We start from the raw sequence: 144179 nt of genomic DNA, 5'->3' as shown, positions 1-144179 counted from the left end.
CATGAGTTAGAGCTGGATCTATCGACCTGGGGAGGGTGGCAGTGACGTACCGTGCTTGATAAGGTACTGCAGTGAAAAACTGCTGCACGTTTTCTCTGGATCTTCTTTCAGGGAGCCAAAGAGGCTTCCTTGGTTTACGTCTACGTGTTTGTTTATATTTTTTCTTTTTTAAAGATTTTTTATTTATTTATTTGACAGAGACAGAGACAGCCAGCGAGAGAGGGAACACAAGCAGGGGGAGTGGGAGAGGAAGAAGCAGGCTCATAGCGGAGGAACCCGATGTGGGGCTCGATCCCACAACGCCGGGATCACGCCCTGAGCCGAAGGCAGACGCTTAACCGCTGTGCCACCCAGGCGCCCCATGCCACCCAGGCGCCCCTATATTTTTTTAATATTTTGCATCTGTGTTAACTGTGGAGGATCCCGGGGGGGGGGGGGCCTTGGGTCATGTGGCCGCCAGGAGGGTCTGAGCACCTGCGGCAGGTGTGGGCGCGACGCAGTACAGACAGCGCCTCCCCCGGAACCAGCGGTAAGTGAATCTCTGCTGTTAGTGTCGCTCTGACCGTTTTCAACGCACATAGAGAAAGACATCAGAGACACTTCCAGGCTGTTCATACTGGTTACAGGATTGGGGGTGGGGAGAGAAAGTCGGGAGAAAGAGATAAACTGTGATTTTGGCAAAATAGAAATATCATGTATGGTACAAATTAAAGTGAAATTGTGGAAATTAAGATCCTAAGTTGTCTCTATGATGTGATAATGAACAGGAAGCCCTATATGTGTGTGGGGAAAAAATAAAAATATTGATTTAATTAGGTGACTGGAGTGCAGACAATTTTTATCTTCGATCCTATGCTTATTTTGATGCAGTTTTTCCTATCGACTCTTTGAAAAGAGGGCCTCGGAGCGCTCCCGGCACACAGGTGCTCGGGAAATGGTAGCTACGGTGAAATGAATTTTATTTTAATAACTGCTCCCCGCTCAGCTTCCCAGCCTTCGGCGCCCTCCACAACACCCATGGCTCTTCACAGGTGCCCTGAACTCCCCTCGACCCCACTGCGTCGCTCCTGATTATTCCTGTTTGCAGAGCTGTTTTGGTTCCGTGACACTAAGCACCAGGGAACCGTGATTGAAATGGTTGTTAACGACTGAGCTGCGAAAGAAAACAGGGCCCGACGCTGAGGGCTCTTACCTTTGGCTACCTCATCCTACACGAAAGGGATCTCCTCATTTATTTTTTGACACAATGCAGAGCCAGTTTCCAGATTGGAGTTGCAACACCAGGGGGTCACCCTGGAGAGAAGATAGTAACACTTTAGTGTCAAATGATCTCCTCCCACTTAACCAGGGCCAGGGCCCCACGCTCCAGTAATGTAGGCATGCAGAGGTGCAGGCCGAGGGTGGGAGAGGCCTTGGACAGGGGGTAGAGGATGGGGGTGGTGAGCGTCACCATGGCCTTGGGACAAGCACAGTGGGAGCGCCACTCGTTCTGTTAATCTTGCGTTCAGTATTACTGGAAATTTCGACTGGCCTTGACCATGAAGGGACTCTGTGACTAGAATTTTACCGGCCCTGTCACAGAGGAATGAGGACGTCTGATTCTCAAAATACAACTGCACACCTCACATCCTATGGAAGAGGAGGTCATGGGAGTGTGTGATGGACCCGAGGGATTTCAGGGCCTTACGGACTACCTCAGATCCTCAGGACTTCACCTGCTTTATCAGGTTCTGCCGGCTTCCTCTGCAGCCTGGGCCCCCAGCTCGGTGTTGGCCATCGCGCCTCTGTGGGCTTCCTGAGGCTGATCCCGTGCAGAACCAAGCCTCTGGTTCTTCCCAGCACTTCCAGACTCGGATACCACATCACAGCGAAGGGCAGAGCATCTGGCCTCCCAAAGCACTCGCAAAGGGGCCCAAACGCTGCCGCTCAGAGATGTGCTGGATTAACTCCACATGGAACAGACTTCGATCAATGGGAAATAAGAGACGGGAGGGAAACTTACAGATACAGTTTCATCCCTCTTTTCACCCGACTACTCCCAGGGACAGCTAGCTGCTCCATACAACGTGTCTGGAGACTTCCACACGGCTGAACAAGGCACCTGCTGACCACGTGCTCTCCTCAGCTCATCCCGAGGCAGGGGCAGCTCAGTCGTCACCATCTTGCATTGTTTTGCAATCTGCAGCTTTGCTTCCCTCTGCCCTCATCTTGCTGCCCTAGGTTTCTACAGCGCAGTACAACGGTCCGCACGTAATCCTCACCCCAGGCTCTGTTTTCTAGCATACTGTGGCAGAGCAGTGGCTCCCCGAAGACGTCTATGTCCTTAATCCCCAGAACCTGTGAATGTGTTACCTTCCCTAGTAAAATGGATTTTGCAAATATGATTAAGTTAAGCATCTTACAATGGGGAGCTCATCTGGGATGATCCAGGTGAGCCCAGTGTGATCACAGGGATCCCTACGAGGGGGAGGCAGGAGCGTCAGAGCCAGGAGATGGTGATGTCAGGAGGGAAGCCGAGATGAGAGACATGCAGCCGTGAGCCAAGGAATGCAGGCTATTCCAGAAGCTGGAAGAGGAAATGATCACCTCCCCCAGGGTCTCCAGAAGGAACCCTAACAACAGCTCTGTGCCCCCTAAGACTCACTTTACACTTCCAGCATCCAGAATGAATGTGTGGGAGATTGCATGTGTGCTGTTTTAAGCCACTACGTGTGTGGTAATGTGCTGTGGCCACCATAGAAAACTAGTAGAGGAACCTTGGCTAAAACATTTCTTAAGGTCCTGGTTTCCAGCATGATCCTATTTTGCTTGATTAAAGCTGAACGTCACATTGTATTTTCCCTTTGAATTCCTTCTGTGAACAAATCCTAATCGCTTCTCAGGCAGATGGATGACCTGGGTCGACTAGGGCAGAGATTTATTCTCAGAAAGGCAACTGTATACATACATGTTTATCTCTACACAAACAACCGAAACAGGAAGTCTGGGAGGAAATATTATAACAGTGGTAGCAGGTGGGTTATTTCCTGCTTGAACTTTTGTGGATTTCCCCCACTTATCTCTAACAAACAGGCATTTCTCTTATAATTAAAAAAAAATCATTTAAAGTGATTAGGTATGAGATGGGCTAAGAATTCGCACCAGCCTCTGGTACTCTAGAAGTTAGTATAAAGTCTAGACCACCATGAGCTGGAGGTGGTCAGGGAAGTCTTCACGGAGGAGGGAGGAATTTGAGCAACACCTGCAGGATGCGTATCTGAGGGGTAGAGAAAGGGAAGGAGGCATGATGTAAGCCAAGAAAAGTGTCTTTTCTGAGGTTAATAAACCCATCTGACTTACAGGGAATATCTGCAGAAAATGTAATCACAATACAAAGAAAAAATAATTTATGCAGCATTTGCTTTTTTTGCTGGACATTGTACTAAGCACTTTGCTGGATTATCAGATTTAATCCCCCCAACAATCTCATGAGGAAGGTTCTGTAAATGTCCTAAATATATAGACGAGGACACGGAAGAAAGAGATACCATGTTAACTTGGCAGCAAGTGATCCGAGTCCAGATTCAAATCCCACAATCACTCACAGCTTATGTTTGAGAGGTGGATTGGAGAAGAAGGCTGGATAAGGGCCCTTAAGGCCTCAAAATATCAAAGGTATTAATTTTCTTCTGCTGCACGTTATGGACTGAATGTTTATATCTCCTCCCCAGTTCATATGTTGAAGCCTAATCCCCAGGGTGATGGCATTTGGGAATGAGGCCTTTGGGAGCCCTCATGAACGGGATCGGTGCACCGTAAAAAGAGACTCCAAGGAGACGATCTCTCTCTCCACCCTGTGACCACACAGCAAGAAGGAGACCATTTACAAACCATGAGAAGGGTCCCCCATCAGGACACGACTATGCTGGCACCCTGATCTTGGACTTCTCAGCTTCCAGAACAATGAGAAATAAATTTCTGTTATCGAAGCCCCCTGGGCTACGGTATTTTTGTAAAGCTGTTTCACCGAAGACCCTGCATACCAAATTACTAAACATTTAGCAGACTGAAATGATACCCGTCTACTACATCATAGGTCTGTGGGTCAGAGGTCCAGGAAGGCTCATCTGGGGTCTCTGTTTAGGGTCTCACAAGGCCAAACTCATGGTTTGGGCCAAGCAGGGCTCTCCTCCCGAGGCTCTGGGGAAAAAAATCAGCGTCTAAGCTCCATCAGGCTGCTGGCTGAATTCAGTCCCTTGTGGCTGTGGACCAAAGGTCCTGCTCCCTTGCCGCCTGTGGAACCCTCCTCTTCTATGAGCGGCTGGAGAAAACGGGCTGCTCGTGAGGGGCTCATGTGACTCTGTTAGTCCCACCTGCATAATCCCTTTCTGCTCTTTCCTAATTATGGGAATGGCAGCTCACCAGGCCCACAAGCTTCGCGGCACTCACAGGAGAACCGATGAGTGTCACAGTAGGGTTCTGCCTGCCACCCCCAGACTAAGGATTTGGGGGTCTGTCCTGGTCAAGGAGCCTCACTGGAGTTTTTGTAGAGGAAGGCACCGAGCCGAAGGGTGGGTTTTAGAAGGATCCCTGGGTGTTAGCGTACAGTCGGGACTGAGGTGTGGAAGGAGGGAAGACGGGAGACCAAAGATCAGAGACCGACCCGCCGGTGAAGGCCTCCACGAGGGCAGGCGTGGGGGAAGCTGGGAGAAGACAGATGGCAGGGAAATTAAGATGGTGAGTCGTGCTGTAGGACTTCCGGCCTTCCGGAACACGTCCGCATTCCCTGTTTCATCTGGGCCTCATTACGCACCTGGGGGTAGGAAGGCAGTAGTCTCTCCACGGGCAAGTTTCTGAATCTCTGCTTCGAAGGTCATACTCTGGATCCGTGGTCCTGGCCGCCCGACTTGGGCTCCCTGTTCCTGGAGCTCAGGAACCGGAAGTTGGGCCTTACTGTCCTGGGCCACCTGGTTCCTGCCCTTGTATCCCTGCTTGCGTCCACAGGCTGTTCCTTCCCAAGGGAAACATCTAGGGGCATCGGGCTGGCAGGCGCAGGGTGAGGACAGGGGAGACTCCTTTCATGCTCCGGACACCAGCCCAAGCTTTCTCAGTGAAGCTGTGAGGGGGGCAGAAGGGAAGGGAGAAAAGGGAGGGGGCCACAGAGGGAGGATTTTTCCTCACCCCTCTAAGGGGGAGAGGAGATGTGGCAGGAGAACTTATTTTTTTTTTTAAATCATCACTTTAAAAAGGGAATGATGTCGCTTCTCGGCCTTTTGGCTAAGATCAAGGGTGAAAAGGGAATGACGAGGGAAAGAGCGTGGAGGGAATGTGGAGACAGAGGGAAGGGGGTGTGTTGGGGGGTCCTAATGACACCTGCCGATCGTAAGTGATACAAGTCTACAGAGGGAAAACGAGGCACCCCAGAGGAGCAGGAAGGAAGAAAAGCCACTCCCATTCCCACCACCCAGAAATAACCCCCTTAAGATTGTGGAGCCAGAGAGTCCAAGTGTTGCATGTGAATGTGTGTGTCCTATAACAGGTACGTACTATTCTAGAAATCTGCTCTGTGGTTGATCAATACCTGTAATGGCTGTCAGGGATGGGGTCATGGGGCCTGTTGGAGTGGCCGCCTCTTCAAGCAGACTCCTGTAGGAGCTGTTTCCCTCCCTTCCCCCATAACCAGTGGACGGACATCAGGCAAGCCCTGTCTTCCACGCTCTCCAGGAAAGCAGTCCACTTAGCTTGCCCTGGACTGCCTATTCTTCAGAAACAAATCACTTAAAAAAAAAAAATCACTCCATTAAGAAGTTCAGCCCAGTCATCTCAGGCCTCAAATGCTTCCATTTTCTCCAGTCCGCCTGAAAGGGAGAAAAGCAGAAAGGAGAATTTTAAATGGCATATATTGATTGGCTTGGCTCACTGAAAGAAGGCACTTTTACCAGCTTTTCAAATTACAATTTATTCAATAGTGAAAGAGTAACTCAATTTGAGAAAGAGTCTGACACCCCGTAGGACTTGCTTTCTCTCCACTTAAATTATATCATTATCGTTGTTCACTCATCATTCTCTGGAAGCCACTGGGCAAAGCACAATTTTTGGCACCTGGGAGATAATCAATAAAGATGGCTGAATTAATGAGACTCTAACTGGCAGGGAAGTTCAAAGTGCAGCGACTTGGGAAATTCAATGTGGGATGAAATGTGTTGAGCTTGCAAGATTTACCCCCTCTGGTCAGCACTGGGACGATCACAGGGTTTGGAAGCACCCTGACCTGGGTTCAGGTCCTGCGCCCTTTATGTCTGTGAGTACTTCATACCTCTGGGCCTTAGCTTCCTCGTCAATAAGAGAAGAGACATCTCTCCTGCGTGTTTGCCGTGAGGATTCAAACAGATGCTCTCCATCCAGTGCATCTACAGGAGCAGAAGAAAGAAGGTGCCTCAGATCCTGTCCTGCTGGAGGTTAGGGTTTGATTTCCTGAAGGGGAGGTAGCTATATCTTGAGGCCACTAAAACAGTTGTTGAATTCACACAAAAAAAGTTGGTTCATCTCTCTCTCCCTGACAATATCCACTTCGTGGGCCTGTTGTACACACTGGCATGTTCATGTGAAGCTCTCAGCATAGATTTGTCCTACAGTAAATGGTATGTAGTAGTTAGCTCTTGCTGCGTAACAACCCCCCCCCAACAGCTCAGTGGCTCATGTAAGAAGCATGTATTATTGCTCGTGAATCTACATGTCAGTTTTGGGGGTTTTTTTGTGTTTTTTTTTAGGGGGCCAAGCAGGACCACAGACATGAGGTCTGTTTCCAAAGGGCCTGTGAACTAGGCAAACAGTGGAAACACACACGTAAAGCTCACAAATCTTTGCACAAGCGGTAGGAGCTTGTAAGTGTGGCCTGGGACTGGCTGGGAGACAGGAGTTCTGGTCCGGCTGGGCTGTGGGATTCGGGGCAAGTTCCTTCCCTCACTCTGCCTCACTTTCTATATGTAAGGGAAGGAATTGGATCAGACCATCTTGAGAATTTCCTCCAGATATGGATTCCCTTGAATATACGTAACACTACCTGCCTACCTACGGTTTAAACGTATGGGGCCGGTCTGGTGCAAAACCAGAGCTAAGCCGTCCAGGACCCATGCGGCAGCTCAGTGATCTCTGTGGTCTCCCCGCTTTGCCACTCTTAGAGGGCTGGCTTGCCATCTCAGGCCCGAGGCAGTCACTGTGCCTCCAAGCAGCCCATCTTTGCTCTAGGCAGGTAAAAGGGAGCAGGCAGAAAGGGAGCAAAGGTTTATACCCACAGAGTCTCTTTCTATTTGTAAGGAAATCAAAGGCTTCCTTGGGAGCGCCGTCCTGATGACTTATGTTTGTCTTATTAACCAGGGCTGTTCTCCACGGCTTCCCCGGCTAGAAGCGGGCTACACGTTCTGAATAGGAGTCGGGTCAGCAACTCGTGCTGCGGGCTGCACACATTAACCACAAGTTCCCAGAGTCCCGTGGGAGTGCCCTGGGGCCCTCGGACCCACAGGGAGCTCTGGCCAGTCAGAGGATGTCCCTCAGGGAACATTTCCCAATAATTTCATGGGACTATAAGTTCTAAAAAGACAAGGACACTGCTTGCCCTATCTCACCTGGATCTTCAGAATCTGGTTCAGGGCCCAGTGCATGAGAGTTGTGCGACGAACATTTGTGAATGAATGAATCACCCATCGATGTGTCTGGATTTCAATGGACAGGGCACTCAGGGAACGAGGGATCTGGATAATTGGATTTTCTGGCAGCCTGAGGGTGAAGCAGAAAAGCTTATGATTTCAAATTAATTCCAGCAACACTGAGTGCCTTCCGCATCCAAAGCTCCAAGGTTAAAACCACACGTGCTATGTATGTGTAATGGCCAGGGTCCTGCCGAGAAAGATGGCCCAGTCAGGGTCAGGGTGAGGCTCAGTGAGGTTCCCCTGGCACAGGTGCAGTGGGCTTAAGCCAGGACGAGCACTCAGACCACCTGACCCCCATTCCCATGCTTGCTTCTGGCTCCTGAGCCCCCGCCCGCAGCAGTCCACTTGGGAGAGAGCCTGCTCCTTCTTTCGCTTCTGGATTCTTCTTGTGAACCATGAGACCAGGGTGGAAAGCGTGGCCTTTCTGGCAGGAGAATGAATTTTGCAAAGTGTGGACTGGAATTTAGGGGCCAGGGATGGGGGTGCTCTGTTTTAGCTTTTTTCGCAGTGGCAGGAAAACTGGGGTGGCAGGGAGCAGGGCTGAGTGCTCGCTGGGCCCCCGCTGACTACAGGTATTACTAATAGAGCCTCTGTAATGTGCCACGCACGGTCCTCAATGCTTCACACACTGCATAACCCCAAAGGAGAGTATTATTATTTTCATTTTCCTGGCTCCAAAACAGAAGCACAGAGAGGTTACATTACCTGTTAGAGGTAGAAATAGGATTCAAAAAGCAAGACTGGATACAAAGGCCAAGTTCCTTCTTTTATTCCAATGGTTGCCTGTCAGGGGCCTGCAAGGTGATTTTGACCCATTTGGACCACGAAAATTGTGTGAAAAAAATGAAATCAGTGGCCAACATCTTAAAATTGTATAATTTCACATAAAACCCTGAATTTCTGACTTCTACTAAGAAGTGGAAGATTGGAAACCCTGAGCCCATATTCTCACGTGGCCACGATCAACTGAAGCTGAGTGACAGCTGCCTTCTTTAAAGGGGACATTTGCTCTCACTTGGCCACAGTCCTCACCACTCCCTATCACCCCAACACTGAGGCTGCAAACCAGTGGCCATTCCTTACCTGACTGCACCATGGGTTGCCTTCCACTCAGGCCACTCCACTTATTTACGTTGTCTGCTTGGCTCCAGAAGGCACATGGGTTTGTGTCTCCAAAGGGCCCATGTCGCTTGCTGATGGTACACGATGATCTGGGATGAAAGAAGCAAATATTTGACCTTCTGTTGCTAAGTCTGATCTCGTTCATCCTTAATGTTTATCTTCAGGTTTTATAGAACACTTGATATATTAACACAATAGCCATGGCCATATTTTATAAATGAGTTTTATGCACATCTATTGGGGGTATTGCTCAGAACATTTTTCTGTTGGGGCCCTGAGACAGAAATGTTTGAAGACCACTGCTCTTTATTACCTCCTGCACAGTAGCTGTGAGACGTAGTGAAAACCCTTTGACTTTCTAGGCCTACGTTGTTTTTTTTTTTCATCTGGAAAATGGAGGTCTTGTTCTGTCTACCTTGAAGAGCTGTTTCAAAATTGTAACCAACCAGCAACCTGTAAAGCCGAGCAATAAACACGGAGAGCCACCCAGAGAGAAGTAACTTGGCACGGCCAGCCACGTGGTGGCCACTCCTCTTACCTTAATGTCGACCGGGAAGGGGACTGGAAGGTTCCCTGCAGGGGCTTGAGTCATAAAGCCTGGGCTGCTGGCTGACCCGCTCCAACCCCCCCCCCGCACCGCAACAAGGATTGATTTCCAGGTTCATTAGTGCTGTTGAGGCGCTCATGAGGAAGCAACCGCTCCACTCTCATTAGAGAGAAGCAGCTGCCCCATTTCTGTTCACCTTCCCCTCACCTCCAGCCTACACCTGATCTCCCAGGAAGACTTTTTCTCATTTCCTTCAGCGCCAGTGGCCTCCTTTGTCCTTGGGTTCACTCTCGCTTGTGGAGAGTGCCGATGTAAAGGAGGACTCAGAAACACAGGCGGGGGTGTCCGCAGAGCGTCTGCCCCAGTGTGGGCATGTCTAAGCTCCCTCCCGCCAGAAGGGAAGAGAGGAACTTGAGATGAGGCTCTTCGTAGCCCGTTGAGGGCAGCTCCGTCTGAGATGGGGCCTGAGCCTCCTGGGGGTGAGCCCTTTGGTGGACTTAGGGGATGAGGCAGACCCCGAACACAGAGTGAATCTTTGGAACAGGACACTCCACGCACTCACTCCTTTCCTTCCAACACCAAGGATGAGTGCAGAATTGTTCAAATCCCCAAGGTGCAGCAAGAGAATGTTAGCCAGGACCACAGCCTATTCAGCAGTGGAGAATGGATGACCAAACGTCCTGCATTGCCTGGGACGGAGAGGTTTCCTGGAATGTGGGACATTGCAGATGGAGCCAGAATTCAAATCCTCACAATCTGTCTCTGAAGGCCACGTGCCAACCCGCGCCTCCACTGTGCCCTGAGTAGGACAGAGAGAGCCCCCGGGGGTATGAGCAGCATGACAGGCAGGGACCCTTTGGAGGAGGAAAGTGAAAGAGCCTCAAATATAGGGACAAGTTCTCTGTGTTATTTCTCTGTCTGAGAGCGTGGCAGGAGACAGCAGAGAAGGTAGCCCCCTACCCACCTTGTCTGCAAAATGAGGTTCCAGGAGAGAGAGGGCCAGAGCCTGTGAGATGCTATGGGCTCCGGTTTATGGAGCATATGTTTATAACTCTAGTCCAAACCCTTGTGCGGTCGCTCTTCCAGATGAGGAAACCAGAGCTTTGAAGGGCTCAGCAATGTGCTCAGAGCCCACCTTAGTCTCTTTGCTCTGTTATAAAAAAAAAAAAAAAAGCCATAGGTTGGGAAGCCTATAACAGCAGAAGTTCATTGCTAACAGACCTGGAAGCTGAAGTCCAAGATCAGGATGCCAGCGTGGTTGGATGAGGGCCGTCTTTTGGGTCACAGACTTCTCCCTGTATCCTCATACGACAGAAGGGGCTGGGGAGAGAAGTGGGGTCTCCTTTAAGAGGGCACTAGTCCCATTCACAAGGGCTCCACCCTCGTGGCTGAAGGAAGATGACCTTCCATTGAAAGTGATCCAGTTTGCGTTTGACCTCGGGTCTGTTTGCCCCCAGTGGCTGTGCTTTTTAACCATTAGGCGACACTGTCTCTCCAAGAGGCCTTTCTTAAAACATTGATTCATTTCTTATCATTATAACTCAAAGCTGGCAGGGGAGGGAAGACCGTGGGTGAGAGCTTTGTTCAATCTTCCTGTGCCCTTTGAGCATTCTCAACTTTCTCCCATTGGTTGCTGGTGGTGAGGCAGGGAGAGTGAGCCAAACTTCAGCATCTGGTATTTCCTCGTTACTAACATCTGGTCAGGAGAGAAGGTCAAGGCTATTAAGTGCGACAAGGTCTTGGAGGTGTCTGTGGAGTTAAGTTACCCTCCCCCACCCTGTACTCCTATCTTTCCAGACTTGTCTGAGCCTTTAGGAATATGTGGGGGGGGGGGGTTACCACAGACATGTGCACTCCCTGGGTTTAATTTATCAGTGTTACAAGCTAGGTTTTGCCAAACTGCCTAAGGGCAAGAGCCAAAACTGAAGTGTTATTTAAAATACATGAGAGGGGGCGCCTGGGTGGCTCATTGGGTTGAGCATCAGACTCTTGGTTTCAGCTTGGGGCCTGATCTACTGTGTCTTGCGACTGAGCTTTGCCCTCAGCAGGGGGTCCTCTTAAATTCTCTCCCTCCTTCTGCCCGTCCCACACTTGCACACTCCCTCTCTCTCAAATAAATAAACAAATCTTAAAAAAACAAACAAACAACAAGAGAGAGACTGACAGTCATTTAAACAGCTTTAAAAAGTATGAGACCACTTCGACTGTAAAATACTACCTCCTTGGGAGATCCAGTTCAAAGAAAAGTTTTTTCCTTGGTCCTGTTAATACAAGTGTGCCTGCAATCTTCTCATCCCTGAGCAGAAGTCATTCACAAATAAATTTGTCAAAATTCATTCATTGAATGTCTCCTATGTGTCAGGTCCTGTGCTGGGTGGTGTGAGGATATAAAGATGAGATCGGCTAGGATCTTTCCCTCACTGAGTCCCCAGGTCATTAAAGGAGACAAAAGCCACAAATTAACGTACTACTGGGTAGGAAGGAAGAAAGGGAGAGCACTTCAGTGAGGGACAATGGCCTGAGCGAGGCTCTAGAGGGTGGACAATGGCTACACAGGGCAGGGGAAGAGCCTCGTGGGCTCACAGAGCACCGGGGAACAAAGAAACAGAAAGGGCAGGTCCCTGCAGGGAGGAACACCCCCCCCACACACACCAGCCGTCATTCCTGAAAATAGGGAGATGTATACATAAGCCAGAAACAGGTCTCAAGAGAACCTGATGGTCGACGGCAAGAGTTAAATGTTGGTTAAGTCAAAACCCCAAGCATGACACAAACTTGAGGAATTGCCAAACCTTGGGCACGGATGAAGATGTGAGGCGTTCAGTGGCGGGGAGAGCTTGGCATGGGCGGGAGGAGATGAGGTGCGCTTCACAGGTAGATCCGGAAGTTAACCTAGAGGTGCGCTTCGGAAGGACGGAAAGGCTTTCCTTGGCGGGAGAGGGCTGCCACGGGCATTCTGAGCAGAGCGAGTTGCTCGAAGAAGGTGGGGAGCAGGTGCACCTGGGGTGTGTGAGTTCTCTGGTTTGACCTGCGCTGAGGGTCTGCTCTCACTTCCTCCGCTCTGGACAAGGGACAGACCGGGGTGATGAAGGGTGCCCAGGTTTTGGGGGGCAGATGGAGCTGGGCTGGGTTGTACTCTAGCTCTCCTTAACAGATTTTAAGGCACCTCCCTCGGCCTGGGTTTCCTCATTTGCAGAAAGGCCTTCCCCAGGCTTCCTTTGCAGGGCCGCTGAGAGGCTTAGAGGTTTATGTCAGAGCCCTTTGTGGGCACGTTATAGCGAGTCCCAAGCCACCTCGCCTTCCACTTTGCACCCTTAGGTCTGGGTGGCTGGGAGCCACACAGCATTTGCAGAAAGAAAGCGACAGCCCCTTGCGCCTTTCTTCTGTGCATGGGGAAATCCCCAGAAGCCCCTGCGGGTCACATGCTCATCCGGAAGCACTCACCGACAGAGGGGGCGGGACTTCCCTTAGGCCAATCAGGCCGGCCCCGAGCTGGGAGGCGGGGCCGCTTCAGTCCCAGGAGGGGCGGGGGCGGCTGCAGGGCTGGGAACCAGGCCAGCGCAGGCCCCGAAATGCCCTGTTCCGTGACAGTTTGCAGGACGCATGCGCAGAGTAGAGTCTCAGGCGGCAAGGGAGGTAGCAGATCGCAGGGCTCAAGGTCTCTTTCCTTGATGGTGTCTGGGTCACTAAACCTCGAAATAAAAGGGAGAGGAGAAAACGAAGCGAGACTCTGAGAGAACCCGAGCCGCTCAGAGTGGTTGGTATCAAAATCATAACGTTGTCTAAAAAGTGCTTTAAATTCCGTAGTTCGTGACTTTGTTTCCTCCTTTCTTCTCCAGGGCATAACAGCCTATCCCTTTTCCTTTAGTCCACACAAGCACCTGGGCTCCTCGCGGGGACAGTTTAGAGTCCTTCCTGCTCCCGTTTTGTGCCATCTGGGGGTGTCCTGTGGTTGGTGCCCCTAGTGACTGTGAACGTGGTGGGCCAGGCTACCTGGGGACAGACGTCAGCTCCAGCCCTGCGTGGCTGCGTGAGTGTGGCCAAGCCAGGCTCCCTGTGTTTGTCCTCAAGGGGTCTTAGGAGACAAGTGCTAACCCTTGGTAGCGACGGTTAACACACAGTTTGCTCTTCTCTGTGTGGGAGAGGTGGCCAGTTGAAAAGGGGGACGATTTGTGAATACCGCAGGATTGGATTCTTGCCACTTCCTGCCATCTCATCAAAGAGCAGAACACAGAATAGGGCTATGCGAAGGGAGGGAACGTGCAGCTTAACGAAAAGCATGCACTCCGTAATGTAAGGAAATTACAGTATTATTACTTTCCAGCATAGCAACAAGATATAAATAGATGCTAATAAGTAAAATTAGGTTAATTGCTGAAAAAAGTACCATTCATAATGGGGTTGCATTATATAAATGTTTGCACATGTAAAAGTCCTTTAATGTATGTGGACTTTGATGCATTGGCATGAAAAATTGCCAGTTCTGCTACTACTAGCTATGTGATCTCAGGCAACTCTCTTCCCCTTTCTAAGCCTCAATTTCATTGGCTATAAAATGAGACTACTAATTTCTTTCTTCTAATAAAGGACCAGATGAGGTAATGTGTGAAAAGGCTTTGAAAACTGAAAAGCACAATCCTGTCCTTAGGTATTTCATAATTATTGTAACTAATAATCATCACAACTAATCATCCACAATAAAAATGTATTCAAGGAAATTGTAAAAACTCATTGTTTAAAATACCGAACTTCAAAACGACCCAGAAAGACTAAATTCATGTTTTTCTTTACAACGGTGTCTACAAATTGGAGGCATTTAATTTGTTTTTTTAGATCCTTTTTTTGTTAACAACAATGTTGGGCCTCACCACATCTTCTTTAGGGACTTCAACAGCCATTTGTGGATTGTTTCAGACAGAAATCTGGATGGTCCAGGTTCCTCGATTAAAGTAGCTCCCTTTATGAATGTGTTTTTCGGGTAAACATGAAAACCGGATTAAATCAGGCACTTCATTGTGGATAAGGAAAAATCAATGCCCTGTGGGATGAACTGTTTATAGTCTTCCTACAGAAATGGCTGCTCTATTTATACTTAAGGGTTCGGCTCTCTCAAACCAAGGCTGTTAGCTTCTCACTTGAAGTTCCTTCATCTAGCCATCACCGTACAGAGTCAATCATTGTGGGTTAAAAGCAACTAATGTCAGACCCCTGCTGGCCTCATCTGGCACTGCATGGGCAAATGCGATCTCTGGCTCCTATTAATGGGGACATTAGCTACAGGGCAGGAGAGCCGAAATTCCAAGGATTCAGTGTTGCCTTAATTTATTTTTAGGTGTCACTCTTCATCAAAATGTGTGCCAAAATGGGGGCAAGAAGAAAGGTCGAACTTGGCTTACAATGGAGAACAACAGTTCTTGAGGGGCAACCAGGGATCATAATCTCCCTTTGGGGCAGTTTAGAGCTTGAATCTGTCCCACCAGCTCACCCTTCATCGCTAACAGCACGTAAAATGTAGCACTGTTCTTCACGACGCTTTCAAACTCATTGTTGGTTGCATATTGTAACTTCCAGTGGGGCAGAAGCTTTCTCTCCAGCTTTTTCATTCTGCCTCTCCAAAGCAAGGAGGGAGGGAGGACTCTGAAGGGTCAGAGTCTAAGCGGAGTGCTCAACCATATATGTAATGGGACCACCATGATGGCAGGTGGACTCTGCCTAGAATGACAATGCTTTTCCTTCCTGTGGTCTGACCTCTTTCCTGTTCTTTCATGAAACCAAAATAAAATGGGGCCTGCCTCTGCACGGAAAATGGAGTTCAGGGTAAAAGAAGCAGAGAGCAGCCCGGGGAGGGACAGAAGAAACCCAAACAAAGCAAGAATCTCAGATGAAGCGAGCACAGCTCTCGTTTTGAGGAAGAGAATCTTGATTAGCGTTCCTGGCTGGTAGAAATCAGAGCCGGAGTGCGGAGCCCATTTCGGACGCACAGAGGTTGGAGAGTGGCAAAGTGGCTGAGGTGCCAGGTCAACTACCAACCTCGTGGTCTGGGCTGCAGTGAACTGGTAAACCCCAGGGGATAAGCCACGGGGTGGGGGTAGGGAGCCACGAGGGATGGGGAGAGTCCTTCCACTTTCCCTGCTTTAACATGCTTGAGCAGATGAAGTCTTCTTCCTTCCTCCTCTCACGGCAGAAAGCTCCAAGGAGGGTTTCCAATGGTCAGGAGTCAGAGCCTTCACTCATCTGGTCCACCCTTGTGGTCCCATGACTTGAAGGTCACAGGAAGAAGACGGGGTTGCACTGGGCATAAGTGTATCTTTCCGCCAAGCCCCTCAATCCCTTCCTCTTCAGAGCTTGTGCCTCTTCAGTTTGGCTTGAGTGATGCAAATCCACTCTTCCCAGTAAAACAAAATCATCATCTCATTAGCATCTCAAGAATGTTCTGTGATTGCAGGAAGGAAAGCTGTGATTGCCAATCTAAACACGGAGGACTTGGTGATTTTCAAAAGCACTGTTGGCTGCATTGAGTGGGCAGTGAGAAACCCACCCTCAATTTTAGGTAGAGTGTTTCTCTACACGGATGGACTCTGAGATACTTAGCTATTATCCAATTGATGGACACTTAGGCCACTACCACATTTTTGCCATTAGAAACAATGCTACGTGAACATTCTTATGCAAAAAGCTTTATATATATGTCATATTTCTTTGCTAGAGAGATTTCTAGAAATGGGATTGGATACCACCAAATTTCCTTCCAAAAATCTTTTTATACTTCATCAACTGATTTGTTATAATAATGCTAATATTGATCGTAACTATTTTATTTCTTGAGGGCTCACTACATATTAAGTGCTTTTCATGCATTATCTTATTTGATTATCTCATCAACTCAGTATGGCAGGTTGTATTATCATCATCCTCATTTTAGAGATGGGGAAATGGAGACACAGGGCATGTAAGTTACTCATTTAAAGTGACCTAGGGGCACCTGGGTGGTACAGTCGGTTAAGCATCTGACTCTTGGTTTTGGCTCAGGTCGTGATCTCAGGGTACTGGGATGGAGCCCCACATTGGGCTCTGCACTCAGAGTGGAGTCTGCTTGGGATTCTCTTTCTCCCTCTGCCCCTCCTGCTTGTGCTCGCTCTTTGTCTAAAATAAATAAATAAATCTTTAAAAAATAAAAAAATAAATAAAGTGACTTAATACATGTGAGGCCCAGGCTTTCTGATCCATTATTTCACTCAAAAGAGAACCCATCTCCTTTTCAGGAAGAGAAAGCTTGAGCAAAAGGCATAGTGAACTTGTCCATGAAAAGAAGCCAATGGGAAGCTCATCAGTGGAAGTATCGCCATCTTGAGTCTTCATTGACAAGTCTTTGACTTTGGTGTTGATACAAGGACCTTAAGCTCAAGGTCACAGGAGGATTTCACTCCAGCTGTGTCTACAAAACCTCTTTTTCAGATGCATAATTCAATCAGTTTTGTAGTTGTTCTCTTTAACCTCGGCCAAACAGCTGGTTGCCGTGGTTTTCCCCTCCATTAAATTAACTGTCTGTCTCGTTGTTCTGCTGTGTCAGGCTGAGAGGACAAGAAACGGGATGGTGGGTAAATCCAGTTCAAGGCCATAGGTGTTGTGCATTCCTAGCAACAGAGTCCCTCTGTAAGTATGAAATGTCACGAGGAGAACCGGGGACCACTCGGGGGTTGGCTTCTTCCAGGCATGCTTGTGTCCATGAGCTCCTCTGGAAGATGTGCCTTTGTCCCTGGGAAAGAAAGGGTCAGAGTGGGCTAAGGAAAGGGCTGAGAAAGAGGAGGCGGAGGGAAGACAGCTGTCCCGGCAAGTGGGGATATTTTTTCCTTGCCATTGCTAAATGCTCTTGTTACAGTCCAGGGGATCTACTAATCTCCTAAGAAAATACCACCTGCGTCTCCTCTTCCCTCGGACGGGCATGAACTCTGTCCAAGACAGCCCGCAACCGCATGGAGGGTGCCACGCACACTTTCTGTAGAGGGAAGAGAAGAGGGTCACGACTAAATCACCAGCCTGTTGATACACACTCACACTGCAACTGATGCACGGCCATTCTGTTGGGGGGCGGTGTGTGTAGAAATCTCACTAAAGTTGTAGTGACATGGAAAACCGCACTTCTAAGAATTCCTTTCAGGGAGACAATTGTGTGGAGTTGGAAGAAATACATTGCAAGCCATTTGGAAGTGGGTGGGGGTGGGAAGCCCCAAAAGGGGATGTTGGAATGAGAACAGATGGTCGCTCAATGGTCTTTTCTAAAAAGGGGGTCAGGGCTTTTTGCTTCTGAGTGTAGTATGCAGGTGGGGGGCGTGGCCTCCAGTGGGTATGTCTATAAATACCCACATTTCCCTCTGGTATTATACACGCTCCCTCTCTCGGGCACATCCCAGCGCCATGCTGCTGCCACTGACCTGATGCTAAGTGCCAGAGAAGGCATCCAAAAATGGCCCATGCTCAAGTCTGTTAGAGGCCAGCACAAACTCCCGATTTTCAGCGAACTTACGCCTCAGAAAATGGATGTGACTGTTCAGCTGGAATGAAGAGGCCTGTCAAGGACAAGGCATCCTGAGCTCCTTCACCCTGGGCCCGGGGCACTGTGGGGCCAGACGTCTTAGGCAGGCAGGCCAGGGCCGTCTTCATTCATCACAACAGTCTCCTCAGGATGTGGGGGTGGGGGTAGGGGTGGACGAAGAGAGCCAGAGCCAGAGAGAGAGAGAGAACCACAGCTTGCCAGGGCTGCACCCCACATTCCAGATGGTGCCGCTCTCACAAGAACATTTACTTGTGGTAAACGCTCATGTCTGTGCAAGCTCTAAGACGAGACACGCCAGCCCGTGGAAAGCATGCTTCCCTTTAGTATCAAAGAAGGAAGCCTAGGGTGTCTCCCAGAATGTTCTAATGTGGGCTCTTGAGTCATGAAACAGACTTTCTCTCCTGAGAGATAGTGGCCAAATCTGGATATGAACTCAGGTCCCCCAGCAGCCATATGACCTTAGGCAAGTCTCTACTCTCTTCCATCCTCAGTTTTTTCACCAGTAAAATGAGGTCTTTGGGACACCTCTCTAAATCTGTGTTTTCTATCATTGTTACAGGAACACCAGAAAACCACACCCTGTCCCCTTCTGGATGTTCCCTGATTATTAAAAGGTCTGAGAAGTCCCACGGGGAAGAAACCAGTTCAACTTTGCGTGGCCTCCTGGTCCACTTCCCAAGTTACTCGACTACAGCGCATTGTTTCACGGCTCATGCGCCTTTGTGGTCTCCCTCTGCTCGGGCTGCTAAAACCAAACACCGTAAACTGGATGATTTATCAACAAAGCTTGATTCCTCACAGTTCTGGAGGCTGGAAGTCCGAGAACACAGTCAGGTCCTGGTGAGGGCCTCCTCCTGGGGGCAGCCTGCTGATTTTACACAGCGTCCTCACGTGGAGGAAGGGGCAAGGGAGTCTGCTCCCTGGGGTCCCTTTTCTAAGGGAACTGATCCCATTCATAAGGGCTCCACCTTTATGACCTAATTATTCCACAAATACTCCCTCCTAATACGGTCACCCTGGAGGTGAGAATTTTAACGTATGAATTTTGGGGATACACGAATATTTCCCAAACCATTTGGGGAATCGCTGCTCTCCATCGAGTCCGTGTATGAGTGAGTGCAGTTCTCCTGGCATAGCCCCAGCGCGTGCACATACGTGCACACACACACATGTGCACACACACACACACACAGTCATGGAGAGGAAGAAGAAAGAAGGAAGGAGAGTTGGGGATTCTTCGAGGAAGCCTGTTTCCTGTGGTCGTAGATGTAGCTAAGGGCGGCTCCCAGTTTCCTGCGTCAAGATGTAATCTCTGGAATGACTCTGGAAATGAATGCTATCATGATGTGAGTCACGAGTCCACAAGTATTTCTCAAACAACTATTTTGCAGGAGGCAATTTTGTCAGCATCAGTAAGGCGGCAGGGAACAAACAATACACCCTTCGAAAAGTTAGAGTCAGTAACTGTATGAACAAATAAATGCATATAACTGCTTTGCAAGTGTAATTGGGTGGGTGTGGTAGCGAGGGCTACGAAGTGGCTGAGCAGAGAAGCCAGTGTGGGGCAACCTGGGGCAGGCTCCATCTTCTGAGATGACCCCATTTTGCTGCGCCATGGCCATCACGATAAATAGTAATCACAAGCCGCTACTTACCACGTTCAGGTGCTGTACTGAGCCCTGAAGATCCAGCTGTTCATTTAACCACTCGCAGTTGGTTAAAGGCAGAGCTAGAACCAGAACCAAGTTCGTCTGCTTCTAAGACCCAGTCTCAAGAGCAAGCTCATTTCATTTCCCCAAGACCACACATGGCTTTTTCCTGGAGATTCGACACTGGGGTTAAGTGGTTTGTAATGTTAACAATATCTCCCTAACAATTTTGGCTACATTTTAGCTTTCACTTCATTCCTTCCCTGGTAGGTCTACCCTCCAGAGACCCATCCCTTCCCCAATAACACACACAAAATCAATTATGTCGTATTAGCTGATGGCAATTGTGTTTAAACCTCACAAGGGAGAAAAGTATGACTTTATAAGTGGAGATTTTGTTTTTTTCATTCTATTCTCTCCCGGAGGTGGAGGAGGGATCTCAATACTTTTTCTGAATTTAGACATTGTTGTGAGTTTGGAGCCGAGTTGGCAGAGAGGATGGATACGCACCACACCTTATTTGTTTTCTGTGGAAGGGTCTCAGCTGTTTTCCCTCCCAAATTGAATTCGCTTACCCTTGAAGAATGACCCACGCAGAGAAATTTCCCAAACATCTGAAATCTGAGAATTTGCGTCTGGAATCCACGAGGCTCATGGTTTCCAGATGGAGAGACCGGAAGGAGAGGAGGTGGTGGCGGAGAGGAAGGAGGGTGGGAGGATAAAAGGCAGGGGGAAGCCTGAACTCTGGATCACTTCTGACAGCCTTGTGAGCCAGGCCAGGGCTCTCGTTTGCTCTGCTAAGTTTGCCATTTGACAACGCGCCAGGCCCGAAGGAATGCAGCGGTCTGCATGTCCTCATGAGGCTGTTCCTGTGATTGTTAGGAAGTAAGTCATCGTGAAATTGTCTTTTCTGAGGGCAGCGGCTGACCTCATAGCACAATATAAAAGCAAGCTTATGGCTTGGCTATCAAGAGGAGCATAAACACTCCAGATGGATTTTGTCACCATCCCAGAAATGGCAAAAGACAGACACTTCTAGAAATTGCGGCTTCTTTACACCACTAAGCCATATGCAACAGCGGACCCCAGGTGACCTAATTTTTCTTCTCCATGTCTTGTCCTTATGCCAGAGGTGGGGAAAGGGGCTTAACAGGAAACCTAGTTTTGAGTAAAGTAACAGGCAAGTATAGTTTGGTTATAAGTGCGCAAGGTATGATCTCGGAAGGAATGCCCTTGTTTGATCAGACAGGCCAGTATTTTCTAGGGAAAATAGATCAGAACCCACCTACTAGCAAATGGGAAATTGGTTTAAGTGCTGAGAAAATGCCCGTTTTTATTCTTAACTAGTGGTTTATCATGCCCTCCCCCTACAACCACCCCACTGATGTGTCCCCCGCCCCCCCACTGCCAAGCCAAAGAGCAACCTTGCTCCTCTGTCATGGTTCTTTCCATTTGGAATAGTCTGAGTTTGATACCAGGATATAGCCATCCAACTGGGTCCAAAAGGCCCCAGAAGGCCAAATATGTGGGGAGAAACCAAATAGAGAAAAATTATTTCCTAATTATACCTGCAATCTCTGGATGTCCTCATAAAAATGGTCAGGCAGCAAACAGCCGCCTTCAAGCCAGAGAACCACACTTGGACTCAATGTTTTCAAGAGCCAAGTGAAGTATCCAAGCTCTTCTTAACCTGGTCTCCTGGCCTGGGAGGTGTAAATGTTTAACTACGCTCTGGCTTGGGGGAGAAAGCAAGCAGAGCTGAACACATTCTGTAATGGCGTAACTTCCACATTCTGTAATGGCGTATGAGGGGATACTGCCCGCTCCTCAAGCTGAGCGGTGCCCAGAGTTTATGAACTTCTTCAGAGTATGAGATGAATCTGGGGTCCAAGCCAGGCATTATAACGTTGGGAAAAGGTGGACAATTTTCCTCCCCGCTGCTCATCCTATTGCTGATTTTACTATTCAGAAGTGAAATGCGATTTAATCCCATCTGTGGTAAGGGTGTTACAAAATGTTGGGTGCAATGTAGCCATAAATAAGTAAAAGGAAGAGGGTGACAAAAAGAGGAAGGGAGGGAGGGAGTGAGGGAGGAAGAAAGGAAGGGAGGGAGGGAGGAAGGAAGGAAGGAAGGAGGAAAAGTGTAGCAAATGACAAAACTCATCATTGCCACCAGCAAAAGATGGATAGGCAAGGAAAAATTCTTGCCTGTGTACCAAATGGAATGCAGCTAACTTAGACCATTTCTATATATAATCAATGTGGCGTGTGCTTTTACAATTATGCAGTGTTGACAGCAGTGCATCATGGGAGAGAGGATGGTTCCAGTCGCATGCTTCTGGATTTCTTTATCTTAGGGTCATCAGAGCAGGGCCAGGTTGCCACAAAGTGCTCAATGATCCGTGGGAAATGATTCATGTCTTCATTCCAGGGCTTAATATATGCATTACATCACTATTAGAAGCAAGCGACTCTGTGGTTGATGGCTCCAGCATGGATTAAGGTCAAAAGTGGCCCTGGAGACCGAATTCCCTAGAGAGGGCTTGCCACACAACTCCGTGTGTCCTTTGCTTCTGAGTTTTCTTCTCCTAGCAACGACTACTAAACACCAGCTTCCCAGGCTGGCATCAGGTCTACACAAGGGTTATTCTTCCTGCAGCAAAGAACTGGAGAAATACAAGGGAGAATCTGTTATTACAGGTTAAATTGTGTTACACCTAACTTGTGGTGAGGGTCCAGTTTCTTTTTATTATACTCCCAATTTTGTTGTAATGACTATTGCTTGAAATAAATGGGCAATTGACAGGGCCTTAGAGATAACAGGGATGCTTAAGTGATTTTTATAGTAGCAGTATTTGTTGTAAGAGAATCTGACCTGTACTCTGGTTATTGGTTTTATTCATCACATTGGAAGCTTGGCACTTCCATTGTTCATGCCATTATATGCAAAGCACTGTAGCATGAAAGTCACTTGTAAAGCTACGAGAAAACCTCTCTAAACACAAGAGGCTCAAGGAACAATAAAACCTCAGGTAGGGGGATGCTTTTGTTTCGTTTTGTTTAGCTACAGGCTCTGGATGGTCAGAGGTTTATTGCTTTTCACCCCTAAAAGGTATTTGTTTTGTGTTGTTTTCTACCATTTGTGATAGAAACACTTCTAAAATGTTTGATATGCAAATTCTTGCCTTCTGAGCAGCGTTTCTTCAGGTGTGACCCGCAGGGTCATCATTTTGAATATGGTTAAACTGTCCTATAACGCAACAATCCCCTTTAGGTGGTGAGCTGTGTGCGGAGCTGTTTTTGGCACGAATCGCTTCCCTAAAGACAGTGCTTTTGGAGCTCTTCGGTATACATAAAATTTTTTGTCCTCTCTTGCTCTTTTTCCTTCTTGACCTGAGTTTTCTCTAGAAGTCTTCCTCACCCTTACGTTTCATCTGCTGTAGGCTTGGAAATCCTCAAACATGTAGAATTGTGTGTGATGTAGGAATAGTTTCTGAGAAGGGGCTTGATGGGGAGATGTATGGGCTTTCTCTTACGTATTTGCTTCATGGTATTTATTTCAACCGGGCAGAGCCTGATATGCTCACTTTCGAATGGGTCTAGCAGAGGGGCCAGATTTTTCCAGTTTCGGTCTCAATTACTCATATTCCATGCCCTTGTTTGGTTTCCTGTTATGGAAATAAGGCGAGGGGAAGCTCACAGGTGGCCGAGCCACAGGTAACTGAGTTGCTGCTGAGTCCCCGAACTGGCGTGAGGTTTGTGAGGCCAATGGTGCACTGTGGGCTGTGCCTATGATGGTGACCCCCAGGAAGTGGACTATAACATAGACAAGCTCCTTCTGCAGTCCCTTTCCAAGAATATGAAGCTAGCCCCATGTCAGGCTATGGCAGCCGTCTTCACGATGTTTACTTAAATGACAGACTCCATGTCAGAGTTGGTGACTTTGGGGATTCGAAGACTATGGCAGAAGCCATGGTTTTGCCTCTCCTGGTGATTTCATTATTTATGGCCTTGGAATAAAGGAGACACAGAAAATCTTGTAGTTCTCTCCCTCCGAAAGTGCAGTCGCAGGTCAGAAGAGGATTTCCCTGCCATCCTTACTATACCCTGTATTTTGTAGGTCGTACCAAGCAAGGCCTAACACAAAGGGCGAGTCCTCTGCCCCAGGGCCATGCTGTGTACGTTTAGTCACCAATCCAAGGTGGACCCCATGCCGCTGGGAAGGAGAGATCAAGAGCAGGGGTTGCAAGGCCTGTTAAGAGGCAGATTTAAATCCTGGCTTCCCGTTTCTGAGGATGTGACCTTGGGCAGAGTAGTTAACTCTCTAAATCTGTTCCTGTGCAGTAAAATGGGAGACAGTAATATCAGTGCTCCGAGAATTCAGTGAGATAATGTGAAAAGCAACTAGGCCAGCGCCTGGCCCAGAGAAAGAACTCCCTAAATGGTAGCTAGAATTAACAAAAGGATTTAACCCTGGAGATTGCAGTATTTAAGTACAGATACGAACCCAGCGCAGCCAGTTGCTGACTTCGAGCTATCTTTTGGTTTTTTGCCTTTTCCTGTGACATTTTCTTCTCTGATTAAAATGGGCAGCCTGGCTTTGTGCTGGGTGTAGGTACCGACCAGGAGATATTCCAGACAGACTGCAATTTCTCCCTTTTAGGAGTATAAAGGAAATGGGGCCACCTGTAAGTTGGACCAGGAGAAGATCAATGAAACAAAATAGGGAGTTGTAGCTCTGAGGGGAAGACAATAAAATGTGAAAGGCCTGGGGCAATGGGATGTGGCCTTGAGATACAGGCACCAGGCAATAGGGAAGAAAACCTCCAAACACATTGTGGTTTGTTAAAACACTGAGACTCTGAGTGCCCCAGGGCTTGGCACCCCCCCCCACCCCCGCCCCCAGGCAGAAGTGGCCTCAGCCACACTGGGGAGGGAGGAAGGAGGGCCTGATGATTGCTCCAGGAGACAGAGAGTCTGCTGTCCGGGCTCTATCCGTGTGGCTCACTGGCTGACCTTCAGTGGCGGGCTCAGCTCATCTTGGAGAATTTCTCCGAAGTTCACACAGTCCCCGGCTAACTAACGAGGTCTGATGGAGACAGATTTGTTGGAAGGAAATTTAGAGCAGTGTTCCTAAACCGCGGCTCCTCCAGACATACCTGCTGGGTGGAGGGAAGGTCAGGGTGGGTTTTAAGCAGTGAATTTCAAGGCCTTAAGGCAGGACTTGGCGCCTTCTGGCTCACGCATCCATCTACTATCTTTGGGTTTTTGCATTTTCCCTCCGTGTATAGGACTGTTGGTTTCAGTGCAGCCTCTGGTCCTCTTGGGACAAATTGGACCGGAACTGCTTCATTGACAGCTCGATTCTATCTCTGTGTCAATCATCGCAAATGGGTAGCTCTAACGTTCCACCAAGATGATTTTGTTGGCCTACCTGTAATTTGCCCTACAAAGAGTTTTTATTTCTAGAAAATACAATAAAAATTAAAATCTGGTTAATCCAAATGGTAAAGCTTTAATGTTATTTGAAAACATCATTCAGGATCAAGTATTCTTTAGGTTATAATCTAACTTTTCTCAGAAATCTTAACCTAGGCAGAGACTGTTTTACTTTGAGGAGAAAACATCTCTCTAAATAACGATGACATTACATGTGCTCGCGTGCCCCTCCCAGAGATCTCCTAAGTCGCTCAGAGACGTCAGGAGTAAGCGAGCGTCCTGCATCTAATAACCAAGCACCATCATCCCCAGCATTACCACAGCTAAGAGCGGAGGTCATCATGAATACTTACGCCTAGCAGGGTCCTGTGTTCACAACTCTCAGAGACAAATGGCATTTCCAGTAATAGTTTATTGATTTCCAAATGCACAGGGGTGCGGAGTCCAAACATCCTGGGATAGCGGTAAATCTCTCTTACAAAATAATTTACAGTATGAAAATGATATACTGAAACATTAACTCAAATGTGTAATTCCCTTGAAAGATCGAGTGTTCCCTTGTTTAATATGAAGGGTGAAAGGGGAAGGTGACTAAGGAGGGAATGTGACTGTGCACGGGAAAACAGGCAGAGGACAATGGGTTCGTCGGCTGTCCCCCCCACCCCCATGCAGTGTGGCCTGTCACTGTACAAAGACTGGTCAGATTTGACTCCCATTAATGTCAATCTACTGTCCCCTCAAGGTCACATCAAGCCCAGCATGGGCTCTGTGGCATTTTGTGCACCAGCATGCCCACAAGTGTCTTAATTCGTTTTCCTTTTCCTGCTCTGGCACTTGCTCTGCTGTTTCGGGTGTGTTCTCAGTTCCCAACGCTACTGTTCTACCAGGCAGGTCCCCTGGGCCTCTGGGTCTCGGAATGGGCTGGGGTGGGGTCTTCAGAATGCTGCTGGGTAGAGGCAACAGTAACGAGATCTCAACTCTCCCCTATGGGCCTTCTTTCTCTCCTAAGGCTGGGCCGAGGTCATTCATAATGAGATTTGTGTTTTAAATAGAAAATTTCAGATGTGCTAGGCACAGAGTAAACATGCAACCGATGTTCTTATTACAAAGCATGTACTGAGCGGCCATTGTGTGAGTATGGAATTCGGGTATTGGCAAGGGAATATTTTCTAGGTGGGCGAGGGGATTTCCTATGCCCTGCCACGACCACAAGTCATAAACTCAGCAGCTGTGCCTTCAGGCCTGACCTGAGTGGGCAGACCCCCGGGTCATCCAAATTTCCCAAACCCTTAGACACATTGGAGCAGGCCTGGGCAAGTCCCCTCAGGGCTGCCACGATGGCTTAGGAGCTGACAACCTTCGCCAAGGGGCAAGCACCGAGGCTCCGACTATCTGGGGACGCTTGTGATCAGGGCTGGCAGAAACCTCTGCAGGGGTAATGGCAACGAGCAGCTGCTCTGAATTCCCCTTAGTTCTTAAACTGCATGCGTGTGTGTGTATACACATATGCGTGCATATCGTGTGCGCACATACACACATCAGCTGTCAGCAGGAAAGTCCAGATTCACTGGACTCGGAGTTAACACAGCCTCTCAGAGCACAGCACTGGCTGGGCTCAAATCTGAAGATTTCCTGTTCTGCAGGATTGCAGCACCAGACATTTTTGGATAAACTTAGAGAGCAGAACACCCTCTGCTTTTACTATTTCTGAGAACTTCTATACTCTTGAAGGCCTAGAAACACTATTTATGGGGAATGGCACCAAAAAGGAAAGGCTGCCCCAGCTCCTGGGGGCAAGCTCAAGTTAGCAATGTATACTTCATATACCTGCTAAGGTGGAAGAGGGAGGCCACCTTGATGCCATTTCTGAGCCCAAACGGTAGCCATGAAATGTAACTTTGAAAACGAATCCATAAGGTGGGATAGTCAGACTGCAGTGGGGGAACCGGAAGCCTTTTCCTCCCTCCGGACTGTAGATGTACCACGGACCACCACGAAGTGAGGGAGAGCTCCAGCATTTCCTAGCTGTGTCACTCAAGGCAAGGGGCTCTATTACTCCACATCTGTTCTATCATCTAACAAATGGGGGCCAAATACAGGGCCCAGCTCACAGCTGGTCCTCAATACAGGTCATTTCCCCTCCTGGGCTGTCAGAGCTGAGACTCCTAAGAGAACTTCTTGGAATTGCCCTGCATTTCTTGACACCAAATCAAAGGACAAACCCACTCTCAGCCTCCAGAGAACCCAGATTTGGAAAGCAGCCAGGGATTGCTGTGAGGACCCAATTCATTCTGGAGACATTCATTACCTGCCGCCCTTGATGACTTCTCCCCGGGGACTTCTGCAAACCTGAAGCCTGCAGCTGGTGAGCTTCCGAGCTCTCTTACTTTTACTGACCTGGCAGGAGGGAAGCCGCATCCTGCTGGCGCTTAGGGCAGAGCAGCGCGCTCCAGCTCTGGGGGAAGCTGGTGCCACGGCAGGAAGCACCCCGGTTCTTACACCGCTAAATGCTGCTGGCGGGGACTCAGGAGCCGGGGCAGAAGCTGCTGTGCCGTGTTTAATGCTTCCCTGGTTAAAGTTTTATCAGGTGCTGGAGACAGCAGGAGCCCATAAAGCAAATCTGAAATCTTAAGTAAAAGCAAAAGTGCTTTCCTTGAGGATCACAGAGATATGATAATATATTGAGACAAGCTGGCATGTATTTTTAGATTTCTGTTCATATCCACTGCATAAATGCCTGGGTTTCCCAAATACTGATTTTAAGTAATAACATACAATCAGGAAGGGAGGAGCCAATGGTCTGTCCATTGTGAAGATAAGGCTGCTATTTGGAGATTAAACAATAATTATTGGGGAAAGACAAACACAAGCATCCAGATCCTAAAGTCTTCTTCATCTTCTGGCTTTTAAACTCTTATAAGAGTGGCCCCTGGTCCTTCTTTATGGATAGTTCTGTGGGATATGGTTGGGGGTTGTAACTAGTGGTATGCCAAATTCTCCAGTCTTTGCAGGCAGATAGGTAAAGCACCGAGAAACAGTCTGAGCCATTTGTTGGCCACCAGTTTGAGAGAAAAATACTTTTTTTTTTTTTAAATAGCCCAAAGCACTCTCAGTCCTAACATCCTAACATATTTAGAGAGCTAAGATAATCTTAACCCAGAAGCATATACACCTGGTAGCTTCCTGGCCTCAAAGAATTTTATAGCACGCACAGTACTGAACAATGACATAGACAGGGTTCCTAAAGTACTGTTTCTGCCTCAGAACCATCCTGCACACACGCACACACCCGCTGGCCCTAACGCTCTGAGATGGGTACAAAGGTCGCAGGCAGGCGGGCAGCAGGAGAGGGGCTTCTCCCTGTGCGGGCGACTAAGGGTCTAGGCCCTGGTCAGCTGCCTGGATACAGTAGCGATTGTACTTCTCGGAAGTGAACACCAAAATACCACTAAAGGCAGAGGACAGGGAACATGTACCCCACTTGCAAATAAGAATTCCCTGTGAAGTGTCCCATTTTATCTTAACTGTGTGTATGAATACTCTATTTCATAATGTAGCTGTTTTATCTAAAAATAAGGTCATCCCTCGACTACAAACCATTTCAGTAAAACTGATGTTTCAGAAAATGCAGGCTCTTTAACTGGCAGGTTGGTGTTCGCTGGTAATAGCTGCTTACCTGGGAGGAGAAAACTTGGTTGTAAGGAAATGTGACTTGGCAAGGGGGAAAGGCTGGAAGCCAAACCGTGGTACATCTCTGCTCATGGTACTTGAGAGGGGAGAGCCTGAGTGTGGGGGTGGGGCTGAAGGCCTGTGTCGGGGTGCCATGGGAAGAAGGGTTCCAGCTGGAGGGAAAGGACGGTATACCTGTTGGGAGATGGGGCTTGATTCAGCACACCAGCGTGACGAGAACTCTCCCTACGCTGCATTTAAGCCAAATGAGGCCAAGGGGGCTGGAGCGGGGGTGACAAAAACCTACACTGAAAATTCTCACTTGGTAATACACATCCCAGCCTTCATGTTGTGACAAGACCCAGAAAACCGGCAGAATTCACCCAAATAATTCAGGTTCCGTCAGATCCTTTAGTGACTATTTTGGAAACTCAGGCAATTTGAGTTCAGAAATACTGATTTCAACTTTTAATCAGATCTCTTTGGTCCTTTTTTTTTTTTAAAGTCATTTCCTTTCTACCTCTTCAATCATTTTTTTCATTTCCACAGCACTGAATTATGGATCTGAAGTGCTGGATAACCTCATGTACTAAAAATATCCCTGTATTTCGAACTTTTAACTCCTTCTCCAACCCCGTCTTCACGCCACCCATCTTACTTCATGGAGCCACATTTTCACAAATGTATAACTGGACTTTTAGAGACTATCTACAAGGCCCTACTGTGCCCCCCACTATTTCATGCTTCAATATAAATAAAGTGGGGTTTTAGTAGCAGGTAGGGAGACAATTCTGACTGCCCTTCAAGATTATTCCAGATCCTTCCAGATAAAGCGATGCTCTTTGGGTATACAATCTCACGGGGGCTGGCTTTCCTGAGTAAGTTCAAAGCAGCCATTGAGGGACTACCTGAAGGATGCTTCTTAATTAACTGTTCCTGGTTGATCATAGGGGCACTTTTTCTTGACCTACCACAACAAGAGAACGAAAAGCACAGTCAGTCACAATAAGATCGGTCATCCCTTGGAGAGATATGTGCCTGCTGTGGATCTGGGCATGGATCCGGTGGAAGTACGTTTGTTGCTGGGCAGCTTTCACAGAACGCAGAAGCCGCTACATACACGCCGTCACATACACACAGGGGGGGAGGGATGAGTTTCCACGGGGGAGGGCAAGCCTTCATGTGTCCTCTTCTTCACTGGCACCGCTGCAGAGGAAAGGAGAACCAGGTGAGTTAAGACATCACAAGAAGGGGGCAGCTTAGTCTTCTGGCTGAAGACACAGGCTCTGTTCTCAGACCTACCCGGATCCTGGTCCTAACCCTACCACTGCTGGCCACGGGCAAGGGACTTAGCTTCTCTAAGTTCTGGTTTCTTTATTTGACTACAGGGATAACTTTGACAATAAGATCTACTTCCTTGGGTTATCAGAGAATTAAATCAGAGGACACATGTCAAATGTACAATATGCATGGTACGTGGTAAGTGAATATCCATAGAAGCACAGGCGGGGATCATAAAGTTTTTAAGCTTACTTGACAAAATAAAGAGCTGGTAAAAATCAGGAGTTTGACTTCCCCTTAGCCTTGAACTCTCTACTGTTAGGAGAGAAAAACAGGAGAAGCTACGGCTTGGCACTCCCAACAGAGGTTCTCACTTGGAATCAAGCCAAGATTTCAATTCCCGCCCAGGACAGCCACAGGGTTCAAATGTCACCTCTTTAGAGAAGGTCTTCTATCTAAGTAGGATTCCCTGGTTACTCTCCATTTTATTTCATTAATTGTCCTTGTCACATCCTATACATTGTTTGCTATTTACTCTCCCCTCTACCTCCAGCTAGAGAGTAAAAAAGGAGCAACACTGTTTATTAGCTCCAGCACTAGGATTAGTAGAGAAGTATTAGTGTTACTAGTAGAGAAGTGTTCAATAAATCGTTGTTTTCAAAATGGAAGTGAGATATCAAAACAACAGGAAGAGAGGGAATGAGGGAGCTGAAAGGAATAGTCAGTCACTACTGCCCAGACCAGGGTGTCCAAAATGTCAGTAATACTTCAGTGGCCAAAACGTGAGCTGAGTCCCAGAGGCACTGCCAGGACCTCGGGTGCCTAAGGTTAGAGCCTCCCTGGCTTGGTCCTAGGAGAGAGCACTGCTGATCCAGGGACTGGGGTGGGGAAAAGGCAGGCCCAAACAGGGACGGGCAGAAGCGAGCACACTGAAAAGGTCAAACGTACCGAACTTGCCCAGTTTCTCGTTCACTTCTAGAGGCCACTGTCCTTAAAAGAGTAAGAGCCAACTTGATCAAGTGCTAACTGTGTGTCAGGGACACTGAGCTAGGTGCTCCTCACCCAGTCTTTCTACCACTCCTCACCACGATCCCAGGACACAGGGACTGGTGGTGTTATTCCCACTTCGCAGATGAAGAGAGTAAAGCTGAGATAGAAAATTCTCAGTCACCAGTAAGGTCTGTGTCCTTAAAACTCAAGGATGAGTTCTGGCTGGATCAAGTCTGACATAATCAAGTGAGGGTGTTTGGAAGGGAGGAAAAATCTCCTTCCTCTGGTAGGGACAGGACCTGGAGAAGAGGGAAGGCCTGGGGTGCATCAGCTCCCAGCTATGACCTAGAAATTTTTGATCTCACAAGGGACTATCTATGTCTATATAAATTCTGCTTTCTTGCATCCATTTGGGAGAGACTTTAAGGGAAAATATCTCAGGCAGCAGACTTGCAATACTTCTGCTAAGGGTGAGAACATTCCAAGACACGGAGCCTGAAATGAATGCCGGTGTACTCTAGGAGCCCAAAGAACCCACTCAGCAACCTTCACGATCCAACACTCTGCCCTACTTCCATTCCCTCTTCCTGCCTGCTGTCCAATCACACAATGAAGGGTGCATGCTGGGAAGGACTGGACAGTGGACTGTCATTAAAAAAGCAGTGTTTGGTGGCATCTGTCCCAAAAGGAACAAAGGGTCTTTTATAAAAGTGTCTCACTAGAGTCAAGGCACAGTTGGAACTGGCGCCATATTCTCCCCTTTGGTATTATATCCAAAGCAAGCTCTTATTGTTCTCTTGTCAATTTTCCTTCAAATACGAGAGGTCCAGCATGATGACTGTGCCCTTTCCTTAAGCTGCCGTTCACTTCTTAGCATTCTTGAGATGCATAGTTTAAAGAGTTCATGAACCTACTTAAATTGTACACAAAATTTTGTCTGTGTGTTCCTTTGTTTGAGAAAGGCCACAATTTTCATCATATTCTCAAAAAGGTCAACAACCCTTCCCCCCAAACTGCGTTTAACAAAATTGAGAATAAATTAAGTGCTTTCCTAGTTGCCAGGTTCTTTACTCTCAGACTTGTAGAGTTGGCTTGGGGAAAAGATCAGAAGTCCTGACTGATAAAATCTTTTCTCATGACCCTCAAAGAGATCTGTTCTTGAGTCTGATATAGTTCATCTCACAGTTCAAAAGTTTGAGATCTTGGGATTCTGGCGTATCTGATTCTTTCATTTGCTAAACATTTACTGACTGTCTACTAGGTGCTAGGCATGATGTAGGCACAACAATGAATGATAGACATAGTAACTGCCCCCACAGACTTTACAGCCTAGTAAGGGGGGGGGGAGGAGGGAGAGGGGAGGGGGAAGGGGGAGAGAGAGGGAAGGAGAGAGGAAGGAAGAGAGAAAGAGAAATGGGGAGGGAGAGAATTTTTTCCCACAATTAGCATCTTCAAATACAGCATATTCGCTTTCATAATTAACTAGCAAACTGTTTTTCACAATAATGAAGAAGAAAAAGGATCTTAAGTGAATGGATAACCCAGAACTTTGCTCACCCTGTGTGTGGTCTCTCCTGGAGGGTTACACAACACAATTAGTATGAGATAGCATCTCCTGAATGCTTCTTCACTTTGTATATAAGCTGGTCTGTGTTCATAAGATTTTATCTTAAATAGTCCATAAAAGTCTTTACTTTCTCCAAGGGAAGTAACACAGCCTTCTACCTCAGCTACTTGCCATCCTCCTCTGAAACAGCTACCGGCCACATTTAGATTTATAATTGGATCAGTACTCAAGATGTTATTGAAATTCTTTCTACTGTGTTGTCGTTGAGGTCACTGTTGCTGTTTAGAGAATGAACTAAGGGTGTTAGAAAGACAGCCCATTCCTGTTAACTATACTGGAATTAAAATTTAAAAACTTCATTAAAGAGAGAGAAAAGAAAGAAAAGGAAGGAAGAAAGAAAAGAAAGAAAGAAACGCAGCCCACTCCGTAGTAGGTATTTACCAATGAGAGAGGCAGTATTATATAATGGCTCTGAGGTCACCAAGGCTGAACTAGGTTCAAATCTCTGCTCTGGCACTAATGAGCTGTGGAACCTTGGGTGAGTTACTCAGCCTCTCTGCATCTCAGTCTCTTCATGGTACTTCTATCTGTCTTACAGGTTTACTGTGAAAGTGCTATTTACTTCATGCATTATAACCTACCGTCCTTCTTATCCTGAATCAACACCTCCTCCTGACTTTTCTTCAATATTCCTAGTCCTGGCACCCGAAACACTACCCTCCAGAGCAAATGTGTTCCTATCCCCGAACGCCCTTAGGTTTCTGGAGGGCAACAGTGCTCCTTTGCTTGCTTGGGGAGTGCTTTGTTTTGTTTTGTTTTTTAAGGACAACTCCAGACCAAATGAAATACAGGTACCAAATAGAAGGAAAGGCTGAGTTCAGTGGCTCTGACCCTTCCACTTGGCAGGTCTCTGCCGAACCCTGGTGAGGACAAACACTGAGTGAAGCCTACCTGACTGGCCTCAGTCACAGACTGACGGAGGTTGAGAGCGCTGTCGTATCTAGGAGCAGTGGATTTAAAGCTGGCACATATCCTTGCGGTACATAATGACTTGCCAGGGGGCATTTGGGCACGTGTAATCTTAAGGAAATACACATCCAGACCCTTAACTTCCATATACACTCCTTCTTAAAACTGACCTTTCCAAGAACATGCCCGTGATCTATACGTGCTCTCTGCAGCCACTCCCGCTTTCACAATCACTCTACTGCATTTTCAGAAAAGAAATGCATACCTCTCCCCCTCCTGAATCTTACTGGGGGACAATTTTAAAATGCCTTCCTTCTAAGAGGAGTCCTATGAGAACAGGGCAAGAAATATTTGTTTTGCCCAATCAATAAACTCTTGGCATGGTTGTGTGCTCCCGTCTGTCCACAGACCTAAGAATTCAGATTCAGAAGTCAGATGGTTGTCATGAGGTATATACTAATAAGTTTATTTGAGTTGAAAAAAATGAAATCAGACTTGGATCTGACAGAAGGCAAGACTGATCTGGCTGCATGGTTTGACCACAAAAACCTTTGCCAATTAGATTATACAGTGAATCTTGCCTGTGCATTTAATAAGCAGTGCCAAAGCTTGCCAAAAACATATGTAAAGCTCATACCACGTTACATGTCAGTTATCACACCCTTTTCAACTATCTATACTTGATGTGTTAATTTTAGGAGTGAACTTTAAAATGGACAAGGAGACATGTAATTTTTGGTAAATTTTGGGGGTATAAGAACACAAAGTTTAGCTGAGGAACAGAGAGCTCCTAAACCCTGACCAGGAGAGTGGTGTGCCTTTTACTACTGCCCTGGCCAGGGCTGGGGTGGGGGGAGCTGCGGGGGGAGGGGGCGGGATGGGACTAGGGAGCCCCAGCCAGCAGCCAGCCGACACACTGTGTCACACTTGTGGCCCACAGCTGGCACACTGTCGCATGAGGAATCTTGAGAAATTGAGGGAGCTGTTAGAGGTATGCCACAGCCCCCATCACATCCAGCGCCCAAACACCTGCTGATAAAGCAGCTGCAATGGATGTGTGTTTCCCTGCCTGGCAATTTTTCAGCTAGTCCACACAGATAGGCAGCTCACCTTTCCACTTCCTCCCCAGAGATGGCAGCTTATGAGAGGACGTTAATAAATGAGGTGGAAGGCACTCTGACCTCGCAAGTTTAATAGTTTCTTTTCCTGAGAATATAATACAACTTAATTTGATTTGGCATCACTCCTATCTGCTGAGTCTTTGGCTATTTATTAATTCATTATTGCTGTAAAAGGATTATTCAACTCAAGAGAATAGAGAAATTAAGAGGTATCAACAGGGAGAAGGTTAGATTCGAAAAGACAGATTTAGTATTCTCCAAGAATGAAGCCATGCAGGTATTGGAAGGAGCTCACGGGCAGTGTCCGTTCACCATCCGAGGCTGTGGCCACCCAGTGCCGGGAGGCGTGAGGTCAGTCTGCCCTCGGAGATGGACCACCCGCCCCGACCCAGAGACACTCCCCCACCAGATGGAGCAGAACTGCCACTTCTGTGTCCCCCGTCACCTGCCCCAGCGGCCCAGCGTGCCAGTGAGGGGGTCATGGTGCTGGAAGGAATCAGAACTTAAATCTGTAGCAGCCACCTACTGAATTAAGTAAGGTCTAAATATAAAATAAGGTGAAATGTCCTCCCTTTATCCTGGGTTAACTGAGAAAAACATGAAAGGACTTCAAAGTTTTAGTCCTGGCTTTGCTGGTGACTCTGGGAAATCAGGATGTGTTGCATTACAAGTAAAATTTAGGAAGATTCCAAACCAGACAAAAGCTAAGCTCCTTTCTGACTTACACACATGCCGAGCTAACTCACGGGCTCTCATTTGCTTTTGTTGTGTGTCCTTCCCCCTGTTCCCCTCCAACTCAATCCGAAGGCTGGCCTAAACGTTCCAGGTCCTTTCACTCCTTTCTCTGGCGGCGCCCAAACATCAGGTTGATCAGGACCTCGTACAGAGCCAAGAGCAAAAGCCTGTGGGGAGCAAAAGGCCCAAGATTCCTCAGTTCCTCGTGGGTCTTAAAAAGTTTCAGGTGGCTCCAGCCTGGCCGCATCTTCCTTTTTTTTTTTTTTTTTTTTTTTTTTTTTAGAGAGAGAGAGAGGGCACAAGCAGGGGGAGGGGGCAGAGGCAGAAGGAGAAGCAGGCTCCTGGCTGAGCAAGGAGCCCAATGTGGGGCTCGATCCCAGGACCCTGAGATCACGACCCGAGCCGAAGGCAAACGCTTAAACTGACTGAGCCACCCAGGTGCCCCGCATCTTCCTTTTTAAATCACAGGAAAGACAGGGAAAAGGATCCTTCTCTCCACATTGCATTCTACTTTATCCTATGAACCTTCTCTTCAATAATAACCATTATTCACAGAGGGCTGACTTAACGTTCTGTGCACCATGCTAAGCAATTTATACGCACAATCTCACTAACCCCCAAGAGGCGCTTTTGGGTGGGTATTATTATCTGCATTCTACAGATGAGAAAAGTGAGGCCAAGCAAAGGTGCACAACTTCTCGGTACACAGCTGCTAATGGTGGGTCTAGATTATACAGACTCCAGAACCCACCCAGAAGAAACCAGACTTGTGTAAGGGGTATGACATGGCCTGTATCTTTTGCCTCCCCACCCCCGTTTACCCAGTCAATAAGTGACAGCCATTAAGTCCTCCAAGGCTCAGTTTTTTCACCTGTAAAATGGGACAGTAATACCTACCTCCAAGGGTTGTTATAATGAGATGGAAGGTACACGCAAATTCTTTTTGAGACAAAACAATCTAGGTAATGACAGGATTACTACAGAAGGAAAAGGCAACAGACCCTGGGTTTGTCCCTCAGCTCTCCAGCTGCCTCTGCCTTACAGACCCATGTAGGCGCCTCGGAGAGAGGCCTGGCGCTCCAGCATGGCCTCGGGTCCACACTGAACCGCACTGCCAAGCGTGATCGCCACACACCTTGCAACCTGTTTACTGCTTTTACAGGTGGCTCCCCTACCTGCACCACACAGGGGCGAAGTGGGTGGTGGCCTGTTTCCGTGGAAGGGCACCAGAGGCTCTGTTCAGGCAGTGCACATCTATAGGGAGACACTTGAACGGAAGTAACAGGCAGGCTTGCTAGCCTGCCAACGCCCATCTGCTCCCAGAACTGCCTTCTTCAGGACTGAGTCTCCTGTTGCTGCTGCTGGATTTGTAATGGAATCATTTCCAGCCTTTTTTTTTAAATTCAGAAAGTCACATTTTATTTTTTGCTGATCTGTACTTTCTGTAACAAGCAAGTACTGCTTCCATGAAAAGAAAAATCCACAGCATTATGCATCAGTGATAATTACCATTAACACACTGAAATATATTTATCTATACCCCCTCATGCATATATAAAAATATGTATTTTACAGGCTCTTTCAGAATCTGCTTTTTCTATTCAACTAGCAATCATAAATACCTTTCCTTATCAAGAAATATATTTCTATAAGACTGTGATTCATGATTGAATTGTATGGACTTATCATACCCACTACTGGACATTTAAATTATTTCTACCTTTTCACTTATTACCCACACCTCTGTGACACATATCTATGTGGATGAGTCTTTAGGTTCATCCTTAATTATTTCCAAAGGGAGTAGGAAGGGAAATGCCCAGGTCATAAACTTTAATTTTACAGCAACTTTAGATCTACAGAGAAATTACAAAGATAGCCCTGAGGTTCCAACATGTCGTTTCCTCTACTATTAATGTCTTATGTTAGTAAAGTATGTTTGTTACAGTGAGCCAATATGGGTATGCTAGCATTTACTAAGGTCTGTATTTTATTCAGATTTCCTTAGTTTTCCCCTGATACTCTCATGCCGGGCCAGATTTCACCCAAGAACCACACTACATTTAGTCCTCACGTCTCCCTGGTCTCTTCTTGGCTGTGACAGTTTCTCAGGTTCTTATTTTTGATTACCTTGATGGTTCTGAAGAGTACTGGGCAGGAGTTTTGTAGAGTGTCCCTTGGTTGGGATTTGTCTGATGTTTTTGTCCTGATGAGGCCGTGGTTCCGGGCCTTTTGAGAGGGAACTACAGAGGGACGCTGCCATCCTCCTCACATCATAGCCAGGACACGCACTATCAGTCTGACCTGGCACTGCGGAGGCTGACCTTGATCGCCTGGCCCAGGCTGTGCTGGTTAACGTTTCTCACCGGAGTTACTCTTTCCCCGCTGCCTATACGTATGTTTTGGAAGGCAGTCACTCTGAGCAAACCACACTTATGGAGTGAGGAACTATTCTCCCCCATCACGGAGGGTAGAATATTTGCATACATTATTGTAAATTCTTCTGAACAAGAGATCTGTCTCTTCTCCTTTATTTATTCAATAGTTTACTTATATCAGTGTAGACTCATGGATGTTTATTTTTACACTTTGGGTCATAACCCAATAGTACTCTATTTACTGTTGCTCAAATCCTTCAGCTTTGGCCTTTCGGAGCTCTCTTCATCGGTTCCCATGGCTGCAGACACACCCGCGTCAGCGTGGGGTTCCTGTGGGGGGTTGGTTTGGAGCACTTCCTTACCTTGGGGCACTACAAAATGCTGGGGCTCATCGCGTAGATTTCCCTCCCCAGTGCTAGAATCAGATATTTCTCCAACAAGCAAAGGAGATGTACTTTTACAGGTATTTGATATATTATCATTAAATTGCCCTTGAGAAATCACTTTATACTGATTTATAGTCATGAGAGTGCCCCCTTTCCTCACATCCTTGCTGACACTGGGCAGTTGCGAAGTGTCTGTGGGGATGATATGTGTGTGTGTGTCTCCTCTCTGAAATAATGTCCATGTTATTATTCGAGTTCCTGTTGAACTTCAAGAGGGAGATGCCATGGGGACACTTCTCTTTCTGTGGGCCTTCCTCAACCTCCCTACCTTCCTGCAGCACAGCAGGATGTCACCTGACAACCGCCTGCGGTGAGGGCTGGAAAGGAACCTTTCCCAAACTCCTATTACAGCCCAGGCAACTCCAGGGGGTGGAGGAACCAGAAGCAGAAAATAGCCCAATGGCCTACCTTCCCTGCTCCCTTCACCTTCAGGAAACCCCTCCCCCTACCACCCAGTTTTCTCATTTTTTCTTGGCAAGTGAATAATGGAAATCCAATCTCTCTCAAGCAGTTTCCTTCCACAGAAATCTTAAACATAAGATTTAATAAAATGCTGGACTTCAAATTTCCTGTTGCCTCAGCTGCTTTATCTTACAGGTTACCAAAGGGAGAGGGAGAAAGGATCAATAAATAAATACACACTTGACACTAATCTCTAATCTCTGTATGAATATGGGTGCTTTTTTTTTTTTTTTTTTAAGTATTTCAGATTAGTTCTCAGTAGTTTTGAGTCCTACGGTGACCTTGAATTGAGGTCCGGAAGTTGGAAACTGGAAGCAAACCAACTCTCAAGACCTCCTGTGACTATCTTGCATCGCAGAGGGTTATAAATGTGGATTTAAGAGTTAGAAGCACCTAGGCTTGAGTCACAGCTTTGCCGTTTACTAGCTGTGGGATTGTGGGCTCAATGTTCCTACCTGGAAATGAGAACAATTTAGTGCCTACCTGGAAGAGTTGCAGGAAAGATTAAGTGGGAATGAGCGTATATATAGTGCCTGGCGCACACGCACACGTACACACGTACACACACACACACACACACACGCACACCCATATATATGAAGAGCTTGGGGTAGTACCTGGTACATAGAAAAGTGCTTGATACATTTTACAGTTACAGATGAAGAAATCAAGCCTAAGCGGGGCTAAAACTCATAGAGTGAGTAGATGGCATTGGGATTAACTGGAAGTCAACATCTCGGTTGCCGAATGCATCGTCAAGCCTGCAAGCCCCATTTTCTCGAAGAATGCCATTTATTAACAGAAGAGAAGAGCTAACAGTGATGTCACACAGGTGCTGTGGGCATCATGCTGTCATTTGAATGGGCTCAAGATTCCTTCCCGAGTCTGTTCCCTTGGTGTCTGGTAACAGGCCATTTGTTAATATCGGCGGTAAACACCTATAGTTTATTCAGTACTTTCTATGCACCGACGATTGTGCTCAAAACATTAGAAGCACCATCTGCCTATCCCATCAGGTCCACAGCAAGTTCTGTCCCCTGCCTGTCCCCTCCGCTTCTCCATGGCCACCACCATCTCTTGCTGGGATGACTGCCACTGCCTTCTGACTGGTCTTCCTACTTCTACACTTACTTCACTACTGTTTTGTTTTCAAGCTGCATTCAGAATAATACTTCTTAAATGTGCAAAAGATTATGCCACTGCCCCACTTAAAAATCCTTTAATGGCTTCGTACAGCCTTGGAAGAAAGCTCATGGCCCCCATATCCCTCCATGATTTGGCCGCTGCCTACCTCTCTAACCCCTGCCGGCCACGCCGGCTTGCTCTCTGCTCCTCAAATAAGCAGAGCTTGTTCCTGCATGAAGGCTTTGGCACATGCTGTTCTGTTCCAGAAGCCCCTCCCCTCATGGCTTGGAATGATTGGCGGGCTGCTTAACAATTCAAGGCTCAGCTTCAATGTCACCTTCTCAGAGGCTTCCTCTGACCAAGCGCTCTCGAGCAGCCACCTCAGCCCTGCACTGTGCGGTCAGGCTGCTGTATTGTCTTCACAGCACTTGTCACTACCTAAAGTTATTCTGGGATGCTAAGGGTCCTTGAGTATTTTGGCCCCTGCCACATCACCAGTACTGGATAATGTGCCAGTGAAACCTCACCAAATATTTTTTGAATGAATCACCAAGTGAATTATCGAAACAACTCCTTAAGGAATTATTGTTCTAGAAAACTTCCAAGCCTTCCCAGGCTAACTGTGGGCAGCTTGCTGGTCTTAGAGATACTGCCCAGGCATCTCGTGGACAGCTTATTTCTAGAAAATGAGGTGAGCCCAGACTCTATTTCTTTTCTGTCGCTGCAATCACTGGGCACATATAACCACAAGGGGCACCAGGTGTGGATGAAAATGCTGTATCATAAACAGGATTGCTCTTACAAATGACTAAGCCTTACTGACAAAGCCTGGGTGTGTCCAAGGAATGCTGGGTCACTGAGGGCAAAGCAGAAGCAAGCTCAGGTCCAGCCCTTCCCAGGCAAGGAAATCTGAAGAACCAATTCATCTGCTGGAGGAAATGTTCTCATCTGGCTTCCTTATAAAACAGCTGCACGTTTGGCAACTTCCCGCCCTTCGCAATCCAGCAGTGAGCTGTGCTTAAGACAGGCTTGGGTTCTAAGACTTTAACCATCTGCCCTTCACCCTCCCCGTGGAGGGAGAGAGACACCCAGGCCAAGATGGAAGTAAAGGGGTGCTTATCACTGCTCGCCTCCCCCCCTCAGGAGAAACGCCACCTGAGGCGTGGGTGCGCAAGGGGGAGAGCAGGGTTACCTGTCATGATGGTAGTGACAGTGGGGCAAGAGCACAACCAAGAATGGGAGATGTGGCTTCAAGACTCCAGTCCAGCACACGTTAGCATACGACCTTGGGTGGGGTGCTTCATTCATTCATTCATTCATTCATTCATTTATTATGTTCGATTAGCTAACATATAGTACATCATTAGTTTCTGAGGGATGTCTCTTTAAGCAAAGGTTTCCACATGTGTAAAATGAAGACAGTGATACCTGGAAGGACTCACTAAATGGGTGCTATCACTATTATTCGCTAGGCTCTGAACTCGTCACCTCACCAACATTTTCACATTCAGTTTTCTTAATAATAACCCTAACAGAATGAACACTCCATCTTACAGACGAAAAAACACGAGGAGCACAGAAGTGAAGTGACATCCCAAAGCCCCACAGCTAGGCAGGGCTGGAACGACACTCGAGGCGTGGTCCGTGTTCTTCCCCCTGGGCGGGGGGTCTCGGTGGTGGTGAAGGCCATGCAGGAGGGCGCTTGTCCCGTCAGCTTGGCTCATTCCTCACTGCCAGTAGCAGAGGTGGGAACCTCTGTGGGTCGCTAAAGACCTGTCCAAGGCCTTGGCAGACTCAAACTCTAGTTTGGACACCAATTACCAGAAAACTTCCTCCCTGCTATACGGCATCCCAATAGGCTCTTTAAAAAACAAAACAAAACCAAGTATAGCTAGATGTCTTCCACGCTTACAACTGTGATCTGCCTGTGACACTCCTGCGGCCACCTGGCTGCAAGGTAGCGGTTTCCCTCGGATTCTCGCTCTGGTTCTTGCGGGCTCTGGCACACAGTCCTGCAAAAGGGCCTGCCACCAAGACTTAGCACAGAATGTGTCTGGGTCAGACATCGGTTTCAGCTTCAATCCCATCTGTCCTGAGGTGAGAGGCACCCACCTCTCACTCTTTTAATTAGGATGCAGAGAAACTCTTCCAAGGCTTCAGCTGCTCTTTGCTCCCCCGCCACTAGAAGATAAAATGTGAGTTCAGTTGGGATGATGCCCCCTCATCTGCCTGCGGAGAACTGGCGATGAAGGCGGTCTGAAGGCGGTCTGATAGCTCCCTGCATTTCCTTGCAGCCTCCCGGGGTTCAGGGATTCAGCTCCCCTTGGTGTGGTTATATTGTAAATGTCTTTGCCACCTGAGCTCCTGAGAGGCTGACTCTGTTTCTCATTCACCATTTTATCCCCAGTGTTTAGCACCATGCCTGGCACTTAGGAGGCATTTTGGTGGCTGTCACACAGGATTTCACACAACCTGTACTGGCCCAGGAGAAAGAATTTAGCAGGTAAAGTGCAAGGTGGGGGAAGACTGGCCTTCAAGGCAGTAACTATGACCAGCAGAAAAGCAGACTTTTCTCCTGGGAGCATAAGATCTTCCTGGAAAAATGCCTAAAGGATGTAGTATAATCTATTAGGATCGTCTGCGTTGGAATAACACCAGGATTCCCATCTAGGCCCTTCTGAGCTGGATGACTTAGGCACAGCTACTGAACCTCTGTAAGCTTCAATCAATCTGCTTGTCTGTGACATGGGGTGTCATTCATTCATTCACTTTTTCAGTGAATAAATGCTTATTGAGCACCCACAGTATATGAGGTGCCATACTGGGTGCTGGCATCACAGTAGTGAGCAAGACTGACAAGGTCCTGATTCTCATGAAGCTTCATTTCTAGGGAAGGAGATGTCTAATAAACAAGGAAACAGATACTTTCAGATAGAGGAAAGAACTGTGGAGAAGGTAAGGCAGGATGCTGGGACAGAGAATGATAGGCGCATGTGTGCTGGAGGGCCACTGAGGCAGGGGAAATACCAGGATGGACCTCCCAGAGTGGACCGGAATACCAAATGAGCTGATGGGTCAAGTGTTTAGCTTCTTTACTACCAAGTAATGGGCACTCAACCAAATGCAACCGTTTTTAGATTGCTTCCATCCTAAAGCCGACTGCTTCTATTTCGCCTCATGATGGCTGAGCCCCTACTACATGCCAGGGAGGGCACTACAGAGGGGGCTCAGCTGGAGCTCTTCGACTGGCAAAGAATGCAGCCAATGCTCTATGAGGAGGAAGAGATGGTAAATTCCAGCTGCAGAGTCAGCAAAGACTGCCACTCAATGTGGACAGATGGATTGGAATTTTCCAGGAAGCCTATGGGGCCAGAAGGAGGGCGTGCCAGGTGGAGGGAACAGCCTGAACAAAGTCCTGAAGATGTGCACCCGCTCAGCATGTTCAGGGAGCCGTGAGACGTTCACAGCAGCTGGAGGTAGAGTGTGAGAGGGCACCCGAGAGAAAGAGTATCTCGCTAGCAGCTTCTCGTACTTCTTTCCATGGGTCATGTCTGAAGTGTCTCCTAAGAAGATGGGAGGCATGTGGATGGGAGAGAGCAGGAGGTGAGAAGGGTGTCAGGGCTCCATGTGACATCTACCACACTGCCAGCACGCCAGAATGTGAACCAGGGCTAGGTTTAAAATATTCCGCCTGGAGGGTGCGGTGGCACAGCGGTTAAGCATCTGCCTTCGGCTCAGGGCGTGATCCCGGAGTTCTGGGATCGAGCCCCACATCAGGCTCCTCCGCTGGGAGCCTGCTTCTTCCTCTCCCACTCCCCCTGCTTGTGTTCCCTCTCGTTGGCTGTCTCTATCTCTGTCGAATAAATTAAAAAAAAAAAAAAAGAAAGAAATCCTAAAAAAAATAAAAATAAAAAAAAAATATTCCGCCTGGGCTCTGTGTGACACTCCCTACGGCAGCACAAACAGATATTTCAGAGAAGCAAGAAAAAACAAACACCCAGCGGTAGCTCAATATAAAGCCTACGTGGGGGCCAGGCAGGCATCAGGCTACTCCAGTGTGATTATGTATCATCAGTGCAAGTCTGACACTCAGCTTGGAAGGGTATCGAGGTGCCAATGTATGATGCTGGGGTCTGGAGTGAGTGGACGCACTCCCAAGCAGAGCCAAGGACTCCTTCCTTGCCAGAGTCAGACTCACTTGTCCAAGAGTCTAAGGCCCATGCCAGGGACAGTGAGAGGGCTTGGAACTAGGGAGACAGTGAACTACAAGGAGGTTTCTTGTGCCTCACTAATAACTCCGGCATCTCTGCCAGCTCACCTTCTCTGAGATGAGTGTAACTACAACGAAGTTTGTAAAATGGAACCATTCAGATGGAGGTCTGATTCCCGATTTATTACTCTGTCCTACCCCTGCCCCTTGCAGTAAACACTCTTGCTAGGAGTCCCCTCAGGAAATGAAGAAGGTAAGAAAGCTACCCCCACTCCACTATTCCAAAAGCTCATGATACAGCCAATAGGTCTGGACTGCAGGAATCTGCCCCTATTGATGCAGACAGCCAAGGAGATGAACATCACATCCAAGTTACATTCAGCCAATCTTACCACAGGCTCTCCGGGATTCCACATCAGTTCTGTCAGATGAGAGACGGGCACCAGCGGGGCCAGAAGGGAAGAAGATGACCCAAAACACATGAACACACCAAACAGGAGAGAGCCCAAAACAAAGAAAGAAAAGAGTAAGGAACACTGCAGGTCTCCACCCTTTGCATATCATCACCCAATCTCAAGACTGAACAAAGTCCACTGCTCTGAATTAAAGGGCTGCCCTAGGCACTGGCGGAAGAAACAGATACCCAACATGACATTGGGTAAGAGGCAGCTGTGGCCTTTGTCATGTTCAAAAGATCTCCCCATAAACCACTAAACCTGAAGAACTTATCCAAGTTGTTCCTTTAGTCTGAGGTACTGCACTTCTGGCTGAGCCCCTAGAGTGAAAAAATCAGTAGACATTACAAGATGAGAGTAGGTCATGGGGCCCCCATACACCACTTGAGCACAGATGAGTTTCTGGGTAAGCCAGCTGTCTTCTCAGAAGTTGATGGGACAGGGTAAATGGTTAAGTTTTGCTAGGGAAAGAGAAATGGTAATCTTATTTAAAGGGCCAGGATTAGGGGCGCCTGTGGCGCAGTTGTTAAGTGTCTGCCTTCGGCTCAGGGCGTGATCCCAGCGTTCTGGGATCGAGCCCCACATCAGGCTCCTCCGCTGGGAGCCTGCTTCTTCCATTCCCACTCCCCCTGCTTGTGTTCCCTCTCTCGCTGGCTGTCTCTCTCTCTGTCAAATAAATAAATAAATAAATAAATAATCATCAAAATAAAATAAAATAACAGGCCAGGATTAGGGTCTAAGCAGAGGGTGCTGAAGGAAGCACATAAAGATAATTAAAGACATATTCTACCTTCCTTCTGGTTTTTTCTGAAGTCAGATCTGCTGTGACACTCAAATGACATCATCCCACCACTTCACACCTATCCCACCCACCTGCAGGAGAACTTGATTATGGCTCACTTCTCAACATAAATCAGATGTCATAACATTTATTCATGATACCTGAAAAGCAATTGCTCTCCACTGGCCCAATTTCAGGGCCTAGCCAGAGCAAGATAATCCAAATACCCTGAAGGGCACCAGGGGAATGTTTCCTTAACATCGAATAAGGCCCAGTCACCCTCCAAGGCTGCGGAGTCGAGAGGCATCGGTCTACAATCTAGATGGCTTCCTGCCGTCAGACTTCCCATCCTGGCTTTCAGACAGAGGAGCAGGAAGGACGCAGAGAAACCAAGGTTTGAATTCAGTCCTTCCACTTACTAACTGGGTCCCCCTGAACAAAACTTATTCTACTGGGCCTCAGTTTGCTCACTTGTAAAACAGGGTCAATGAGTCCAGGTCCCTTACAAAAGTACAAGCACACGGCACGTGGTAAATGCTCCTGAAGTGACTGCTTCTCTCAGGAGGCGCCGTGTAAGACCGTGCCTGACACATCAGACTTCCACTCTGCCTTGCTCTGCTCCCTTCCTCCTTCCTGGATTAGATGGTGGCTCGGGCTCTCGCTTCTGAGTCCCAATCAGAACTCCATCTCATACAGGATAGTACACATATCAGATGGTTCTTTTACACCCGCATGAGACTTTAACAAGAAACGTAGAGATCTTTTGCTTTCCCCACCCACTCACCCACCCGCTATTAAAACGTTCCACTGCCGTCTTCACTCAGCCCTGGCGCCGAGGGGTGGAGGGAGGGAATGACAGCAAAATAAACATTCCAGCTAACCACTTTGGGGAAAAGATGAGAGAATTCTTTCAGGGGTTGTTTTTAAATTAAAAAACATTTGCTGTGAGACAATAGTCACTCCTCTCTAAAAACTATTTTTAGAGCCCTTGACTGAAATACACACAAGAAAGAAAAAAAAAAGTTTAAAAAAACGACAATTCTGTATATGGAAGTTTCAGCAAAGCCTATGGAACTGCTTGCTTTATGTTCAGCTGGAAAGAGAAGGTTCTTTTCCTTCCCAAACTGCTTCTCTGATCTCTGGCGTCTCATTTTCCCCCAACTTTACTGAGATATAACTGGCATATAACAGTGTGCGAGTTTAAGGTAGGCGCTCTCATAATTTGGCACGCGTATATGTTTTAAAATGTCTGCCATGATAAGGTTAACACATCCTTTACCACACATAATCGCCATTGTGTTGTGGCTCTTATGATGTAAGTCTGATTTCTTTTTTTTTTTTTTTTAAGATTTTATTTATTTATTCGACAGAGATAGAGACAGCCAGCGAGAGAGGAAACACAAGCAGGGGGAATGGGAGAGGAAGAAGCAGGCTCATAGTGGAAGAGCCTGATGTGGGGCTTGATCCCGGAACGCCGGGATCACGCCCTGAGCCGAAAGCAGACGCTTAACCGCTTAACCGCTGTGCCACCCAGGCGCCCCAGATGTAAGTCTGATTTCTGACAGTGCTTGGAGTCCTGCTGGGACGGATTCTGGTGGCTAACCCTATGCCTCTTCTTGCCCACTGGAGAGGGTGGAAAGACCAGGCTTTAGAAATGGCGTTAGATTAGGGGCCTAGCAACCAAGGCGGGAACGACCGGTCTCTGTAAAAGAAAAGATGGTCACCCACTTAGCTCTTATTCATCTTAACCGGAACGAACGGTCACAACATGGCTGTAAAGGGCGCTCTTGCTAGGGGTTAAAGGCAGACGCTCAAATCAGGCCTACCATAGGAATGTAAAAACTGCCTGGAGGAGGAGTGTAGGACTCTATGAATCTGACATAACTCTGTACTACAGGCTTTATTTTCTCTTTCATTCCAACTCCCCCTCCCCTCCCCTCCGGTAAAGAACAGTAATGGCATTGAAATCCACAGATAATCCTTAAATCTCTGGGGCAGCTCCAGTTCTAAACTCCTCCTTCACACTGACGGCTTTAACAGCTGTTCACAAGTCATAACAAGGACCTCTCTTGCTCCAGCCTGGAATAGCAACGCCCTCTCCTTTGCCCTACCCAAATCAGAACCGGCCTTCACATGTACGTCCTCCACGCACATTGTGCTGACCCCTCCGGCCTACAGAGACTATCCGCATTCCCCTCTCAGACCCGCAGAACCCGGGACTGCTTGTCGGGCTAAGGGGAACTTGGCGGTGCTACTGCTCCTGGGAGAGCGGCACGAGTGTAGAATCCGGAGGCCCGGTGAGACCAGCCGAGCTAGAAGCCGCATTAGGGACATACGCATGAACAACTGCCATAGAGGCACAGCAGGAGTCAGAGCTGGCGTGAGAAGCGGAGTGGCAGCCTTAAGCAGTGAGCCATGTCCGTGAACAGGATAATTCATCAAGCAGTCCAAACTTGGGAAGGTCCAGGCAGGCCAGGAAGTGGAGTGCAAGGGGAGCAGGACTAAGAGATCAGGATGGAGGCTGTGAACAGTGGTGGGCACTGGAGCCTCTTTGTAAAGTCCTGGCTGTGTGGTTTAGGGCACAGCCCATAAGGTTCAAGAAGTCAGTCGCACATGACTAGGCACGAAGCATGAAACCCATTTCCCTGGCATTGGTCACCAGCTACACATGTCTCTTGTGGTGGGATTAACCCTGTATGATACTTGGCTTTTCCTCCTCTAGACTGAGAGCTGTTGCTCGAGGGTGTGTCTTGTGACTGAACACTTACAACCCTCCTTAGCAGCTGTGTGTGTACTAGTGAAACGAAGACATAAGATCTGCAGTTTGCCTCCATTTCTCAATCACCTTCCCCTTGGTGAAGACAGTCCTATTTAGAAGGTTTAAAAAAAAAAGTGGGAGGCCGCCTAGACCCCCAGGTGGCAGGCCACGAAATGCTGGCTGGTTGGCTCTGGGGCATACAGGATGACCCTAAGGACGCTGCACGCCTCCTCTCCGTGATAACACGCAGACTCTGCTGAAACGTACCTCTCGCAGCCTGTGCTCATTATCTGTGCTTCTGTTCTGGTTTTCGGTTGGTGCTAAGAATGGTGGGCTTTACCCACACCACAATCCTCTACCGATTACACTTCCAGACACGCAGGACAGAGGTGGCCAAAGGTGTGAGGGAAATGTTTGGAGCCACTCCTCCGGCTGCCTGCCAGCTGCTCGGGGACCTAGCACCTTGCTTTGCTGGAGCACAGCCTAGCTCCCTCCCCCAGTCCCCACTGCTTTCCCAGAGGTCAGCCACAAGTTCACATCAAGCAACAAGCGGCAATTACAAATTGAGTGCCTGCTGGGAATATCTTTCTAGTGTCAAGCAGCCATTAAAAGCACTTAAGGAAATCACAAAAGGGAGGTGAGAGAATTCTTGGGGAAGAGCTATAGGATAGGGAGGGCAGAAGGGTAGGCATCGGTCCACCTCCTACCTTGGAGGGAAAAACAGACCATAAAAAGCAGAACTGGTTCTAAGGAGTGAACCTGCCTTTGGGGAAACTGCAGAACACTGTGTCTTTCAATCCTGCTCCTGCTGGGGCCAAAACACTTCAGGGTGCCTGGGAAACCTTTTGTTAACACAGAGTAAAATGACATTTTAAGCAACTATGTATTTTTAAAAATTATCTAGTAAGCATGCATTATATTAGGTAGTTATAAACAATTTCTCATCCCATGTGGACCGCATCTCTGTGAAGACGGCCTTATGACTCCCTGCTTTACAGATGTGGAAACTGAGGCTCAGAGAGTTTGGTGACCTGATCACATCTGGAGCCCAGGTTTGCCCCACAGCAAAGCCACTGTTCTTCCCAGCAAAGCCACTGCTGGGCTGCGATGGGCCCCTTGCCGGGTGTGCATGGTGCTGAGCCGCCTGCTGGCAGTTCTTAGCCTCGGTGCACCAGGCAGTAGTGTGGCTGGCGTGGACAGCACCATGGCCTTTCCTGTGCACTGGATTCAAGGAAGATGGAACAAGCTATCTTAAGTGGGCTAGCGGAGTCTTTTCAAGGGACTCTTTCTTTAGTCTTTCAGTTGTCGATGACCATGTGAAAGGGAAGGACTGGGTTCTGAAACAAGTAGATACTGTCACGTTGGGAATGTCACTTTCCCCTCTAAGTTTTAAATCCTCATGTAAAATGGGTCCAATAAGCCCTATGTCAGAGAGCGGTTGTGAACACTAAATAAGATACCTTAGTAAAGTCCTTAACACTATACCTGGCACAAGGTCCACATAAATGATGGCTATTAGAGTAATTTCTGCTTTATTTCAGATAAGCGATCAGAAAATACATAGATTTGGCATCAACTTGTTCTCATTCAGTTGGTACCATTTATTGTTCAGGAAAAGCGTAAAGATCTTGCATTTGTTTCATGGCCAAGGACAACCATAACAAAAGAATGGCCATGGGAGCACAAACAACTCGGTTCAGGAATGAGAGAGCCATATTCTCCCTGGGCCTGGTCCTCTCCCTTGCTGCTCAATCATCTCAGAGTGGACTATAAGCACAGCTATTTAGAGACCAGAAACATATCTACATATGGCAGGAACCTTGAACATTTTAGGAGGCAAAAGGCACGTGTAGGATGAATGAATGCAAATGGCTTTGCCGCTGGTTCTATAGTCCCCTGAAGGCACATTTGCTAGAGGGACTCTCTTCAGATGGGCAGCTCCTCGGGACAGCAGTGCCGGCGGGCTCCCAGGCTTGCCTGCCAGCTTAACCAAGCAGGTAGCAGTGACCGACCCGAAGGAGCACCGGGCGGCTACTGTGTTCTCACCCCAGCTCCTCACTCTAAGCCCAACAGTGGCGTGGAGACCCAGAGGTTCTTGGGTTGCAGTCTCCTACACTTCTGACTCCAAACGGCTCCAGTGGTAAACTGCATCTTCTTCTGTGATCTGTCCGTGGAAACCTGAAGCCCCCACTGCGAGATGTGGCTCTAGCTGCACCCTCGTCTCTGCACTCCTTTCAGAGAATAACCCTGCCCCGGGGCCAAAGTAAAATGTGCTTCCCAAGGCTGCTCCTGAGCAAATGGTGAACAATGGCGCAGATTGCCCAGACGCGCAGAGCTCTGGAAGTGTTCGCCTCTTGCTGTTCCCATTTAGAGGCTGCAGCGGGCATTACTGGCATTTGAGTTTGCAATAATGGAGAACATGGGACTCAGAAATTCAACTAAGAGCTAGATACATTTGTGTTTTAACAGTATATTTGGTCCTACAGAATCTCCTATAAAATAGTAGACCTTTCAGTATAGGACAAGTGTTAGTTTTTTGGCCTCAAGGAAGCAAAGAACAATAACTTCTTTATGGTTATTGCATTGGTCTTATCTGGGCTTAGATTTCTAGGTAGATTTGGAAAAACTAGTTCTTTCAAATCTGTCTTTCAGGTATTGACAGAAGAGCCAGGTGATGCACTGTGCAAAAATTAAGGCTACAGAGAGCCTCAGAGGGGAAAGCATTCCCCATGAAACAGAAAAGGACAAATACTGGAATTCCAGTCTAGATTCTGGTAGATTTTTTGACAAGAAGAAGCTGGTGAGATTTAAGATAACTTAGATATAAAGAAAAGTTTTGCTCTCTCCCAAGCCAAATTTTAGAAAGGGTCTGGCCCTTTCTAAAACATTTCCAGACCCCCTCATCTATGTGCATATTGCATATCTGTATGTATACTAAGCTAGTAGTCCTAAACTGAGTAGACAATTTTTATTAAGGGCCAACTCCTTCATATTTAAAAGATTTAGCTGGAATAGGTGATATAAAAATATAGGATTTTATAGACATTTGGGCTACTCTTCTATTCTGCAAACCACCGTGCTACCTCCTTTTTAGTTCCCAGAACCGATAAATGAAGATTCCTAAGAATGGGTCTCACAGGCTATCTTCCAGGTACCCTTTCGCCACCGCAATCCTGAGCCTTGGAAAGGATATGTTTGGCATAGACGTATCTAAAATGATACCACCCCAAGTATCCCCGACAGACAAACAGGCTCAGGGTCTAGAGACTTATGGCCCACATACTGTTTCAAACACAGGGAAAACCATTTCTTGGATCGCTGAGTAACTCAGGCTCTCTCCACAAAGGAGCCACATTCTACCACAATCTGGCATTTCAAATTCCATGCCTACAATCACCCCCCTACCTCACGGACAGACTCTCAATGTAAAGATCAGTTCATGCAACTAGCCCCAAACAGAGCACCTTCTGTTCCCCAGTGGCCCTGTCTCACTAGCCACCCTCAATGTCAAAAAGGCTGTGACAGCGTGTGGCTCACTGGTGGGGTGATTTGTCGGCACCAAGCACAACAGCAACCTTGCAGGCTGTGTATACGAAGGCAAGAAGATTCTGGGGTACCCCAGGACCTGGATCCCTCCATCAGCTAAGCTGTTCATCTTCCCTTTCTAACAAAATCAGACTATAATTTGTGTCCCTTCAGCAGGCCCAAACACGCATTCATAAAGAAACCTGCTTGCACAGGTTTGCTGACATGCACGGCAAATTACCTCCAGTGTGTCCTTCCAGGAAAGGGCCAGACTCATTTCAGGCACACAATTCATTCTGACCAAAACGTTCTTTCTGCCGCATGAATGCAAAAACATATGCATACACACAGGGTGTCCCTCATTTCCTCGGCAGTAATGGGAGCCTGGGCAATACTTTATTCATTTTCTAACATAAATTAGAATGGAGCATCAAAAACACCAGTGACATCTGCACGGATACAAAATGTACTCATTATGGTTGGTGCTATTACAATGAAAGGAAATGCATTCATAATGGCAGGACATTTGAAATAATGTGTTGCTGGATTCTCTGTTCATAAAAGCAATAATGAAGAAACAGGAGTGGGTCAAATAAATTAACAAGAGTAACAGGGGCATGGGGTGGCTTCAAGGGCTCCCATGACAGTGAGATGGCACACTTACCAGATCCCCAGGGAGAAAGTTCTGAGAGTTTAAAGGTATAAGAGGTGAGAAGAGCGTTGGGCTGGCATTTTGGAGAACTGAGGTCAGAGTCCTGGCTCTGTGCTATGCTAGCTTTGTGATCCCGTGTGAGTTAGGGCAACATCTCCTTACACCTCAGACCGCTCACCTATCAAATAAGGACAGCCTCCCTCTCGGGACTATAAGAGGAGGAAGTAAGAGAACAATGTAAAGTGCTTAGCATGGTCTGGGTTGTACTAAGCACGCAATCAATATTTGCTTTCATTTTTTTGTGTTGTTATTGCTACATAAAGGTACAGCTCTGTGACTGCAGGATCTCAGTTTCTTCTGCAAAGTGGAGCCAATAATACTTGCTCTTCCTACTTATAAGCTTATCATAAGGAGTAAGTAAAATGAAATGTCTTTGGCAGATACCACTGTTGGGTTGATTCAGGGCTTGCTAACTTGCTTCCCTTGTTGGGTTTCTACTCTGGAGGGTGGGAGGGTTAAGTATCCGCACACAAAGCCTGTGCTGCAGTGCGGGATCGGGGGCATGTAGCCTGGTCCAAGCCCATGACACAGAAGGGTAAGTCTTCTGGTTTGGGTGGGGGTGCTCCTTGGGGGTACGTTTACTTTTCTGATTCACAGATGTGGCCCTTTTTCTATTCCTTTTCCATGCTTGAACACAGATATATGATACCCAAAGCTGAAGCCCCTTTTCAATCATAAGGCAACAAGCTCAGGGAGTTTCAGAGACACGTGGCAGTACTGACATCGTTAGGCACTGAACCAAAGCCAGCAGTCACCTCCCTCCCAACTTAATACGTGAAACAAATAAACTTCCATTTGCTTAAGCTACTGATACCAGAGTTTTCCTCAAAGCTGAACACAATTCTGATAGAATGCATCAGTACTCTGGAGAATTAAAAGCCTTACATGTAAGTATACGATCACTCCTCTGCCAAGAATTTCATTCCCTTGGACCCATCTGGCTAATTTATATATGTCCTTTAAACTCGGATTTAGTAAGATCTGCTCTAGGAAGCTTTCCAAAACCCTATCCCTAGCACTTGCCCCACTGTGTGGACTTCTCCAAACACTCCATAAACACCTCTATCGGTACATGTTACCCTGCTTTGTAATGATCCATTTACAGGTCTCTTTGCTCTCCAGATGGTTAAAATGTCTCAACAGCAAGGATTCTTATTTTATTCATTTAAAAAATTTCCTAGCACTTCGCGTTATACCTGGCACACAGTGGATAACTCATTAAGGGTTTGCTGCAATACTGAATAAACCAATGAAAGAGTGACCTGAAAGGCACGGAGTAAATGATAGCCTGTCTAGCCTTATTATCCATTCATATTTCTGAAACACGGCAAATAGCTTTCTAATTCCTATTACTATGTTCAGGGTGTCTAGGTTAGGGAAGCATTGGTCTAGGCAGTGATTTTTAATGTTTTAAAAGTTATTCCACTTGAACCTTGTTTGAGTTCATGGCACCCCCCCCCACTTCTACTCCCTAAATTATTTTAAGCCGTGTATTTTCTAAAAAAAAATAATAATTTTATTTCCTTCTTTGTTGTTTTAGAATTTACACCTTGTGATAACCAAAAACATATTGGGAATAATCTCAACTGGCACCAAAACAAATGTTCACATCATCCAGTGGCTCCCTTCCCAGGTGTCTGAGTTCTGTCTGTGTGACTGGGCCTTCTGGAGACCTCCTACTGATCCTGCCATTTCTGGGCCCTTACCAGCCTCGAATGCAGTGTGCCACTGCCCAGGCAGAGCCTAAGGTATGGGGTTTTCTGCCAGGAAACAGATGTAAACCCCTGTGTCCACCCTCTTCCTATGAAGCCAACTTAGGTCCGTGACTTGTATAGATCACAGCCTTCTTAAAGTAAGATTATTAGCCCACTGCCAAAAAAAAACAGAAAAAGAATCGTATCAAACAATACTGTCATTTAGATTATAAATCAGAAACACAGCTCTACTGTTAAGCACGTTAAAAAAAAAGTCTAAGAGGTGAAGTGGTCTTCACCAGAAGCCAGCCTCTAGTCCAGCATCTCGTCTGAACGTCCTGTTCCCTTTGCCTGCAATGCTCCCTGTACCCATTGTTGCTTGACTGGCTCCTTCGTTCAGTCAAGTTTCAGCTCCGAAGTGGCCTCCTCAGCTCTTCTTTGAACACCTTATCTACAGTTGTTTCTTCTCCCCAGTCCCTTTTAAAAAGGGACCTTATTTCATTTCCTAACAATGATATCTGAAATTATTTTGCGTATTTAGTGGTTTACTAGTGCTTTTCATTTTTTTGGTCTCTTTCCACTAGAGTTAAATCTTCCTAGAGAAGGGACTGCAACTCCTCTGTCTAGTTCGCCCTGTATCCTCAGCAACAGGAGCTGTGCCGGGCATAACGTGGGTGCTGAATAAACATGTGCTGAATAGGAGTAAGAAGAAAACGAGCGGCTTAGTAAATCTACTTTGCCTTTACCTGAGCTTCCTTTAGGGACTGGGAATGAGGATGGGTTTGGTGGCCACAATCAATACTTCGAGATGGTGAGGTTGGCTGTTGAGAGGCTCTGTGCAGTTATGGAAAGAACCATAGTCCTGTCCTGCCGCTTACAAGATGTACGAGAAATGGAAGATGTCCCTTAATCTCTCTGAACTTCAATTTTGTCATCTGTATAGCCAAGTGTTTCAGAGGCTCGGTGTAACAATTTAATGAGACAGTGATAGCACACAGTAAATAAGTCAGTTCCCCTCAACCTGCCCCTTAAGGCTGTAAAAAAGAGGAAGCAGTCCAGTAGCTCTGGGAAAGTGGTCTAATGCTTTTTCCCATTTGGGCAGTCACCTTAGCAACCGTGATGATTGTTCACAGAGATAACGTCTACCTGCTGTTTCAGGGAGTCTTAGCCTACAGGCCAATTTTGAAGTCCTGAGTACATTCTCAAAACACTAAGCCCAAGTCTACTTTGCAAGATTAGCAGAGATTTATTCCTCTCTTCTCAACTTTGTATCAACTTATATTAAACTGGGGGTTGATGCTATTCCACAGAGGTAAGCTTATAAATCCATTTTAAAGAACTTTGGGTGCTGATTCCTACACAACATGTGCTTCCTCTAGGCTCACTAAAACCAGAACATTCAAAGCCATCAAAAATCTGTGGTCTCCAGGCCTGCCAGACACTTTTGGTGACATCATCCTCGACAGCTATTTGCCTATTTAAACACATTTAATTCTTCACACTGAATTTATTCTGCCCACTCTTTTGTTAATTCAAGAAGCATTAATTGAGTGCCAACTGCATGTCTAGCCCTAGTAATCAGACTCAGCACACACTGGCAGTTATTAAATGTTAAGCACCATGCCTAACCCCTTATGAGCATCAGGTCATTCAACCTGCATTTCATCCCACAGGCATCAGGATTATCCCATTTAATAGGCCAGAAAACTAAAGCTGGAGAGTTTACATAAATTGCTTAAGTGGGCAATAAAGGGTGGGTCAGTGCTCTGACCTAAGTCCTTCTAACATCAAACCCCACTCTGTTAATCACAATGCTCTAGTAAGTAGGCCCTGAACATGCACTTGGTACTTATCAAGGTGACAGCCACTTTCATGAATTAAAAAGAAACAAGGCTGGCTGTGGTCCTCCTCAGGGTAGGGTTTCCATCTTACTCTTCTTTGCATTCCCAACCCCCAAACTATGCCCATAGCGTTTGCCGAACTGATGATGAGCATGTGGGTCCTGTTAAAGAATCAGTAGAGCCCAACAGACAAGCTGGCATGAAAGACCTTAAAAGAACAACACAGGAAGACCAAGACACAAAACAGTACAGGATACAAAAGATGTGAGTGATTACAACTAGGGAATGGGTTTAACTTTAAAACCAAGCAACAAAATGAGGAGAATGGACTAGCCCAGACATCACAGACTCAAATGCTTCTAGGGATCTGGTAGATAATGTGAACAAATGAAATGAATAACCTAGGCCAGGTGAAGACTAGTCAATTGGAAAGAGCTTGCCCTGTCTAAGGAGCCGGCTGGCCAATGTCATGGGAAAATATGGATCTAGTATTGTCAAAACATTTGAATTTTCAAAAGAAGCTAAAAATATCTATTTTTTGATGTGGAATTGTCCAATTTTTAAGTGCTGGTCAGTAACTCATAAATTAAAAAAATATTTTATGAGCCAAACAAAACACTTCTTAGGCTAGATTTGGCTCATGACCCATCAGATTACAGTCTTTGGATCAGACTACATTTCACAATCTTTTAACCACTAATGACCCCTAAATGCCCTCCAGGGGCTTCAGAATTGGAAACTCTTTGTCTAACAAATAGCATTTTTGAATATTGAATTAGTTTTCTTATATGAATTAAATAATCAGTAACTGACAAATTAGGTCAGAAGGAGGGGAAACAGCTAAACAGCTAACACAGCTCTGCCCTGTCATAGTTACATGGAAGATTTCCCGCTACAATTTTTGAAATAGTGAAAATAGTCCATAGACTTTTATTTCTATCTTCATAGATCCTCTTGGGATTTGAGATCCGCCATTAGAAATCATTGGACTAAACTGAGCTCTTAAGATCTGGTGGCAATGACGCATAGTGGAAAAATGTGGGAATTTGAGTCAGGCACAACTGGATTGAATCCTAGCTCTTGAACTTATTAGTTGAGTGACCTCCAACAAATTATTCAGTTTTTTTTCACTTGTTTGCAAAATGGAAATAATTTGTGATCCATGTTTCTTTCTCACCATCACCATCTAATTAAAAGCAGCATCCTAGATAACAGCCCATGTAATACCACTATAATGATTAAAACATTACCACCTCCAAAATGAACAAAACAAAGGGTCCTCTGTCATGACCAGGAGCCATGATGATATATGCACACTGATGGAGGCTCATGCACCTAGTACCTTTCATTACACCTTTCATCCAAGGAACTCCAAGTGCTTGCTGGCAGCCCTGAGATGTAAAGGTGGACAGCCAGAAACCTGCTGTTTATGGATCCTGCCTAAAGCCATGACCTGCCTTAGGTAAGCAGAGGCCAGAGGGTCTATTCCTTAGCACCTCATGTTAAATGCCAAACAAAAAAACTGTATCATTGTTACCGTCTCTAACATAATTTATTAATAACTGAACTCATCCGAATAGTGCTTTACTATTCACAAAATTATTCAATGCGCATTTATCACGTGCTCCTTGCAAATCACCCACGGAGGCTGGTGAGGAACAAATCAACCCCATTCTGTGAATCAGGGAACAGGTTCTAAGAAGTTGAAACTGGTCATAGTCACCAAATTAGCGAGACATGGAAGTAGCTCTTGAGATTTCAAATTCAGTTTTTCTCTTATACTCTGGCCTGTAAGAGGTCAAGCAAATGAGAAACAGAGTACTATTAGGAGCCACATGTTGGCTGAGTGATCACTATTCTGTTGATCTGTGAAACGTTAGCTGTATAAGAAATGGAACTTATCTGCGATGGACACTAGATGTAGGCACTTAGGGGTGCCTTGTCTAATTATCGAAAACTGTTAAGAAAGACTAAATTATCATCTTGGATTATGTACCAGTTTGCCTCTAGGGTAGCAGAGCAGAATTTCATTCAATTTTGCTTACCTTTCCCAGTTTACTCTGCTGCCCTGCCCCCACCTTGGGGAGGAGAAGCCCGGCAAACCACAGGCCTCCTCCTCCAGCCCCACATCCCCTTTGCTACTGGAGCTGTCCGCATGAGGTGCGACCACCTAACTCAAAGGCAGCTAGTTACTAGATGTGAATTAGCTGGGTCTTCTCTGGAGACTGTGCCGAGGGAATCTTGAATCCTGCATCAGGAAACTGCTAAACAGCTGGACCCGAAGCGGTGCCAGGGCGTACCGGAATGACAAGGGAAGCCGAGGGACAGAAGTAAACACAGGAGGCTGCTCTGCCATGGGCAAAGAGAAGCAGGACGGACAGAGAGACAAAGAATGGAGCCTGGGAGTCTTAACCAGTTCCCATCCTGTCCCCGCCAGGCACAGAAATACTTCCTTGAATCGGGTTCTGTGAAATGCCCTTTCTACGCCCCACCATGGATCTGAACTAGTTTGGGTGAGTTTCTGCTCCTTACCAGCAATTTCTAATAGGAAGCTGCACTTACAACACAGAACTGCTGAAAGACTAGGAGGCTGTTAAAAAGAAACTAAATCTCTTTCTTTCAGATTGCAGAGAGGGAGAGAATGAATGAATGAATAAACAAATGACCAAATGAAACTTCCAAGTTGAACAGGCCCCCAAATATGGCCTCAAGATATGTCAAATTTATTTCTATTATGTTCATGTTCTTTTTTGAACCGTAAGAATGCATGTTGGCAAAGCTCTCTTCTTACAGAATAAAGCGCAATGCCAACCAAGGACTTAACTAGTGATATAGCACACAGAGCACACAGTTTCCCCTTGGGAACAAACCGTGGCTCAAAATCCCCTTGTAATGAACAGGCCTTACTATTCTGATGTCCATTCTCCACCCTCCCCCAATCTACTTTCAGCTGCAAAGCTCTGAACAGGTTGCTGTTTGAATGGGTTATCATCCGTGACATCTTCCCAATTTGCTAGGAAGAACTAGTTACTTTTTACTCTGCCTCCCATAGCACTTAACACAAACCCCCACATGGTTCTCATACTGGTACAGTGTAATTCTCTGCTCATGAGTTCCATTTCTCAACTGGACTGCAAGTGCCTTGAGAGCAGGTCTGTGGCTCATCCTTTATTTCTACTGTGCCTCCCACCGTGTCTAGCACACGTGCAGGCGGAGTAAACCAGGGCCCACCAGCTGTGTCTCCTGGGAGGATTCCTGGAGACAGTAATCAAGATTTAAACTTTTTCTGTAACAAATCAACTGAAGTCACAACTATGCACACAAATTGGTTTAACCATTTCAACTGAGTAAGCCTGAAACTTTAAAAAGCCTATACTTAAAAACAGAGTGCCAATATCATGTCAGGACTTAAATGTCTGCCAGTTAAAAGATATATTTGTAAACACTGGCTGGTGCTGGAGATCGGAAAGAGGTTAAAAACCTCAAACTCATTAGGTACGACTCTCATCTTCGGTGAGCTTAGCCTACACAATAAAGTCAATACTGAAAAGTCAAAGTAGCCATTTAACTGAAATGACCACATGAAAAAAAGCACGTACCCAGCATTCGGGCTGAAGTGGTTAGAACGCCAGATACAGAGCTGGACTACGTTTCCTAGAAACACAGCTTCCAGGTCAAACAGACACTGGTTGATGGGAACTCAGCTTCGTAAATAAACTACTTCCTATGATGCACAGTGAAGAACAGTCTCGTCTTCCACGCCTGCACTCTCCCCCTGGAAAAGCCAAGGAAGGGGGCTAGAAAGCCACGAACAACTGCAACGTGGTGCCAGAAGTGTTCTGTGGAAGGGTTCGGTGTCACTTATTCACCATATTCTCATTCCAAACAAGGAGAGCAAAGACTTAAGGAGCTAAATTGTCATCAAGGTGCTACTTTTGTTAATGGAGACTCATTTAAAAAATCATGCTGAGAAGGACAGTGTCTGAGGCTACTCGAGGTGCCTCCTGCCACTCCCGCCACTCTATCAACATTATCTGAATCCCAGGGAAGGAGTGACTTAACTTACTCATCTAGTCACTGACAGAGAAGTTGGAACAAAGACCTATCTGGGTCCATCAGAGGCAATTCCTTTCTAATCTGCTTATTGCAAAGGAGAGCAGCCGAGCAAGGACAGCCCATCCTGCCTGAACCAAGTGATCCAAGAGATGCAAAAGAGAAGAAAGATATGGCTGTATTGTCTTTTCAGGGCAGTGACTGTTAACACATTAACCCTGCACAACGGATAAGAAGAGCCAGACTCTCACCAATCAGACAAGTTACCCCTCTTCCCAAGGGAAGGAGCAAGTAAAGGCTAAGAGAGGCAGAAGGGTGCCCTTGAGAGGAAAAGTTGTCAGAAATTCCTCATTCTGAGGATATATGGAGGTGGGGGGAAATAAGTTTTCTCCCTGAGCAGACTCCCAGGCTGACACTGTGAAGATGTTATCATAACGTGAAATATGCTGGAAGAAGCATATAAAGTTGCCAGCATACCAAAGATGCTGGAGAAACACTACACAAGGCTACCACTTAAGTTCCATGACCTCAAGGCCCTGTGTGTCCACGGATCCCACTTTGGAGATGAAAAACAAATTCTCTCTCCTATTTTGGATTCACAAAAAGCCCTGGAGAATATGAAGGCTATGAGCAGAGGCACAGTGGAAAGGCACATAATCCGGTGGGCTGAGACAAATGCAAAATGGAATTACCACATCTTCCTCTCCAAACCAACCTTTCCTCCCAACAGCATGGCTCCCCCCAGTCTGTGGTCTCCTAAGACAAAGACCTTGGAGTCTTACAGCCATAGACAGATAGAGCTGGAAGGAACCTAAGGGGCCACATCAGACTCGGGCCTTTCTCAAGGCTCAATGACTTGTCTGAGTGTACATAGGGAAGTGGTGGCCTCACTGGGCGTGGAAGCCAGGGCTCCCTATTTAGCTCCAGCTCTCTCTTTACTCCTCAAATACATCCATTCACTCCATCCTCTCCATCTCCCTGGCCTAGCCCCTGGGCCCCCACCTATTCTCTTCTCCCCACTGTTCCTGTTCTTATCCAGGCCTAGAACTTCAAGATCTTTCACCTGAACTACTGCAATGATGTTGGGGCCAAGACTGTCCTCTCCATCTGAAATCCCTTCCCACACTGCCCCAACAGCCATCCCCTGCTCTACTGGGGTTGGGTGCACGGTTTTGCCATTGCTTTTTTCCCTTTGCTGGCATGTTCCACATAGGAGCTGCTCCTTAGCCTTGGTCTTAGAACGGAGGAGAAGGGAGCAGAGCTAAAGCTGCTCCACAGTGGACATGTCGTTAAGGGAGAGAAAGAAATGTCTGTCGTTGTTGTAGCCACTGAGATTTCAGGGGCATGTGCATACCCCATGCACTTACAGTACTGCCTTGCACAAAGAAGGTACTCCACACACCTTTTTTGTTAACTGAGTAAATACATCATCTCATTAATCCTCACAGTAACCTTACTCTAGACACTCCAGCATCTCCATCTTGCAGATGAGAAAACCAAGGCCTAGGAAGTTTAAACAGTAGGACTAAGGTTCTAAAACCACTGGGTGATAAGCTGGAATTCAGATCCAGAACATCTGATCCCACATTCTTTAAATAGTGCATCACACTCATTCCGAGAACTCTTAAAATTGTGTGAGTCTGAAACACACATGTGGTTTTTAATGATGTATTATCTCACTTGTATTATTTCTTCATATATTACAGTCTTGACTATCCCCCACCATTTCCTCTTGGTTGTAAGCAACCGGCATCCTATCACAAGCCTAATCACCTGGGTAAGGCTCAGGAAAGACTTGTTTACTGACTGATGATAGTTGATTCAGGGCAAGAGCTCACCGTTCTTATTTCCAGTCCCCCGGGAGCCAGAAGTCTGGCTTGTGCACTCCACACCTTGACTCCGAGCTCCAGCGGCAGCATCTTATTTTAAACAACTTTCAGGTCTGATGGAGATGTACCCTTTGAAGGAGGAGATCACTGCCTTCTTCCCAGATGTCAGCCCTATCACTCAAAGGCAGGAAAGAAGAGAAACGCCTTCAAGAAAGATTGTTTTAAAAGAAGAAAGAGGAAACAGCCAGGCCTCAGCTGGAAAAGCAGGAGTCAGAAAAAAAAAGTCTGTTTATCTTGGGAAGTATCTTGTGATGATACATCTGACGTCGCCCCTGCTTTTCCAGACAGCAGCTTGCACGGAGGCTGGCTCAGACGGGCCGCTGTCCTCCAATCTCCTCATGCACGCGCACACGAGTCTGAAGCCGGATGGGCGGCCGCGGTCACGCCCGCACCTCTGCAGCCTGTTACTGGCCAAGGACAGGCAAAGAGCACTGCCCAAATCTCTCCAGGGGCTCTGCTGCCACAGCCCTGAGAGCAGAGTTTACTCCCTCCAAAGCCCTCCCTGCCACATCCCTGCCCTTCTCAGAACGCCCGAACACAGCAGACAGGGCAAGTGTGCAGCTTTAAGTGAAAACAACCAAGAAACTTGAATAACTAGGTTAAAGCCCCTTATTAGAGCAGATGTCCATGGGAGAAATTTCATTTACTTCATATTTATTTACTAAATATTTAAAATGTTTGTTTATTTACTAATGTATTTATTTCAGTGCAAGCCTACAATGGTGATATGAGAAGACAGTAGAGAGAGGTGGCTATCCAGATGGCTCTGGTTCAAACCCTAGCTCTCTCCCATTTGCTGGCTGTGTGACCATGGGCACATTATTCAATCTTTCCTTATTTAATTTTCCTCATCTGGAAAGCAGGGATGGTAACAGCCTCTACCCTTAAGGGGCTATTCTAAGAATTAAATGAAATCATGACATAACACCCTTAGGACAGTGCTGGGCCCACAGTAAGCCTTCCATCAGTGTCAGCTGTTACGGACACGATCATTATTATCTAAGGAATGGCCAAGGGCTCATAAGTCCTGGTCAGTAGTCATTTTCCAAGTCTGGAACATGGCAAAATATCGCTCATGTACGTCATTAGCAAATAGCGTAACAGTCCTGCTACGCGTTACTGAGAGAGAGAAATCAAGCGCAGATGTTGCCATTCCAGCGCTCAGAGGCTGTTGGTGTGACAGAGCACGCACCTGATTACAGGACAGAGAAGAAAGTGGTAAGTCCAGAGATGAACCATAAAAACCAGAGAGAGGATCGAAGGAGGATTCATGGAAGAAGAGGGGATGGAGGTGGATCTTGAAGGAAAGGCAGGAGTGGTACAGGTTAAAAAGCAGACAGCTGCGTCTCCGTAACAGCAGAATGCTAGAGGGACGGCCAGAGAAGCCGCTCTGAAGACGCACCTGGGACACCAGCCTAGCATGGCACTAGGTCCAGAATGGTGGTGTGTCCGCGGGGCCTGTAAGGCGGCTGACTCTTCCCTGTGCTCTTTACTTCCCTGAGCATTCTTCTAAGAACGTCTCCTTTACTAACTTCTTACCTCTCTTATGCACCTGAAAGATTCCCACTAACACAAAGCCTGAAGGCTCAGGGCAATGTTCACGTACATGCAAAGTGCTTAGTGCTTACTAGGCGCTTAGGAAGTATTCAGTAAGTGGTTTCTATTATAACGTTACTATTATTTTGACACAGATACAACATTTGTAATGTGATTCAGTTCAGAAAGAACGGAAGGACCTACAGTGGGAGCAGGAAGGCATGAATCCCTCAGCTCCACACTTCAGAGAGCCCGCCTCCTCCACTGAAACCCCTCTGGGTACTACGGTCGGTCTCAGCCATCACGCTGGCTCCAGAACCTGCTCCAGAGGCAGGTGACAGTTCCTCCCCCTCTCTATACTGCTTCCCCTCCATCTGAAGGTGCTGGCAGCAGCAGGTGAGGCTCTTAGTATAGCCCAGTCCTTCCTCTTCACCAACAAACCATCCCCCGTCTTCCTTTTGTGTGAACAACTAGATTTTACTTATTTGGTAAGGACCTTCATTGCTGCAGGATTCACGCTACAACTGTCAACACAACTCACAGCAACCAGAAATTTCACTGCCTTACCGGTCAGCTTCTATTGAGAAAGAAATGGGTCAGAATGACGAGTGCTTACGTGGGTCAGAGGGTAAGCAAGACGGCCCCTTTGATGAGGTATGGGGAGAAGGATGTTGGAACTACTAAGACCACATAAAGGCTGAGTGGCCAGGGGCGGAAAGACAGCAGAGCAGGAGTCTCTGAAAGGAGTCCTAATTGCCTGCGGTGTCGACACACAGTGTTTAAGACAGGAGGGTGAGTTCCTTTAAATCAATTTGTAACTGCAGAGGATGAGGCTTGCCCATTCCAAACAGCGTTAAGGTCAGATCTGGTTGGAGAAATGACAGTGCTACTCATTTATTTAAACATGGGCATGTTCAGAGAACTAAAACAAGACTAAATATAATCAAGAGAAGACTTTCCTATCATTAAGGTAGCCCTGTGTAAGTGAGCCGCCCCAGATACTTTAATATTAGCTGGTTCTAAGCAAAAAGTATGATGCATAAGCATTATTTTGATAGTCATCTGGGAACCCTATGGCTTAGGCAAGGTGTCCTTTAGGCCAGGGTTTGAGGATGAATGAAAGGGCCTAGGCTTAAGGAGGTTAACGTTGCCAGAATAGTCCCTGGCAAGCCTTACGGGGATCGAGTTCCAGAGCAGCACCGAAGAAAAAGCTTCATGTAAGTTCCCTACCAGTGCTGGCCCTGAGTGGCTCAGGCTCTGAAAGTCACATCCAGGCTTTCTCTTCCACGTTTTTTCAAAGGTTGCATATATGTTTGCTCATTTCATCTCCACCCGTTCCTCCCACTCTGAATCCTATGACCTTGTCATCCTCATTCTGTAGAGTTTTGTGGGCAACAACAGCACACCCACAAATAACAGCTGAAGGTAAATGACCCGACGAGGTGACAAACTCAGAATGCTCTCAAGTGAGTCTAACGGTTTCCTATTCCAAACCAGGGTTCCCTCCACAACTCAGAAAATGGATTTTGCGGGGCTAGTTATTCATTCAAAAAATGAACTGTGTGCCTATGATGTTCTAGGCACTGAGACTATAGTGGTGAAAAAGGCAAGCTTTTTTACCCTCATGACACTTATTTTCTAGTGGGGAAGAAAGAAAATACTATATTAAATACATAACATATTTTCATGTAGTAACAAGTGAATGCAAAAAATAAAAGCAGGGTAAGGAATGGAGATCTAAAGAGGTAATATTTTGGCAGAGGCCTACATCAGGTGAGAGAGCGAGCAATGTGTGGTGATCTGGGGATGAACATGTGGGCAGAAGGAACACAAACACAGAGGCCGTGAAGTCAGAAGGAACACCACGCCTGTTTAAAGAAGAGCAAGAATGCAGTGTAGCTGAAGTGAGCAATGGGGTGAGCGGCAGGCATGTGGGGAGGGAGAGGCAAGTGGGAGCCATATCTTCTACGACTTTACAAGCTCCCTTTCCCTCAGGTTACTCTGAAGCAAATTCCAGACATGACAGAACTCATACTAGAGCATTCTGAATGTACAAATTACATGATCTTTGTATCCTAAAAGATCATTCTAGGGTCTATGTGAAGAATGCAGTGGGGGAAGGAGGGAGAGTGAATAAGGGTGGTGACGGGAGAAAGCAGGAACATTCTCAGGGAGAAAGTATATGATTGGACCAGAATGGTGGGGTGGTGGCAGTGAGAAGTCCTTTGATTTGAGGTATATTTGGGGGCAAATCTGACAGGATTTGCTGATTAACTGGACATGGAGTGTGAAGAAAAGAGAGATATCGAATAGTGATATTAAGACATGATGATACCATTTACTGAGAAAGTGAAGTCAAGGGCAGAAGCACACTGGAGAGGGAGGAGAGAACAAGAATTATGTTTTGAACCAAAGCAGCTGTGAGAGTAAAGGCACAGAATGTAAACAAGAAGGCCTTACTTCAAATGGGGCTCTCACCACTTCTAGTTCTAGCTGGGAGACCCTGGACAAATCACTTATTCTCATCTAATCTGCTGATTATGTAATAGGAGGATAGCAAAACCATCTCTCAGTCTTATTAGAATAAGCACATGAGATGTCTGTGCACACCTTGTAAGTTGTAAGGGTGCTAAATCAAGGTCAATCTTCTTGTTTCCTTCATTACTTTTGATAAATGTTTATTCATTCATCTTAAAACAAATTTTTTTGGTGTTTATTTAAATGAATGTATGAGCCTCAAGTTGGAATACAATTATGTTCTTAACAAATACCATTATAAAAACTTTGTATCATCCAATTGTTTCACTTGTTTATAGCTTTATACTTTTGAAGGGCACAAAGCATCATTTCCATTTCTTATTTGCATTTCTTACATACTACCATTCACATATATTATCTTACTTGCTCCTTAATACAGACAGAGTGGGCGTCACTGCCCTAGATGACTGATGAGGAAATTGAGGGACAGAGAGTTCTAGTAAAGGCCTGACATCTTGGTCTCATTGCCTATCTCTCTTGGCCTTTATTTTTCTTTAAAGATTTATTTATTTATTTTGAGAGAGAGAGAGCGAAGAGTGGGAGGGACAGAGGGAGAGGGAGAAAGAATCCCAAGCACTCTATGCTAAGCACAGAGCCCAACACGGGGCTCAATCTCAGGACCCTGAGATCATGACCTGAGTTGGACGCTTAACCAACTGAGCCACCCAGGTGCCCCTCTCTTGGCCTTTAAATAAAAATACTGTGATCCTGGTGTCTAATCCATTTGGCATTAGTGTTTGTTCATATAAAGGAAATTTCTGGAATAGAATGCTGAGCACTTTCATAATCATTAGTGGAAAAACCCACCACTACCCTTGGATGCAGCATTTAACAGTCGGCAAAATACTCTTACGTAAGTTAGCTTCTCCAAACCTGTGATAAGCACATGATTGCTACTGGATGTAAGAGGCACTATAATGTGACAAAAAGACAGGCCTACTTTATACACTGTCTGTGTCAGTGTACAAACCAAAAATGACCTTGCTCTGCATTGTTTTGTATTTAGTAATGCTTCTTGTCATTGATTCATTCATTTATTCCTTCATTCAATCGATAAGGGTCTACTCTGTACTAGGCAATGCACTGGGTGCTTGGTATTAATTGGTACAACTTTTTTTGTTAAAAAGTTAAAGGAGTTACATTAAGATGAAAAGAACAAAAAACTTATTTATGATGGATATACTACTGTTAATGAAATTATGGACATCCAAGTTGTTTTTTTCTTTTTTCTTTTTTTTTTTTTAAAGATTTTATTTATTTGACAGAGATAGAGACAGCCAGCGAGAGAGGGAACACAAGCAGGGGGAGTGGGAGAGGAAGAAGCAGGCTCATAGTGGAGGAGCCTGATATGGGGCTCGATCCCACAACGCCGGGATCACGCCCTGAGCTGAAGGCAGACGCTTAACCGCTGTGCCACCCAGGCGCCCCCCAAGTTGTTTTTTTCATGTCAATTTAAAAATATATCCCAATGGCCCTTTCTAGGCTTCTTTTCCCCAGGAATGTTTATCAGCTTCAATTATTTGTACCCCTGATAACTACACTTCCAGTTGTACTAGAAATAAATTACATCAGTAATAACAGTTCAAAAGTCCCAGTTATTTGAAGTACAATAAGGGGGAGATTTCAGCTGAGAGGTGTGGGCTCCTAATATATTGCCTTCTGTCTCTTATACCCTCTTTCTGGGTGGCAAATTCTTAGCATCAGGTCTCAACATATAGTAGAGAATAAGCTACATTCCTCCAGTTGAGGAACACTGCTGCTAGAGGATATTTATGTGACAGGAGTTAAAAGAGCCTTACAATCAATAAGTTTGGGGATGCTGGGCTAAACAAAGAGACAGGACTCATTATTACAAGGCTTCTCAAACTCTTTATTATACCACGGTACTTGTGGAAGAAGTCTAAGAGGGGAGACAGCCAGCAGCATGTGCCACACTTATTGGACAATGGAACCCTAGTTTAGAAGGGTAACTCAACGATTCAAATAACTAATTTCCATCCAATACACCTAGGAAGCCTCACATTGGGGGATTTCCATTTATAACCGCATATGACATGCATTTTTTTTTAAGTAGGTTGCTGACTCTTTAAGCTTGCGGAGAGTTGAGTAGACAGAACAGATGCATGCCCCTGAAATGTGGAGGAGAGACCAATCACTAGGTGTAAACAAGGACTGTTTTTGGTTTTGACTTCTACTATAGCTCCAACAGCTAGCGCTGCCTGGTACATGGCAGACACTTGGTAAAATCTGTTACATAAATGGATAAAGGGATGAAACTTGCAGAAAGGAAAGAAGGTTATGTTGATTTCAGTATGAGTAGCCACACTGTTTTTCTGTCTTCAATGATTTCAATTTCCATATCCAGCCTTCTAGACAGTGCTTAATTTATTTTCTTAGAACAAAAGACAGAATTATTCCAAAGCCTTTTGCATCATGACCCCGTACTAATCTAATAAGAGAAAGGTTACACTGCTCTTTGTTGATGAACAGCACATTAATGAGGTCTCCTTGAAATAATCCCACCTCTATTATGCAGGCAAAATTACATTTTCCAGCATAATTATTGTGTCAGTCGAACTCCCAAATTCTGATATTAATTGTTTCACTTGCAAAGGCAACATCAACTTATTAGAGTTTGTTAAACCTCTGGAAAATTGAGGGGAAGCTCATAGCTTTAAGTAGTGATTATCAATCTATACTTCTCTTTTATTCTATCTTCTGTATATTTTCCTCCCAGCCAGAAGAACTGGGCAAGTTTTATTTCCTATAATTGGTTTTAAGAGAGAAACCAATGGGTTTCTTTAAACTCTGTTTTTAAATTATATACCACTTACATTTCTCAGTCCTTATTTGAGACTCTAGGATATAACCTCTTTGAGGACATGGACCTTGAATGTTTTGTTGAAAACTATTCCTAGGGGCAGCTGGGTGGCTCAGTCAGTTAAGCGTCCACCTTTGGCTCAGGTCATGATCCCAGGGACCTGGGATGGAGCCTCAGATTGGGCTCCCTGCTAAGTGGGGAGCCTGCTTCTCCCTCTCCCTCTGCCAGCCACTCCCCCTGCTTGTGCTATCAAATGAATAAATAAAATCTTAAAAAAAAAGAAGAAGAAGAAAACTGTATTCTTAGCACCAAAGACCATACATGGAACAAAGAAGGTGCTCTGTAGACACTGCTGGATAAACGCTATGTTGCTCTTCCCACAGAGACTCCTCACTTTTGTTGTTGTAGTTGTTATTTAATCTCTACACCCAACGTGGGGCTGGAACTCACAACCCTGAGATCAAGAGTCACATGCTCTACTGACTGAGCCAGCCAAGCAACCCTGAGGCTTACCATTTTAAAGTAAAAATCTCTCTCTCTTTCCCTGACCCTCTCTTTCCCTCTCCACCCACCCCCATTTCTCTCTCTCTCTCTCTCTCTCTCTCTCTCACACACACACACACACACACACACACACACAGAGGAATACAGTAAAGTCTTGCTATACACCATGACATTTCTTCCCAAAGAAAAATACACAAACATAGAAGTTTGGTTAAAATACACCATTAGGAGTGCCTGGCTGGCTCAGTCGGAACAGCATGCAACTCTTGATCTTGGGGTTGTGAGTTTGAGCCCCATGTTGCATGTGGAGATTACTTAAACAAAATAAATAAACTTTAAAAATTATTTTTCATTAGAGGAGCTCTAAGCAGGCCTATTTGCATGTAATGTCCCCAAGTTACCTCTTCTTCCAAGCCTTAACCCACCCTGAGCCACAGAACAAGTTAGGAAGGAACCATAATTCATACTTATTCACCTGATCAGCACTGGAGACATAGGGTTAATCTATGAGCTAGGAGTGTGTTAGATCTCAGAAGCACGACAGGATATTCTCCAATATATCTCATTCAATAATTTTTATGTTGCAGCTTACCTTACCTCCACTAGAAAAAATATTATTTTCTTTTTACTGTAAATTGTTTATATCTACTTAAGTCTGATTTTATTCTAGACTGGAACCATGACTTCCCTATAGAGTAATATAGGTTTTATTTTATAAATACAAATCAATAGGACAATAGAATTCAGCACAGTGACTTACTAGCTCTGTGACCTTCGGCAAGGTACTGACTATATCAAAGTCTTGACGTGAGAATAATAAACACCTTCGCGCTAGGCCGCTGTAAGGATTCAACGATATGGATAATCCATGTGGAATGCTTAGCTTACTTTCAATATTACAATCTTCGAGGGCTTATAGACTAACAGCCACCATGATCAAGTACCTCAACAAGTGCATCATCTCTACAAGTCTTCCTTTACTCTCTAATAAGCCAGTCTCCCTCACTCCATCCACGGAAGTAGAAACTCAAAACACATATGCTTCGTAGGCCCTGTTTTCTTCTCAAATGCGAACTCTTCCCGCAAAGTTTAGACAGCATTTCTGGATTGCTTCTGGCTGGGTGATACCATTTAGGGAAGTCATTCCTCTGACCCCTTGCACTTCTATGTAACATTCTTCCTTCCTCATCTGGTTCCTTAAAGAGTCTTGGTTGGCTGGGGACTTGACCCTTCATTTCAGTTTATCAAAAATTCCTAACCAGAGGGGATGAGTGCTGAATTCTAGGGGCATGCTGGGCTGCAGCATCTGTGCCTGGCCTTTTCATCTATGCAGCTTGCTGGTAATTGCTAAGTTTTCCCTCCTGAAACAATTATCCCCCCATTTCTCTCCCTGCCCCCATCCCACCCCCCAGTTAATTATCAGTTCTGGAATTAAACATGCTCGCCTCTCCTGCCGTTGCCATGACAACAGTTGGCCTGCACCTGCCACTGGGTGAACAGTGGCTCTTTTAGAAGAGGCGATGGCAGTTGCTGGCTCCACAAAAGCCAGGGAGTAAACTCATGTTTACCTGTCTGGGGAGAGAAGTTCTGGTTCTTTCCACCTTAGGCATTTTCCTGGCAAGCTCCATCTCAACTTCTGTCTCAGGCAAACTGCTTGTTGCCATTCAACAAAGAAAATGAAAAAATTTCCTGATAAAAATGCCAAATCCCTGTTGGCTTGTCACTTATTCCCAGCCAAGACGTTGGAGGATACGAAATCTTGCATCTCCTGAGAAAGGCAGTATAGTGCGGTGGTTGAAAGCACAGAATTTTAAGCCTGAGAGATCTGGGTTCTAATTCTGGTGGACTCACTTTCTGACTGTGTGACCATGGCTTAATCATATAACCTCTTATGATATCAATTTCCTCATCTGTAAAAAGAAGAACAGAATGACTATAGCTCACAGAGTTGTTCTGAAGCTCTGAATAGTATATGTGGGTCTAGGTCCTATTTATAACGTTCAGCACATATGCAGGTATCACTACCGTGTCCAGGCAGCCGTTAGCCCCTGGACAGCTGCAACAGTCAGGGCAAAGCTGGCAGCGCGGTCAGCTTTCAGTGGGCCTTGTCTGAGGGGCAGTCCCTGTGCAGGTGGGGTGCACCACCATGCTGCCCCGTTGCCTCTAGACCAAGAAGCGTCGAGCAGCCAGGGACAGCTGAGAAATGCTTCTCTCCCGACCTTTACTGCAACTCTCACAGCTCCTCCTTCTCTGGGCTGTGTTCCTCGTGCTCAATCTCACTTTCCTTTAAATAGAATTGATGGAACCAGAGGGGAAGGAGACATGTACTCACCAAGGAAACAAAATGCTTTTCCGTTTTACAACCACACCGCAACCTACGGGGAACAATTGGTAGTGGTGCCAAGGAGGAGGGGGATGAGGCATTTATATAAGAAAGTGCTTTTCTTCCCTGAAACTCCTGCCTGTGGATAAGGAAGTATTTCTTTTATGAACGTAAAACCACTCATAGTTAGGTCCTAGGTCCAAAGAAGCACAGACACATACATGAACACTGGTCCTTGGCAAAGACCTCAGCATTTAGGCTACCCGAGTTTTATCTCAGCCTTTGGCCATCTCTCTTAACGTTCTGAAGCTACTTTCCTGGAGTTCTAGTTTTAAAGAAACCTACATTCATTGACTCGAAACTTTATATCATCTTTAAAAGAGAAAAGAAAAAAACCTAACAACAAACCAAAACACAGACACACACCAGCTTCTGTCCCCAGCATCTGTTACAGATGCCTGCTGAGGGTTTCTGCGTATAGAGGTGAATGCAGTTCAGCCACACGGAGGTACAAAAAAGGGGAAGGATCTTGGAAGCTGTTGGGAAAATGGAATTATTGACCTCTTGCCTGCCTCTCACTGGGAGGAAGTGAGAAGATGCTAGAGACTAGAAGGTTTCTCCTAAAATGAAAAAGACACCAGTAACAACAATTTCGCTGCGGCTGCCACAGTTGAGAGGGCATATGACATCAGATTTAGTTATTCTCAAAACACAGACTGGAGTTTTGTGACTTCCTAAAACTGATTGTTTAGAGCTCGTCCAGAATGGCTATGAAGACAAACAAGGAAAAAGAGAACTAGGCTCCAGCCAGACTCTTCAGCACCAGATCTAATTCAGGGACAAATGTAACATCGATTTAATTCTTAAACTAGCCTTTAAAAAATACCTTTGGTCTTAAATCTATTTGGAAAATGTTGAGGCTTTAGTATTCCTTTTCTCTATTAATTTGGAAGGAACAAGATAACTACTTGCCAAACCTGATTTTAAGTTTGAGGAAGGCAGGAGCTGTCAAAATAGGGGTATAAGATACAAATCACACAAACAATTTCCCTCTTTAGCTACTTTAGCTCAGTTGCTTGTTTTTCCATTTAAAAGAAGAAACCCAAAAGGAGAACACTTTCAATGCTTCATAGCATACTCAACCTTTAAGGATAACAGGATGTGCTATTTTGATGGGGAAACTGAGGCGCAAAGCAAACAATTTACCCGCAACAAATCATGAGATGTGACTACAGGAAAAAAAAACCTGTAAGATTCAGGATTCTGTCCACTTCTTCTCAAGAAAGGACAAAGCGGTAGTACAAAACTCTTGGCACATCATCATAGCACGTGAGACCCTTCACAAAGCGGACTCAGCCATCTTTCAGTCTCCTTTCCTGCCACAGCCCAGGCACGCGGTGGCTCACCGTTCCCCACACGGCACATGCGTTTTTCCTCTGAGCTTTCAGGCACGCTGGTCTCTCTGCTTGGGTGCCCATCCTACCCTTTCTAACTGGAAAAGCCTCCGCCTCCGCACTCGTCAGGGCCCAGCACAGATGCTCTNNNTCTACTCTGCATTAGTAGTACCCTACTCTACAGCCGACGTACTCATTACAGAGCACTGTTATGGTTAAAAGTCCACATGCCTGAGTCAGACGCCATGAGTCTGAACACTAGTTCTACCACTCTTTAGCTGTGCCACCTCACGTATACATAACTTCTCTGCAACTCTAGGTAATGCGTTAACCATCTAATAGGACTGATATGAGAAATAAATGAGATAATATATACAAATGTTTCAAGGAAAACCATAGCATGCAAAGTGATATTCAGGCCCCTTCTACCAGGCCTTTCCTTTCTTTCTTTCATTCTTTTTTTTTTCCTTTTCTTTTCTTTTTTAGCATTATGAAGCCAGAAAAGGCAGGCAGATGTATGTTAGAATACAGGCTGTTCCTAGCCAGCATTCCTAGTGTGAGACAGATGGAAGTAAACTAGAGGCACCCTGGCTGAATTTTCCCGCTGTGAATGGGTTCTCTGGTTCTATACTAATATGCACAGAATAAAAAGAAAGTGACTCTCACAGGTAAATTTCTGAAAAGCAATTACTTTAGCAAAGGAGCCTTGCTTTGATTATTGATAGGCAGCATCATGCATAACATAGCTTTATCCTTCGTCTGGATGAGGAGAGGATAAACAGCTGACATCAGCAGGGGAAAACAAAGTCAGCCCAGGTTCTGAAAGAGGGAAGTGTGCTCAAGAGATTCTCTATGCTGAAGCCCAACTTAGATGTTGGAATCCCACTTCTGTATAATAAACAGCCCTGACATCTCCAGTCCATGCCACAAGTATCGGAGCCATGTTCCTTGGCTTCCAGCTAGGTCTTCTGAAATGAAGACAATGCAAAAACCAAACCAGGAATTTGCAATCAGAGGACAAAAGAAACCTAAGTGTATCATTGACTTAGTTCCTTTTTATGTTTCCAAACTAAGTTGTCAAGAAGACAAATGTCATATCTAAGAACACATGGTTATTATTTGGGGGGGGGGGGGAGTACCTAATATATAGCCCCAAGAAAATTTTTTAAAAAACAAAATTGGGAAGATTTTTTAAAAAAATCTACTAAATTACAGAATCTATAAGCAGATTCCTTCCACTCCATATGTGATATGAGACTACTCCTTCACACAACGTTAGCCCAAAAAACTGGGTGGAGAGCAGGGGAAAGATAGGCTAGTGTTTACAGGGAAATAAAAACAGCCTACAAAGACACAACGAGGTTGAATGACTAGCCCAAGGTCACATAGTCAGTCTCAGGCAGACCAAGAATAGAAGGTAGGTCTGCTGACTCTCCTTGAGCTCCTACTCCTTCAGAACTCGCTGCCTGTTTGATCACAGACTCAGCATGGGTCAGATTCACACTGATCTCAGCAGGAGCTTTCTGCCTGAATAAGAGCCAGCTCTGATGATAAAAATTCTACAGAAGTCCCAAATATGGTTGTTACTATTAAAAAGCCATTTTCCTCTAAGTTAAAAAAAAGCACAGAAAATCTCAATAGCAAATCAAGATTTAATATTGATCTTGCTCCTTTTTCCTCTGAGCACAGGAGTTTCAGGGTCCTTTCCTCTCTGACTTCCTCCCACTACAACAGCTTCAAGGCAGCAGATCTTACTGCCACCCCCTCTCCTCGAATATATCTTATTTCTCAGCAGGCTCCGGGAGGAGTTGAGGAGCCAATCTGTGAGGGAGTGAACACAAGATCTCCTATAATAGCACAGAGAAGACAGAAAATTGCTGCCAAAAGTGTAAATTGCTTTTTTTTTTATTGCTTGAAAAAAAAAATCACTCTGGGCTTCAAAGACACCCTCTTAAAAGATGACTCCATGGGGGTTAATATCCATGTTCTACACATTAGGATTTCTGTTCATCCATGCCCTCCAAGAATCCTTGCCATCTATGTAACTGTAGCATGCATTTGAAGAGTAAACCACCAAACACAGGGGCAACAGGCAGGGAATTCTGCAGGGTCAAAGGAAGGCTTGGCTGTCCACTCCCCAGGGCATCTGAAAGTACTCCGTTTGCTGCTGACTCTGAAAGGGCACTGTGTGAGGGTAAGATGAAGAAATATCCCTTTAAAATGACAGACGCTAAGGAGAGGAGAGGTAGCTTGAGAAAACAGAGGCCCTAGCAATTCAATGTCAAAGCAAGTAAGACCTCCCAGGTTAGAGGAGTAAGAGCAAAGCGATCCTCTGAGGAGTATGCGTGAATCCTCCTGGCTCTCCTTCAGGGTCACAGACAGAAATGCACTGGTGGATGAGGACAGATAAGGGCAGACTGTCCAAATAGCAGTGACGGGCATGAACCCTGAAGCCAGAGTAGATTCAAATCCTACCTCTGCTACTTCAAATCCTACCTCTGTGATCTAGGGCAAGTTAATCTTTCTGAGCATTAATTTCCTCATTTTACAAGTAGGATAATAACTACATCATAACTACAAGCTTTACATGAGAATAGATATAAAATACTGTACACAGTAAACCCTCAGTAAATGATAGCTATGATTATTGTTATTAATCAGTAGGACAACTACACAGTAAAATTCAGGGCCAGGAATAGACATGACCAACAGCACAATATTGGGACGTTCCATGTCAAATGGCTTGGGGAGTCAGAACCAAAAAGAGGAAAGGTGGCAGGGAGGCTGGTAGGAAGGGAGGACACAAGCTCTAGTACAGACAATTATGGATCCATAGCACAGGGATTTCCCTTTGTTCTTGTGGAGTGGCCGGAACCCAGTCTCCCTGGACTTCTGTGCAGATGGTGGACAAGTGGCTAAATGGACAGAATGCCAGCAAGGGAGACACAGGGGTAATAATCCAAGAGACCTGGACGCAGAGTCTCCCGATTCGTTCTCTTCCATCCCTGGCAGGCACACCCACACTTCCCTGCTATCTCCCTTACACATCAAACTCTCATTCAATACTGTCAGCAATACAGAAGCCTCTGGAACAAAACTCTGCCTGGCTTATTGAGATGGTAAAACGTGTATCATAAATGAGAGAATTTCAGATCAAAGGCAATCCGCCCTGAAGTGTTAATTGGAATTAACTGAGCCAAATGGTAGTTCAACACAAATGGAATGGGACCAACACATATAAATTTAAAGTTTAAAAAGAAAATTTGACTTCGTTTTCTTCTTTCTGTCAAATCAGAACATGATCTTCATTGTATCAAAGGGTTCAATGTCCCAAAAGAGAGTTCTGTCAAGTCCCAGTCCAACAGATTGGACAGCCTAGCTCGAAGGAGACAACTTGACATCTTGGTTGCTGGTAATGAAACTCTACGCTTCACGACTATCCTGTCAAAATGACATGAGGGTATCTGCAATTAAACTCTAAAGCCAGTATCTTACTCTAAATAGTATCTTTGAAGCGAGTTAATCTCTTCCTAAGGTCCCTGTATTCTACTCAACGTGACTCTGACATGTAACCATGAAGACAAATTAGTGTGTTCACCCTAATCAGGCTCGTCCGAGCCACATTACATCTGCTAAGGTGCTTTCATTATATTGGTCTTGTCTGAACGCTCTTTCTGGGGAAGAAGGTCTAGGGCTCTGCTTGGCCTGGATTTTACGAAGCTAGAGCTAGTCTAGACAGTAGGAGAGATGGAGTGCCAAGGAGGTAATTTAGAGTCTGTCAAAACCAAAGGTCTGTGCAAAATGGTGAAAACCTGGTCAATAACTAGAAAAGATGTAGATTTAGGCTCCCATCATCACTACTTCAGTCTAACTAGTCTCCTATGCTCTAGTGTTAATCCACTTCCAATTCAGGCAGGCAGGGGAGACTTCAAAAATGCAAATCTGGGGCGCCTGGGTGGCTCAGTCGTTAAGTGTCTGCCTTCAGCTCAGGGCGTGATCCTGGCGTTCTGGGATCGAGCCCCACATCAGGCTCCTCCGCTAGGAGCCTACTTCTTCCTCTCCCACTCCCCCTGCTTGTGTTCCTTCTCTCGCTGGCTCTCTCTCTCTGTCAAATAAATAAATAAATAAATCTTTTAAAAAAATGCAAATCTATTCAGGTTAATTCCCATTCACAATTCTTTCACGCTTTCCCGTTGCCCGCAAGACAGAGCTCAAACACCTTAGAAGGCCTGTAAGACCCTAAAGGATCTGGATTCTGCTTTCTTTCCTCCACTCTTCTCTTGTCTAGAGCTTTTGCACAAGTTGTTCCCTCTACCTAGAACAACGCTGCCCCCTGCTCCTCCTTTGCCTGCCTTCTCATCTTTTAGAGCCCTGTTTATATATGAACTTTTCTGGTAAGCCTTCCCTTATCCTCCAAGACTGACTTAGGAGCCTTCGTAAAGCAGCTTAAACTTCCCTTAGTCATAGGACTTGTCCCACAGTGTAAGGGCCCGGTGATATGCTGGTTTCTCCCTCAAGGACGTGAACCATGTCTTAGTTATTACTGTATACCCAGTGTATAGCACAGTGCCTGCCACATAGTAGGTCAGAAGAAAAGAAAGGGAGGGAGTGGAGGGAAGGAGAGAGGGAGGAAAGAAATGAACTGCAACTCAGAGCGAGCCTGAACCTGAGAATAGCTGAAAGATGAGTCTGAAGAAATTCCCTGAAGCTCTCTAGTTCTAAAGCAGGATACCTGTGGCTTTAGCCACAGTAGACAAGGAGCTAGATCTAGGCTGAGAACCACAGTTCCCAAGGGACAGAGCATCAGGAGATGCAGATGTGGGATAATGTTTGGCACCAAGAAGTGGGCAGAGGGTGTGGGGACGGAGAAGGAAAAAAGAAACTTTATTTGTTGGTTTATGAATAAAATCAAAGAAGGACTGAATTTTGGTTCCAGTAAGGTAACCTTGAACAGTTCATGTACCTTCTTTCAATGAGAAATTTGAACTAGATAAGTGATTTTCAAATTGAGTTCTTTGGAACCCTAGGTTTCTGCAGAAGCCCCTCAGGGTCTATTGTATTGAAGAGAGAAGGTTCACCAATGGATGTGGCCCCCAACTTTAACCACAGAAAACCTCTTTGTATATTGGGGTTCTACATAAAACTGTATGAAGAAAAAAAGGGGGGACACTTCTGCTAAAACTAAAGCTTGAATAGCAGCGGCCTAAATGATCACTCCGACACATCCTAGCCTGAACAGTCCTGGATCCTATGTGACACAGGGGACCCACCTGGACATTTTATTTTACTTTGTACCAGTACCCTTGACTGTGTGGATGGCAAAGCTGCAGCACTTCCTAGAGCCTGTTCTCACTGAGCAGCATGACAGCAAAGGTAAGGAAACCAAACTCCAGGTTTACCACAAGGCTGAGGCAATAATGAAATACACTTTCAAATTTCAAATGTAGTGATACAGAAGCAGAAAGGAGCATCTTTTTTTTTTTTTTCCTAAACCAAGTTAGGAAACATAATACCTATGACCTAGGATTCACGGTATCAGTGTCTCCAGTCAGACGCAAAGATGTTATATGTCAGAAACAAAGAATATTGGATCTAAAGCCCATTAAAAAAAGCAATCCAATTCCAATCAAGAAAGAACAATGCAAAAGTTTATCTAGGCAGTCCACCTGATAGCCTAATTACCACTCAAATATAGTGCCTACTCTTCTTAACAAGGTATTCGGAAGTTACTGTCATTACATACTTTAAAGTCTACCTTTATCTGAAGGTTACAGGCAGGAAATGGCACAGATGGGGAGGGAGACGGGAGTCTTACAAAATAAGATTTTCGAAGCCCTGGCTTAAGATGTTGATCCCTCTTCTGTGCTGTTCTTTGGCTGTCCATATTTCATGGGGCATTAAAAGGCCACAAATGTCACTCTACTTCAATTCTGAGAACAGACAAGCGGCAATAATGTGATCTTACCTGGGTCCTTCCTCGTCACCCTGAAAGAAACAGAAAGAAACAGCATTAGAAATCAGCACCGGTAGAGACAGATTTAGATTTCTTTCTTTTCCCTCTCCTCTCGCAACCTGAAAGCAAGGCTTGTGCATTTACTTTAACGGAGACAAACCAGCAGATGTCCAAGGGCTAAGACAAGGGCTAATATAATCCTTTGCTCCAACTGCCCAGCAGAGATCAACTGATAATTTGCCCTTGCAAGCAGGTAAGTGAATGCACAGACCTAGGAGGCCTAAATAATAGCCTTGCCTTTTTATTTGTACGGCTGGCAGTATTTAGTTCTGAGCAAACCGAGAGCCCAAAATAGCGGCAGGTCTTGGGCAAAAGCTGACCAGCTCCAAAAGCATCACGCTGTTTCCTTCAAAGACTCATTTCTGCCTTGGTCTAGCATTTTTCTCTCCAAACATGAACATAGCAACTCTAATATAGGGCACACTATATAGGGTAAAAAGGCCACTGAACTGGGACTCAGAAAATTGGGATTCTAGTCCAAGTTCTGTTATTTATTAGCTATGTGCCCTTGGGCAAGTTAATTAATTAATCTGAACCTTGGTCTTCTCCTTTATAAAAGGGGAGCTCTGGCATTTGATGATCTACAACATCCATCAGTCCAACACTGGCTTTTCACTTTTGCTCATTCATTGTCCACAAAAACAATGTGTGAGGGTTATCTGTCCAGGTGCTGCAAGCTCTGAACCCAACTTTACCAGTGATCAGAGCAGAGTCCTTTGACTCTCTTCTAGTGATCACACAAAATTTTTCAAATGACTTTCAAGCCTTTTCCAAGGGACCTCACTCCTTTGGACAATGTATTTCCTAGTTGTTGATAACTCCCCAGAGTACTTAATCAATTTGATCGTTCCTATCGGTATAAAGAATGAACTCTGGAGTCAGACACTCTAGGTTCAAATCTTGACTCCATCACTCACTTGCTGTGTTACCCTGGTCACGTTATTTTGCCTCATTTAACTTTAATTTCCTACTTCATAAAATGGGGATAATAACTGTCCCTGTATCATAGGATGAATAGGAGGATTAAATGAATTACTATGTATAAACATCAAGCACAGTGCCTAAAACACAGGATACACTTAATAAAGGTAATTATCACTACCAGTAACAATTCAGTATGACAAGCTACTACAGGTGAACACTAAGGGTAAAAGATAATGACCTAACTTAGGAACTCCCATTCAGGAGCAGGGGAAACTCAGAAAGGGATAGAAAATGAATTATGTTAAGGGCTCTACCAAAGACATAAACAGAATGTTCAAGAGTCAGAAGGAAAGTGATAAACAGGGCCTATTCTGGAGAAGGAGGAAGGGAGGGCTTCACAGAGAAGGTGACATTTATATTGGAACTTGAGGGATAAGCAGAATTTTCCCAGGTTGGCAACAGAAGATGGGTAGGAAGGCACTGGATTAGCAAGAGCAAATGCACAGCAATTTAAAAAAATGTATGTTAAAGGAATTTTGAGTTTGATGATACTAGAGAATGGGGATGTGTTTGTGTCTCGGACAGGGTTGTGGCGGAGATGGCAGTGGTGTGGGGTGGGAGGGTTGGTAGAAAAACTGAGGTAAAGGGAGATTGCCAGGGCACAAGCCTAAAGGGACAGTTGTAGCCAGAAAGGTGATTTAAGTCAGATTATACACTGGAGGTTGGAGCTGGAGGGCATTTAGCAGACTGCTGAGGCTTTGCAATACTGGTCAGGGCACTAATCATCCACACTCTAATGAGAGAAGCGGGGTGAGTAGTAGAAGAAGGGTATAGGGATGTGGGAGCTTTCTTTGCATTTTGACCGACTGACATGTCTTATGGGAACTATAATATCCTAAGAAAAAATTCACACAATTTAAATTTGAGTTACACAACTATCAGTGACTTAATTAAACCTCAACACAAGTTTTCAATTATCTTTGGATGTTCAAACATAATTGTCTAGGAGAATCTTACGGAAAAAAAGTATCCAAACTTTATCCCATGATTTAGAGTGAGTCCTCATGACTGTGTATCTTGCCACAGTGGTTAAGAGATGGACTTTCTGACTTAGAGAAACATGGCTTCAAATTTACATTCATCAACTCCAACAGTAAAGCTTTTGGCAATTTGCCTTAACTTTTCCAAGGTTCCGTTTCCTGATTGACACATGGAGCTCCTGATTCTTACCTTGCAGGGTGGCTGTACAGATTAAAATAAATGAGAAAATATGTAAAACACTAAGCAAATGTCTGGTACATTGTAAGTGTTTGACAAATGGTGCTCATTATTGTACTTTAACATCACTAGGGAGAGTGAGGAAGGACAGAGAAGATGGGACACAAGACACCCATTTCTGCAGCTTATAGACAGGTGGCTGTTCAGAAGCAATAATCACTACCACAGAGCATGGGGGAAGACCAGGGTAAGAGTTTCAACTGTTGAATGAATACATGAATGAACACACACACGTACATATGGCAATTCTGAAGAGGTCAGCAGACACTCAGAAGATTGCTATCTTCCTTGTAAAAGATGTGCATGCTATTCCCTCCTATTCTGAAAGCCTAAGCTAATTCCTATCCATTCCTGAAGATCAAGCCTCACTTGGACATTTTTTCCCACTGACAGACTGAGTGGAGTAATCCTATTCTGTCCTCCACATTTGTATGGCTCAAACTCTTGGGCTGGTACTTACAGCAGAAAACCAAATGATGACACCATACAGTGTCTCCCTCTTTGGATTTCAACTCCTTGAGAAGAGAAGCTGTGTATTGTTAATCTCTTTATTCGCAACACCTTACACAGCACAAGCCACATAATAATTATTCAAAAATGGAAAGGAGGGAAGGCAAGATAAAAGTAGGATCTAAGATTAATTTCTACCCCCCCATTACAAGTGAATCTTGGTTTCAGAGAATATTAGAACTGAAAGTTTGCTAAACACCAGCTTCTATTTAAATGACTTGTCAGGTTAAGCAATGCTCCCAAATCCCTCCATCAAATATCCTCAATGCTCTTGGCTGGTAGGCTACATTCTAGAATGTACCTTACCACCTTGTTTCTACTTCCACCAGTGGAAATGTCTGCTCACCAAGAATCAAATAATTTTGTTCCTAAGGCTGTTTAAATCAGTTGAACTTGTAATTATGACAACATATTTTATTAAATAACAAAAAGTGAATGCAAAAGGGAACCACTGCTTCCATGATAACTAAGCTGGATGCTTCCAAAGGATTCAATAAAGAGGAGTTACTTAAAACTGTCAACTTTGATGTAGATGAGACACATGCAAAATATTAGAAAAAATAAAGTACAAAAGTCCAGGATTCCACATTCAGCTTGCTTGGAATGTTATCCTGAAATTGGACCTTACAAACAGTGCAGTATGGATGTGGTTTATGCCAGAAACATAACATTCCCTCCAAGTGGCAAACCTGTATTCTCAAAGGCCTTGAGTCAAAAATCAAAGAAATATACAGATATATATTTCAAGTTTAAAATAAATGTTTAGGGTATGCATGTAGCATTTTTAATGATTTCCTCATTTGAACTTTTTCTAAAATAATCTCACATAGTTCAGTTCTCTTCTCTCAAAACTGGACAAAGATGGAAGTAATCATGACATGCAAATAAAAATAAAGACACCATTTTTTAGTGTTTGACTTTGGCAAAGAAGTTTATAAAATTCAGGCAAAAAAATGAGAGACTGTCGAAACGGGTGATAAAAATGTACACTAATGTAACTGTTCTGTTACAGTTTACAAATATGTACGAGAGCCTAAAAAAGTCTCTTTGACTCAGTAATTACTTATGATTTATAAACAAAAGCATGCACCGTAATGTACTAAATGGCAGCAAGGAAGTTGGAAATAACTTAAAATTACATAAAAGTTAAGTTTGTATCATTGATTCAGGACTCAAACATAATGTTTATGAAGAATTTATGGTAACAGGAGGAAGATTTAAAATATAGTGTTAAGAAAAAAATAGCACGAGGGGCTGAAGATATTAACTAACCTTACTATGGTAATCATTTTGCAGTATATATGTATATCAAAATCACCACACTGTACACCTTAAACTTAACATATAGTCTATTTTATCTCAATAAAGTTGGGGAAAAAACAAAACACATACACAAAACAGGAAAAAAAAAGGAAAAAATACCCCAATGATAACCATCAATTTAGTGTGTTTACTTTCTGCTCTGTCTATAAGTTTTTAATATTCCATAATGAGTAAGAAGGAAATAACTTTATTTAGTTATTTGAAGACGGGAAAGACCACATCTCATTATGCCAGAACGTGGAACCGTTCACTGTGGGAACGGTACTGAGACTCCTCCTGTACGCTATATTCTGTAAGAGGACCCACAAAGATTTATTAGAAACACATTTTTAAAATGAAATGTCACCAGGAAACCTTGTAATCTCTGGACTTCTTCAACCAGAAGCTCTGTGATTCTACTTGGCCTAATCAAATTCATCTGTACTGAAGATCTCTTAAAACAAACACATTGTGTTAATGGACTAGTTTTAAAATGACTTTCATAAATCAAAGGCAAATAGCACTTGAGCAGGTGGACTATTTACAATTTTTTGTTTTTAACAGCTTTACTGGGGTATAATTTATAATATCATAAAATTACCTGTCTTAAGTGTATATTCCATGATTTTAAATTTACAGTTACGCAACTATTATCACAAACTTGCTTAAAAACTATATATATATACACGCACAGATATAAAATTATGATTATACTTTCCTTAACTTCTTTAGAAGCATATTATTGTTTAAAATTATAACTGTCTTGCAGTGTTTATAACATATGCAGGTTTTCTACTTGACAAATATAATATAAAGGGCATAAAAAGAGTATTAATTGGCCTATATAGTTTCGAGGTATCTATATTTTTTTAAAAGATTTTATTTATTTATTTGAGAGAGAGAGAGAAAGAGGAGAGGCACAAGTAGGGTAAAGGGCAGAGGGAGAAGCAGATTCCCCACCAAGCAGGGAGCCCGAGGTGGGACTTGACCCCAGGACTCCAGCATCATGACCTGAGCAGAAGGCAGACACTTAATTGACTGAGCCACCCAGGTGCCACTCAAGGTACCTACATTTTATGTGGAGTGGTACTATATTAATTTTAAGTAGACAGAAAATTTAAGGATCTATATGTATATTATATATTACATATATATATATTATGATCCACATAGACACCATTACAAAATAAGAACAAAGCAATAGAGCTAAAAGGCCAAAAAATATATTAAAATGGAATTCAAATAGCTGTTTCAAAAGTCTAAAAGAAGGCAGGAAAAGACAAGAGGAGTAGAAATAGAGGGACAAACAGAAAACAAATCATAAAATGGCTGACCTCAATTTAACCATATTAATAATAACATTAAATGTTAATGGACTACACACTTCAATTAAAAGGCAGAGATTATCAGAATGGATAAAAGATTATAAGAACCCAGCCATATGTTGCCTAGGAGACACACACTTTAACAATAGATAGACCAAAAACAAATTGAGGGGGACGTACCATGAGAACAGTAAGCATAAGACTAGATTGGCTCTACTAACGTTAGATACAATAGACATGAAGACAAATAGTATTATCAGAGAAAAAGAGGGACTTCCATAATGATAAAAGGGTCAGTTCATCAGGAAGACATAACAATCATAAGTACATATTTGCTTTAAGAGACTTTTAAGATATCTGAAGTTGACAGAATTAAAGGGAGAGATAAATAATTCCTTAATCATCCTTAGAAATTTAACCCCTCTCAGCAGTTGATAGAACTAGACACAAAAATCACTAAAAACATAAGTTATTTGAATACCTAATTGATATTTAATAGAACACTAACACCTCAAACTATAAAATAGCTGCACATACACATTCACCAAGATAGACCATATGCTGGGCCATAAAACAAATCTCAATAAATGTTATGGCTTGAAACCATTCAAAACATGTTCTCTGATCACAATGGAAAAAATTAGAAATGAATAACAGTATGACATGTAGGAAAATCCCTAATATTTGGAAACTAAACAAGACACTTATAAATAATCAATGAGTAAAGAGAAAAAAATCACAAAGCAAATGAATAATATTTCAAACTGAAAATGACAGTGAAAATAAAACATCACCAAAGTTCAGGATTCAACTAAAGCAGTGCTTAGAGAGAAAAGTATGGCTTTGAAAGCAGACATAAAAAAAGTAGTAAAATCAATGATCTACAAACTAGAAAAAAAGAACAAGTAAACTCAAAATAAGCAGAAAAAAGGAAATAAGAGCACATATAAGCAAAATGGAAAACAAAGAATAACATTAGCAAATCAAGAAGTTCTTTAAGAATAACAAAAATAATAAAATAGTAATTAGACTGTCAAGGAAAAAAGGGAGAAAATCACAAATTTTCAGTATCAGAAATGAAAGATGGGTTATCATTCCAGATGCTACAGACAGTTTAAAAATCACAACAAAACAGTGTGAACAACTTTACACTAAAAAGTATAACTTAAATGAAAACAAATTCTTTGAAAATTACAACACAAATTTAAACAAATAACACAATTTAAATACAACACAAATTAAAATTTAAATAAACATAAGATCAAACAAAATTTGAATAGCTCTATATTAAAGAAATTAAATTGGTTACCAAAAACCTTCACATAAAGAAACTTCAGGGCAGACGATTTTGTTGATAAGTACTACCAAATATTTAAAGGAGAAACAACACCAATTGTATATAAACTTTCAGAAAACAGATAAGGAGGGAATACTTCTCAGCTTATTTTCCGAGCCAGCTAACCCTAATACCAAAGCCTGACAATGATGTTATAAAAATATCAAACTACAGATGAATATCCCTCATTGAACACAGACCCAAAAATCTTTTTAAAAACTTAAGGAATCGAGGGGCACCTGGGTGGCTCAGTCGGTTAAGCACCTACCTTCGGCTCAGGTCATGATCCCAGAGTCCTGGGATGGAGTGGGCACCCTGCTCATCAGGGAGTCTGCTTCTTCCTCTCCCTCTCCCTGTCCCCCACCTTGTGCTCTGTCTCTCTGCTCTCTCTCAAATAAATAAATCTTTTTTAAAAATATAAAAAATTAATGAATTGAACCAGATTATATATAATGATGAAGTGGGAGTTTATCTCAAGAATGCAAGGTTGATTTAGTATTGTAAAATTAACCAATATAATCAGCCATTACAATAAAATAATGGAAAAAAAACCCACATAATAATTTCAATAGATATAGAGCAAATATCTTATATATACTATATTCATTCTAATTATTGTCCCCATAGCTAATTGTGTCATTTTTCTCTGGCTACTTTGCTTTCAAGATTTTTTTCTTTGTCCTTCCTTTTCATACTTTGATTTTGATGTGTCTAGGTATGGATTTCTTAGAATTTATCTTGCTTGGGTTCACTCAACTTCTTAAATCTCTAGGTTTATTTCTTTCAACCAAATTTTAGAAGTTTTGAGCCATTATTTCTTCAATTTTTTCAGCACAGCAATCCTTTTCTTCCCCTACTGGACATGGGTGACATGTACGTTAGATCTTTCTTTATTGTCCCACAGGTCCCTAAGACTCAGTTTTAATTAGTTTTCAATCTTTTTTTCTTGGTTGTTCAGATTGGATCTGTATCTACAAATTCACCAATTCTTTCTTCTCTTATCTCCAATATGCCACTGAGCCAATCCAGTAAATCTTTTATGTCGGTTATTGTATTTTTCAGTTCTAAAATTTTCATTGGGTCCTTCTTTATATCTTCTATTTCTTTGCTGAGACTTTTTATTTTTCATTTGTTGCCACAGTTTGTTATTGCTCACTAAGTCATTTTCAAAACAGTAGCTTTAAAATCCTTGTCTGGTAATTCTATACTCTGTGTCATCTTGGTGGTGGCATCTTTTCTTGTTAGATTGTCTTTTCTCATTAGAGTTGAGATTTATTGGTTCTTGGTATAATGACTGATTTGGGACTGTATTCTAAACATTTTGAGTATTTAAGAATCTGGTTCCTATTTAAATCTTCTATTCTAGCAGGAAGTCAGCCTATTTAAATTCAGAACACATGTTCTATTACATTAATGGAACACTGTGTGTCGGCTATATGTCAATTTAAAATAAATAAATAAAATGAAAATAAAAATACAAATTATGATTAAAAAAAAAAGAAGAAGAAAGAAACAGAACATATGTCCTGGATCAGGTTTGTGGACTGTGGTTCAAATATCAATTTAGTTTAAAAGATTCTGCAGTGCTCTTCTGATCTGCCCCCCCTCAGATGACAAAACTCCATGCTATCATCTCCACAGTGCTGGCTGGGGAGGAGGAGGGGTACCAATCCATTACTATAGGATAAGAGTGGAAGATAAGGTTCTACCCACTGACCCAGTTGGGGAGGTATATTGCCTAGTTAATGTAGGAGTGGGAGGGAGGAGTTAGAGCTCCATCTACAGTCTCCAAAGGGGAGGGATACTATTTCCTTCCTGATACTGCAGGGCAGGGGTAGAAGTAAGAGCTTTACCTATAGGCTCCAGGGGAGATAGGCACCACTGACTACTGAGAGGGTCAGGGGTGATGGCAGTAGTCAGATTTTTACCTAAAGGCTCCAGGGGAAAGGAATAATAACTCATTACTGCAGGAGAGGACAAAAAAATAGGTTTCCACCCCACTGGCTCCACTACTGCAGTGCCAACTGGGCTGGGAAGGGGTACAGCTTTATTCATGGTATGTGTCTCCAGAATAGGCAGAATTGGTCAAAAGGTTTCTCTATAGCTGAACTGTCCTTTTCCTAGTCCTTTGGCTACAGACAGCAGGCTTTTCTTGGAGATTTTCTTTCCGCCTGTGTTCATTATGGTTTCCAGTTTGCAAGGAACCCAGGCCAGGATATATAGGAAGCAAGAAAAATCCCAGGGAACTCATTGCCATGTAGTTCCTCAAATCCCAAGATCCCTGATCGGGACCATCTTTTCTCACTTTTGAGAGTCTTCTAGTAAGTGATTTAAATATTTTGTCCAGGGGCACCTGGGTGGCACCCTGGTTAAGCATCTGACTTCAGCTCAGGTAACGATCAGGGTCCTGGGATCGAACCCTGCGTCAGGCTTCCAGGTCAGTTGGGAGTCTGCTTCTCCCTCTCCTTCTGCCCCTCCTCCTGCTCATGCTCTTCCTCTCTCTCAAATAAAGAAAATATTTTAAAAACAAACAAACAAATATTTTATCCAGGAATTTTTGCTGTGATTAGAAGTAATAAAGTGAAATATGTTTACTCCATCTTGTTCAGAATCAGAAGCCGCAGTCTGATTTTAAATGCATCAAAAAATAAGATGCATTGAAGACTGGAAGGCTGGAAAGATGGCTATGTATAAATCATGATTCAAGTATATTAAAATGTTAATGGTAGAATCTAGGTGGAAGTATATGGGTGTAATCTGTAAAATCTTTTCAATTTTGCTGTATGTTCAAAAATTTTCATAATAAAATGTTGGGGGGAAGAACCTTTTGGCCAAAACTGAAATGCAGGTGATTAAAAATAATCTAAAACATGCAAAAGGAAGAAAAGAATTTCTCTGCTGAGTGAAAGAGAAGTACTGGAGATCTGCTCTGATCAATAAGTTACCAGATTAGCTGGAACGAGAGGCTATTAGACGAGAACAGCTCTTTGTAAAAGCTCTAGCCAGCTGAATGCTACTTTTTGTTTTTAATAGCTTATTTTGTCCACAGCCTGGTCCTTAGGGCTTGTTATTTTTGCATCCCCAGGAGTAATTCCATCAGAGTTAACAAGCATAGCGCAGCTGAGCAGCTGAAGTGGTTAAAGGACAGTTAATAATGGGGAGGGACTCAAATCATTACTTGAAATGAAAATAAAAGGGAGGGGGTTATCTCTCAAAAATAAATCTTTATTTTTGAAAAATAACCCAATCAACACACAGAATAAATGTGGGGTTTCGATCTGTGGGATCCCTTAAGTCAACTCTGGTTGAATTTTTTGTTTAAGACACAAAGTGACCACCTCCACACTATAAAAAGTCTCAGGAGAGCACCTGGGTGGCTCAGTCAGTTAAGTGTCTGCCTTGGGCTCAGATCATGATCCCAGGGTCCTGGGATCAGGTCCTGCATCAGGCTCCCTGCTTCTCCCTCTGCTCCTCCCCTCATTCATGCTCTCTCGTGCTCTCTTTCTCACAAAGATAAATAAATGAAAAATCTTTAAAAAAAAAAAAAAAGGTCTTAGGAATGCAAAGCTCTCTAGGGCACTGATTCTCTTCATTTTCCCCACATATACAAATGAGACACTTGGCATACAGCACACAGTAGGGAAAACACACAGGCATTGGGATAGGACAGACTTCAGTCTGAATCCTGGCTCCGTTTTCTACTAACTAAGTGACACTGGTTCAGCATCTCTGCAGTTCTCTGCATCTCAATATCCCATCTGTAAAACAGAGATAATGAATGCTGATATAGGGGTTAAATGAAATGATGAATATAAAGTGCTCTCTTGCCTATCTAGAAACTTATTTAGGCACATACTTTAATTCTGCAGAGGATACAATGAAAAGAACAAGACTTATTCTATTCTTTTCACACACTGATGAAAATTAATCAAGAACCTTGGATGAGTGAAGCAGATAACTGTCCAATGGTCTCTGACATTTTCTGTCAGGATGGCTCGGACAATACCTGCCTCCTGAATGATAACCTGGCTCTTCCATCTGCTCAGTTATTCTGTGTCCAGGCTCTCCTGGGCCAAGGCAAGACTGCTAGCTAAGTAGTAAGCTCAGTGAGTCGGTAGCAGGCCTGGAGAGTCCATAGGACTCCCCTAGGTTTTCTTCTAGAGAGGCCTATCCTTCTGGCATAAGCTTGACCAGAATTTTCAACACAACACTATGAAACCTTATGAACAAAAGCCTTTCCCCAGTGGCTGAAATATAAGTTCTAGAACATTTTTTTAAATGGCTATCTTAAATTTTATTTTAGAATTATATTCTAAATGCCTGAATATGTTGTTTGGTAAAATGCTTAAGACCTTTTTTCCTGTTATGAAATAACAATGAATACAAAGACTCCCATTTTTAGTGATTCAACATTTACCTTGTGTCATTCATTCACACCCTTTTTGATCCTTCCAGTGCCACACATGCCTCCTTTAATCTAAGAGTTATGCCCCCAATTTATGCAGTTGGCTCCATCTAAAAGCCAGGCTGAGGCACCTTTTCACTACTCACAGTATCAGTCCAAAACCTTTCATTCTGGCCTGCTTTATGCTCCACTTCCTGACATTCTCATTCACCCTGTTCTCATCCCTATGATGACTTTATTTATAGGCTCATTTCACAACTTGGAATCTGTCAATTACCTTCTTCTCTGGCTCTGATTTCTGGCTTCCCTCCTTAGCTGTGATTAGTGTTTGTCCTACTGACCATACTCCTTTAAGTTATGGTAGACGAATATTCTGCCAGGCCCAACTGCTGGGTGCAGGCCCTCAAAGCCAATACTTCCACACTGGTTTACACACCAGTCTAAATACCCATACCCTGGGGCGCTTGGGTGGCTCAGTCATTAAGCGTCTGCCTTCGGCTCAGGGCGTGATCCCGGTGTTCTGGGATCAAGCCCCACATCGGGCTCCCTGCTCTGGTGGGAGCCTGCTTCTTCCTCTCCCACTCCCCCTGCTTGTGTTCCCTCTCTCGTCGGCTGTCTCTCTCTCCATCAAATAAATAAATAAAATCTTAAAAAATAATAATAATAAAATAAATAAATAAATAAATACCTATACTCTAAGCTTTCAACTCATTCATGTTTAGGGACCACAAAAGAGAATTTCCAGAGCTAATGTACACAGCAGTCAATTTCCTCCTATTTCTCCAGCTACTAATAATTGTAGGCATTCTCCTTTACCTCTGCCTTTGGCTCAGCTGATTCATTAGAGGTATCAAGTTGTTCCTTGGCTTGGGCCATCTGAGTCATCAACCTGTCCATGTGGGACTGGATGTCTGCCAGTATCTCAGTCACATGAGCGGTGGCCATTGCTTCCTGGATGTCCACTAGATGAAGGGCCTTTTGCTCCTCATCAGCAATCACTTTCTGAACTTTCTTAAATTCCTGCTGTATAAACACCTTCATCTGGTCCCGGGTTACCTGCAGAACACAGACAAGTAAAAATAATAAGTTGGACATACAAAGAATGGAAGGATAGAGCTGCTACTGTAAGTGCTTTGCAGCCCTGGCCAAAATATAAACCAACCATGGTTCCTATGTGGTCCTGAAATTTTGGGAATATTGTCTAAACAATGTTCCCATAATATTGTTGATGAATTTCTTAGTAATCCTTTTGCCTTTTTTAGTCTTTAGGAAGTAATTCCTCATCCTTCCCTTTTTGCTCTTCCTTTTGTTCATTTTTACACCAGCAATACCTGATTACTTTTTAACAATAGGTGAGTGTAAATCGTAAAAAATGAAATTCCTCTTCTCTCTCCATCTGGATACCATTTTTCTGTTTGGAGGGTAATTACTACTAACAGTTTGGTATTTACCTTCCAGCCATTTTTCTATCTAGTTACACACATATATGTATACAGACAATTATGTTGTTTTTATATAAATGGGTCATAGTGAACATTTGGTTCTGGGTCTTGCTTTTCTATTTAAAATACGTTAGTACATACAGATCTACTTCATTCATTATATTATTTTTAATGTGTGTATGATGTGGATATATACAAATATGAATATTTATATATATAAAGATAAACATACCCATTAAATATTTCCCCTCTTAATGGAAATACAGGATATTTCCAAATTTTTGCTATTACAAACAACACAGTAATGAACATCCTTGGATATATCTCTTAATATTCGCATATGAGTTTTTTTAGAGACTTTTGGAGTCACTGAGTCAATTTATTATATACTCCAAAAATATGGACTAATACAGCCAAACTACCCTCCAAAAAAGATATACTAATTACATTCCCACAACAATGTGGGAAAGTAGGCATTTCTTTATATCTTCACCAATATTAGACCATGCCAAGCCTGTTTATTCTCTGATGAGTAAAAATATATTATTGACATATTTTGTAGCAACCACTGGCAGATCAAATAAAATATGCCTGCAGGCTATATTTGGCTGGGGCATAAGGGAAACAAAGTGAGAAACTACCAAAATAAGAACTTCTAAATTCTGTATCTTACCAGTAACTACACTTACTGATGCTTCCTCACAACTATGTGCATTTTAGGGATATTTTCAAACAATTCTGCACAGTGAATAACAATGGTATGGTAAAGGGAAAACAGAGAGCAGTGGACAGAGGAGAAAGGCCAAACAAGAATTTTAGAGCTGAAGGAGAAAGTAGCTGTCACCTAGGTGAATCCCTTTCTTTGACAGATAAGGGAACAGCCACAGCTGCAGGACACCTGCAGAAGATGCAGGGGACACCGATCTTCCTGCTCCCAGTCTGGTGTTTTATTCACTAGAACAGTCCCCGAGAAGGAAAGCCAAAGTGGGAAAACCTAAAAAGGAGACTGAGGAAGAGAAAGTCTAAAGAAGAGGGGAAGATGGGTCCATTTTTATTAGTCTCTTAAAAACTGAAAGAGGCTTGATACTTTCAGCAGCTTTTGTAACACTGCCGTAAGAACGTCCATACAAAATAAGGCCTGTAGGACACGGCTCTGTTCACACATCAAGTGACTAAGTGACATAAGCCCTCAGGAATTCATTATACTCTCTGCAGGTACTCTCCCTGGTGTGAAAGAGAAGGGGAGGGGGAGTGTTAAATGTTATTAATGTCCCTGCAAATTCTGTATCAGATTGAGAACTGTGATTTGTGTTTATTTATGTAATTCCTTTTTATTTTTAGTGTGTTTATTTCAAGGCTGTTATGCTTTATGATGACCTTTTATGAATGGATCTCGAACCTTGAAATAAATTAGGTCTTATAAAGACCTAAGACCTTCTCTTAGAGATTAAACCTAGGAAGTTTTAGCCAAGAGATAAACTTTTCTGAATGCCTGAGAAAATCTCTTTAACAGTTACAAGTGACTAAAAATGGAGAACACAATAAAAACTGACTCACAACTTATTTTACTAGCCCTCACATACACTTGTGGTTCAGCTCAGAAGCAGACATCAGTCAGGAAAGGTGTGGCCTGACTGCACTAGGTGACTAAATCATGGGGCTTAAAACAAAAAACAATCAAATTCTCTATTTTCCATGGTTTTACATAGGTTTCTCAACCTTTATTTTGTACAGATCAGGCCACAAATAAGAACCGAAGGCAGAGTAATCTACTCTATAAAACCTTTATCATTTTCCCCCCCCCCCCCAGTTCTCTACTAATCAACAAACAGGTATTCCACAACCTAGTTCAAAATGCTAAGAACAAATTTCTGGGTCATAGTATCCATTCAAATTCAGAGGCCAAAGGAAAGACTCCCTGGGGGACCTGGCAATACAGTAGGCTGGGTACTGTGGAGAAAGGACCCCTACCAATGACAGGAGTGAAAAGGCTTTCAAAATTCCCTTTCAAGTTTCATTTCACCTCCTTGCCATCAAAACTCCATTCTGCTACAAACTGCACAGTTCTCCAAAAGCAGCAGACCCTTTCCATCAGCCCCTGCTACCTGAGAGCCACTGACATCATTTCTGCATTGGTTTCTTAGAATTTCTTCAGCCTTTATCCTACCTCACCTCAAAGGTGAGAGTGACAGTCTCATACTCCTCACTGTATTACATATAGTGTTAATAAAAAGAAAATTCTTCATGCGCAGAGAAGAGAAGGCTGGGTGTATCACAGAACAATGAAACTGGCATTGTTAAGCTTTTTTAGAGCCACAGAACTTCACTTACCCTAAACAAAATTTTAATATAGAACCCTAAAACATAACAGAACCGAAAGTAGAACTACTCTGGTTAAAAGAAAAATCTCCCCCTCCTCCTCGAAGTGATTTCTAGGGCACCAGTAGTGGTCTCCAGCAGAATCTCCCCTGCGGTACCTGGGTCCTCTACACAAATGAAACCCTAATAGGAGTTTCCTCCCTTTGGTCAACCGGCCCCTAAGCTGTTGAAACTTTAAAGCCCTAGGCTACAAGCCAGTTGATATATCTTTGTTATTGTTGCATTAGGGTGAAAATCTATGTTATTACTTAAACATAGAATTTTACTAAAATTACTTAAACATAGCATTGTAATTTGAAAAACTGGGCGGCTTATTTGTGAATAGTCCTAACTAACTAGTGAAGATCTGACTGTTCTCGTTAGAGCTGAGTCCAGCCTCCTCATTTTATAGGTCACACACAGACACACACACACACACAGACACACACACACACACACACACACACACACACAAACACATGTGCAGTAATAAAGTCCAAGCTTAGAAATCAGCTTTCCTTTGGTCCAGTCCAGCATACTTTGTGCTACAATATATTGCCTGTTCTGATGCCCTTCTGCCTGCTCTGCCTGCTTCAGGTTCTTCAAACTTATTTCTTCTTAATTGAGATATTTCCTTGGTCAATAGGCAGCTCTGTTATTATCCCCACGAGATGTTCCCCCCCCCCAAGTAAATCTTGGGATGCATATCTGAAGAGTTAAGTTTCATCCCATGCTACTTTCTATGTGCTCTTGTAGTTAATATTGCCAAGCTGGGCTGCACCCAAGAGGCGTACAGACTGGCACTTTACACATACATAATTAAACACATAAAACCTTGAATTAAGAGCTTGTACTTAAAAACAACACCATTCAATATGCTTGACATAGGTTGCAATCCATTAACTCCTAGCTAGCTGGCTTGTAGGAAACCAAGGTTTTATTTAGTTTTCTATTATAGGCAGATTATTTAAAAAAAAAAAAAAAAAAGCATACTAGCTAGAAAGCATCATAACTTTAGAAAGATCTGTTCCAGAAAAGTGTTGTTGACATGAACTGAGAAAGATGGAACAGGGTCAGGAGCAGTAAGCTACACAAAAGAAAAGCATCTGAGTCTACACTCATTGAAGAGTTCAGAAATACTTGGTTCTACTAGCCAAATTCCCTGCAAGTAAGTTTAAAGGAGCCTACTCCAGAAATGACCTTAAAAAGGTGAACTATATGAAATAGTTTGTGAAGACTCTAAATACCTCCCCAAAAGGTCAAGAAGTCCACTTTTACTCCCCTTTTCCTCTTCTAAATGGTCACTATTCTCAAATAGAAAAATAAAAAAATAAAAAAGCAGGAAATGCAATTTTTTTCAGATGCTACAAGCTGTCTTCACTCCCCCCAGCACAGTGCCTTCTCAGCATGACAGTGTCCATGGAAACTTTCAGGTTGGGAATCTCAAAGTTAAGGCTTCTGTACAGCCTCTAGTATTTATTCTGTCATTTTGCCCCATGACAGTAGTTTCCAAATCTCTGTCAGGCTCCAGTGATGGCAGGTGAGGCAAGAGCTTCATCAACAAGGAGGACAAAGTCCTTTTTCAGTATCTTTCATGTATGAGAAGAAAAGACACTATTTGTGAATAAAAGCAATGGTCATTTCTAAGACATGGAAAATATTCCAGCAACCTAGAAACACAGCAGACACGAGCTATGAACTACATTCCATTACTAACATTCTGAGTGCTGTCAGACAACCTGGTTAGAAGCCTCAATTGCGGGGCGCCTGGGTGGCACAGCGGTTGAGTGTCTGCCTTCGGCTCAGGGCGTGATCCCGGCGTTGTGGGATCGAGCCCCACATCAGGCTCCTCTGCTATGAGCCTGCTTCTTCCTCTCCCACTCCCCCTGCTTGTGTTCCCTCTCTCGCTGGCTGTCTCTATCCTGTCGAATAAATAAATAAAATCTTTAAAAAAAAAAAAAAAAAAGAAGCCTCAATTGCTTGGATTTTACAATGGGGGTGTTGAGAAGAGAAAAGGTTACTAAAGTGAGCACTTCATTGCTTCCTTAAACCAATTTTCTCATCTTCATCTCAACTCACAAAAGCAATCATGTAGGGGCGCCTGGGTGGCACAGCGGTTAAGCGTCTGCCTTCAGCTCAGGGCGTGATCCCGGCGTTATGGGATCGAGCCCCACATCAGGCTCCTCTGCTATGAGCCTGCTTCTTCCTCTCCCACTCCCCTTGCTTGTGTTCCCTCTCTCGCTGGCTGTCTCTATCTCTGTCAAATAAATAAATAAAATCTTTAAAAAAAAAAAAAAAAAGCAATCATGTATATCCTCTTTACCTCCTTTCATTACCCCATTGTGTAAATACAGCACCATGGGGTCTCTACCTCTGTATCCACCCAAAGAAGCAATAATGTTTACTGTTGCTGTTATTAATATTTCTATTATAAAAGACTGTAAGAAATACACCAAAATGTTGGAGAGTGCTTACCTCTGAGTGATAATAACTAATTGAATCCAACAAATATAAAAAAAAATTATACACCATGACCAAGCAGGATTTATCCCAGGTATTCAAGGCTGATTCAACATTTGAAAATCAGTGCATATAACCTATCCTGTCAACAGGCTAAAGAAGAAAAATCACATCATCATATCAATAGATGCCAAAGAATCATTTGATAAAATCTAAGATCCATTTATGATAAAAGCTCTCAAAAACCAGGATTAGAGGGAAACTTTCTTAACTTCATGAAAAACATCTACAAACAATCTACAGCTAACATCACACTTAATAATGAAAAACTATACGGGTGCCTGGCTGGCCCAGCTGATGAGGCATACGACTCCTCATCTTGGAGTTGTGAGTTCGAGCCCCACGTTGGGTGCAGAGATTGCTTAGAAATAAAAATCTTTAAAAATAATAATAATGAAAATCTATAGTTTTCCTGCTAAGATCAGGAACAAGACAAGGATGTCTCCTCTTACAAATCCTCTCCAACACCATACTGGAACTCCTAGCTAGTGCAATAAGGCAAAAAAGGAAATAAAAGGTTTACAGACTGGGAAGGTAGAAATAAAGCTGTCTTTGTTCACAAATAACATGGCTGTCTATGTAGAAAATCTGAAATAATTGACAAAAAAAACCCTCCTGGAACTAATAAGCCATTGTAGTAAGGTTGCCAGATACAGAGTTCATATACAAATGTCAATCACTTTCCTATTTACCAGCAATGAACAAGTGGAATTTGAATATAAAAACACAATACCATTTACGTTAGCACCCCCAAAGTGAAATACTTAGGCATAAACCTAAGAAAATATTTATGAGGGAAACTACAAAATTCTGATGAAAGAAATCAAAGGAGAACTAAGTAAATACAAAGATATTCCATGTTCATGAATAGGAATGCTAAATATTGTCAGATGTCAGTTCTCTCAACTTGATCCATACGTACAATACAACTCCAATAAAAATCCCGGCAAGTAATTTTGTGGATATTGATAAAATGCTTCTCGAGTTTACATGGAGAGGCAAAAGATGCAGAATAGTCAACATAATATCAAAGGAGAAGAACAAAGGTGGAGGACACTACCTGACTTTAAGACTTACTATAAAGCTACAGTAATCAAGACAGTGTGGAACTGAGGAAAGAACAAACAAATATATCAATAGGACAGAATACAGAGCCTAGAAATAGACCCACATAAATGCAGTCAACTGATCTTGAACAAAGGAGCACAGGCAATACAATAGAAAGAGTCTTTTTAACAAATAGTGCTACAACTGGACACCTATGTGCAAAAAAATTAATCTAGCCATAGAACTTCCATTGCTCACCAAAATTAACTCAAAATGGATCACAGACCTAAATGTAAACTGCAAAACTATGAAACTCCTAAAAGATAACACAGGAGAAAATCCAGATGACCTTGGGTATGGTGATGACTTTTTAAATACAATTCCAAAGGCACTATCCATGAAAGAAATACTTGATAAACTAGATTTCATTAAAATTAAAAACTTCTCTGTGAAAGGCACTGTTAAAAGAACGAGAAGATAAGCCACAGACTTAGCCACAGATATATTTGCAAAAGATACATCTCATAAAGCACTGTTATCAAAATATACAAAGAACTCTTAAAATATAATAAAACAAAGAATCCAATTAAAAAAGGGCCAACAACCGAACAGACATCTCACCAAAGAAGATATACAGATGGCAAATAAGCACAGGAAGGATGCTCAACATCATATGTCATTAGGGAAATGCAAATTAAAACAACAATGAAGTACCACTACACACTTGCTGGAATGGCCAAATTCCAAACACTGACAACACCAAATGCTGACAAGGATGTAGAGCACAAGGAATTCTCATTCGTTGCTGATGAGAATGCCAAATGGCACCGCCACTTTTAGAAGATAGTTAGGTAATTTCTTATAAAACTAAACATACTTTTTTACCATATGATCCGGCAATTATGCTCCTTGGTATTTACCCAAAGGAGCTTAAAACTTGTATCCAAACAAAAACCTGCACATGGGTATTACAGCGGCTTTATTCATAACTGCCAAAACCCGAAAGCAAGTCTTAAAGTTAGGTGAACAGATGAATAAACTGTGATACATGGACACAATGAAATATTACTCAACACTAAAAAGAAATGAGCTACCAAGCCATGAAAAGACATGAAGGAACCTTAAACACATCTTACTAAATTAAAGAATTTAATGTGAAAAGGCTACACATTGTATGATTCCAACTATACGACACTCTGGAAAGGCTATGGAGACAGCAAAAAGATCAGTAGATGTCAGAAGTCTAGGAGGAAACAAAGATGAATTATGTGAACACAGAGGACTTTTTAGCACAGTGAAAATACTCTGTATGATACTATCATGGTAGATAACATATTATACATTTGTCCAAATCCACAGAATATACAATACCAAAAGTGAACCCTAATGTAAACTATGGACTTCGGTGATAATGATGAGTCAATACAGGTTCATTGATTGTAACAAATTTATCTACTTCTTTGGTGTGAGATGTTGATAGTGGAAGAGGCTAAGTGTGTGGAGGCAGGAGGTATATGGGAACTCAGTATTTTTTGCTCAACTTTTAATATAAAAAGCTCTTAAAAAGCCTATTAAAAAAGTTAATACAATTAAAAAAGAAAACTAAATATCCACTGAAATGGAGCCTAGAGAAGGGGGGGGGCATGTGGCAGTGGAATGAGCATCCAAAAGGCCAGGCAGGACAGTTCTTCGACCTGAACGTTCATCTCAAGCATGCCAACATTTTCATTCTTTGCCTTTCTAGTTAATACTAGACCCTTCCTTCCTAATCTGACTTCCCTTTTCTATAATAAACCAAAGTTTTTTTTTAAAGCCCTTTTCAACTTAAGCGCATCAAAATAATGGCTTCCATAACAGCCAAGCACTTAGCACAGGCTGCTCCTGTCATTTGAAGGTCCTTCTATAGGAGCTTCAGTCATCCTGAGGCTCCTCAGAAGAGCAGATTGTAGTGTCTTGAAAAACTCTAAAAAAAGATCTAATTAGGTGATCCAATGACTGACCAAAGTGTGAAGCCACTTACTTTAGAGAAATTTCAGGCTCATCAATGAGAAATGGACATCCTTACAGTATGCTAGAGGGACATCTGCTTCAGGACCTTATATAACCATAGTAGCACTAACCCTCATGATACAGCTCATATAATAAGGTGGGAGATGGAGTTAGGAGCAATGCTGGGTGAAAAGAGAAGGCATGCCTAACTTTGGCCTGATTCCATCAGTGGGTGTTCTCTTGTCTTTTAATCCATGACAACGACAGGGCCTTATGAATAATGATAATGAAAACATAAAGAGCTACCATGTGTAGGCAGTGTGCCAGGGGCTATTACATATGTGTTTCTCATCTAACTCTCAGGTAGCAATGATATTTTCATTTAATGTTAGGGAAACTGAAGCCCACAGTGATTAAGTTACCTGGCCAGTGTAATGCAGCAGGTAAGCTATGGAGCAAAGATTCACCTCAGGTCAGCCCTGTTCCGGGTCAGTGCTCTGACAACCACTCCACAGAGCACCCTGCTACCGAAAAGGAAACTGAGCCCCTGAGAACCAGCATTAATTAGACCACTGGAAAGCAACTCGGCACAGAGGAGAGCCCTCAGGATGAGAAGTCAGAGGCCCTGAGTGTTAGTCAGTCCTATCTTTTGGAACCAACTAGCTATGTGACTTAGGGCAGATCACTCAATCTCTCAGGGCCTCAAGCTCCTGCACTACTAAAAATGAGGAGCCAGTTTTCCTTTTATTTCGATACAACTGCATACATTTTGCATTCTTGGAGCAATATTTCACCAATCAGGATTTGTCTCTAATCACAACCGTTGCCAAAACAAGAAGGGTTTTGGGGGACTAGAAATCTGCCTTAGAAATTCTAAAGGTGACACAAAATAAGTGTAAAGAGAATACAATAACCTTTTTCCTTTGACAATGCTGCCCTATCATGCAATTACCCTCTCTCCTACCTTTCATGACCAAGCTTATTTAGAAGGTCATATAAAACCTGCTGTCATAAACACCAGTAAAGAGTCTACTAGTCACCAACCCTATTTAACCTCATTACTGACCTGTCTGTAGCATTTAGCACTACTGATGCCCCTCAGTCTTTAATTTCCTTCCAGGGTTTCTGTGACCCTGGACTTCCCTGGCTTTCTATCAGCTCCATTCCTACAATTTTACATACTCTCTCCAGGTGACTCTGATTGAAAAAACTCCTCTAACCAGGGTTTTTTCAACCTTAGCACTATTGATACTTAGAGCTGATAGCTTTTCGTGTAGGGAAAATGTTCTGTACCTTGTAAAATATGCAGCAACACCCCTGGCCTCTACCCAGGAGGTGATAGTAGCATCACCCCTCACCTCCAGACATTGTCAGATGTCCTCTGGGGCCCAAACCACTTCCTCTCCACACCTTCCACCTTAGTAATTTCATCCCACTTTTGCAATTCAATTCCTCCCTCCACAGAAATGGCTCCTACACCTGGATTTTCTCTCCAGGCCTTTAGACTCACAATTCCTTTTCATGTGTGTGTCTGCCTGGATACTTTTCTATTACTCGAACCATTAAGCCTCAAACTGAGTCCTCTCCCTCCTCCTCATTGTTATCATTGCTGCCTTTCCAGAGTGCCCAGACAGTAGGTACTACTGCAATCATTTCACGTGTGTTATGTCAATTAATCATCGCAACGATACCAAGTGATGACAATTATTATTCTATCAATTTTACAAATGAAGAGACTGAGGTTCAGAGGGGGGTAAGAAACCTGCCCAAATTCATACACAGAGTAAGTGGCAAAGCTGGAATCTGCACCCACACAGTTTGACTACACAAGCTTCCCTTTAACCACAGTCTTATTCTTTCATATCTTCCCTTCAGACCTTGCCCTAGTCCCTGCCTTCCCCTTAACACCACCACGGTTTGGGAAATCACCCAGGCTCTGAATTCTGGAGCTAAGTTTTCTTTTCTCCACCAGGAACAGGTCTCTTGACTTAATATCTGGAGGAGAAACGATGACACCTTTGCTGGGCTCTTGCACAAAATGGTGGTCAATACATAAAATGTCAGAAGCCATCCCACATCTGCCTCTCCACCACACTGGCTGAAGAAGTCTGCCCTTTTATCTATGAAAACCCCCTTCTTTGCATTCCATTCTACTACTCTCCACTAATATCTCTACTCAATCTCTAGACCCAAATGCTCCATTTTTGCTCCACCTGCCCCCTTGCCCCAGGGCCTTTTAGCCCACTCCCACTCTCACTTGCACCTCTAACTTGCTGAATAAAACCCCAAGTCCCAAAGAGATTCCGGGTGACCCCCCCCCCATCTCCTCCTTGGTGTTTAGACCTTAGCTTTGTCTTATACAATCTTCGGTTTGGCTTGTACCTTCAACTCAGGTAGGAGCCCCGTATTTCAGTCAGAATACTCCAGCCTGCCTCTATTTCTGCCAGAGCGCTTCTTCCTGAGACTATAAATTTTGGTCCTTGGTACTTAGGCAAGTACTCTTGTTCTTTAACAGCTTCATGAATGTGCACCCGTAGAATGCTTCTTCTGAATCTCCTCCCTTCATGGTTTTCCCTCCCCCAAATACAAATAGGAATATATGCACACATGCACATGTGCACACACACACACAGCACTGGAGGCTCAGGACTATGTTTCCTAAACGCTTTGTATTGGAAAGATCCTAACAAACACTTGAATTGAATCTGCTAATCAGCTATGAAGCAGACAGCAACTGTGCACCCCCAGCCAGCTGAGAGACGTGGTCACAGCAGACTATGGACCAGCCCTTACTGCGAGAGATGGAGATGCAGCCACTGTGGCTGTGGCATCACTGCCAAGCATCCCTCCTCCCAGGGCTGCCTGTTCATGCTGTCAGCTGCTATGACTCTATTGCCATGACAACTTGATGTGGAACCCAGTGTCGTGGCACTGAACTGGATGCACCAGAGAAAAGTTCAACAGGAATGCTAGGCTCCCTTTGAATTGATACAATTGCTTGCTCTTTAGATGTTTCTCTCCTTGCCTGACCCCAGGGTGGCAATAAAGAAAGCAATCACAAACTTCTGAGCACCATTCTTCCTGAGTGAACAGAAAAATAATTCTGGGTGACCCTCCTGTAGAAATATGAAAGTGGAAGAAGGAATCCCCAGAGACACCCAGGACCTATAACAGGAATAAGAGTGAGAACTTCTATTTCACCTTGTTTTCTTGTCTTTCTTCCATCTTAACCTGTGCATAAGCTAGAAAGACAGTTTCTGCTTCAGAAATTACCCTGCAGGAAGTGGGAGGTGGAAATTGACACTGAAAGTTTCAGGGGCAACTAAACAGAAATTATACTATTTGTAAGCCTCTTAGACTTGAATATACAAAGCACGCCTATATTATCTGCTAAAGATAAAAGCAATTTTAAAACAAGACTCACCCCTCCACCTTCATTCCACTTCTCTATCCAAACACTTTCCCTGCAAAGCCACAGTCATTTGTGTGCTATCAGAACCAAACAACTGCGTACCACCGGGAACACTGAGGAAAGGGCACTGAGATGGAGGTCTCGGTCTTCTTTGCTACAGCTGTCAAAATGGTAAAGCTCATGGAGTCTGCTGTGGTAGAGAAAGAGGTGTGAGTACAGACTCTGCTAACTCAATGCTTCTGAAAGATGAAAGTTTTATTTGTAAAATAGAGGTAATAATATCATTCTCACAGATATTTTTGTGAAGTTTACACAAAATAATACATAAAAAGAATTTACTATTCTCTGGGCACATAGGAACATCATCAGAACTATTCTGCTGGTCCAGATAACAGTAACCACGAACATTTATTGTGTGCTTTTCATACGGGACCCGCTGAGCTTTCACAGATAAAGAGTCCCCAATTAGTCTTCTTAGAGAAAGAGTCTATAACCTTGGGAGTGCAGATTCTAATTTCCCAAAGGAACACAGGAAGGTCTTTCTCATACAACCTAGGCATGAAGACTAAGGATGTCAATCAGAGGCTCCTTGCCTCAGTTTTAGTAAATGGCCACAGGCTGTCCAGGAGAAATGTTTGCCTTTTCTAGTTTTATACGATCAGATACAGTCTACTTCAATGATATTGAGGCAAAGCACAGAGTGCAGGAAGGATAGGTTACATTCTGCCTCTCAGTTCCCACACACAGTCTGTAGGTATACTCAACCTCACAACCTGCTTCTATCATATTGTTTCTCCTCTGCAGACTAAAAACCTATTACACCCCTGGAGCAGCTAACAATCTGCTTACCTAAGAACCACAGGGCTTGTTAACTAACTACCACTGCTAAAATACTTTTTGGGCCCCCAAGGCCATGCTAACTATCTCCCTCCTTCCCTCCCTCCCTTCCTTAAGATTTTATTTTTTGAGAGAGAGAGAGCATGAGTGGGGTTAGGGGCAGAGGGAGAAGCCCGCTCTTCGCTGAACAGGGAGCCCGACACGGGGCTCCATCCCAGGATCATAACCTGAGCTGAAGGCAGACGCTTAACCGATTGAGCCATCCAGGCGCCCGATCCTCCATTATTTCTCATCTCCTCCTCAGAGGTTTCCATTCTCAGGGTACTCAGTAATAAAAGTGTAATATGATTAGTCCTAGCTTACGGATGACACTAAAGGCTCAGACAAATCAAGAGGGACAGGTAATAAGTGCCAGAGGACTCAGGTCATCTGACTCCAACATCTGTGCTCTTCCGCCAAAGAAGTAAAAGAAAGCATGTCATACTCAATAGTTTTTTTTCCCTGAAAGTCTGAACAAACTCTCTATTGGTATACTATTCCAACCCATCTTCCATAGGTAAAAGTTAGTAACCTCCTACAACTACTGACAATTCTATATAGCGATCATAGAAAGGCAATTTATTGGCATCATTAGCCTTAGACAAGTCGTTAAACCTCTTAAATCTTTGCTTCTTGATCTGTAAAATGGGGATTATAATGTCTAGCTAATCAGGGTGAGTTAGGAATTAAGGAGCCATCAAAGACACTATTTCACTGGCCACAGAAGTAGACAGAAGCCATTCAACAAAGCATAGTCGTCAACTAAATCAGTGGGTTGAACGGACATCCTCTACAGCTACAGATGGATTTTGTCCTTCGGCTGAACGCCGTCAGGAGAGATGTGATTCTCAAATTTTGCCTTTTATATATACACACAAGCATCTACATACAGACCTGAGGTAGACTGAGAGTTGCACTCTGTAACTTTAGCCTTAAGTTATCAAAGAAAACATCTTTTTCCTTGAGCAGACCTGAGTTTTATTTCCTAGCTGAATGAGAGGCTGGACTAACAGGAAAAGGGGAAGAAGGGAGACAGGAGAGAAGGAGGCCCTTAAATAAAAGTCTGGGTGGTTTTTATACTATTATTACAGTAAAGTTTTATATCTAGGCACCCAGGCTCCTAAATTAAATGTCAAATACAATCCTGCACTGGCAACATTAAGTGTGGCTGCTTTGGGGGACTCCTGACAGCTCCACTCCCCTCTCCATGTTGGTCACATAATAAGCCCTTCAAGCTTTGGCAGAGAGTATATTATCAAGTCTCCTGTCAGTGCAGACAGGAGCTAGAGCATGGGGAGAAGGACATCACAATGTGTTAATTTTATTAAGCCATTTAAAGCTCATTCCCTTTGCTTTCTAACAATGCTCCAGCCCAACAGGCAGCTCAGAAACCATGCCTACCCCAGTTTCAAAATGCCTAGAGCTGATCTGTACAGTACTTCAATTAAGAGCTCTGGTGCCCCAATAGAAAGAGGACGGCCAAAGGGGAAAGCTGCAGGAGAAGCAGGAAGGGGAAGTAGGAAGAAAACAAGAATCTCAGTGTTGTTTAAAGTGAGGACGTATCTCCTAATGTGTCTCTTAAATGTGACACTTAATTTCTTTTGTGACTCTTATTTTATTTTTCTTTTAATTGGGCACCAGGCAGCTTTGCTAACTAGAGAGTTTGCTCCATAACAATAAACATAATTGCTTCTATGCATTGATTTCTTGTTTCTATTGGGAATATATAGACACACAGCTGCACACTCCCAAGGCAGAGAGATTTGCCTCAACTTGAATGGGCAATGGAGCGACACTGAACTAACCCCAGGCAAGGCAGCCAGGCAAGGCCCAGAGTCAGCCACCCAGCCAGGCAACGAGACCAAGGGGCTCCAACCCTGGAGATTTAACTCAATTTATCTGAATGCTATTATCACTCAAAAGAGGTAGCAGTGGCCCTTTAAAGTGTCACTAATCCTGGGAAGTGTTAATTGATCAAAGTATAGAATCTAGTTAGTTGTAAACATGTGGCTTCTTTTTTCTCTGCAAGGATCTGAAGGCCTCCTGAACTGTGGGGGTGGGACTGCTGCTCCCACAGACTGCTGGCCTTCTGCTGGAAGCAGGGGTGGATCTGAGGACTGGGAGAAAGCTAGCAGCAGCCACCCTGGACAGGATGCTGTACTAAGCACTTTAAATGGATTATCTCATTTAATCTTCCTAACAAGCCTATGAAGTATGTATGATTATCCCCTCCTTCAGAGCTGAAAAAAAAGAAAAACCTGAGACATGAAGAGATTAGGCACAGGATCTGCCTGAGGTAGAACTGGTGGTCAACACTGGAGGTAATCTGACCAGGTGCAGTCGGATCCTGCGCCCGCACCGTTAATAACTGTAGAATACTGCCTCTCCCTGACAGGCTAACATCGGGTTTCTGCCCCCCATCCCCGCCTAGAAGAAAGGAGAAACAAAGACTATTCACTGATGAATGGAATTACTGGGTCATATGGCCACTCTAAGTCTAACCTTCTGAGGAACTTTAAGTGAAGGGCTAACAAAAGTGATTCAGACAGAAATCTCTTACCGTCTCTCACGACTTTATTGAGATATAATTCCCATATCATACAATTCGCCCATTTAAGGTATACAATTCAGTGGTCTTTAGTATATTCACAGAGTTGTACAATCATCCCATGATCAGTTCGAACATTTTATTTTCATCACACCAAAATGAAACGCCATGGCCCTTAGTAGTCAGCCCCACCCCACTTCTCCATCTCCCTCAGCCCCGGGAATCGAGTCTCTTTCCCAGCTGTAGACATCTGCCCTATTCTGGACATGTCACACAAATGGAATCACTCAGTACGTGGTCTTCGGGGAATGGCCTCTCCCACTGAGCGCCGTGTTCGAGGGTCAGCCTTACTGCAGCACGTACCAGCACTGCACTTCCTTGCTGCCAGTGTCCCGCTGTCTGGATACACCAGATTTTACTCACCCGGTCATCTGCCGGGCTGCTTCCATAGTCTGGGTGGTATGGAGAATGCTGCTATGAACACTGGGGTGCAGTTTTGGTGTGGACGTGTTTTCATTTCTCAGGGATGTACCCAAGAATGGAATTGCTGGGTCATATGGCAACTCTATGTTTAACCTTCTGAGGAACTGCCAGACTGTTTTCCAAAGTGACTGTACCACTTGCAATTTTTCCACATCCCTGCCAAATGGAAAACTTCTCTTTATTGAGAAAACTGCAGAACCGTAGTCCTAAAAACCATCAGCCTGCTCCGGCTCCGCTATTACTGCCTGGGTGACCTCCGGCAGGAGCGCTTCCTCTCCCCCGCACCTCAGTTTCCTCTGCTGTAAAGCAGGGAATGCGAGATGGCCTCAGACTTCCCACTGAGCCTTCCATGTATTCGTTTAGTCCCAGCCTGGGAGACACCCTGGGGGGGGGGGGAGGTTGTGGGGAGATGCCATCAAAGGGACAGCTTGGGGCTGACTACATGACCGTGTGTCTGACTTTGCATTAACTAAATTTCCACTGTGCCTGAATTATCTTAGACTGTGACTGGCATGTCTGGGGAAACAAACAAACAAACAAACTTCACAGAGCGTGCTTACACTATTAGGAAGAAAACAGATATGCCATACTGGGTAAGACTTCCATTGGGCAATAACGGCAGACTGGCCTTCAGGATTTTAGTTTTCCAAGCTGCAGTTCAAAGACAGTGGATTCAAATGATAAAAATGTTTATAAGGGATGATGTCTGGTGAAAAAAGGAGGATACAAAATATGTATGCAAGTCTATACACACAAAAATACATAGTTATCTAATTGTATATATACTTATACACACATAGAGTAATAGTTATCTAGAGAGAAAATACTAATTCTCTATTTGAAAGGCAAAGCACCTGGGAAAATTGGACAGCTACATGCAAGAGAATGAAACTTGACCACTATCTCACACCATACACAAAAATAAACTCCAAATGGATGAAAGACCTCGATGTGAGACAGGAATCCATCAAAATCCTAGAGGAGAACATAGGCAGCAACCTCTACGACATCGGCCAAAGCAACCTTTTTCAGGATACATCCCCAAAGGCAAGAGAAACAAAAGATAAAATGAATTTATGGGACTTCATCAAGATTAAAAGTTTCTGCACATCCAAGGAAACAGTCAGAAAAACTAAGAGGCAGCCCACGGAATGGGAGAATATATTTGCAAATGACACTACAGATAAAGGACTGGTATCCAAGATCTACAAAGAACTTCTCAAACTCAATACACGAGAAACAAATAAACAAATCAAAAAATGGGCAGAAGATATGAACAGACACTTTTCCAATGAAGACATACAAATGGCTAACAGACACATGAAAAAATGTTCAAAATCATTAGCCATCAAGGAAATTCAAATCAAAACCACACTGAGATACCACCTTACGCCAGTTAGAATGGCAAAAATAGACAAGGCAAGAAACAACAATTGTTGGAGAGGATGTGGAGAAAGGGGATCCCTCCTACATTGTTGGTGGGAATGCAAGTTGGTACAGCCACTCTGGAAAACAGTGTGGAGGTCCCTTAAAAAGTTAAAAATTGAGCTACCCTATGATCCAGCCATTGCACTACTGGGTATTTACCCCAAAGATACAGACGTAGTGAAGAGAAGGGCCATATGCACCCCAATGTTCATAGCAGCAATGTCCACAATAGCTAAATCGTGGAAGGAGCCGAGATGCCCTTCAACAGATGACTGGATTAAGAAGTTGTGGTCCATATATACAATGGAATATTACTCAGTTATCAGAAAGAACGAGTTCTCAACATTTGCTACAACATGGACAGCACTGGAGGAGATAATGCTAAGTGAAATAAGTCAAGCAGAGAAAGACAACTATCATATGATTTCTCTCATCTATGGAACATAAGAACTAGGATGATCGGTAGGGGAAGAAAGGGATAAAGAAAGGGGGGGTAATCAGAAGGGGGAATGAAACATGAGAGACTATGGACTATGAGAAACAAACTGAGGACTTCAGAGGGGAGGGGGGTGGGGGAATGGGTAGGCCGGTGATGGGTAGTAAGGAGGGCACGTATTGCATGGTGCACTGGGTGTTATACACAACTAATGAATCATCGAGCCTTACATCGGAAACCGGGGATGTACTGTATGGTGACTAACATAATATAATAAAAAATCATTAAAAAAAAAAAATGAAAGGCAAAGCACCATGATATTAACCAGTTTTCTCACAGGTGTGTCTTAAAGTGTGATGTACTGACCATGTGCATCAGAATCATCCAGGCTGTATATTAAAAAAGCAGTCTCAGAACCACCAAATTAGATGTTCTGGGTGAGGCTCAAGAATCTGCATTTAAAAAAAGAGGTAACCATGCGGATGGAACTAGAAGGTATTATGCTAAGTGAAATAAGTCAGAGAAAGACAATTATCATATGATCTCACTCATATGTGGAATTTAAGAAACAAAACAGAGGATCATAAGGGAAGGGAGGGAAAAATAAAAGACAAAATCAGAGAGGGAGACAAACCATAAGAGACTCTTAATTATAGGAAACCAACTGAGGATTGCTGGAGGGGAGGTGGGTGGGGGGATGAGGTAACTGGGTGATGGGCATTAAGGAGGGCACGTGATGCAATGAGCACTGGGTGCTATACACAACTGATGAATCACTGAACTCTACCTCTGAAACTACTAATACACCATATGTTAATTAATTGAATTTAAATAAGATTAAATTAAATTGAAAAAAGAGGTACTCAAAGTTTACAAATGACTGCAAGTAGCAGATTTTTTTCCTTTTATATACTTGTCTGTTTTTTCCACAATTTTTCCACAATTTTTTCCTTCTATATACTTGTCTGTTTTTTCCACAATTTTCTACATGTATTACACTTTTATAATTGGGGGGACAGGGAAAAAGGGAAGTTGTTTCATTTTGTTTTGATAAAGGCAGGGGGATGGTGAAGGAGGGCAAAGAGCTTGTTTCTCCTCTTTCTACCACCCAAGTGTCTACAGAGGATAAAAAGGGGCCGCATTTGCTCCTCAGTGGATTCTGCACCTCAGAGCCTAGCTTGGGCCTGAGACAACACAGGTATTTTCCCATTCGGTGGCCTCCATCACTCACAGGGAACTACTGAAGCACCAGCCTCATTCTTCATTTAGTCAGTGCTAAATGCTCTGGGCTGTCACAGCTCCTCTCCATCTCCCCATATTTTCTGTTGGAAAAGGCCATTCTCCAGTCCTGGACCCTGGGGTTGTGGACTGCAGTATCCAGTAAAGGCAGGTAGAAGGGGAATGTGAGGGAAAATCTGTCAGTGAAGAGGCATACTGCTAAGGAGGACAGCACACAGCTTTATATTTACTTATCTGTGGGTTCAACAATTGTTTGCAGGGGAAGAACATGGAGTACGACAAATGTGAGGTCTTAGTCCTGTCACTTCCGAGCAAGCTCTTTAGCCCCCCTAAACCTTGGATTGTTCCTCCATAAAACAGGACAAATAATATTTCTTTTCATAGCGTTATTGTAATAGATAACGCATATCTATTACCATGCGTATCTATTACTATCACATCACCTAGCGCCTACCAGGCTAGGGCTTGAGGGTACAGAGATAAAACACTATGCATGCCCTTCAAGATTACTACTTACAACTTCTTCTTTTTATGGAAAGTGTAGAATTAGGTCAATAATTCTAATAACTTTCCGACCAGAGGAACACTTTTGAATGAATCAACTTGATAACTGAGGCAGCTCAATTCTCTGTTTCAGTTGGCTGCATAAATACTGCCCCAGCAAATACTTCTGTCTTGGGGCAGGGCAAGGACTAGCATGAGGCCTGGATTGACCCTGGTAAATAAGAGGACCCTAACAACAAGAATTCAAGTAGGTTTTGCTTATATCCATCACTCTTTGTACATGCAAAACCCCTCGTTTTTTTAATGAGTCTTTTTTTTTTTTAATTTAAGGTTTTCCTTATTTTATTTGAGAGAGAGGGAGAGAAAGAGAACACAAGCAGGGGAAGGGGCAGAGGGAGAAGCTGACTCCCTCTGAGTGAGTGGGAAGCCTGACACAGGGCTTGATCCCAGGACCCTGGGTCATGCCCTAAACCAAAGGTAGACGCTTAACCGACTGAGCCACCCAGGTGCCCCAAAACCTATCATTTTAACAAGAGTCTGATTAGCAAAGGAGAGTGAAGGACTGGGCTATGTTCCATGTCAATGATATCAGCTACTAAAATGGACTGTTAAGTTCTCTTGCAATTATAAAATGCTATGTAAATGCTAAATAAAAATAAAACAATTCTCAGATCTATTTAATTTCATGTTGCTAGACAATTCTCTGGTTTTAAACTTTAGTAAGAACGCCTTAAGAGATTGAACACAGAAAAAAAACCTGATATGTTTTAGGCAGTGTTAATATGGCTAGGTCCCATATTTAATCCCACTCCAACCTGAGAGAATAATGTGAGCCACTTGGCTTGAGTTCAAGGCACTTTTCTTGAGAATAACTTCTTGTAAGATTAGTATGATTTCATGATTTCATGATACAAAGCTGTGTTTTTAACTGTTTCAAACACACCAGCCACAGGAAACAAGGAACAGTGCATGTTAGATGGAAAGAAAATCAATCAATACTAATAGAGAGAGTGGCTGTTATTAACTGCATAATAAGATGTTAGTTGGATTGAGTTTAGCATGTTACGTTTTTGGTTCAATGCTTTCTGAGAGCCTGGGCAGGGGGAAGGAAGGGAAGGGAATCAATGTGTTTTCTGAACTTCAGTTTCCTCTGGGTATACTATGAAAGATAACTGCATAGTCACTTCACAGGAGAGTTGTAAAGAACTCAGAATACCTTCAATTTCTTAAAAATCCAGGTATGGACACAGACATGCACATACACATCCCTGATTAACTACATCTTTTAATTTCCCTAAAGTCTAGCACAAATATAAGAAATCTACAGACAAAAATCGCACTTTGTGCAATAAATGTTTCTAAAAAGTATGACTGAAAAAAATATGTTTGTGAACTAGATCATCTCAAACACACTGGGATGCCTACTTTCAACTAACAAACTAAAGAGTGTTTGTTATTAAAAAATACTCTCTCCATTATATACAAAGTTCTAGATCCCTGGAGATATGCGTCCTTCAAATTAGGGCTCACCATAGCAACCTGCGTGCACCCAACTTAATCTGGTTCTGTACCTTATTTCCCAGCCACCACTGGCTCTGATTCCCGTCCTCAGGCTCACCCCTAGTGGCTGGGATTTGGTGTCTCCCGCTGTTCCTCTGCTCTTAGAACTCAAGCCACTCTTGTCACATGACATGAGCCTTGATCATCCCCGTAAATCCTTACCAGAACTCCTCTCCCTCTCTCGGCCTTGCTGTTTCTCTGCTGGACATGGCGCTTTACAGGAACCCTGTCCTCTCAGGCAGCCTCAGCCACCTCCCTTTCCTCTCCCCCGCTCCTCTGCTACCTCAGCTCAATTTGTTTGCTTTATAAGCCTGTATTTTTATGGATCTCACTTTTTTGAAGTTGAAATCACTTAGACTTATTTACAAGGGCTCTTCTGGCCATCTGCTGAAAGGAATGGAAAAAAAAATCAAAATGAGAGAAGGAAAATCACTAAGGTCAGCATAGCCTCTAGTCACCCCTGACCCACTGAATCAGCAGCTGTGGGGGTGGGCCCAGCTCTCTGTAGTTTATAAGTCCTCCAGGTGATTTTTACGAACATTGACGGTTAAGAACAACTGGTCTGGAAGAAAAAAGGGCATCTGACAAATATTTTGGACAAAATGAGGCTTCTATTAAGAAAAATTAAGTCTATGTTATTGATACAGAAGAATGTACAAAATATTCTGTGTAATAAAACCATAGGTGCAGTATAATTCTTGTAAAATATCTTAGAAATATATTTCCACAAGGAAAAATGTCTAGAAGGTTACATACCAAATTGTTAATAGTGGTTAGCTTGGGGGAAATTCATTTGACTTTTCCTTTATGGATATCTGTATTTTTTAATCTATAAGCATATATTATTTTATAATTTTAAAAAATGGTTAATCTACTCATCTTCCACTCCTCTCTGACAAAACTCAGAGGTAAAAATTAACTCAATCCCCAGTAGATTTCAGTGTCTGGACTAATGAAGTTTTGTGATGCTTTAGGGAATTCTAGAGGAAGTGAGGCAGAGATAGTGCCCAGTGCTCCATGACTCAAATCAGTGCTTCTATGAAAAGCTCCTGGGCCAGGAAATGACAGGTCATAAAGCCTGAGAGATTCTGCCCTTCTTAAATAGGCCAACTTAAAAAAGGGATGGTAGAGTTCTGAGGGAAAGCAGAACAGACTAAAAACTTCTCTTGGAAGACAACTACTTGTTGCAAAAATTATGTATATAGTGTCCCATTTTCCACCCCCCCATTTGTGATCTGGCAGTCATTCTGCAATTACATTGGTCCTTCTTCACGCTGGCTCCAGGTATATAGAGTATATGCATATGGCAGACCAGAATGGGGCCTGAAAATAAAGGACATTGGTGGAAATAATCCAGGACAAGATAAAGAGAAGATAAAAGAGGTGAGTGTGTATGCACATATCCAAGATCAAGTCTGGTCCTAAGAAATATCCTTCAGCTCATGATGCACCATGGGAAAATCCTGAGGCTTCCACGAGCTGCTCTCATGGGACCGCTCAATTTTTTCACCGCTGGCAAGTTTCCTATTAGAAGCACTCTACGCACTCATAAAGGACCCCGAAGCACTTTACCTGTATTATCACCATGCACAGAAGCCACTCAGTGTAATCTGTATACATCCTCTTGCTCTTCACTGCCTACAAGCATGTGGGTGTGGCAGAAACAGAAAATACAGTTGTCTCCTTCAGGATAGCTGTTGCCCCAGAAATCAGAAAAACTCGGTAAAAAAAAAAGCTTTCAGTAATCCTTAATAATTAGTTAGTTCATCTACACTAAAGGAAAACTACTTATACCAGGGGTCTTTCTACTAAGAGTTAAGAAAATTGATAAAGGTTACACCAATTTTTTTTCTATCAAGATACCCTCTATATCTGGAGCCCTAACTACACCAGAAGACAAGAGATATTACCAATGCCCCAATATTTTCAATGCTGTATGAAGAGAAAGTTCTTTTGTAGATTGGAGACTGCAACCACCTTTTGAAAAGCCTGTCATTGTCTGTGGCTCTGCCTCGATAGTGTTTTAGAAAATAGGGGCACAAGGTGATTAGATGATAGAAAGGAGATGAACCACAGTGCTTAGTCTGTAACATGACATAAAAGAAAGTGCACACCCAGTGGAGTCCATTTGAATCCCAGCTCTAAATTATACTAGATTCAGGGCAAATGGCCCTACCTCTCTAAGCCTCAGTGTCCTTATCAATAAAATGGGAATAATAATCTACTCTACCCGGTTGTTTCTAAAATCACAAGTATGTAAGAGCAGAGGGGGAAAAAGAAGTTAGTATTTAATGGGCAGAGAGAGTTTTGGTGTGGAATGACTGAAGAAGTTCTGGAGATGGATGATAGTGGTGGTGATGGTGGACAACAATGCGAATACTTAATGCCACTGAACTATACACTTAAAAAAGGTTAAAGTGGTAAATTTCATTATGTATATTTTACCACAATTTTTAAAAAAGATACGTAAGGCTCCTAGCTCAGTGTTCTGGCTCTCTCAGTGGGTAGTCAAGAAATGCTAGCCTGTTCCGCATATAAAGAACTTTAAATTTAAAAAAAAAGGAGTGGGGAAACAAAAAGTCAAACAAAATTGTGCTCCTTTCCCTATTTGATTGTGAGAGGCTTTGACTCTCAGGCAGAGCCAGCTGGGACCAATACCCAGTAATGCCACAGTAAGTCTCTGGGTAGGAGAAGGGAGGCTGTGTTAGTCATATTCCCTCCGGCATGTTCAGTTCCCAGTCTACCCCTACCCTGGTATGGAGTCTCCCAGAATATCAATCTTATAGCTCCCAATATATTGCAAAGAAAGCTGGGAAGCTGAAACCATTTCCCAGACCACACTCCAGGTCATGAGGACAAAAGCATTCACAGAGGCAGCTGATTCCTGTAAGTCAGAGAGAGAGAAGACACTAGTGCTGAACACCAGCTGGGTGGGTCCGGAGCCTGCTCCAGTCCCCAGCATTAAGATGATCAGTACCTTGGATGCCTTTGACTGAGTTTAATGGACACAGAGGACAGTAGTCTCAAAGGCCCGTTAAAGGAAGATGAAAAATGCACTTGTCTGCAGTTCGGGAAAAACAATTAATGATTATATGTTGTAAGTCATAAAACAGAGAAGGGAAAAAACAGATGACTTATCTCTAGGCATATTAAACCACTGCTTCCGATAGGCAGGCTTAATTAGATCTCGATGCGATGTTCAGATAGATGATCGTTAACATCCTCGTACTTAGCTCAAGGAGAACAAAACACAATACCCAATCAATTCCAACAACACTTACTTTAGGATCTGAGCTCTTGAACTTCAACCTCTCCACCAACTCTATCATAGCCGCCTTCAGTCCGCCTGAGTCTTTGCTCTAAAAGAAAGAAAAGTCAGGGGTCATTAGACAGCATTTTGTTGCTCTCTCAAACACAAACAGCATTTCATGGGACAATGAAATGGAAAGCAATTTTTTCTTCTTATTAGCCAAGAGAACTAAATGACCAAGGAAAGCTGCACTGTCCCTCTTCCTCTCTCTATTGGACAAAGAGGGGAGGACATAAATTGCCCAGTGACCTGAGAGAACTACTGGAATGAAAACTGAATGCAATTTACAGGCTGCCTCAACGCTTCACCTTAGGGTTCAGCTGTGCCAGTGTTCACTGAGCACTGAGCTCTGAAAAGAGATTTTCATCTAGGATGTCCATTTTATGACCTAGTGATTTTCATTTTGAACTTCTACATACCAAATACAGAAGTATGCGGTACTAAATATTCTTACAGAAATAAAAACAAAGAAAATGCCCCAAGATTTAACTGGAAATGGTATTACAGTGTACTGGTTGAGTACAGGTTTTTGAGTCAGACATACAAGGTTTCAAATTTGGGGTCTGTCATTAACTAGTGGACTAACCTAGGGTAAATTACTGACTTTCTCAAAACCTCCTGTCCCTTCTATAAAACGTGGATTAAAAACAGGGTTATTTTGAGGCTTAACTGGAACAGTGTCAAGGTATTGCCTAGTATATGGCACATAGTAAGTATTCAACAAATGTCTCCTATTATTATTACTGCATTATAACAATTTACGTTTTTTTTTTCAAGATTTTATTTATTTATTTGACAGACAGAGAGAGGGAGAGCACAAGCAGGGGGAGCAGCCAAGGGAGAGGGAGAAGCAGACTCCCCACTGAGCAGGGAGCCTGATGCAGGGCTCGATCCAAGGACCCTGGGATCATGACCTGAGCCAAAGGCAGATGCTTAACCAACTGAGCTACCCAGGTGCCCCTGCATTATAACAATTTAGAGTAGCACAGTCCAAGACAAATGTAAGCCACAAATGCAAGCCACATATGTGATTTTAAGTTTTCTAGTAGCGACAAAAATAAAGTGAAATTAATTCTAATAGATTTTACTTAACTCAGTATATCCAAAATATTATCACTGCAACATGTGATTTCAACATGAGATATTAGATACATTTTTCCATGCCGAGTCTTTGAAATCTAATGTGTATTTCACATATACAGTCCAATTCAATTTAGACAAACCACATTTCAAGTCCTCCAAAGCTATACATAGCTAGTAAACTACTGTACCGGTCAACAGAGATTTAGAGAATAAACTCTAGAGCCACGCAGCCTGGATTCAAGTCCCGACTCTACCACTAACTGTGTGACTTTAGGCAAGTCACTTAGCCTCTCTATGCTTCTATTTCTTTATCCGTAATATGAAGCTAATGACAGCACTTACTTCACAGTGTTATAGCAAAATTAAATGAACTAATATATGTTAAGATGCTCAGAAAAGGGCCTGGAACATGGTAAATGCAACAGAGTCATGAGACATTTTTATTATTGTCTGTCTGCCTCACAATGTTTTAAACTCCTTAAGGGTAAGAACTACAGCTTCTATCTCTGTATCTGTGCCCAGCATCAAGAAGGGTTTGAAAAAGTCTGCTGAACAAATGAATGAAAATGCAGAAGAGGTGAATGACCTAATTTTAATACATGTGTGTAGCATACTCCAAAAATCACATAAATTAGTTTATTTTCTTATCTCAACTCCTGTGTGGGATCAGGTAGGATCATCACCTGCATCTTACCAGTGATGAAAAGGAAGCACGAAGAAGCAAACGACTGCCATTTTTTTATGGGGGAAGGGATAATCAGGAGCTACAATGTAAAAAACACCACAAATATCTGTTACTCAAAATTGGTCTCAGAATCAGTAATATTTTCCAAATTTGCAGAATCAACTCCAATTCCTCTAAAACAGGAAATTCTTACTAAGACCCTTTTACGTAGATTAAAATAGACCAAAGGCTCAGTCTTGCTTTCCCTCTAACTCCCATTCTCTCCCAAGTCTATCCAGCAAAAGCCTGGTGTAACATGACTAGATGGATATCTGATTTAGATATGCTCTCCAAACACAGCATAGTTGACATTCTCATTCTAGCTGGGGTTCTAAATTTTAATAATTTGTAGTTTTAAAATGATGGTTTACAACTCTCCAAATTTCATCACCAATTTAAATCTTTAATCTCTGTGATCTCACAGCAGACAGCTGGGAAAAAGAATCCGGAGGTCACATACCAGACAGTGGGTGAGACCTGAAGTACCTAAAAAAGGGTTAAGTTGCCAGATACAATCCTGCTTTTATGAGATGATCAGACAATAAAGCCTGTCTGGTGATATCATTCCTGTAACCTGCTTCTCATTGGCTGAACAAGCAGGTCACTTGTCCCTGGAAAGCTCTCTTCCCCCACATCCCAGCTGCCAGCGCCCATTTTAAGCTCTTCAGCAAGAGCCCTGATATATTATGACTTCCCCCCTGGCTCTAGAGAACAGAAAGGAATGCACCAAAACTGTGCCTTAAAACATTCAGAAAAGAAACAGAACGACGACGGCATCCCTCAGAAGCAGACAGCACGTTTGCAGGCAGATGTGCCTTGTGTGGAGAGATAAGGGAACCCTTAGCCTTCTTTCATAAAAATACAGTGTGTCAGCAGAATCCTTCCTCCTTTTCACCAAGCATCAGCAGCACTGCCTACCCAGGGGAGAGACAGAGGAAGATGCACTGATATTCTCCCTTCAGGATATTCACCCATTCCAATCCCTCCCCCTGCTTTAAGAATTATTCCCAAAGATTCACTGGGGTCTATATTGAGTCAGCTATACTCAGTTTCTAAATGGGTGGTGAAGAAAACATTCCTCAATGGCTTTTTTTTTTTTTTTCCCATCAAATAAGCAGATGGTCAGAGAGGCTCCACTGGGCAGACCTGCCTCCAACGGCTGCAGGGCTGAAGCAGAAGTAGAAGTGGAAGACTCTGGCCCCAGGTTCACCTCCTTTCTTTCCCCACACACTTTCTGCACCGCAAGAAGCCTTGTATACAGAGGTTCAAGCTAGTACACCCAAGCTCTGCGTGTACTAAGCAGTCACCCTTGGCCACATCTGGGACCTAGTAACACACACATCAGGGGTAGAGTCTAATGGCTTGATCCACCTTTGGGAGGACAGACTCAGAAAGAGGCTCTGCAGGCCTCGAAGGCAGGTTCAAGACATTTTGTCAGGTAATTCTTGGGTCCTGGGTACTCGGAGAGTAGTCAAGAAGGGGATGGGCATGGTCCTCTAAAGGAAGGGCCCTCTAAAGCATGCAGCATAGGGGAGGTGCACAGGGTTATCTGGGTCTAAGGTGGTATCTGAATGTCCCCAGAGCAAAGGGTGGTTAAGTTTTAGTGAATTATCTGTTTGCAAAGGGCAGTCATCAGTCAAAAGGTAACCAGGATCGGAAATTCTACCCTCATACTTCCCTATTGTGGTGGAATACAGCAATTGCCTCTGAAACCTGTGCTCTAATTGAGAGGTAGACCACGACAGTAACAAAGCACAGGCTAATTCTAACCTTATAGACATTTGGTTCCAAAAATGTCCAGAGTCTACTGTGTCAGCCCTTGCAGCCAGCACTACAGGTGGCGAAGTAAGAGTCTCCTGATATCACTCCTCTCCACCTAGATCCCACCCAATACCTTCGAAGAACACAGGAGTGCAATGTGAACATATCTTGTTTACACACCTCTTTCCTGCCCTGAAAGAGTGCAGAATAAAAAGAAACAAGTGGTATGTTGTGACACCCACCTCTCGGAGTCTGATGACTCTGTGAAGATGCAGCAGGCTTTACAAAAGCCACCTCCTAAGGATGAGTCACAACAAAGCCAAAGGAAGGACAAAATGCCTTACACTTGAACTTGTTCTTTATTCTCCAAGGCACTTTTATATGCTCTTTCACTGGCATTTCACGATAAACCTGAAAACTAGTGTATTCACACTTTACAGCTGAGAAAATGGCTTGTGGAAATCAAATGAGGAACCTAAAAATCGTGGGGCGCCTGGGTGGCGCAGTCGTTAAGCGTCTGCCTTCGGCTCAGGGCGTGATCCTTGCGTTCCGGGATCGAGCCCCACATCAGGCTCCTCCACTATGAGCCTGCTTCTTCCTCTCCTGCTCCCCCTGCTTGTGTTCCCTCTCTCGCTGGCTGTCTCTCTCTCTGTCTAATAAACAAATAAATAAATCTTAAAAAAAAATAAAAATAAAAACCACAGGGCTCATACACTCTGTCATTGGCATTTCACAATTACACAGTAACTAAGAGGTGGTGTATTCTCATTTTACAATGGTCAAAAATGGTTCTGTGGAAGTGAAACGATGCCCCCCAAATCACAAAGCTAGTCAGTCAGCAGCAAAACCAGGATCAGACTGATACAAATGAAAAAGATTTATAATATATACAACAGAAGAGGTTGGTGTCAACAATACATAAGAAAATACAAAAGGGATTCTTACAAGTAAGAAAAAGTCAAATAAGCCCAAAAGAAATCCAAAGGCTATGAACATAATAGAAATGCAGAATGGCTAACATACATACGAAAAGATGTAGAAGATGCTCAGATTTACTAGCAATTAAGGTATTTCCTATCCATCATATTGAAAAAAAAGTTCTGATCCGATATCAAGTGATGAGGGGCTTTGGAGAAACTTTCATATGTTGCGGATATAAAAATGATGAAGCTACTTTGAAATCACATACCCCTCCAGTCCACTTCTCTCTTTATCCCCATAAGAAAACCTAGCTCATGTGTCAAGGAGACTTGCACAGAAATATTTATGGTAGCACTGTTTGTAGTACTGAACAAACTGGAAACACTCTAAACATCCATCAACAGTAGGGGGCTAAATAAGCTTTGGAATTAACAGAACGTGGAATATAATATAGCAAATAAAAATGAGGTAGATCTGTTATACGCCTGGATAAAGGCAAGACATAATGATTTTTTTAAAAAATCTGCAAAAGGATACATACTATAAATATCATCTATTAAAAAAAAAAAACCGATTACTCTCCATGAGTGCTATATGTGTATGTAAAAGACCTGAAAGAAACGATTGGAGGAACTGGTATTACAGACAGTAGTAGGAAGGGTCTTAGACTAGCTAACGGTAGGCCTACTGTCTAATTAAGATTTAGAATACGTAAAGATGGGACTGAGGACGGGAGGACAGACCTACGGCTTCTTCAGTGCCTCTCTACATGGGTTGCTAAAATAAATACTGGGGCGCTGTTCCCTTTACACCGCAAACATATGAACCAGCAGGTACGAGAGGGTTCTTCACCTGGTGTTTATGTACAGATTTCGGGAGTTTAAAACCCCTAAAACTGTACACAAAATTTGGAATGTACATGCACTTTTCTAGGGAAAGAGACATTAGCTTTCCTCAGAGTACCAAAAAAGTTTAACTTTCCATGTTAAGACAACCTCACACAAAGAAAAAAGACCCATGTTCTATTCCTACTTCTGCCACTACCTACGTGAGCCTAGAAAAGTCATTTTATATCTTTGGATTTCTATTTCTTAATCTGTGAAGAAAGAAAATGGACCAAATCGGAATCTACAAATGTGTAGCCTGCAGCCAACAGAACATTTTTTGGGGGGACTTTTACAGTGTTATCCCACACAGCACACTGGGAATTTTAAATTAGTTGCCAGCATTTAAAAATCAGGAGATACGACCTAACAATAAAGATTTCTAGCTTCTTTTGAAAATCTGAAAGATCTGATTGTACTGGGCTCTCATTCCCACATGGCGGCAGTTGGCTGAAGCTAAGCCGCAGCTATCTGCTTTACACCAGGGAAGCTCTCTCCAGTCTGCCATGGTTATTACCCCGGTTTGCTTCTCGCATTTGCTTCTCGAATTTACGTTACCTTTCTGGTCCCTGAAGACATCTGAAGTTGTTATCCCTGGAAGCAACACTGAAGGTTTTCTACCTCTAAGGGTCCTTGTATGGGAACACCAAAAACCTGGGATGTCTCTCTTCAAAGGGGATGAGGACACCTCATAAACACATGTCCACCCATTTACCCCCCAAACAAAAAAGTAATAGAGCTCAATTTCATGTAAACGTCCTCTGAAAATGTGTGAGGGGCAGAAACAAAGGTGGATTATGGTAGGTGAAAGCGGCATCAGAAGAAGTATCTCCTGACTTTTGTCTCTTGACAAGAAGAATCTCTGTAGTTTTATGGGAGTCTAGTCTAATGCCAATAACCAGCTGGGCACCAAAAGAACAGTAATTTGTCTTTAGAACTGTAAATGTTAATCACTTAAACATCCTAAACTGGCTCCTAGATATTGAATTCTGTATTACAAAAAAATCAGAAGACGCTGAGTTCAGAAAGAATACTGGCTGGTTGTTTTGGTTTATTTCCTTGTGTTGGTAACATGCTTTACAAAAAAAAAAAAAAGATCAACCCAATTTTCTGTTATTTTTACAAAAAGGTTTTTTTGGGGGAAAACAGTGGAAAAGGACCAAAAGATAGAATATACAACAAGTCCTCCTAAGGAACCAAATCAGAAAGCTAAGGCCTTGTCAAAACGAAATGAAACTGAATTTTTTTTATCACCATGCCGTGTACAAAAATTCTTTACCGACACTACTTGATTTTCCAGCTCCAAGTCCACTGCTACGTCAGGCAACTACCAAAATCATTTTTGGTTCTGAGAAACCCATCACCAGGTCTTTCTAAAGCTAACTCTAAAACACGTGCCCCCTCCAACTACTCTTCACCATCTGTCCTACTCCTCTGGCCAAGCAACAGCACTGTTCGCGTTCTTGCTACCCTACCATCCATCTCCACACAGACACCACAGTGAAGTTCTAAGAATGGAAGTCACATCACTCACTCCCTTGCTTAAATAGTCTATGGCTCCTCAGAATAAAATCCAAAGTCCTCATCACGACCTACTTGGTAATCTGACGTCAACTACTACTCCCTCATCCCCTACCCTTACTCAGTTATTCTCCAGCCATCCTTTTTATCCCCCAGCAAGCTTACTTCACCTCAGAGCCTCTTCACATGCTCTTCCCTCCACCTGGGCCACTATGACCCCAGATCTTCCCATCACTGGCTCTAACTCTACCCAAGTCACCACCTCAAACAACTCCTTCCTCACATCCTTAAATAGCCTCCCCCTCTTTCCCCCATCCCAGTCGCTCTCCTCCTCCTTCCCCTAGTTTGTTATTCCTAGTATTTATCTTATCGTCATTTGAAATATAATTTACTGTTGAACTTCCTTATGTCTGTTTTGCTCACACCTTATAAGCTCCATGAGAAAAGGGACTTAGAATTACTCACTGTTAAATTCCCTACCCAAATACTCTGATTGAATGAATAGATCAAAGGAAAAAATCATCATGCTACTAACTTCAAACACAATATAAAAATATCTTAATAAATACTCCACCTCAAAGAATTGTGGTAAAAATTAGATGAGATAATATGTAGGAAGCTTATAGTACAGAACCTGGCACATACTAAGTTCTCAATAAGTTTTAGTTATCATTGTTGTTGTTATTATTGAGGGACTACTAAGTACCAAGTACTGAGATAAAGAAGGGATGAACAGGAAAAAAATGACAAAACAATCTGTTATTAATCAAAATACTTTGTAAAATACCTAGGAAGAAAGCTTCAGGTAGAAGAGAGAACAGTTTTAGAATATCCAGAAAGTACCTATTAAACACTTTCATACAGAAGGTAGACATTAGAAGACTGTGTTGGCACAACTTTAAAGTTTAGATGTATGTGGGAATAATTAAAATGGGGGAGCAGAGGCAACATGGGGTGGTAGAAAGAACATGTACTGTGGCATCGACCTGGGTTCAAACCCTAGTCCTTCTACTTACTAGCTAGGTGACCTTCCACAAAGCTCAACCTCTTTGAGTATCAGTTTCCTCATCCGTAAAATGAGAATCATAGTAACATCGCTTATTGTGGGAGTTGTACTGAGATCAACTGAAACAATGAATGAAAAGCACCTCACCTAAAATCACTCAATAACTATTATTACTGTATTCTCATCTCTGGAAAGAGCCTCAAAATTCAACAGCAGAAAGAGTTTCTGGACTGTCTTAGTTTTATAACCTCTGCTGAAGATTAGTATTTTCATTCTTCAGGCACACGAAGTCAGAGTCTACAACTCAACACAGGTTACACCCCACCAGGTTCACATCGACCCAAAGGACAGACAGGAGAACAGAGGGGTGCCTATAATATCTCTCCCATGACTGCCTACTGGAAAGAAAATGGAGGCTATTTCCTAACCAGAAAAGAAAGTGTATTGCCCCTGCCTCCCCTCTGCTTCTATAAAAATTTCCCACAGTTCAGAATGTAAAACAGAATTTAAAGAGGACAACCAGTAAGACTTGTGAACCTAAAATTAGACCTACCAGCTGTGTTTTGGTTAGCTAGTGCATAAAGCACCAGCAGGACACTGAAACATACAGGAGCCTCTTCTCGAAGACAAGTTTTTCACCAGCCTATCTATCCACCAGAATAAAGCAGGCAGAAGGAGCAGAAGGAGAGGGGGCTGAACACTTTTCACCCAAAAAAACTTGATGTCCAGAACTTCTGCAGCTGCCAGACTAACTGGTTTGGAATTGAACTCAGAATAGAACCTTAGATGGCTTTATAATGGTAATAAGAATGAGCCACCAATGGCTGAGGGCTTATTATCTTCCAAGCACTATGTTAAGCTCTTTACATGTATGATCTTTGTTCCTCACTATAACTCAATAAAGAGAAGCAATTATTATACCGATGTGACAGATGAGGAAACCAAGACGCAGAGAGGCTGAGTGAATTATCCAACATGATGCAGCTAATAAATATGCAAATTCATAGATTGCAAAGCCTACTAATCCAAGACTACTTGGTCTTTCATAATCATTCTCCCATTTTTCCTTAGTAACAGACCCCAGTTTTTAGCTGACACACTACACTGTAGCCTGAAGAAAAGACTGTTTCCTAGCCTCCATTGCAACTAGAAAAGGCCACAGGATTGAATTCTAGCCAATGAAACATAAACAGCAACGTGTGCAGCTTCTGGAGGGGTGTGCCCTTCCTCACTTTCCTGTGCCTGCTACCCTGGAACCTGCATGTGCTAGCTCAACTCCAGCAGTCAGCTTGGTCCACGGCAAGAACCCCACCCCAGGGTGGCAGAGCGGAGCTAGAAAGAGCCTAGATTCCTAATAACACCACAGTTCCTCCACACCAGCCTAGACTGCTTACGTCCACACTTCGTTTACACAGAGAGAAATAAATATCTCTCTTGAGTTGTTAGTATTTTGGATTTTTCCAAATTATTTCATTACATTAGATGCAGCTGAACTAATGTAAACACTGAAACACTAAATCATTATGCAATACTGTCTCTTTCAGTTCATCAACACCCTAGAACTAGAACTAGATGAGATATTTCATATCATATATTCACCGAATATTCCATGTACATCTACTACTCAACAGGCACTGTGCTAGGTACTGGGAACACAAAGATAAATAACTTATAGTAGTAGCCCTAGAAGAGTTTATAACCCACATAGGACATGGAAAGAAATAACATTGATAGAGTATACTGTAATTAATGCTACAGTGATGTGTATAGCCTGTTGCTATGGGAACACAGGAGAGCTACCTAATAGTCTAGTCTGTATTTACCTAGTAAAATCCTATCCATCCTGTCCATCTTGAATACCATTCCTGCCAAGAAATCTTTCCTGATTCCATGTTTTCAGCTGAAATTAATTTCTCTTTTCTCTGAGCCCCCATAGCATACTGTTTGTACCTCTCCTCTATTTACACACAAATAAGCACCTGAAAAGACTATCTTTCCTATTAAACTATAAGCTTCCTAATGTTAAAAACTTTTCTTTATTCTCAATATTCATCATACAGCACACCATAAATGCTCAAAAATTATTCAGATAAATAAGATCGCTTAAAATACCAGTCTTCAATGCTAACTATATGCTATAGCTTGTACACATTAAAATGAATGTTTTCTCTAATACTCTATTGAAGTTAAAAGCAGATTAGTTTGCTACCTGATCAAAAAGTAGCTAAACACATCTGAAGTGAATTTATTATATAATTAAATGTTCAACGAGAATATGGTTATCTGGCCTACATTATGGATTGAGCCTTTAGCATATTTGAAGGATTTTGGTTTTTTAATTCTTCATTCATTTTGGACATCTGAAAAGGACATCAATATTAATATTTGTTTCACTGATGCCATGTTGGCTTGATCCCTGTGACACTGATAAACACACAAATACACATACAAAACAAACTCCCAAAACAAAAACAAAACACATATACAAAGGATTTAAGTCCACCAGGGCCAGAGATCTGTGTTTCCTACCCCATTCTCATCTTTGCCCCCTCTTCTGAGAGGTCCATGAGCATCTGTGCTCCTTCCTGCCACACAAGTTTAGACTGTGGCTCTGGATATTAAAAGAACCAACTGGAACAGGAATATGAAACTGAGCTGGTCATCTCAGAATGAACTGTAAGTTCAAGCAGAAGACACACTGAGCACTGACACAGACCCACCTCTGGCTTCTCAGTCTTGGGAGAGGAAGACATGGGTGGGTACACCAGTGAATAGACAGGACATCCTTATTATGGGCTGCAGTCAAGAAAAGCTGGTGTCACAGGCACACAGTTCTTTATTCTCAGAGGGGTTGAAGAATAATAAGACTACTGCATCAGCAACCTTACCCTGAAAAGCAATAATTGAACAGCATATAATGCCCATTAACCCATTCTATTCTGATCGAGAGGTCAGGAAAGAGAAAAAAGCGACACTGGATTCCTGGGAGAGAGAGAAGGAAAAGCTTGGACATTTCTCCCTATGCCTCAGTTTCCTTCCTCTGTAAAATAGAGATAATAATAAAATGTACCCCAGGGCACCTTAGTGGCGCAGTTGGTTAAGCGTCCAACTCTTGGTTTCGGCTCAAGTCATGATAGTAAAACTGAGCCCTGCATTGGCTCTGCACTCAGTGCAGAGTCTGCTTGAGATCCTCTCTCGCTCTCCCTTTGCCACTCCTGCTCGTGCTTGCGCACGTACTCTCTCTCTCAAATAAATAGAATCAATAAATAAAATGGACCTCCAGGATTGTTATGAGGATCAAATTAATATGTATAAAGAGCTTAGAACAGTGCCTAGCACATAAGTAGTATATAATAAGTGCCAGCTATTAATCCATTCTGGCTCCCAGACACCAACCAAGGTAAGTCATATTGTTAGCATGCACCCTTAACTCTGTGGTCTTCCTCTCCAAAACCACTAACTCCAGTCTAATCATGCTAGGAACACAAGATGAATCCCAACAAAAGGACATCCTACAAAATACCTGACAAATCCCGGAGATTTGGATTTACTGGCAGGGATGGGGCCAATCACAGGTATTTTTTAAAGAATCACCCTCCACAGATGATTCAGAAATGTAGCACTAGGATGAGATATACACTGTTTACTTTGAGGAACTCACCTCCTACTCTTCTTTCACTCCCTTCTACTTCATAATGACCTTTTGGTTGTCCTTCCAATATCCCGAGTTCACCTCTACCTTAAAACCTTTGCATTCACTATTCTTTCTACCTTAACCACTCTTCTCCCAGTCTTTTTCTTAATTTTATTATTTTAATAATGAAGATTATACAAAGAGTCTGTGCTTTAACAGGACACAATGAGACAGCTTTTCCCCTGAGTTTAACCCTGCAGAAGCCCTCCAGGCCCTCCCCACAAGCTCATACTCCCTCTACAGGGTAGTATTTTCACCTGTGCTAACAGAACATTACAACTACTAGAATTAAATTCTTCTTCTCACTCCAAGAGCCAACTATCCCTTTATGAAAAGTTGTAGGAACCAAAGCAATCATCTCTGCTACGAATCACTGAATTTTGCACGAGTAGTATTCAATTGGTAACACAAAAGAAGGGTTTTCCTAGATCTTTGCTAGATCTCATAAATTCAGTTCTCTGCCCAAATGTCATATGCTCAGAGATGCTTTCCATGACTACCTCATCAAAATGTAACCCTGTGCTATCATGCCACTCACTCCTTCACTACTGTAACTTGCTGATTTCATAGTACATACTATCATCCCAAATTACCTCTCTTTCTCCCCAGCTAGAGGGTAAACTCCATGAAAGATAGGGCCCTTTCCATCCTCTTCACTGTATGAACTCCAAGACTTATTACAGGTTAAGTAAGTACACTTTGAAGGGGAGACGCAGATGCGCAATCCCAGAACTGCAGGCCTCTCTCATAAATTTTCCATAGAACCATGTGGGGCTGCTCCAACTGACAGGAAGTCATTCCCTTTACCTTAGTCTTCGTTTGTCTTATTCTAAACAAATAAATAAGACACTGAAATATTCTGTAGCCAGTGCCTCACGGTTTTATTAAAAGATAACTCAAACCTTTCGGATAATTAAGAATAATATAAATAGGTACGTGTTTGGCAGATCTTCAACCTTCCTGCCTCCCTACCAGAGCTGCTTCTTATGAGCTGACTAAAGAGCCAGAGTCATGGACCATTATGGGAGACAGCACTGACATACCTCCATCTCCAGCCCCCCTAGAGCCACAGCTGTTCTGAGCATATGCCTATATCCTTCTAACCATCCTGCTATTAGTGCTCCCTCACCAGCTCTTCTCTGCAGTTGTTCCCAATGTCACTTAAATCAAACATTCTTCTCCCCAAATACCCATCTTAAGGGCACACTTGAGCGCAAGGGGTGTGGCTTCAAACCCTTTGGATCTGTCCATAATAAAGCCATGTTAAGAACTCCACAGTGTGCTAGACACGTACTTTTCAAATCACAGGACACACCCACTAAAGTGCAATATAATCAATTTAGTGTGAGAATCCACATTTTTTTTGAACAGAACAGAACAGAAAAACAGTAAACATCATATCTGGTAAGGCATACAGTATTCAATGTGAGTTATTTAAAAGTGTATTTGTGTGTGTGTAAACAAGGTAACAATGTAAAATACACTTCCCCTACTGTAGGTTATGTTCAATTTTTTAAGCTACTGGTCTAGAGTTCTGAGAACATCTAATTGCACTTTTATTGTTCAACAAAAATGATTAATTAACATAGCTATGAATGCAAATCCCCTTGACAATATAAGAATTTTCATATGAATAAGTTCATAAGCCAGATCAAGTTCCTTTGTCAGACCCAATGACCCATTTTCAGAGCCAGAAATTATGGTAAGAGAAACCTGCATATCTGGTTACATCATAATTTGGGCTGTGTAACTATATTTCTATGATACAGCGGGAACACACGTTCAATTCAAATTTGGACCCACAAAATCCTTTGGAGACAGAATCCTCTGGAGTGAAGAGGAAATAAGTACAGCAGAGGAGGAGAGGCAGGACTTTCAAAGTCGCTCCAAGGACTAAGTGTTAATCTTGTCCCTTCAAAGTGTTCACCTTAGTTCTTTTGGCCTCGGCTTCAGGTCCCTCTTGCCATACAGTCACCTTGGTTCTCTGCCTTCTGAAGTTTGCTTTACAGTTAAGTGTCAGCAACCCTTGGCAAGAATTTGGCCTTCCTCCACCAATACCAGCCACTCACAGCCTGGTTAGGCACGAAGCTATCAAAACATGTATGTTTAACCAGACTCCTCATATTAATAATAAAAACAGCAGCTATCATTTACTGAGAACTTACAATGTGTTTAACATTGTTAAAGTATCTTCTCATGAACTAAACCATTTTATTCACATGAAAATCCTGTTTTATTTCATAACTTTATACCCATTTTAGAGATATGGAAATAAGGCCAAACTGTTACATAGCTTGCCCAATGTCAAAAAGCAAGTGGCAGAGCTGGGATACTTTGTCCCTCTTTAATCCTGCTTGTTTCATTTTTTCTTCATAACACTTACTACATGTTTATTTGCTAATTTGTTTTTCTCTGTTTCCTTCTAATACAATGTAAACTCCAATAGAATTAGGGACTTTTTCCATTCTGCTGCTATATCCCCAATGCTTAGAAGCTCCTGCCCTTGACCAATACTCCATAAATACTTGCTGAATGAATGCAGTGTAACAGAGACCCTGTTCCCTCACCATCATCATGCTGTGCTACTTTTAATATTCCAAGAGCCTTACTCTCTTCCAATAAGCAAATGTACACTGGCCTCAAAACATTTGGAACCAGAGTGAAATGAAACTAATTAAAGCAGCAATGAAGCTCTGATCAAGCTCAAATCTTTACTGGATCAAAATAATCAGCCCCTCATGCTAGCTGCCTAATAGAGTAAATGGCACACCCTTTCTGAGGGAGAGAAAAGAAAATTCTACCCCAGTGTCTACAGTTCTTTTAAACACAATGTCTAGTATTGGATGAAAAATTATGAGACATGAGAAGAATATGAAAATGTGACTTAAATTCAGACCCCAAAAGATTCAAAGAAATAGAGCTTTAAAAAATAACCAAATAAGCATTCTAGAGTTGAAAAACACAGTATCATAAATTAGGAATTTAACAAATGACATACAATGGAGTATTTGTAGCTGTTAAAAAAAGATAGATAAATAAATAAATAGTCATATCTGTGGAGTGATTTCCAAGACATACAGCTAAATTAAAAAAAGCAAAGCAAAAAAAGAGAATTTATATCGCCCCAAACACCATTAATTCCAGTTTCACCATGAGAAAAACATCAGACAAATCCAAACTAAGAGAAATCCTACACAACACCTGACTAGCACTCCTCCAAACTACCAAGGTCATCAAAAGCCAAAAAAAATGTAAGTGACCACAGGATCCTGATACAAAAGTCATTAGAGGAAAAACTGGTGAAATTCTAATAATGTCCACAGGTTAGTTAGCAATACTGTTCCAATGTTAACATAAGAAGAGTATGGGAGGGGTGCCTGGGTGGCTCAGTGGGTTGAGTGGCTACCTGCAGCTCAGGTCATGATCTCAGGGTCCTGAGATCAAGCCCCACATTAGACTCCCTGCTCAGTGGGGAGTCTGCTTCTCCCTGTCCCTCTGCTGCTCCCACTGCTTGTGCTCTCTCCCTTGTGCACACTCTTTCTTAAAATAAGTAAATAAAATATTTTTTAAAAAAAAGAAGAGTACAGGAAGCAGCTCTTGGTCTGAGAACATTTATTGATCTGCAAGAAACTGGAGATTGGAGAAACTGGAGTGCATTTGATAGGGGGTGCAAAGTGAGGTAGAAGAGAAGGTAAGAGAAAGCAAAGCTGATGGGATGCTCAGAGTGAGACATTTTTTTTTTAATTTGTTTGTTTTTTAAGTAATGTCTACACCCAATGTACAGCTCAAACTCACAACCTTAAGATCAAAAGTCAGACGCTCTACCAAATGAACCAGACAGGTGCCCCCAGAGTGAGACATTTAAAAGAGACCCTTTCCACATAGACTTGGGATGCTCTCACTCCAGCTAGAGTAAAATCTTGAGTAAAGACAAACTAAACTTGCCACTATCGCACCCTCTGAAGGGGACTGTGGGAGTGTTGCCTTGGAGCTGAACAGAAGGAGGTGGGGAACTGTAGGACTGGATGAAAATGAAGTCTTTAACAAGTTGTAAACCTGGGCAGGTACCTTCTGAAAATTTGGTCCAAGAATCTCAAGCAATTCGTTTAACTTAAGGGGGTTCTAAACAAATTGTACTCTCAGGCCTTAGCACAAGCAAATGCTATCCTCTTTCGAAGAATACAGCTTCATGCCAAGGCTTGGGAAATCCCCACAAATAATTTTTCAAAGGCAATGAAGAGTTGTGCAAATGTAACACAAAAGGAAATAAAGAAACATGATAAATACAATCAAAAACAACAGCAGAGGAGATCTACAGTCTTCACATACTGAATTATCAAAGAGAGATTATGACTAACATACTTACTGTTCTTACAGGAATAAAGAGGACAGCAATAGTATGAAGAAAGATAGTAAGAGCATATGATTCACAAATTTATGCTAGTACATTTGAAAAGTTAAACAAAATGGACAAACTTCTGGGAAAATGTAACTTACCAAAACTGACCTAAGGAAAAATAGATAACTTGAACAGACCTATAACCATTAAAGAAACTGAATTCATAATCAAAAATACCATAGAAAACAAAGTAACAAAATTCTCTCTCTTTCTCTTTTTAGGTCCAGACAGCTTCCATGGTCAGTTCTACCAATCATTCTAGGAAGAAACATACCAATCTTATACAAACACTTCCCGAGCATTAAAACAGAGAAACTATGTGAGAAGCAATACACTGTGACTCCTACTATGAAGCCAACATAACCTTGATAGGAAAAGATCATAAGGGCAGTACAAAGAAGAAAATTTAAAGGTAATTTCTCCCGTAAATATAAATGGAAAAACATCCTACATAAATTATCAATAAACCAAATTTAAAAACATGAAGATACTTCACTATGACCAAGTTGCATTTATCCCAGAAATGCAAAGCTGCTTTAATTGTAAAATATAATGACATGAAGGGATGGAAATAAGACCATATATATGCACACCCCTGTGTTTTTGTGCACAAATATAAGAAGAAATATTTGAAAGATGAGCAAGAAACTAATAAAAGTGGTTACCAATAGTTTTTGGGGAAGAAACCAGGTGAAAAGGACAAAGGTGAACTAGAGACTTTTGAGACATGTGAACATAATACTGATTTTTAAATTTAAAAAATCAATTAACATAATTCACCAAATTAACCTAGTAAAAGAGTAAAATCAAATGAACACTCCAATAGATGCAGGAAAACCACTTGACAAAATTCAGTAGCCACTCAATATTAAGAAAAACTCTTAAGCTAGGATTAAAAGGGAATTTTCCTAATCTGATGAAATATGTCTGTGAAAAAAAACAAACTACTATCACACGTATGTGTAAAATGTTATAAATTATTTATCAATTAAAACAAGGCCAGAATACCCACTATCACTTCTATTCAACATTAGAGGTCCTATCTAAAGTAGTAAGGCAAGAAAAAAAACAACACATATAAGGATTGGAAAGAAAAACTGTCCCTCTCTGCAGATAATATGGTCATGTATGTAGACGTTAATGATTAGAATATTTATGAGAATTTAGCAGACATCTTAACACAAAAATAAATATATAAAGGTTAACCATATTCCTATATACAAACATTAAAAAACAAAAATTTTTAATCTTTTTTTTACGATACTATAAGATTTTAAGTACCCAGGAATAAATTTCAAAATGATATACAAGATCTTTCAGGAAAACTTCATCATGAGGCAATTTAGACCTAAATATATGAAACGTTATCTTGGAATGGTATTAATTCTCTATATATTGGTTTATAAACCGAATACAATACAAAAAACGTTCTGCAGGCTTTCTTAATACAACTTTATAGTATGCTTCTAAGAAACATAAAAGGCCAAGACTGGCTGAGACACTCTTCTAAAAGAACAAAGTGGAAGGACTTGCTCTACCAGATATTAAGAAAGACACATTACGAAGCTATGGTAACTAAGAAAACATGTTTTTCACACAGAGATACACTAACAGATCAATGGTACAGAATAGAAGACCCAAGAAACACATTCACAGGCATATGGACAGGTGGCACAGCAGATCCATGTAGGAAAGACAGGCTTTTCAATAAATGCTGCTAGAGCAACTGGCTACCTACATGAGGAAAAAAAGAAATTGAGCCCCCACTTCCACTATGGGAAAATCAATACTAAGTGGAACAAGACAATAAAAGCACTAACAATAAAAGCAATTATTGATAAATTCTACTACGTTAAAATGAAGAGCTTCTACTCCAGGCACAATTTAAAAAAACAGACTAGAAGATATTTGCAACCCATAGAAACAAAAAAGAAGTCGGAATAAACTTCTATAAATTAATGCGAAAAAGACAGACAACCTAATAGAAAAATGAACAAAAAACCCTGAATGGGGCACTTCACAAAAGAAGAGATACAAAAAATACACAAAGTCCTGAGTAACTAGAGGGATGCAAATTTAAACCACAAGAAGAAACCATACATATCTACAAAATAGACAAAAATTTTAAATTCTCTAATAGCAAGTGCTGGTGATGAAACAGAACAACAGGAACTCTCATACACTCTTCATGGCAATGCAAACTGGTACAACCACTTTGGAAAATAGTTGGCAACATGTGGTGCTATTTAAGATATGTGCAGTCTGTGTCCCAACAATCTCACTCCCAAGTTTACATTCCATTTAAATATATGTAGATGTTCACCAGGAGACATGAACAAGAATGTCTACACCAACATTGTTTATAATAGGCAGAAACCTCAGAATCTGGAAATCAAATGTTCATCACTGATAGAATAGGTAACTTGTGGCATAGTCATAAAATGGAATTCCACACAACAATGAAAATGAACAAACCACAGCTACCCACTGGATGAATTTCACAAACACAAGGCTGAAAAAATGAAGCAAAACCCAAAAGAATGCACAATATGACATCAACTGTGTCAAGCTTAAGTTTAGGAATGCATACATATGTGGTAAAAGTATAAAGATAAACACAGAAATATCACCACAGAAGTCCAGAAAATGGTTACCGATGTGGAAGGGAACTGGTTATAATTGGAAAGGGCACAGGTCTTCAATATTGCTATTAATATTCTATGTCTTAATCTGGGTAGAGGTTACATCAGAATTTGCCTTATAATTTTTGGTTAGACTGTGCATATGGTTTTATACACTTTGTGCATTTTACAATTAAATAAAGGGAAAATCTCAACACAGGAGATTTTCAGTAACAAAGTATTTGTTATCCCAGTGCCAGGAATTGCAAAGTTGCTTAGGGAAACAAAAGTCGTCATAATATGACAACATTCACTAATGAACTGGTCATTCTGCTCAAACTTTCCTCCCTGGTTAACTCCAGCAATTTCTCTGACTAAAAACATCCACAATATAAATAAAAGGCAAATCATTTACAAATTCGGTCTTTCAAAAAATATTCATTAATGTCTATGACTTTCCAAACGCTGTTCTAGGGAATCAGCAAGGTCCAAGATAGATAAAGGTCCTGCCCTCCTGCTAAAGACGGAGGACACAGGAACTCCCATTCCAAGTTTGTCTCTAACCTCTCGTCCTCCTTCCCAAACAATTATCACACATGAAGAGCCTAAAAGAAACTGGGGGCACATATGACCTTAATACGGAAACCACCACTTCAGGGGGGCTCTGCACTACAGAGGAACCATCTGCTTGGGTTCACCTCGCTGAAGCACGGTTTCCCATATTCTCAAGTAGGCAAAGAGACTGCCTTACCAAGGCAAGGCACCAATCTCAACAATGGTGATGCTGTGGGAATTGGCTTACATGGGGTCAAAACTCCCAAGGAATGCTTTAACTGTGACCCAAAGACCAGAGGTTTGCAATTTTCCAGTTATCGTACACTAGGCTTTGTGTGTATACGTATTTCCCTCGGGTCAGAGTCCAGAACTTTCAACTGATTCTCAAAGGAGTTCAACCAAAGAGTTTATAAGCACTGCCCTCAATAAGTTGAGCAGACTAACTTCTTAAGGTCATGGTGAAAGAGATTGTGGCCACAACTAGGCCACCTGAGTTGAAACACAGGCGTCCTGACCTCTATGCCTATGCTCTGCATACACAATACTTACTCTTAGTTCTTCGAAGGCTTCGTCTAGGGTGGAGAGCTGGTGGCCCTGGTGAGTCCCAATGACAGGGCACAGGACACAGATGAGCTGCTTATCTTCCTGACAATAGGTGCTCAAATCGAGCCCATGGTCCGGACACTTCCTCTTGGCCACTCTCTCTGCTTCCATTTCTATTTCTGGGTCAAATTCACTTTCTGCCTCCGTTTCTCCCTCAGCCTCAGATTCTCCTTCTTGGTTGTCTTCCTCTGCTTCACTCTCTTGCTCATCCTCCATTTCTTCCTCACTGTCCTCTTCACTCTCTTCATCGCTCTCATCCTCACTCTCTTCCTCCGTCTCGCTCTCTTCTTCGGATTCACTGTCTTCCTCGGACTCGCTCTCCTCCCCCACCTCGCTCTCTAGGTCCCGCTCATTCTCCACCTTGGCCTCGGCTTCTTCCTTGACGTCGCCCTGCGCCGGGGTTCCGGAGGTCCAGGCCTGGGCGGCGCCGTGGACATACTGGGCCAGGTGGTGGCCGGGAAACTTCTGCCTGTGCGCCTCGGCGTGGCGGTGGCAGTAGCAGAAGGCGCACTCTCGGCACACTTCCTCGGCCCCCGGAGCCTCGTCGGGCTCGCACTCGTCACACGTGCCGTCGTGCGGCAGCTCCTCGAAGGCCGCGCCCACTCCGGAGGCCATGTGGCTGCGGTGACGCGGCCCAGGCCGCTGGGTCTCGGAGCTCGCCGCTGGGCCTCCGCGCGGCCTCCTCCCGACCTCCTCCCCGCCCGGGTGCCGTCCCGGGCACTGGCCGCGCCAGGTCTCGGGGCAGGCTTGGGGCCGCGGCGCCGCTGCCGCCTGCTCCCACCAGCCCCTGCCGGGCCGAGGAGCGAGGGGCCTTCCCGCCGGCTCGACCGCTCGGCGCCCGCTGCGCTTCCTCCGGCGGCGCGGGCACTTCCGGCGCGGCGGCCCCGCGCCCCCGTCGGCCCCCGCGACGCGCGCCGCCCTGCTTCGCGCTGCCCCGGGCGAGATCGCCGAGCCGCTTGCCCCGCCGCCCCGGTTCCGCTTTCCCTTTCCCTGTCAGCGGCCTCCTTTCACTTCCTGAGTCATTTAAAGTGACAAGGGCCCTTTTCCGCGTTCCCCGGGGGGGAGTGGGGAGGGGAAGGGGGCACTCGGCAGCCCCGGAAGGAGGGGGAGGATGGAGGAGGTCTCCCACTCGCTCCCGAGGCGGGAGTCGGGCTCCGCCTCCCACGGTCCTGGAGGTGTCAACTTGACTTTTCAAGGCTGCTAGGCAGGTGTACGTGTGCATTTCAGTCTCTGTCTTTCCAGTTTGTCGCCGCCCGTCCCAGTCCCCACCGCCAGGTGTTCTGCAAGGTGCCAGGACTGAATGTTTTTTTACCAGACTGAACCTGATCGCTTGGGATTTTCAGAGGGCCACGGAAAGGGTTGTGTTTGTTCTCCCAGGCTTAGGGAATTTCAGAGTCAGGCTCTGCAAACAGACATTTTCGATCCAAAGCAATACTACATTTTTTTCTGTTTGCAAAGTCTATTTACATTCCAGCTTCTTCAGGGGCTTGGAATCTCTAGGGTGGCAACCTCTATGCCTTTTTCTGAGAGCTTGCCTTGGGTTCCTGTGAGATGTCGGGTGAAGTAGGTGGGGAGAGAGGATTTGTCCAGTGAGATTTCCAATGGGCATTTTCCTTTATGTAAGGACCACCTAGATCCAGATTGGGTACCGAGAGAAATGAAAGGGACTGTTATTTATTAACCAATACTGAAGTGCCAACAATCAGACCAGATCTTTTTGTGGCATTTTAAAAGCTGGTTTTGGAAAATCCACTGTTGAGAGCTCCCAAATCCTGGTACAACGACTTAATTGGCTTTGTGACTGTGGAGACATTGATCGATCATTCCGTTTTCCACTTTTTAAAAAGATATGTAAAATGGAAATAATGGTAATATCTACCTGATGGGGCTCCTTTGTGGATGAAATGTAAAGGTGCCTGTCTTCTGAAAGTATTCACTAGATTTTAACTATTATTATTGGCACAGATTATATTTAGTGCATATAATGACCCTTTGAAGGAAGTTTTAAACATTTTTTAAAAGTTATATTTATTTAAGTAATCCCTACACCCAGCGTGGGGTTTGGACTCACCACCTGGAGATCAAGAGTTGCAGGCTCCACCCCTGAGCCAGCCAGGCACCCTTAAACATATTTTTACCACATTAGTCATGTTTGGCTGGCTGCTGGTAGTATAAGCAACCCCTACATCCACCCCTTATCTTTTGTTTTTGTATTTAGGAGTTTTTGTTTTGTATTTAGGAGAGGAAAGGGGCATTTTGATCTAGCCCAGGGAGAGGCTGAGGTATGGTTGAGCAGAATGGAGGGGAATGGAGTAGTGTTTGTTTTCTATTGATTTCCCTTTAGTAATTTTGAGCTAGAATTTCCATATGATTTTTGCAAAAATGCCAGGGCGTGGGGTGGGATAAAAATCATTTAAACTAATTTTCAATGTCTCCACATATATAATGTATGCTTAATCGGTGTGCAGCTTTTGTCAAAGATTTATGTTTTTGAAATCTTTTGTTTTTTTAACCTCAGAACAATTCTATAGAATGTTGGGCTGTTGGGCGGGGAGTGGGGGTAGAATCAGAAGGTTTGTTTTGTTCCAATTCCGTATACATTTCTATTTTCTCCAGTTCATCTCTTTGGAAATGATTTCTATGTCTGCATTTGAAACAGGGATTGATGCACCATTCTGGAAAAAAAATTCAACAAATGTCAACTCAAATATCAACATTAATATACCCAGTGAATAGTGTTTCTTGCTTGGTTATTTCCACCACCCCAGGCTTAAAAGGAAATAACAGCCTATACAAATATAACGTTATCACATTTAGAAAATATTTTTTAAATGAAAACAATTTTTTAATGTCTTAACATTTTTGTGTCCAGGGTGTTTGGTGGGGAGGGATGAATGTCTTTTTTGTTGTTATATTGTTGGTGTTGTTTGTTCTTAATTTTATCTGAGAGAAAGTGAAAAGACCATACTGTGCTGTTCAGTATCTAACATTTCACAATCTTTATTTGAACCCTCTACAGTAGGAGGATATTAGAGGCAGAAGTTGATGGAACTGTTAAAAAGTGACTTCATAAAGTTCTGGCAATGAGGTGTGGCAGACTCAGACAGACCTTATGTACCTCTCTGCACAGAAATCAGAATGGTATGATTCCCCAGAAATCTTTGGGGCAGCCAGAGATAGAAACGTTGTTATTTTAACCTATTATTGCATAGAAAATTACCTCAAAAAGTAGCAGCTTAAAACAATAAACATTTATTATCTCACAAAATTTCTGTGAGCCAGAAATATGGGAGTGGCTTAGGTAGGTGGTCTAACTCATGATCTTTTAAGAGATCTCAGTGAAGATGTTACCTGGGGCTATAGTCACCTAAAGGCTTCACTTAGAAAAGTAAGATTTGCTTTCAAGGTGTCTCACTTCCATGGCTATTGGCAGGAAGCCTCACCATTTTCTGTTAGGCTGCTTGAGTGTCCTCATGACATGGCAGTTGAATTCTCCCAAAGCTAGTGATGATCCAAGAGAGGGCAAGGTAGAAGATGCGGTGTCTTTTATGGCCCAAGCTCAGAAGTCATACATCATCAGTTCCAATTTAGTCTATTAGTTACAGAGATCAGCCCTATTCATTGTGGGAGGATACTACAGAAGGGCATGAATATCAAGAGGGGATCTTTGGGGCCATCTTTGATGCTGGCTACCATAGTCTGCCCTTTGGCCTCTAATGATTCAATCTCTCTCAAATGTAATATATGTTTACTTCCTCCCAAGATCCCCTAAAATCTCAACCCATTACATCATCAGCTCAAAGTCCAGAATTTTATTATTTAAATCAGGTGCAACTATGGATGAAGCTTCTTGTGCCTTAAATGCAGCTCCTAAAGTCTAGTTCCTCTTCATCTGAATAATTATGTTCCTGCATGCTCCCAACTTACGGTGGTGGGTCAGGCTTAGGATAACTGGTACAGACATTCCTGTTCAAAAAGGAGAAAAGATAGGCGACACAAAGGAGTCACTGGTCCATAGCAAGCCTGAAATCCAGTTGGACACAGGTTAGAAATTCCTTGATTAGGGCTCAATCCTACTCATACCAGGGAATTGTTTTCCATGGCTGTTGACTTTACTGTTTGGGCTCTTGATTCCACTCTCTGAGTCATCCTTCCTTTTCTATGAAAAGTAGCCCATGTTTGCTGCTATGTAATTTATTGGTCTGCTTCCTGCCAGTAGAATTTAGGGGGTTGAAAGACCCCTCTTCATTTTGTACCGTCTCTGTCCCCTTTAGTCCACGCTGGCAGTGTTTCTCCCAATATAACTCCTATAATTCTGTGATTCTCCTATGAATGTACTTGAGGCACCGCTCCATTGTTCAGAAGCTGTACGCACAATCTCTCTGGGATAAGCCCTTCTCTACTCTGAAGAGTCCCTCTGGGGAAGCTGCTAGGGCACTATACTCATCAGCTCCTTTGAATCCCTGTTGTTTGTCTGAATGATTCTCTGAATCACTGCTATAGATCTTTTTGAGGTCTGAACCAAAAGTTTTATAGCTACACCCTCATCTTTATCATTTGACGTGCTCCTTGCAGGATCCTAGAGTTTATTTGTGACTGGAAACCATTTCTTCATTTTAGCATTATTCCTCAACTAGAGAAGATGAGAATTTTCAAGTCTAGCAAGTTCTGGATTTTTCCTTTTAGTCCTCTCTAGATTTTCTTTTTCTTCTCACATTTTGCTGTAATAAGGAAGAAGACATTGTTCAGCACCTTCAACACTCTACCTGGAAATGTACTTAGCTAGAACATTCCATTAATTAGACACATTTTCTACTTTCCACATTGCTACAGGTGACAGTGTTGCTAAACTTCCTGCCACTTCATTACAGGGACCCCTTTCTTCCTGTTTTCAATAATATTTTCCTTATTTCCCCTGACCCCTTCATCTGCAGCTTTCTCAAAAGCCATCAGGATTGTCCTCAGAGTTTCTTCAAGGCTTTTCAGGCTTTCGCTAACACTCTCCTCCAAGTCCTTCCAGCTTCTCCCACTGCCCAGTTCCAAAGCCACTCCAACATTTTAGATTTCTTTTAAGAAGCACCTCACTCTTCATAAAATTTGTATTCATTGTAAATTCGTGTATAATAAATTACCCGAGAACTTGGAGCCATCTTGGGGCTGTCTTACTGGCATTTGTGCTGTCTTCCCTTTGTGGTTAGCAATACCTGGAAGGCACCTCCAAGATGTTCAGCAGGCAGTAGACACTCCTTCCTGCTCCTGCGGAAAACAAGGCAGCTTGCGTTGGACACTGGCCAGTGAGTGCGTGTGGACTTGTAGAAGCAAATGTTGTATTCTGGGGAAAAAATGAGGGGGTCTCTTAATTTATGTGGGTGATAGCTCTTCAGTTATTAGACATTTAAACTCTATACACACAAGGAAACCTATGTGAAGAGAGGCAAAAAAACCTTATTAAATGTTACCCAGCCCAAAGGTGGCCTAGCTGGGATTCAAACTCACATCTATCTGACTCCATCTTACCGTATTCACCTGTGGTATGAATAGGTGATAACCACTTCCCTGAAACCTTACCTGTCTTTCCCTTCCAGCTGTGAAATCAGTTTCTATCCCCTTTATCTGTTCCAAAGAGATGAGCTGGGTTTAGAAGATTCATAACATAGTACATTTAATTTCAGAAAAAACATCTAGAAGTTGAAAGAAAATGGTATGGAATTTCTAAGTCCACTGCTTCGGGAAGGTATTTGCACCCCTTCTGCTGGTCCCATTCTTATGTAATTAGACTGTCGCTTTAGTGACTGATTTCATTCCCCCTGTCCTAAGCCCCGGAGATCACCTAAATCTCATCTCATGCTGTTATCATATTAGCCAACGTCTTATCCTATTAAAGTCAGTGCAATGAAATATGATATCACCTGGTCAATCCCAACCCTGCCAACATATAAAAAAGAAAACCTCTAAGGCTGGGCCTCTTTCTCTTCCTCAAAAACCCATTGAAGTTGAATGCCAAAATGATGCCTTGGCCCAACACTCTTCTGAACATTTTCATTTCATCCAGTTCTGACAAGTGAATGGTTCACCGCTTGTTAATATTGTAATGCCCTAAACACCCCTACCCCTTAAACAAAAAAAGGTATGTGAAGGACAACCCCAGCTTAGCTCTGATGGAGCTATTTCAGTTACACTCATTTAGCATTTTACTTGCTCAATAGTGTTAAATAACTCCTATAGAAACAACAAATAATAAAAATACCTCATTTTCATAACCACCATTTCATTCAGCCCCGAAATTCAAGATTCCATTGATACTTGTTTCAGTTTTCTTCAGATACTTCCTACAATGGCCCTGATAGTGGATGCCCCAATTTTAACATGTGGGAACTACATGCCAAGAGAGTTATTTGAAAGAACAGCCAATCACAAGAAACAAACCAAAGCAATTTTTTTAAAAAGTGTACGTATGAAGTGTGCTGCTTAAAGCAATAAAAAGTTTCAAAACTAGAAGGAGGAGGAGGAGGAGGAGGAGGAGGAGGAGGAGGAGAACATCCAGTCAATTGTGAGTTAATCTCTGACTTCCTACCAGGTCTTCAAGCCCGCTCCCTAATCCCTGGGTGATGCTAATTCTTTTTTTGGCAAAATTATGTTTTCAAACTTCTCTCCTTGGAAATGTTTTCATAGGGGTGGTTTGGCTTTTATCTGAGTGGGCTTCAGGGAATGAGGGCAAACACTTCATCATCTGTAAGAGCAGACTGGGAGTGAGAAAAATCCCCAAATTTGCCTTCATTTACTCTGGTTGGAAAAGCAGTCACCTGTGGACAGGAACTAATTAAAGACTTTGGTTTTAGTAGTTAGTGCACTACCCTTGTAAATCAGGGATTATGAGGGGAAATCACCCCGAGGCTTGTTCTCTCCATTTATTTATTTATTTTGGAAGGTGCAGATGCCCTAGCTAATCGCGCTACACGGATGCACAACCCGCCTTCGGGCCGGACAAGGGAGCTTTCTTCTTTCATTTCACTTTTTTTAACTTCATTTTTCCCCCTTTACCTCCCATTCCCCCAACTTCTTCTAACAGAAACTCTCTTTAATGTGTTTGATGAATGTCCTTGAAAATGTAGGTATCTTTAAAAAGTAGTCCGTTGTTTTGTTTATGCATGTATTAAACTTTACATAAATAGGACACCCGAGATTTCTTTCTTCCTTTCTCTCTCTTTCTTCCTTTCTCTCTCTTTCTCTCCCTCTCTTTCCCTTTCTTTTCTCTCTTTCTCTTTCCTTCTTTCTCTTTCTTTCTATCCTTCTTCCCTCCCTCCTTCCCCTCTTTCTTCCTTCTTCCCTTCCATCCACCCACCCTCCCTCTCTCTCTCTTCTCTTTTCTTTCTTTCTTTCTTTCTTTCTTTCTTTCTTTCTTTCTTTCTTTCTTTTTCTTTCTTTCTTTCCTTCTTTCCCCAATGCTGTGATTGTTAAAACCTTGGATATCCACTCTTTGACATTTGGTATTACCTGAATTTCTAATGTTTTACCATCTATTGGGTATAAAGTGATAACTCCTTGTAGTATTGTATTTCCATTTTTGGGGTTGCTAATGAAAATGACTAGCTCCTTATGCTCTTGTTATATGATGTCAAATGACAAAACAAAAACAATACAATAGTGAGTTTGTTGTTCTTTATTCAAGGGAAAACAATCCATGGACTGGGTGAGTATAGTACCTCATAAGCAGATTTTAGGCAACAGGAAGTTAGAGCATTATAAGCAGTAATGCAGAAACCGGGCATGATTGGCTTGCATTACATATCTGGCCTTATTTAGAAAAATCAAAAAATAAGGAAGTAAGTAGAAAAGCCAGAATTGGGTTGGCGTTTGGGGATTGGCTGACAGGACATATTCTGTTTCTGATCAAGTGGAGAATTTACTGGAACACAAAAGTTTGCAAAAATGACATCCTGGGCAGAGTAGCTCCATCTTGGGCCTAAAAACTTATTTCAACAATAAATAACCTATTTTTAGCTTTTGCCTATTTTTGATGAAGTTATCCATGATTTTCTTATTGTTTTGCAGGATTTTCTTGTACCGTCCAGATATTAACCCCAGTTAGTTTTAGACATTGCAAATCTCTTCTGACCCATCACTGTCTGTTAACATTATCTACAGCAGTGTCCTTTTCTTTTTTTTCTTTTTCTTTTTTTTAGATTTTATTTATTTATTTGACAGAGAGAGAGACAGCCAGCGAGAGAGGGAACACAAGCAGGGGGAGTGGGAGAGGAAGAAGCAGACTCATAGTGGAGGAGCCTGATGTGGGGCTTGATCCCAGGACTCTGGGATCACGCCCTGAGCCGAAGGCAGGCGCTTAACGACTGTGCCACCCAGGCGCCTCAGCAGTGTCCTTTTCGAATAAAGATCTGATGTTTTGATGGAGTCAGATCCATCTTGCTTAAGAAGTCCTGCTCTGCCCCAAGATCATACAACTTCTTTCATCTTTCCATGTTTTCCCTTTTCACAGTGAGGCCCACCTGGAGGGCACCTTTGTATACAGTTTCAGGTAGCAATCCAACTTTATTTTACTCCCCAGAGTGAGACAGCTTTCTCAATATCCTGATTCAATTTCTAAGCCTAACCAGGAATGATGGAATTTGTATTATTGGAGGTGCCACAATGAAGTGACTAAGAACAGAGGGTGATGGGCTGGTAGCAGGTGACTCATTCCCCCTAAATAAGCTCCCTAAAAGTGGTAGCTTTCCACAAAAGCATTTTTTTTTAATTTTTAAAAATATGTATTTATTTATTTTACAAAGAGAAAGAGAAAGAATGTGAGTGGCAGGGGGGTGGGGGGGGCAGAGAGAGAAGAAGAGAGAATCTTAAGAGGCTCCATGCTTAGCACAGAGCCTGACATGGGCTCAATCTCACGACCCTAAGATCATGACCTGAGCTGAAACCAAGAGTCGATGTTGAGCCAACTGAGCCACCCAGGATCCCCGGCACAAAAATGTTGAGGTAATATATTGCCACAGTGGTCATTCAGACGTTAATGATGAGACATCAGAAGAGTGGAGTTGGTTAGAAGAAGGGGCTCCAGTTGGGAAAAGACATTAAACTAGATCGGACACAGAGTCAAAAGTAGGAAAGCCATCCTGAAAACTCTGGAGCTAGCCTCTTCAGATGAGGGGGAAATGGGTGGTAAGAACAGGGAGTTTCAGAGTGGGCCATTTGTTCATTCACTTATTTCTTCATTTACCAAGTTTGTTTGCTTTCCATGAGCCAGGAACTCTTCCAGGCCCTGAGGATGCAACCACAAAACGAGACCGAGGGGACTGCTGCTGCCAGTGCACTTGTATTTCCACTGGAAGTTGATATTCTTACATTTCCAGGTCAACCCTCGGCATTACCACCAACGT

General features: G+C 43.5%; 1 protein-coding gene across 2 annotated transcripts; it reads right to left on the bottom strand.

Annotated features, from left to right (window-relative positions):
- Positions 1-25393: 25393 nt before the first annotated feature.
- Positions 25394-135620, bottom strand: TRIM44 (tripartite motif containing 44). 2 transcript variants are annotated; one of them, XM_008686934.2, is made up of 6 exons: positions 134740-135620; positions 114993-115070; positions 90686-90925; positions 78742-78761; positions 44345-44373; positions 25394-29874 (listed from the first exon to the last, which is right to left on the bottom strand). In XM_008686934.2, the coding sequence occupies exons 1-6, from the start codon at positions 135406-135408 to the stop codon at positions 29795-29797; spliced, it is 1116 nt and encodes a 371-aa protein (XP_008685156.2). In that variant the 5' UTR covers positions 135409-135620; the 3' UTR covers positions 25394-29794. The 2 variants fall into 2 exon arrangements, with proteins under 2 accessions (XP_008685156.2, XP_040494881.1); XM_040638947.1 differs by lacking the exon at positions 44345-44373 and having other exon boundaries at positions 134740-135619.
- Between the last annotated feature and the right edge of the window lie 8559 nt (positions 135621-144179).

The sequence above is a fragment of the Ursus maritimus genome, unplaced genomic scaffold (assembly GCF_017311325.1).
Source record: "Ursus maritimus isolate PB19 unplaced genomic scaffold, ASM1731132v1 scaffold_23, whole genome shotgun sequence".
NCBI lineage: Eukaryota > Metazoa > Chordata > Mammalia > Carnivora > Ursidae > Ursus > Ursus maritimus.
Note: the sequence above shows the minus strand (reverse complement) of the source record. Positions and strands in the feature narration are given on the sequence as shown.

What these genes read in the sequence shown, in the direction of transcription:
- TRIM44 (XM_008686934.2), bottom strand. Translation starts at nt 135,408, where the DNA reads ATGGCCTCCGGAGTGGGCGCGGCCTTCGAGGAGCTGCCGCACGACGGC. An exon ending in AAGCCTTCGAAGAACTAAGA is followed by an intron (nt 115,071 to 134,739) that starts GTAAGTATTGTG and finishes TCTTTCTTTTAG; the next exon opens with AGCAAAGACTCAGGCGGACT. An exon ending in TCAAGAGCTCAGATCCTAAA is followed by an intron (nt 90,926 to 114,992) that starts GTAAGTGTTGTT and finishes TGTGTTCTGCAG; the next exon opens with GTAACCCGGGACCAGATGAA.